Source organism: Chiloscyllium punctatum, chromosome 11, assembly GCF_047496795.1.
Source record: "Chiloscyllium punctatum isolate Juve2018m chromosome 11, sChiPun1.3, whole genome shotgun sequence".
Lineage (NCBI taxonomy): Eukaryota > Metazoa > Chordata > Chondrichthyes > Orectolobiformes > Hemiscylliidae > Chiloscyllium > Chiloscyllium punctatum.
In genome coordinates this window covers 108,399,950-108,544,128 of record NC_092749.1, presented here as the reverse complement: position 1 = coordinate 108,544,128, position 144,179 = coordinate 108,399,950, and the positions used below count along the sequence as shown (strand labels likewise).

Sequence of the window (144,179 nt, the reverse complement as noted above, 5' to 3'; positions counted from 1 at the left end):
GACCTTATCTTTATCACAAAAAAAGACCGCTCTTCTCCCGGCCAATTTGTAACGGAAAATACCCACGTCATTCATTTTGAAAGGCTGCCTATTGCATCATTCACAGTTCCAAAGCAGAACTTGCCATTTGTTCATTTTACGGGCTGTTACAGAGACATGATCAAGGCCAGCTTCTCATGCTGAGCTCGAGCAGCAGACAGTGACGTTCCCTCGTTGCACACAATCAAAGAGGAATGGGACGGCATTAGTCTCCTAAGCAACTAAAACTTTCTTTATTAATTCCCATTTCTACCATTGTGGTCAAAATGTAGACTGAAAATTATATATTTTCCACAGCAGTTTTGACTGTCGCAAACCGCAAATTGAAGTCTGTGGTTGGGCTAGAACAAAAGAAGTGATTTCCGATAAACTTTTCATTTTCAAGCCTTGCGTTTTGAACTGGGCAATGCTGAATCCTTTCTGTTCACAGTGCAGTGGTCACAACTCCTCAGATCTCCAGCCTTGTACCCAAATCAAATGATTTAGTCGAAATCCAACTCTTTTGGGTAATTTTGACTGGTTCAATGCTGACACAAGATTTAAGGGTTGTTGGAGTTAAATGGTCAAAAGGACATAGCTGATGGGTTAGTTTAGAGCTGTTATATTCTCCTTGGACTGAAGGAAGTTTATGTGAACCCAGTTAAAAGCCACACAACACCAGGTTATAGTCCAACAGGTTTATTTGGAAGTACTAGCTTTCGGAGCGCTTCTCCTTCATCAGGTGGTTGTGGAATGGCATCATAAGACACAGAATTTATAGCAAAAGATCACAGTGTCATGCAACTGATATGAGACATTGAACAAACCTAGATTGCTGTTAAGTCTTTTCATCTTTTAGAATAGGTTGTAGGTTTCAGTTCATTAATATATTAATACCGGAACTTTTTTTGAATCACTTTCTTGAGATAACTTAAGGTTTTATTTTTAAAAAGTGACATCTCAGCTCAGATAATGCATTAAAGGTGAGAGTCTGTCTGTATCCCACTCTTGAGTCAGACTGGTTCTATTTCCAAAGTAGGAATTTATAAAATGTGACCGGGACTGACTGCCTGCAGATTCCTTTCCTCTCTTTTAGCTTTGCTTGTTAAATTCCCTGTCACCATGTCCTCTCTGCCCTCCCCACATTCCAATGGGACTGTCTGTTCTTTCCAATCTGGCAGTTCGACATACCACTGTTCTCGGACAAAGTGAGGAATGTAGATGCTGGAGATCAGAGTTGAAGAGTGTGGTGCTGGAAAAACACAGCAGGTCAGGCAGCATCCGAGGAGCAGGAGAATCGACGTCTTGAACAAAAGCTCTTCATCAGGAGTTCATTGAGTCTGGCTGTGCTTTTCTAGCACCACCTTCTGACACTATTATTCTGCCATTCTCACATGCCAATCACTTAATCTGAACTATCAACATCTTTTATCCTGCAGCACTCCAAACCCCCTCTGCTACAGCAGACAAACTCCCCCCTCCCCTCCACACTTCAGATCAGCTCTGATGAAGAATCATCAAGACTGGAAACGTTAGCTTGCTCTCCCTCCATGGATGCTGCCTGACCTGCTGTGATCTCCAGCATTTGCTGTTTTTAGTACAGATACCAGGATCTACAGTAATTTGCTCCTATTTGATTTATTTATTGTTGCGTGTACCTTGTTACAAAATACAGTGAGACGTGCTGCATAGTGTTGCTCCTGTCCTGCACCATCTTAGAACACAGAAAAATAAACCAAAGCACAGAATATAAATGCAGAAAAACAAAGAAATAAAGACGCTGATGCTATATTTAGGTCGAGATGTACAAGGTTATGGTTTTGATATCATATCAGGTTGACAGTTCAGAGCTGTTCCTGCATACTGGGGCGGCACGATGGCTCAATGGTTCGCACTGCTGCCTTATGGTGCCAGGGACCCAGGTTCGATTCCACCCTCGGGTGATTGTCTCTGTGGAGTTTGCACATTCTCCCCGTGTCTGCGTGCATTTCCTCCCCCAATCCAAAGATGTGCAGGTTAGGGTGAATTGGCCATGCTAAATTGCCCATCATTTTCGGGGATGTGTAGTTTAGGTGCATTAGTCAGGGATAAATGTAGAGTAAGAGGGTAAGGGAATGGGTCTGGCTGGCTTTATCTTTGAAGGGTTAGTGTGGACTTGTTGGGCCGAAGAGCCTGTTTCCACACTGTAGGGATTCTAAGATAGGGATGGGCCTCAACCTCTAACCACAATGTGAAATTGGCATTGACCCAGGCAACACCTTTATATCAGGCTGCCAGTGCAGCCTCTGCTGGTCCGCTGGGAAGGGGACTCCTCTCCTTTTGATCAGGACCCTCTTGGAGAATCACGGCACCATTTCCGCTTCCCCACCAGACACGGGTCAGGCCAGGTCAGCTTCACCATGCCAGCCTTTTAGAGTTGGCATGAGCACCAGAGTCTATCGCTGGATGTCTGATGGATGGTGAGTTATCTCGGGAAGCGGCCAGATGGGGTTAGAATTGACCATGAGGAGCTCCATAATGCGGGCGGTGGGTAGTCAATGAGGAGAGTTTGGTAGGGTACAGATAGAGCCCCTCCAAAAGACTCAACACAACTCCCATTTAGCCAAAAAGTGCAAGATTCAGCTCATTATCTTCGTTTATTGGTCATAGGGATGTACAGCACAGAAATAGACCCTTCAGCCCAACTCGTCCATGCTGACCAGATATCCTAAATTAATCTAGTCCCATTTTTCAGCACTTGGCCCATATCCCTCTAAACCCTTCCTATTCATATATCTATCCAGATCCTTTTAAATGTTGTAATTGTACCAGCCTCCACCACTTCCTCTGGCAGCTTGTTCCATACACACACCATCCTCTGCATGAAACAGTTGCCCCTTAAGTCCCTTTTATATCTTTTTCCTCTCACCCTAAATCTATGCCCTCAAGTTCTGGACGCATGATATGATTCAAAAGCTCTTTGCGCTAGCTATCTCTTTAAGTGGAGATTGCCTTACAAGCACACACCCACTGACATTTGTGACTCCAGATCGTAATCCTGAACTTCACACAACCTGCTTGAGATGAATCTGTATGCTATGGCTTTGTCCATAGAGGGAATGTTCAAGATGGTATCAAACCATCTGCAAACATACACTGATTACACAACTCGGATTGATTTGCATATTCCAATCTCTCGGTTTTATTATGTCAATACAGGCTGGGGATTATATTTGGAATTCGCTTGATCCACACAGATCAGTACACTGAACAACAAAACCATTTCGGGGAAGCTTTTTCAAGAGCAAGTTTTTGCATGTCCCCAACCGGGACGAAACATTTACCTTTTATCATCTCAATGCAAGTGGACCCATAATATGATGACCTCCCAAGTCTGTAAGCAATTTTATTTCATTTATTTAGGATAAAGTGAGCGATTGAATGTTTTTAGAATATGGTCCACTAGACCATGGGATGGAAATTCTACACTTTCTAGCCTTTTGTGTTCTTTCACTGGGGACAGGATTGATCCATTGTGAACGTGGGAAATCAGAGGAGCCCTCATGAAAGCCCTTTTATGCATTCCAACACTGCCCTGATTGTTCATCTGTTTTCCAACAACATCAATGCAAATCACAAATGAATTGTGCTTATTTCAATCAATGAGTAGAAACCCTTGCATTATTGTACAGTCCAATCAAAGATTGTTGCCTAGAGTTTGGGCAAGGAACACAGGTAGGACTACCCTGGAGAGGAATGCCCTAGTTGTATGCCATCTCACAGTGGAGGGAGTTGAGATTAACAAGAATTATAGCATCCCTACAGTGTGGAAGCAGGCCATTCGGCCCATCAAGTTCACACCTACCCTCTGAAGAGCATCCCACCCAAACCCACCCCTACCCTCTCCCTGTAACCCTGCATTTCCCATGCTCAATCCACCCTAACCTGCATGTTTGGACTGTGGGAGGAAACCGGAGGAAACCTACACAGATAGAGGGGAGAATGCACAAACTCCAAATGGTCAGTTGCCCGAAGCTAGAATTAAACCCGCGTCTCTGGTTCTGTGAGGCAGCAGTGTTAACCACTGAGCCACCGTGACGCCCTTTGGGAGTATGATCAAACTTGGCAAGACCAGCTTTTCATGGCTGGTCTTTGGGAATGTGGTGGTGAGCTGTCTCCTTGAACCACCATAGGCCATGTGGTGTAGGTACACCCAAGGTACTCTTTCACCTGTGATGTTTTAATGCAACAGAGTTGGCCATTTCAGCCAGTTAATGGTAAAGTTAAGGTCACCATAGTCCTACACTCTCATTAGAGAGAGAGAGAGAGAGACATCTGGTGACTATTTAACCACACCTCAGGCTACAAGAAAGGTTGAGAAGGAGAGATTTTTATGGTAACCAGTGCAGGAATTGAATCTACACTGTATATATCACTTTAAATCAGAGACCAATTGTCCAGCCAACTGAGCTAACCATCTCCCAACTGCCCCACACCCTAGTTTTTCAGAAGGTAGTTAAGAGTCAACTACTACTGCAGCTCCAATAATGCTCAAGAAGCTTGACACCATCCAGGACAAAGCAGCTCACTTGATTGGCACCACATCTACAAACATTCAATCCCTCCACCACTGGTGCTCAGTAGCAGTAGTGTGTACTGTCTACAAGGTGCATTGTAAAAATTCACCAAAGATCGTCAGACAGCACCTCCCAAACTCACAACCACTACCATCCAGGGACAACAGGTACTTGGAAACACCACCACCTGCAAGTTCCCTTCCAAGACACTCACCACCCTGACTTGGAAATATACCGCTGTTCCTTCATAGTCGTTGGGTCAAAATCCTTGAACTTCCTCCCTACCGGCATTGTGGGTCAACCCACAACAAGTGGACTGCACTGATTCAAGAAGGCAGCTCCCTACCACCTTCTCAAGAGGCAACTAGGGATGGGCTATCAATGCTGGCCAGCCAGCAACATCCAAGTCCCACAAATGGATAGAAAAAAAACATTGCTGTGGGTCTGGAGTCACATGTAGGCCAGACCAATAAAGGATGGCAGATTTCCTTCCTTAAAGGATATCAGTGAAACCAATGGGTTTTTTTAACAACAATCCTTTGAGTTCATGCCTAATATTAATGAGACTAATATCTCATTCCAGATTTATTAGCAAAGTTACCCAGCAACCAATCAAAAATATATGTTTTTTGTATCTGGGCAGAATCTGAACCAAAACTATTATAAAATCTTTTATTTGCAATGTAAATCCCTGTCCAGAAGGGATGGAATTGAATAATATCTCAAGAGTTTTAGAAACAGCTGTAAAACTGATACAAGCATGTATAATCCCGCCATTAACTATTCTCATATATAATGTTAACACCATACCTGACAGTCTCAAACATCACCTGCCAACATGAGAGAAAAATTCACTTAGTGTCTACCAATAGCAAGGAAAGTCTATCATTGTAAACACAGGAAGTGAATCGACACACATTAGATAATTTTTCAAGTGTTCTTTGCATTGCAAGGAACCACTGTCTGTGAGAAATGTACAGCACCTATCAAAAGGGGGGGCAGAAATTGAAAGAATTGAGTTAACTTTTAGGAAAACAAAATGTCATTTCTTTTTCCCCTCACTAACCAAAATTTCTAATGATGAAAGTGAGACCTATTGCATGGTAAAGAGGAATGAAATACACCAGTTGACAGAAGCCGAATTAAAATGGCCTCCTTTGTGCATTCCACTGTCTGCTGGAGGGCATTTACTCACTTGTCCTCACCCCCAGCTCGAAAGCCCAATGTAGGATGCATTTCCCTCCCGCTGGGAGTACAAAGTGGGTAAGGGCTAAAGGTAGCGCACGCTGGTCAGTCCACAACTCATCAACTCCACTCTGGCTCTGGGACACATTTGAGGAGGTCGATGATGGCGAGTTGATAGATTTGTGGCCTACAAGCGGCAGGCAACAAATACAGCTCATTAAGAGCTTCAATGAGTCCTATTAAAGTGGGATTTTCCAATTGGTCTCCAGGTTCCCATTGACGATGGCGGTTGGGCTAGTTGTCTGGAGGGAGGGATGGAAATGGGGGCTTTGCACTTCAGGTAGGCCGACAGGTCTTCCCCACCCACCTGGAGGTGCATTACTGACCACTCTAAGACTCCCCACCCGATACCAAAACCTGCCTCACCTTTCCATCCCCAACTTCATTGGTGGACTGACCAGCAAGTTTTTGATCTCAGCTCTTATTGATAGTGAAAGTTGACAATAAGACTTCATTTTGAAACAGCCTCTCTCTCTTCCTCACCTTCGATTTTGGGCAGTTCGAACTTCCGAGTTGGAAAGGGACCGCTGATTGGTTTGCCAGCTTCCAGACCTCACCCTTTAATTAGACAGAGAACCTAAGACCAGCTCCAACATCTGACACCCTCCCCCAACCCACACCACCACTCCTCCCCCCCACAACCCCACCCTCACACTCCCAACCCAACCTCCAAGGGACAAACCCCGGCTGCTAAAGTTATGAGTCCTTATTGTATCAAGGGTTACCACTCTGAAAAAAATACACAACTGCTTGATTCATTTCCGGATGTCTCAATCTGCCACTGGACCATGAACAATCTCTTTGTATGTATCAAACTGATTGCTTCAGTGAAATACTTCAGAGGCTGCCTTTCATCAGGCCATACAGTAATTATGAGTTTGTTTGCTTTTTAATGAGTTCAAAACAAGCTGGAACATAAGCTGCAGAATTCTTGTTCGAAATTGACAGGCTGAATCCTTAAATTTGTTTGCTTTTTTGTAACTTCGCAGAATATTTTTGTTTTAAAAATCACTCACGGAATGTGGGATTGACTTGGCCAACACATCTTGCCCATCTCACATTGCCCTCGAGAAGGTGGCGGTGAGCTGCCGTCTGGAACAGCTGCCGTCCATTTGCTACAGGGAACCCATCAGGATGGGAGTTACAGGATTTTGACCCCGCCACGCCGATATATTTCCAAGTCGGGATGGTGGGTGACTTGGAGGAGAACTTGCAGGGGGTGGTGGTATCTGCTACCCTTGTCCGTCTGGATGGAAGTGGTCATGGGTGTGGAGCCTGAGTGAATTTCTAAAGCACGTTTTGCGGATGGAACACACTTCACGGACCGAGTGGGGAATGGGCAATAAATGTTGGCCAGCCAGCAACAACCACATCCCATGAGTGAATAAAACATATTATATGTGATGGTGGAGGGAGTGGTTGTTTTGTGAATGTGGTGCCAATCAAGTGGGCTGCTTTCTCCTGGATGGTGTTGAGCTTCTTGAATGTTGTTGGAGGTGCACCCATTCAAGCAAGCTGAGAGCAAGTAAAAGAGACATGAAGACACTAGAATGAACCCTCAAAGGCTACTCCAATGAAGGTGGCCATTCTGCCCATCATGTCTGTGCCGCATCTTTGAAAGAGCTATTCAATCGCTCTTCTTCCCTATTGCTCTGCCAAACATTGTCCTTCAAGAATTTTTCAAACTCCTTTTTGAAAATTACAACCAAATTTGCATCTACCATCCCTCCAGTCTGTACATTCCACATTATGAAACTTTTTTTCTACCTCATGTTCCCTTTCAGCTCTTTCCCTGTCTCCTCTGGTTATATTCTGTTCCTGGAAGCTATCTCTCTAACTGTTCTGTCAAAACCTTTGATGGTTTTGGACAGCTCTGTAAAATCACCCATTAACCTACTCTACACTGAGGCAGACAAGTTCAAGTCTCTCAAAGGTGCTTCCTTTCATAGAATCCCTACAGTGTGGACGTAGGACTTTCAGCCCATTGAGTCCACACCAACCCTCTGAAGAGCAGCCCAGACCTACCCTATAACCTTGCATTTTCCCACGGCTGATTCGCTTACATCTTTGGACTGAGGGAGAGAAACCCACGCAGAGAATGGGCATAGACCACACAAACAGTCGCTCAAGCCTGGAATCGAGGCTGGGTCCCTGTGAGGCAGCAGTGCTAACCACTGAGCCACCATGCTATGGCATAGATGCTACCTTTGTGGTGACATATCACAGTTCATTCAGGGAGTTGAGTTGTGGTGGCGACATTTACAAACACATCGGAGATTTGGGTGGTAGAGGCTTTAACACTCTTTCGATGATGTTCTGACCAGGAAATCTGTCCTGCTCTTACTACTGGTGTGTGTTGGAATGATTTACCGGCCAATGCTAACCCTGTTATGAATGCACTTCCCTCAGCTGTTGATTTCCATTTTGGGATGGGCAATAAATGTTGGCCAACCAGCATCGTCCACTTCCCTTGAGTGAATAAAAAAATATTTCAAATGCAGAGCTTTTGACTCAGAGTCAGGGGAGCTAATCATTGTGCCACAAGAACTCTGTGGTACCAATTCTAAAAGTCCCGTCTCCACTCGCTCTGACATCTGGACACACCGCCTAAAATCTATTGTCCCATTTCTTTCTACAATACTCCGGCAGGGGCCCAACCAAAGATTTATAAAAATTTAACTAATTTCCTTGCCTCACACTTTGTACCTGTTTAGGAAAACTTCTCAGATTTGTCCACTACTTTCAAATGACTTGTGCATATAATCACAAACAAACTGAAAATTGTATCGCTCAGCTTATACTGTATCAGATTGTTCTTCCTACAAAACTGTATCACCGCATTAAACTTCAGCTTAGACTCGAAACGTCAGCTCTTTTCTCTCCTTACAGATGCTGCCAGACCTGCTGAGATTTTCCAGCATTTTATCTTTTGGTTTCAAACTTCATCTGGGATGTGTCCACCCATTCCACCAGCATATCTATGCCCTCCTGGTCTCTATGGCTACATTCCATCATCATTATAGAATCTCTAAAGTGTGAAAACAAGTCCACACCGACCCTCCAAAGAGTAACCCACCCAGACCCATTCCCTATCCTATTACTCTACATTCCCCCTGATTAATGCACCTAACCTACACATCCCTGAGCACTAGGGGCAATTTCCCATGGCCAATCCACCCTAACCTGCACATCTTTGGACTGTGGGATGAAACCGGAGCACCCGGAGGAAACTCACACAGATACAGGGAGAATGTGCAAACTCCACACGGACAGGTGCCTGAGGCTGGAATCAACCCGGGTCCCTGGCGTTGTAAGGCAGTAGTGCAAACCACTGAGCCACCATGCTGCCCATTGCATACACTATATTTTTGCCCAATTTGTATGCCATTTCCAAACTTTATCCCCTGTCTAATCAATTCAGGTCAGTAAAATGTATCATAAAAAGCAGTGATGTTAGTGAAGATTCCTGAGATATGTTACCACAGACCTACCTCCAAGCTAATATGCCATTTATGCTATTTACCATTGCTGAAGGCAGACAGAGACATTGTCAAGGCAATGTGTCTTGCATTCATCAGGACAAACACGAGAATGCCAACATTTCCAACAAGAGAACATGGTGCTCTCTGATTGGCAAATCAACTCTGATTGGTCAAGTTGTTACACGGAGATGGCAACAGTGAGCTACGAACTCCCCGAACTCCCAGGTCATTCAAAAAAGAGGGCACAAAACTTAAACATACTCTCTGTAGAGAATGGGACCACACATTCTCTGTTTCTAGCCAATGTGCACGATCCACCTTACAAGCTCCTGATTGTCTTAAATGTCATGCCAATGTAATACACTCAGCGTTTACCACTCCCCTCTGATTCCCACAATTGGATTTAGGGGGATATGGACCAAATGCTGGCAAATGGGACTAGGTTAATTTAGGATATCTGGTTGACATGGACAAGTTGGACCAAAGGGTTTGTTTCTGTGCTATAAGTCTCGATGACTCTAACCAATTCTAAGTTCACAAAGCCTTAATTCCATGGTCTTCGGTGTTGCTGACATTTCTAGTACAGAGTGTTTTATCAAGCAATATTTGAAAGTCTAAGATGTACAACATCAACCACATTACCCTCAAACACCTTCTCCAACATTTCAACTAACTCCAAATGTTAGCCAATCATTGAGCTTTATCGTTCATATGTTATGAATTCAAACGGAATTTATGAACTGTTTTTAGTGTATCACCTTGAATCCTGATTTGGAGATGCCAGTGTTGGGCTGGGGTGTACAAAGTTAAAAATCCACAAACTGGTTGGAATAGAAATGTGACCATTAAACGCAGGGTGTGCACTCAGTTTGGTCCCTGGAGAGGGGGCGCGGGGGTGGGGTGGGGTGGAGGGAGGGGGGGGGGGGGTTGGATATTGAAATATACGAACAGGCAGCTGGTTTAACTGGGTTTGACACTAAGTATCGGGGTTTCCCAGGGCTTGAGATAGCCAGCAGCTGAAGAGGTCGAAAACAGCTATGGGGAGAAGGCAAGTCTCTTCACAACAAACACTGTGGGTATAAACATTTCACCCTGGACCCCCAAATTATCCCACCTTCAGAGTAACCATCTTTTACATCCCAATCAAAGACCTCTGATTGCAGACTTACCTCCTTCTGAGGCTGCTCTTGCAGCCCGTGCCCCAGATCGGGTCTCCCTATTATAGAAAGGATATTATTAAACTAGAGAGGGTTCAGAAGAGATTTACCAGGATGTTGCCAGGTATGGAGGGTTTGCTTTATAAAAAAAAAGGCTGGATAGGCTGGGATTTTTTTTCACTGGAGCACAGGAGGTTGAAAAGCGACCTTTTCGAGGTTTATAAAATAATGAGGGGTATAGATAGGTAGGTGTTTTTTCCTCCCTCCCCTTCCTTGACCTCTCCATCTCCATCTCCATTAATGACGACCGACTTGACTCTGACATTTTTTACAAACCCACCGACTCCCACAGCTACCTGAATTTCACCTCTTCCCACCCTACCTCCTGCAAAAATGCCATCTCGTATTCCCAATTCCTCTGCCACCGCCATATCTGCTCCCAGGAGGACCAATTCCACCACAGAACACACCAGATGGCCTCCTTCTTTAGAGATCGCAATTTCCCTTCCCACATTGGAGATGCCCTCCAGCACATCTCGTCCACATCCCGCACCTCCGCCCTCAGACCCCACCTCTCCAACCATAACAAGGACAGAACGCCCCTGGTGCTCACCTTCCACCCTACCAACCTTCGTATAAACCACATCATCCGCCAACATTTCCGCCACCTCCAAAAAGACTCCACCACCAGGGATATATTTCCCTCCCCACCCCTTTCTGCCTTCCGCAAAGACCATTCCCTCCATGAAGAGGTAGCCTGTTTCGACACTGGAGGGAATCTAATCTAATCTACCAACAGGTAATCTAATAGAATGACCAACCACGCAGCAACCACACATGAAATAGCTCAGGAGATCTGCTGACATATGATCTATATTATCATATTCATTCATGCCCATCTTACCTCAAGCAGTTGGTGTTGCAACATTTCATATGGAAATGTTTGGAGGACACTTGCAATTAATTGATTTATATTTTGTATTTGTAAAACAGTATTACAACATAGGTAAATGCAATGCTGTAATGCTGCACTGAGGGTGGTACTACAGTGCTGTAAGCCATGTAAAGCTGAAAACATTACACCGCCTTCTACAGAATAATACTGTGAGCAATACTTACCCAAAGAGCAATCAATCAGATCAGTCTTCATGGGTTTTGGAAAGTATCTTGAACATTCATTCATGTTGAGATACTTGGGTCAATCTTACAACTGGAAACAAGGCAACTGCCCAATAGGTGACTCTCCAACTGATGACCAATTATTAGCCGCAGTTTAGGATAGGCAGCAAAGGCAGTAATGCCTAAGTGGTGGGCTCTCCCTGTACAAGTTAGCACAGTGTCTAATGAAGAACTCAAATCCAAATGGCAAATTATACTCTGGTCTCAGCAGGTAAGCTCCCTCAGCACAGCATTACAGTGTCTACCCCCATACAGCATTACAGTGTCTACCTCAACACAGCATTACAGTGTTTCCCTCAACATAGCATTACAGTCTCTCCCTCCGCACAGCATTACAGTGTCTCCCTCAGTACAGCACTACAGTGTCTCCCTCACTACAGCATTACATTGTCTCCCTCACTACAGCATTACAGTGTCTCCCTCACTACAGCACTACAGTCTCTCCCTCAGCACAGTGCTACAGTGTCTCCCTCAGCACAGCATTACAGTGTCTCCCTCAGTACAGCATTACAGTGTCTCCCTCACTACAGCACTACAGTCTCTCCCTCAGCACAGTGCTACAGTGTCTCCCTCAGCACAGCATTACAGTATCTATCTCAGTACAGCATTACAGTGTCTCCCTCAGTACAGCACTACAGTGTCTCCCTCAGTACAGCACTACAGTGTCTCCCTCAGTACAGCATTACATTGTCTCCCTCACTACAGCATTACAGTGTCTCCCTCAGCACAGCATTACAGTATCTACCTCAGTACAGCTTACCGTGTCTCCCTCACTACAGCACTACAGTGTCTCCCTTAGTACAGCATTACAGTATCTATCTCAGTACAGCATTACAATGTCTCCCTCACTACAGCACTATAGTGTCTCACTCACTACAGCATTACAGTGTCTCCCTCAGTACAGCTCTACAGTGTCTCCCTCAGCACAGCATTACAGTGTCTCCCTCAGTACAGCATTACATTGTCTCCCTCACTACAGCATTACAGTGTCTCCCTCAGCACAGCATTACAGTGTCTCCCTCAGCACAGCATTACAGTATCTACCTCAGTACAGCTTACCATGTCTCCCTCACTACAGCACTACAGTGTCTCCCTCAGCACAGTGCTACAGTGTCTCCCTCAGCACAGCATTACAGTATCTATCTCAGTACAGCATTACAGTGTCTCCCTCACTACAGCACTGCAGTGTCTCCCTTAGTACAGCATTACCACGTCTCCCTCACGACAGCATTACCGCATCTCCCTCACTACAGCATTACAGTCTCTCCCTCAGTACAGCATTACAGTGTCTCCCTCAGTACAGCATTATAGTCTCGCCCTCAGCACAGTGCTACAGGGTCTCCCTCAGTACAGCATTACATTATCTACTTCAGTACAGCTCACTGTGTCTCCCTCAGTACAGCATTACAGTGTCTCCCTCACTACAGCATTACAGTGTCTCTCTCAGTACAGAATTACAGTGTCTCCCTCACTACAGTGTCTCCCTCAGTACAGCATTACATTCTCTCCCTCAATACAGCATTACAGCATCTACCTCAGTGTAGCTTTACAGTGTCTCCCTCAGCACAGCATTACAGTCTCTCCCTCAGCACAGTGCTACAGTGTCTCCCTCAGCACAGCATTACACTGTCTCCCTCAGTACAGTGTCTACCTCAGTACAGCATTACAGTGTATCCATGAGCACAGCATTACAGTGTCTCCCTCAGCACAGCATTACAGTCTCTCCCTCAGCACAGTACTACAGTCTCTCCCTCAGCACAGTGCTAGTGTCTCCCTCAGTATAGCATTACAGTCTCTCCCTCAGCACAGTGCTAGTGTCTCCCTCAGTACAGCAGTACAGTGTCTCCCTCAGTACAGCGCTACCGTGTCTCCCTCAGTACAGCATTACAGTGTCTCCTTTAGCACAGTGCTACAGTCTCTCCCTCAGTACAGCATTACAGTGTCTCCCTCAGTACAGCATTACAGTCTCTCCCTCAGCACAGTGCTACAGTGTCTCCCTCAGTACAGCGTTACAGTATCTACCTCAGTACAGCATTGCTTTAGCTCTCTCAATACAGTGTTAGTGTTTTCCTTAGTATAGTATTATTTTGGCTCCTACAGCATTACTGTTCCATCCTCAGTGCAGCATTACAGTTCCGTCCACAGTACAGCATTACAGTATCCACCCCAATATGGCATTACAGTCCCCACAGCAGTATGTGTTACAGTCCTGCCCTCAGTGCAGCGTTCCAGCCTCGCCCTCAGTGCGGTGTTACAGTCCTGTTCCCAGTGTGACGCTACAGTCCCCACTCCAATACTGCATTACATACTCTAGCCCAGTACAGCATTAGAGTCTCTTCCTCAGTGTGGCGTTACAGTCCTGTCCCCAGTACAGTGTTACAGTCCCTACAGCAGTATGGCATTACATTCCTGCCCCCTGTGTGGTGTTATAGTCGCACGCTCAATGCTGTTTTACAGTCCCGCCCTCAGTACAGCATTACAGTCCCACCCCTAGTACGGTGTTACAGTCCGGCCCCAATAAGGCGTGACAGTCCCAACCTCATTACAGCATTACAGTCCCGCCCTCAGTGCAGTATTATAGTCCTGCCCTCATTACAGCATTACAGTTCCACCCTCAGTACGCCGTTACAGTCCCGCCTGCCAGTACGGCGTTACAGTCCCACCCTCATTACAGCATTACAGTCCCACCCCAAGTACGGTGTTACAGTCCTGCCCTCAGTACAGTGTTACAGTCCCACCCCCAGAGTGGTGTTACAGTTCCACCCCCAACTACGGTGTTACAGCTCCACCCCCACTATGGTGTTATAGTCCGGCCCCAGTACGGTGTTACAGCCCTGCCCTTAGTGCAGTGTTATAGTACTGCCCTCAGTACGGTGTTATAATCCCACCCTCAGAACAGCGTTACAGTCCGGCCCCAGTATGGTGTTACAGTCCCATCCTCCAGTACAGCGTTACAGTCCCGCCCTCATTACAGTGTTACAGTCCTGCCCTCAGTGCAGTGTTATAGTCCTGCCCCCAGCACGGCGTTACAGTCCCGCCCTCAGTACAGTGTTACAGTCCAGCCCTCAGTACAGTGTTACAGTCCCGCCTTCAGTACAGTGTTACAGTCCCGCCCTCAGTACAGTGTTACAGTCCCGCCCTCATTACTGTGTTACAGTCCTGCCCTCAGTACTATGCTGCAGTGCCAGCTGAAATTATGTGCCTGATGTTAACTTGACCATTGTTGTTAAGTAAAGCTCTGTGAAGCCCTTTACAATGCAGATACTAAGCTGTGGGTTACAAATACCATAGACAGGCCATGAGGCCTATAAGGAGATGATCAAAACTGAAAGAGCATGGTGGCACAGTGGTTAGCACTGCTGCTTCACAGCGCCTGAGACCTGGGTTCAATTCCCGCCTCAGGCGACTCTCTGTGTGGAGTTTGCACATTCTCCCCGTGTCTGTGTGGGTTTACATCCAGGTGCTCTGGTTTCCTCCCACAGTCCAAAGATGGGCAGGTTAGGGTGGATTGGTAAATGTAGGCAAATGGGTCTGGGTGGGTTGTGAGTCGGTGTGGACTTGTTAGAGGCCGAAGGGCCAGCTTCCGCACTGTAATTAATCTAAAAACAATTCTAAAAGGGTGACATCCTAAAACCAAGTACCAATTTGTCAGTCACTTGTCTTTACAGAAGCACACAGCACCCGATATTTGTAGCTTTTCATGTGTAATCGGAGGTTGCTGGACAAGAAACTACATGCAAATGGCAATGTATGCCTGCGCTCACAGAGCAGGCTGTCCATGGCTTTGTTTGTAATGAGTCAGAAGGTACGTTCTGTTGTGCCAGAGGGTGGGCAGGGCCCCAACAGGAGACGCGCTGAGTGAAGAAAAGAGATCGCTTCGAGGGGACGAGGTGGAGGGAGAGGAGCAAAAAGAGGGACATTGGATGCAACAGAGCAGTTGGAGATGGTGTAAGAGAGATCCCTGTGGCTGACTAAGACAACAGATCGTGACAGGAATAGTTTACAGCAGCAGTCGTGGATGAGTTTTGAGTCGGTTAAAATTGGACCTTGTCTGCTCATAATTCTGGAGCTGGAACCCTCTCACCCCTTCCCAAGTCACCCAGCCTCAGTGTGCTACCCTGGTTGCAAAGGTTGATGTTTTAGAATGGTTCAGAACAGAAGGAGGTCATTTGGCCCATCAAGTCTGTGGTGGCTCTTTCAAAAACGCTCCATTCATTCTCATTCCCCTTCTCTCAGCCCCACATCCATGTCACAAAGTGTGCCTCCAAGAACTTAACCAGGTTATTTTTGAGTCTGTGATCACCAGCTCGATGAGCAGCACAATCCTAACCCTGACCATCTGCTGCACCAAAAGCTTTTTTTGCCTCGTTTTTGCTCTTTTTTGTCAAATCCGTGACCTCTGCTTGCTAAACCTTTTGCCTTTTACAACTGGTTTGCATTTGTGAATTGAGAATATCTTGCACCGCTGGTGAGTTTGCAAATGTATCTCCCTTCATGTGGCTGATTGACCTGCTATACCTCCCGATCACAGTTCAGCTTATTTTCAGACTCTTTTACGCTGCTGTCGCTGGCAAATTGGCTTTTCATCTTTCACTTTGCATGGTGAACTCCTGGCTCCTGCCCACCTTCTGACACAACAGAATGTACCTTCTGACTCATCACAAACAAATCCATGGGTGGCCTACTCTGTGAGTGCAGGTATATATTGCCATTTGCATGTAGTTTCTTGTCCAGCAACCTCTGATCACACACACACACACACACACACACACACCTACAAATGTCAGGTGCTTCTGTAAAGCCTGGGGATTTAACAAACCCCTGCACTATTATCGCACAACGCCTGACGCTTCGGAAAAATCAGCGAGCACCAGAAAACACCGCTCAGAAAACAATTAAATGAAGACATTGCTGGGGAGAAGCTGAGTAGGTCAGCACAATTTTCCCTGGAGCCTCAGAGATGACCTTATAGAGGTTTATAAAATCATGAGGGGCATGGATAGGGTGAAAATCATGGCTTTTTATCCTCAGGGTGAGGGAGTCCAAAACTCGAGGTTATAGGTTTGAGGTGAAAGACTTAAAAGGGACCTGAGGGGCAACGTTTTCATGCAGAGGGTGGTGCGTATATGGAATGAGCTACCAGAGGAAGTGGTGAAGGCTGGTACAATTGCAACATTTAACAGGCATCTGGATGGGTCCATGAATAGAAAGAGTTTAGAGGGATATGGCCAAGTGCTGGCAAATGGGACTAGATTAGGTTGGGATATCTGGTCGGCATGGATGAGTTGGACTGAAGGATCTCCTTCTGTGCTGTACATCTCGATGACTCTATGTGACTGTAAGGTATGTAACAGGCTAAAGGGGGAGCATTGTTGAATGGATAGTTTTAAAATTTTAAAATCTGTGAATCCTTTTTTAAAAATTAAAACATGCATTAAAGAAAATATATATCAGTCCTTTCAAAGGCTGCTTGAGGCCAAAAAATGTGACGTGGCTGGGTGTGAGAAACTTGGCTTGAAAGATCATAATTTTTACTTTTCCTTTAGTTATGTTAATTAGTCATGTTCAGAAGGGGCTGTAATTGTACTTTCAACAAAAAGACATCAAGGTTACCATGTACAAAAGGAAAAACAATGAATTTATTTACACTACACAAGAACTATTTGAAATTGTCTTATTTCACATATCATAAATAAAGATTTAAACCTTTTACCTCAACAACAACGCTACAAATACTCAAACCACAGCGAAGGGCCATCCTATCTCTATGTTAGAGTCCTTTGTTCAGTTGACAAAGCTGCAATTACATTCTGGAGTGTTCTTCTGACTAATCTCTAAAGCCTTTCAAAATAACACAGAGGCTTTTCCATATCTTCAACATCCACCCATTTTCTGCTATTGAACTCTTCTTCTAATCAACTCTGGAGTTATTCATCAGTTTTGACTTTTTGAAAACTACTAATTAACAGCAACCCTTTAGTCTGACTGAGCCTGCACACCTTTTCAACCTGCAGACTGTCCCTGTCTTTCTCTGATACTGGACTCCTGTTGCTCATCAACAGCAGTATTTTGCTTCTATGCTTGTTTCTAATGCACTGAACTATTCACCTCAAGCTCTGCTACAAGTCTTCACTAAAAATCAACTAACTTTGGATGTTCAAGTGCCACTCAGAACAAATTTTAAATGAAATTCAAACCATGCCCTTCCATTCTTAACGCGCAAAGTATAGATATATAAATCAAACTTAAAGCTATACCTGGTTTGTGCATTTTAGAACCCACATTTCCAAATGGTAGAAATGATACATCATAAGCCTTTATCACGTTTTGTGAGGCAACAAATATACCCTTGCCAAAGCAAGTTCAAAGGAGCACAATCACTGATATCCCCCCAGTCCCATGACTTGGCAAGTTGAGGACATGGGGAAAGGTGCTAGCACACACAATCCAGGGCTGAATTTTCAAACTGGCAGACAGTTAATCATGCTGAGTCAACATGGCTTCGAAGAAAGAGAAACCACGCTTAGCCAATTTAGTGGATTTTCTTGCTGAGTTAACTTGTGTTGTTAATAAAGGGAATTAATAGATATACTGTACTTAAAGTTTCAGAAAGCATTTGATAAGGTGTCACATCAGAGGATACTATGGAAAATTCAAGCTCATCAAGTAGGGGCTAACATATTTATCCAGCTGGGAGGTAGGCACGCAAACAGAGAGCAGGCATAAATGGATCATTTTCCATTTGATAACCTCAGTTGCAATTAATACAAATGGCTTGGCTGAAACGACCAGAGGAATGGTACTAACTTTATTGGTGACGCAAAGATGGAGAGAAGAATAAATAGTGAAGAGGGTAGAAGGAGAGGCTACAAAGAGGTAGAGATAGGTTAAGTGAATGGGTACAGATCTGGCAAATAGTGTACAATGTGCAAACATGTCAAATTGGAGCAGGAAGAATTTAAAAAAGCATTTTATTTCAGTCATGAGAGATTGCAGTGCTCTAAGACACAGGATCTCTGTAGCCTTGTGCATATTGTCTCGCCCTCAGCACAATGCTACAGGGTCTCCCTCAGTACAGCATTACATTATCTACCTCAGTACAGCTCACTGTGTCTCCCTCAGTACAGCATTACAGTGTCTCCCTCAGTACAGCATTATAGTGTCTCCCTCAGTACAGCACTACAGTGTCTCCCTCAGCACAGCATTACAGTGTCTCCCTCACTACAGCATTACAGTGTCTCCCTCAGTACAGCACAACAGTGTCTCCCTCAGTACAGCATTACAGTGTCTCCCTCAGCACAGCATTACAGTATCTACCTCAGTACAGCTTACCGTGTCTCCCTCACTACAGCACTACAGTGTCTCCCTAAGCACAGTGCTACAGTGTCTCCCTCAGCACAGCATTACAGTATCTATCTCAGTACAGCATTACAGTGTCTCCCTCACTACAGCACTACAGTGTCTCCCTTAGTACAGCATTACCACGTCTCCCTCACTACAGCATTACCGCATCTCCCTCACTACAGCATTATAGTCTCTCCCTCAGTACAGCATTACAGTGTCTCCCTCAGCACAGCATTACAGTCTCGCCCTCAGCACAGTGCTACAGGGTCTCCCTCAGTACAGCATTACATTATCTACCTCAGTACAGCTCACTGTGTCTCCCTCAGTACAGCATTACAGTGTCTCCCTCAGTACAGCACTACAGTGTCTCCCTCAGCACAGCATTACAGTGTCTCCCTCACTACAGCATTACAGTGTCTCCCTCAGTACAGCTTACCGTGTCTCCCTCACTACAGCACTACAGTGTCTCCCTCAGCACAGTGCTACAGTGTCTCCCTCAGCACTGCATTACAGTATCTATCTCAGTACAGCATTACAATGTCTCCCTCACTACAGCATTATAGTGTCTCACTCACTACAGCATGACAGTGTCTCCCTCACTACAGCACTACAGTGTCTACCTCAGCACAGTGCTACAGTGTCTCCCTCAGCACAGCATTACAGTATCTATCTCAGTACAGCATTACAGTGTCTCCCTCACACCAGCACTACAGTGTCTACCTTAGTAGAGCATTACCACGTCTCCCTCACTACAGCATTACCGTCTCTCCCTCACTACAGCATTACAGTCTCTCCCTCAGTACAGCATTACAGTCTCGCCCTCAGCACAGTGCTACAGGGTCTCCCTCAGTACAGCATTACATTATCTACCTCAGTACAGCTCACTGTGTCTCCCTCAGTACAGCATTACAGTGTCTCCCTCAGTACAGCACTACAGTGTCTCCCTCAGCACAGCATTACAGTGTCTCCCTCAGCACAGCATTACACTATCTACCTCAGTACAGCTTACCGTGTCTCCCTCAGTACAGCACTACAGTGTCTCCCTCAGCACAGCATTACATTGTCTCCCTCACTACAGCATTACAGTGTCTCCCTCAGCACAGCATTACAGTGTCTCCCTCAGCACAGCATTACAGTATCTACCTCAGTACAGCTTACCGTGTCTCCCTCACTACAGCACTACAGTGTCTCCCTCAGCACAGCATTACATTGTCTCCCTCACTACAGCATTACAGTGTCTCCCTCAGCACAGCATTACAGTGTCTCCCTCAGTACAGCATTACAGTATCTATCTCAGTACAGCATTACAGTGTCTCCCTCACTACAGCACTGCAGTGTCTCCCTTAGTAGAGCATTACCACGTCTCCCTCACTACAGCATTACCGCATCTCCCTCACTACAGCATTACAGTCTCTCCCTCAGTACAGCATTACAGTGTCTCCCTCAGTACAGCATTACAGTCTCGCCCTCAGCACAGTGCTACAGGGTCTCCCTTAGTACAGCATTACATTATCTACCTCAGTACAGCTCACTGTAGTCTCCCTCAGTACAGCATTACAGTGTCTCCCTCAGTACAGCACTGCAGTGTCTCCCTTAGTACAGCATTACCACGTCTCCCTCACTACAGCATTACCGCATCTCCCTCACTACAGCATTACAGTCTCTCCCTCAGTACAGCATTACAGTGTCTCCCTCAGTACAGCATTATAGTCTCGCCCTCAGCACAGTGCTACAGGGTCTCCCTCAGTACAGCATTACATTATCTACTTCAGTACAGCTCACTGTGTCTCCCTCAGTACAGCATTACAGTGTCTCCCTCAGTACAGCTCTACAGTGTCTCCCTCAGCACAGCATTACAGTGTCTCCCTCACTACAGCATTACAGTGTCTCCCTCAGTACAGCACTACAGTGTCTCCCTCAGCACAGCATTACAGTGTCTCCCTCAGCACAGCATTACAGTATCTACCTCAGTACAGCTTACCGTGTCTCCCTCACTACAGCACTACAGTGTCTCCCTCACTACAGCACTACAGTGTCTCCCTCAGCACAGCATTACAGTATCTATCTCAGTACAGCATTACAGTGTCTCCCTCACTACAGCACTACAGTGTCTCCCTTAGTACAGCATTACAGTGTCTCCCTCAGCACAGTGCTACAGTCTCTCCCTCAGCACAGTGCTAGTGTCTCCCTCAGTATAGCATTACAGTCTCTCCCTCAGCACAGTGCTAGTGTCTCCCTCAGTACAGCAGTACAGTGTCTCCCTCAGTACAGCGCTACAGTGTCTCCCTCAGTACAGCATTACAGTGTCTCCTTGAGCACAGTGCTACAGTCTCTCCCTCAGTACAGCATTACAGTGTCTCCCTCAGTACAGCATTACAGTCTCTCCCTCAGCACAGTGCTACAGTGTCTCCCTCAGTACAGCGTTACAGTATCTACCTCAGTACAGCATTGCTTTAGCTCTCTCAATACAGTGTTAGTGTTTTCCTTAGTATAGTATTATTTTGGCTCCTACAGCATTACTGTTCCATCCTCAGTGCAGCATTACAGTTCCGTCCACAGTACAGCATTACAGTATCCACCCCAATATGGCATATTGTGTTTCAGGAAAGAATGTTACCAATCATTGTGAGGGGAATTGAATATAAAGCTAGGAATGTAAGGTATGATGATGTTGCTCCGTTAACAAGGTTATGCTGTCCTTAACTTTTTTTTTAGAGAGATCGTAAAAGCAATGATTCTGAGAGGTCTGGTTTGGATGGGTTTTAGGGGCTAGTTTGATTACAGCTAACAAATACTGGCTCATGCAAAAGGCTTTCAACTTTTTTTTAAAAACCACTTGTACAATGAAAGGGACGTGGCCAGTTCTCCCAGCTCAGCTTTTCTCTGGTTTGGTTTGGTTTGAGCAGTCTGCCTGGTCACTGAAAGCAGTCAGTTTTGAGGCTGCTGTTTCAAGAAACAGCTACATGGAAGAAGGTGTTCCATGTTGAATATCTCTGCCATGTGTTTGATTTTTTTTCTTTTTTACCAAGAGGTGTTTATGGGGATTGTTGAAGGAACTTGGAACAGCATCATTAACTCGGGATAATCTGTTGGGGTTTTGGATAGGTTAAGTCATTCTGTATTCTGTTCTCTTTTGTTTGTGTTTCATACAGTTATCTTGCAAATAAATTCTGTTTTGTTTAAAACTAAGTGGTTTGACCAGCTGCATCCCTCCTGAATTATCCACTTACCCCTGCTTAAAACAACTAGCAACGTTAGGGTCCAGGCAACTTTCTTGAAATGTTTTGAGGGGATCTGGCCTGGTCCATTAAAATGTATCTGTCATACAGTAGTCATGGTTTGGAAATGCCGGTATTGGACTGGGGTGGACAAAATTAAAAATCACACAACACCTGGTTATAGTCCAACAGGTTTAATTGGAAGCACTAGCTTTCAGATCACTGCTCTTTCATCAGATGGTTGTGGAGAATAAGATTATAAAACACAGAAATTATAGCAAAAGTTTCCAGTGTGATGTAACTGAAATTATATATTGAAAAAGACCCTGCTTATTTGTTAAGTCTCTCATCTTTTAGAAAGACCATGTTGGTTTCAGTTCTTTCATATGTAAATCGCAAAACCTTTTTTAAAAGTTACATTCTCAAGTGCACTTTAACAATTGGTGTCATGTCGTGTGATTTTTAACTTTATACAACTCTGTCCTACAGGGCATTAGTGAGATCATATCTGGAGTATTGTGTACAGTATTAGTCTACTTATTGAAGTGAACTGTGAGATTTGAACACACAGATGACCCAAAGATCATGAAGCAAGGATTCTTACTTCCTCTGGCATCAGGTCATTACAGAGATGAGGGGAAGTTAACAATAAACAAGGAACTATTAGCAAAGTGTATGTGAAATTATCGTGTGGGTCACATTGGCATGACAAGCTTGCTTTGTCTGAGTGCTCCCCATTTCCATCAGCCCTCTGCCCACCAAAGACACTCTTTCTTTCCTGAAAAAGTCAATTCAACAACTTTGTCTGGCCTCTCTCAGCATTGCCCCCTTGCTGTCGGAGGTCCTGGTACATAAGAAAGGATGTAAATGCATCAGAAACATCTACAAGAATAATATCTAAACCTGGGGACGGGGGTGAGGGGGGGGAGGGGAGAGGAGAGGGGGGAGTGTGGATTGGGGCAGGGGAGTGTTTTTTGAGGAAGGGTTTGATTGGACTTTAAAGCAGAAGAGGGAGCTTGATTTTAAATGTAGAAGATCCTGAGGGGCCATGACAGGGTAGATGAGCTGAGATAGTTTCCTCTTCTGGAAGAATGTAGAAAGAAAATTCAAGGATTGCCTATGGAGGACAGTGTTTGGTAGGTTATTTTTTCTTACATGGTCTGTGGAACTCTCTTGAAAATATGGTGAAAGAAGAATCTGAATATTTTTAGGCAGAGGTGGATTGGTTTTCAATAAGCAAGGGGTGAAAGGTTATTGTTCATAGATAAGCTATGACCTGATTGAACAGCAGATTGAGGGGCTGAATGGCCTACTCCTGATTATAGTTAGTATCTTCAGATGGAATGGAGTCAGATAACCATAACTTCCTGCTCGCCAGTTATCATGTGCTTGCCAGCACTCTCTAGTGCAAAACTACCACTAACACATGGGGATCGAGAGTGTGGTGCTGGAAAAGCACAGCAGGTCAGGCAGCATCCGAGGAGCAGGAGAGACGACGTTTCGGGCAGTCTGAGCTGAATTATTGGGAACAAACGAGAACAGAAGTTAGAGTCATAGAGATGTAGAGCAAGGAAACAGACTATTCAGTCCAACTCATCCATGCGGACCAGATATCCTAAATTAATCTAATCCCATTTGCCAACATTTGGGCCAATTCCCTTTAAACTCATCCTGTTCACATAGCCATCATTGCTGGAGATACTTAGTAGGTCTGGCAGCACCAATGGAGAGAGGAGCAGAGTTAACAATTCTGGTGATCCCTCTTACGAATTATTGAGCCTCTTTTACAACATGCTTGTTTGGGAGGGGAAATGGCTGTCTACAACTTGTGGGCATGTGTCTAATTAGACACTATTAAGGACCTCGTAAGTCAACTTTGCTGATGTCAAAGCCAAAAGTTCAATAATAAGGCATGGAGGAACATAGCTGCATAAGCCAAATTTTCTACTAACAGAATGCTCTATTAGTCCAAAACGATGTACTGTCTACCATATAATTGAACAACGTGCTGTGTAAATTCCAACGTAGTTACGATGTTGGTTATATGGGCTATGACTCCCCGGTCAAATCAAACAACATGTTCTTGTCTGTAAAAGGAAAAGTATAGGCTGTACTCAGCCAGGCCACACTTGTAAAACTCAAATCAAAACTTTCATTGTTACATGCGATTATAAAACTGGTCAGCACTGTTGAAGAACCCCGAGTGTGCTGTAAGCTACACTAACAACCAAATAAAAACCAAAAGAACAGCAGATGCTAGAAATCAGAAGCAAAAACAAAAATTGCTGGAAAATCTCAGCAGGCCTGACAGCAGCGTGGACAAAAATCAAACTTAACACTTGGGGTCCAGTGACCGTTCCTCAGAACTGTTCTGTTCCTGTAACTTAGAAACACTAACTCTGGTTTGTCTCCACAGATGCTGCCAGACCTGCTGAGCTTTTCCAGCAATTTCTGTTTTTGCTTTTGACAGTGACAATTAGTTGAAGGTAAAATCTGTAAATTCACAAATTGTCTCATTATGTTTGTTAGAATTGTCACTTATTCATGTGCAGGGCCCCATTCTCAGCAAGCAGGAGGAATAGCCTTCTACCTTTCTTTGAATTATCCAGGAGCTAAGGATCTACATTGCTTTCTCAGCAAGAATGCCTCAGCCAATGTGAGTCAAGGTATTAACCAATCATGATCCTGTTCTCTTAAAGTGTCAATTGTTACAATGATTTAAAAATGTGACATTCTTGTGTTGTAGCCCTGATTAGTGCAAGTTGGACATTTCAGCAACATGCCTCTCTATTCACCAAAATTCAAGATTCAAGGCAATTGGTAAAAGGACCAGAAATGAAATGATAGTGAAATAACTCCATGAAGGCTGGTATCCCATCACCAAGTCACCTTTGGTCCAGCTGTCTTAGAACCAGCTCTCAGAATGAACAGAACCTTACACACTCCTGTTCTTTTTTTTCTTTTCTTTTTTTTCTTTTTTTTAATTACACATGGAGAGTCCTTGGTACTGATCCAGCTCCCTCAGAGCCAGCTCTCAGAGAGACCAGGACATTCTTGTTGGTTTTTTTCCTTATATTTCCCCCAGCCCCCAAGTTGTGTGTGTACAGGTGTGAGACACAGTGAAAGACACAAGGTGCACGAACCTTTCTTCAGATTTCCACCACCAGGAAGAAAGGAAACATCCGAGTGGCCAGTGACAAGCCGTGCCCTTCACATCAAAGGACAATGCTGTGTGATCAAACAGCGAAGGGGAGAGCAGGGATCAAATCAAAATAGAGTTGGTGGGGGGGGGGAATAATGCACTCCACTCCCTGTGGCACCCACCGCTCCCTGAACAACTCTAGGGTGTCAGTGGACACCACGTGCTCCTTTTCCAGAGACACCTGGGCGCTAATGTAACAGCGGAAGAGGGGCAGCCAGTCGGCACACTCCTGTTCTTTTTTTTTGTGGTTTACGGCAGGATTAAAACACTGCACTACTTTATTGTGTGAAGTGGAAACAGCATCAAACATGAAGTTATACAGTGCAGTTTGCTTCACACCAGTCGAGACTGTTCTACATACACTATGGTATAATACTGTCAATGTCTCAGCCCTTATAAGGTTGAACTGATCCATTTAAGTTGCAGTTGTGGTGCTTTTCAATTTAACATAATATCTGGCAGTTAACATACGCAATACAGTCTTTGGTACTGAATTGATCATCACTTTTACGCCCTTACAAACATTAAACCCAGCCAACTTACTGATTTAATTGTACTAAATGCTAAAATGTAGCCTCCACTGGACTCAGTTACTTCTTTATTATTGTAAGTATAAAAAAAGGCTTCTCTAAACACACTCCTGTTCTTATCTGTCAGCCAGGGCTCCCTGATTGGACCAGATTAATAGCCCCAATCAGGGAACTCATATTCTATGAGATCAACCTGGCTCGTTACAATCAGTACTTTTACGTAAGATGTGTTGTAATCTAAAATCCACTTTTAAAAGGATTGTGGAAACAGGTGAGAAACGGAATTGGAAAAGTAATGAAAAGGGTTAAATTTGTAGGATTATGGGGAGAAGGCAGGTGATAGATCAAATTGGACAGCATTTAGAAGAGCAGAATGGGCTGAATTGTGTGCCACATTAGTCTGTACAGAAAACCATTGATTGGCCAGGAGCTTTGAATTTAATTGCAATTACCTTTTAATTAAACTCAGCATTATGAGCACCTCCAATTACCTTGTTTGCATCTCGAGAATAGTGAGCTTAAAGAACACAGTTGAGGGCCTGAACATCACAAAACCACCCAGGGGCTGGGTCATGAAAGCTAAGGGAAAAGTGGCATGTCACTTAATGTAGACCTGTGTTGTAGGAAGCTTCACATGCTATCACCAGGTTTCTTGGTGCACTGGAAGCTTTTCCCAATGTTCATTGGATCATGGGTTTGGACAGCATTCAAAAAATATTTGCCTTACACCACGATCATTGCCCCGTCTCACTTTCGGATTCCAGGGTGTCCTTATCACCCCACCCTATGTGTGGGCTGCTGTACAAAAGACAGATAAGATTCAGGTGGAGGGTGACACCACCCTACTGTAGCTGACTCACAAATGTAAATCTCAGACTTAGCCTTTGCCAAATGTTGACAGCCCAGTCTATCAGACAGCGGAATTGTCGGCGGCATCTGTTCATGTGGAAGTGGCAGAAGGAAAAACAGAAGACATCAGAATGGTAAAGATCAGGAGATGAGAAATGCGTATGGGCCATCCACCCCTCGAACCTTACTATTGCTCACTCACAGAATGTAAATGACATCCATGAATGTTACAGGCTGGACCAATGTTTATTGCCCATCCCTAATTGCCCAAGAGAAGAGGGGTATTAGGACACTTCCTTGAACCACTGCAATCGGTGTGGTTTATGTATACCCTACAGTGTCCTGAGAGAGAGAGTTCCAGGATTTGTACCCAGCAATCTCCTCCACTATTCAACACGATTAAGCTACTCTTGCACACCCACACTTTGGGGTAGATTTTGAGGACTCACAACTGACAAATACTGAATACTGCCCAACCAACTATGTCAAGTGCTGACCAATGGGCCAGTTTTGCTTAGAAACTGAAATACTGCTTACAACATTAAGTACTTAAATGAAAATTATTGCAAACTGACTTTGATAATTACATTTGATAAGAATCACAACTATGCACAAGGTGATGCTATATGTATACCATTAGGATATAAAAAGCCCAAAATAAATGCTTATGCTTTCTTCCTTTCAAATCTTTAAAACTCCCAGATTAATATTTCAAAATAATTGTTGCTTTCTGAAGGAAAGTGCTGTCTTAGTATACCCTAGAGCAGTAAATCTGGAGCAGAATACCTAGAGCTGGATAAATATGCCTCGAGCAGGAAAAATACAAACGTCATTTGGAACGCACTTGAAAACAAGCTGGCAACAACAACAAGCCATTCACAACGAGCGATTCTGGAGATAAATTCTAAGAGGAAACACAATTACAATGTTTTAAAGATATTTGGATAGATACATGAATAGGGAAGGTTTGGAGAGATATGGGCCAGGAGCCAGCAGGGTGGGACTAGTTTAGTTTGGGATTATGTTTGGCATGGACTGGTTGGACCAAAGTGTCTGCCCTGTGCTGTATGACTCTGACTCTATGAGCTTTAAGTGACCATTTGGATGGTGGAGGGATAACTATTAACATTTGGCTTTTCCTTTGTCAAATGTAGTCTGTAATTATATCCAGTACCTGGTCTACACTTCCTCAGTAATTAACGTTCTCTAATACCTGTTAAACCACGCCAAACATACTAAATAGAAGCTTTGAAGCCAAGTTCATTTCTGAAGTGTCAAATTTTAATAACATGCTATTGCTTTTAAAGCCAAGTTGCTTTAAGAACTGGATATGCTAATGAGGCTGTCCATGGCTGCGAGAGCAGTTGTGTAGTCAAGGACCTGAAGATTTTACTGTGCTCCTGCAATTACTTCATCCAATGTCCTTCTTTCATCAGTACACCCACTGCAGATTCTTCAGCTTCTTCGAGAAGGGTCTTTCTGAACAATCTAATGACAGTAAAGATAATGACGAGTTCAAGTGATCTTGGTGAAATCATATTCCTTGACTTTCTGGTGACACTTACCTGCACAGTGGTCAATTGTTTTACTTATCATTGTCAGCATGACATCTTCTCAAACTTGTGTATATTGGAGTTAACTTAAATTTCTACTTTGTCACCTGAAATATTCAATGTTTTATCAGGATCTTTGTGCTCATCATTTTAAATATCAGAGGACTTGACTCGTTTAAGTCCTTTGATTCCCAAAGCAATAAGGAGCTTGAATGCGTATTTTTTTTAATTAAGTTTTCAATTGGTCTGAGGAATTAAGACTGGTTCTTTAGAATCATAGAGGTGTACAGCACGGAAACAGATCCTTCGGTCCTACTTGTCCATGCCAACCAGATATCCTAAATTAATCTAGTCCCATTTGCCAGCACTTAGACCAAATCCCTCTAAACCCTTCCTATTTATATACCCACCCAGATACCTTTTAAATGTTGTCATTGTACCAGCCTCCATCACTTCCTCTGGCAACTCATTCCATACGCGCACCACCCTCTGTGTGAAAACATTGCCCCTTTAGGTCCCTTTTAAATCTTTCTCCTCTCACCTTAAACCTATGCCCTCTAGTTTTGGACTCTGGGAAAAAGACCTTGGTTATTCATCTTATCCATGCCCCTCATGATTTTATAAACTTCTATAACATCACCTCTCAGCCTCTGATGCTCCAGAGAAAACAGCCCTAGACTATTCAGCCTCTCTGCATTTCTCTAAATAGCTGAAATTCTGTCAGGATGTCAATGGATTATGAATCATTGCTTGAAGATTTGTTTTGTATCAGTTCTTTAAATTGCTGGGATAGAAAATTGCACTGAGATAGTAATTATTCTTTTCTTTTTATGTTTTGCAGGGGTTTTTTTCTGTTTTGACATTGTATTTTTACACATTGTAGGTTGATCCCAATGGCTAGTGTTTGGGAAAGTTGTGATGTCATGCATTTTTAAAACTTTTTCACGCCATTTTGAAGAAGCAAGATGGCAGAAGCAGTAGGTGCTTGGACACGGGGGAAGACCTTTTAGATACTGGATAGGTTTTGTTCAGTGTATTTTTCTATAATTTGGTCAAGGAGCACTTTGGTAGGTTGAAGCTGTCTTTCAGTATTTGCAACTTTGCCTTTTTCTGAAAATCAGATCGGTTGTGTCTTATCGCTTTTTTTAAAGAGACAGAATACTCACAAATATTTCTGGCTTCAATGCAGATTTTAGCCTTGCATCTTGGTTATCGTTATAAATTGAGCTATGAGCTCAGGTAGGTGAGGAAGAATGCCTGATGTAAAAAGAACAGCTGCTTCTCCTTCTCAACTTGTAGTACCAACCAGCTATCACCTTTAACTTATAGTCCTCACTTGTTGCCATCATGATGCGGTTTTCTGGGTAAATCTTCACTGCCACTACTAAGTATGGCCCTGAGTCCACATAACATATCCTACAAAGATCAGAGTCTTGTTGAGACAGATGTTTTGAGGTTTAGTAACAACACTAACTAGTCATACTTCGTTATAGAATCGTAGAATCCCTACAGTGTGGAAGCAGGCCATTCAGCCCATCGAGTCCACACTGATTCTCTGGAGAGCATCCTATCCAGACCCACCTCATTCCTGCAACCCTTCATTCTCTAACCCACCTGACCTGCACATTCCTGGACACTATAGGCAATTTAGCATTGTCCATCCTCCTGAACCTTCACAGCATTGGACTGGGTGAGGAAGCACTTGGAGGATACCCATGTAGACATGGAGAGAATGAGCAAACTCCACAAGGACAGTCACCTGGGGTGAAATAGAACATGGGTCCCTGACGCTGTGAGGCAGCAGGACTAACCACTGAGCCACCATGGATTCTTAATATGTGTGGATTCATTACCCATGGATCTGTGTATTCAAGAGGTCAGCCCCAAACCCAATCCTTTCCTAATTGAAAGGTCCTAATGAATTTGCATGGTCCTTAGCAATAGGTAGGGGATCTCTATTATTGCAATATAGATGTCATCTGCAAATATCTGCAGACAGCAACAAAGCATTGGTGCAGTTTGAGCTCTGTACTTACATATTATGTGCACATAACTAACTAAGCACACACCACTGACTCCACTCCACAGAGAGGCTGTGAAGACGAGGTAGCACCTTTCTCTCTGAAAATCATATTTCATAATGTCGTTTAATTGTATAAACGTACAATATTTAAATGAAACCTAAACAATCACACGGCAGGGTGGGGCAGGAATTGGGGAAATGAGTCGAATTTTGAAAACAAGTAAAACCTCAGGAAAGGAGGGGAAGCACAGGATTGAATTTACATTTAAAGCCCCTTGAAATCCAGTCTTTTCCTAATTGACCTGTTCAGACATGTTATTATACACCTCTGGAGCAGTTGGGACTTGAGCCTAGATCTCCTGGTTTAGAGGTAGGGACGCTACTACTGCACCACCATGAAATCCACCCTTTATTGATTTCTTTTTATATTCAGAAGTGCTCTTACTCGCAAGTGAACACATTTCCTTCATCACTAAATCAGCTGTAGTATTTCTTAACCAATTAATTCTAATTGATTAATCTATGTGCAAAGGCTATTATTGGCACTGCAGATCATCAAAGGTGATGGATATGCCGGGAAAGGGGGTATGGGTATTTCTTGAACCCAGGTTTCCTGGCTCAGAGATTTAGATTACTTACAGTGTGGAAACTGGCCCTTCGGCCCAACAAGTCCACACTGACCCTCCAAAGCGCAACCCAACCATACCCCTACATGTACCCCTTTTTACCTAACACTACGGGCAATTTAGCATGGCCAATTCACCTAACCTGAACATCTTTGGACTGTGGGAGGAAACCGGAGCACCCGGAGGAAACCCATGCAGACACGGGGAGAATGTGCAAACTCCACACAGTCAGTCGCCTGAGGCAGGAATCGAACCCAGGTCCCTGGCGCTGTGAGGCAGGAGTGCTAACCGCTGTGCCACCATGCCGCCCAAAGAGATAGGGACACTACCACAGCATAACTTAAACAAAGGAAACCAGTCTTTTAGGATTAGAGGGTTTGAGCTACAGGGAGAGGCTGAATAAGCCGGCGCTGTTTCCCCTGGAGCATCAGAGGCTGAGGGTGACCTTAGAGAGGTTTATAAAATCATGAGGGGCTTGGATAGGGTGAATAGCCAAGGTCTTTTTCCAGAGTTGGGAATCTAAAACTAGAGGACACAGGCTTAAGGTGAGAGTGGAAAGATTTAAAAGGGAGCTAAGGGGTAACATTTTCATACCAAGGATGGTATGTGTATGGAATGAATTGCCAGAGGAAGTGGCGGAGGCTGGTACAATGACAGCATTTAAAAGGCATCTGGACGGGTATATGATTAGGAAGGGTTTAGATGGATATGGGCCAATGGGACTAGATTAATTGATTATTAATTGATTAATTATCTGGTAGGTATGGACAAGTTGGACCAAAGGGTCTGTTTCTGTGTTATACACCTCTGTAACTCTATATGCTCCATTGAACATCAGCCGCTCTCTATTACACCTAGATCCTGGTTCATTCCAAAAGGTCTTGTGGTGGTGTCCCTACCTAAGAGCCAGGAGGCTCAGGTTTGAGTCCCACCTGCTCCAGAGGTGTGTAATAACATCTTTGAACGGGTTGATTAGGAAAATTACTAGTCCATTCTTTCAGGTAAACTGGTCTGTCGGAAGAGGAGGGGGTAAAGCCGTTCAGTCATGTATGGAAGAAAATCTAGTTCATCCTAAAAGGAACCACCATGTACAATGTGGTCAATTCTCTGGAGGAGCCACATCCAAGCCACAGGAGTGAGCCATACAAAATTAAATGCAGATTGTGAGTTTTAGATTCATTCTTCTCAACAGTGCAATGGGCAATAGCAAAATGACACAGTTCTCTTTTTTTCAGTGATTTCAATAGGTTAAACAAACAGTTGAGGAAATTCCCAAATATTCCTTGCGAATGTTGTAGTACGTATAATTATTATCATTTACATTGTTCAGAAAAGCAAGGAGATATTTCCAGTTTCTAAAGTGACCCTTAATAGGAAAGCCTTTTATATTTCAGGATTCACTGCTACTCTAACATCCATTTTTCAGCCTTCCCGTCGGTATAACTGCTTCTATAAATACCATCTACTCTGTTTTCAATCCTGCTCAATTTACCGTCGAAGGTGTCAGGAGCTGATCTTTACTTCATATCTGATAATCAGCCTTTTAGTGGTCAATTTCACTTCTCTGGGAACAGCTGTAAACTGATAAAAGCAACTCCCGATGATTCAGGATAAAGAACCAGATAGCTTAAGGGGAACAGGCAACAGTGAGAGTGTGGGAAACTCTACCCACCCTGGACTACTGACTATTAGCTGACCTCTCAGTCTCAAGGCACCACAAGCTGATAGGGTTAATCGTCGCCTGCCCTTTGTTTCCACATGTCTAACAATGGTTAGCAATGTCTCTGCCTCAGTTGAAATGAACTTGTTTACATAAATGTGGCCTTTGGGTTAGAATGTGTTTAGCTTTGCTCTGAAGCCATTGAAAATTATTTGAAAATGAATGACTCAGTGTCCAGACTAAAGGGAAGGGGGTCAGGGGAGGGGGGGATGTTGGGGGGGGGAAGGGCGGCATGGACGAAAAGGGGGGAAGTTTTAAAGTACAGGCAGCCCCCATTTGCAAACAGCTTCTGCACTGAAAATCATTTACAAGTCGATTTTTACACAATGCATAACACGATGCAGGACAATGTAAAGGAACTACTGATGGAGAAATGTCACAAGTTGGGTCTTTACAATTACACCCCTGTATGAGATTACGTTTATAAGTAGGATGTTCAGGGACTCCCTCAAAATCAAATAAAAGATTATTGAACATAATCACAGAATCTTTGATTGGGTTCCCTGAATGTAAAGTCATGACTTGGGAGAAAGAGTAGGCCATTCATTAAGATCTGACTGGGCTCTCAACACCTACCCCCGATAACCTTTGACTCCCTTGTTAGTCAAGAATTCATTTCTGCCCTGGAAATATTCAAGTGACGCTCCCTCCAACATTCTCCGAGAAACGGCACGGTGGCTCAGTGGTCAGCACTGCTGCCTCAAAGCACCAGGGTCCCAGGTTCGATCCCAATCGTGGGTGACTGTCTGTTTGTACATTCTGTCTGTGTGGGTTTCCTCCGGGTACTCTGGTTTCCACCCACAGTTCAAAGATGTGCAGGCCAGGCGAATTGGCCATGCTAAATTGCCTGGAGTTATAGATACATTAGTCAGAGGAAACTGGGTCTGGGTGGGTTACTCCTTGGAGGGTCGGTGTGGGATTGTTGGGCCAAAGGCCTGTTTCCACACTGTAGCTAATCTAATCTACAAAAACAGAGTTTCAAAATAAGAATGAAAATCCTCCTACTCTCAGTCTTAAACAGGAGAACCCCTATTTTTAAACTGCATCCCCCCCAGTTCTAATCTATCCCATGAGATGGAGACACCCTTTCACCGTATCCACCCTGCCAAGTCCCCTCAGAATCTTATCTATCTCAGTAACTGTCACTCTTCTAAGCTCCAACGGATACAGACCCACCCTGTCCAACCTTTCCTCATTAGATAATCCTGTCACCCCAGGTATCAATCAAGTGAAAATTCTCTGCTAGGCTTTGACATTTATTTGCTTTCTTAAATAAAGAGATCAAAACGGGCACCTGTACAAATGTAGAGCAACATCCATTCCCCTCACAAGATCCTGGGATTGTATCCATTAGAATTTAGAAGGTTGAGGGGAGATCTAATAGGAACTTACAAGATAATGCATGAGTTAGAAAGGGTGGACGATGGGAAGTTGTTTCAATTAGGCGGGGAGACTAGGACCAGGGGGCACAGTTTTAAAATTAGAGGGGGTCAATTTAGAAAGGAAATTAGGAGACATTTCTTCAGCCAGAGAATGGTGGACCTGTGGAATTCATTGCTATTGAGCGCAGTGGAGGCTGGGACATTAAATGTCTTCAAGGCAGAGATTGATAAATTATTGATCTTGCAAGGAATTAAGGGCTACGGGGAGAGTGTGGGTAAGTGGTGTTGAAATTCCCATCAGCCATGATTAAATGGTGGAGTGGATTCGATGGGCTGAATGGCCTTACTTCCACTCCAATATCTTATGGAGTTAAGATGCAACAGCATTCCATTTGCCTTCCTCATTGCTTGCATTTTATGAATGAACTGGGATTACAATGAAAAGATAAGATAAACTCTAATGGCTTGTGAGACTCAATATGATTCCAGTCATGGAGGGGGTGGGGGGGGTTGCTTTGCAAAGTAGTGTGGTACCAACAGTGTGGGTTCAATTCCTGCACCAGCTGAGATTACCAGTCTCCTGCTCAACCTCCTCCCGTATCTGAGCTGTGGTGACTTTCAGGTTAAATCACCACCTCTCTCTCCAATGGGAGAGCAGCCCTATGATTTGGTAGACTCTCGTGACTTGAATTCAGGTTTTTCCAATTGATCCTTTCAGAGAAATCTTTCATATGTTCTCTCATGCGATGTGGTCATTGCTGGCTTGGTCAGTGTTTGTTACCCATCCCTACCTGCTCTTGAGAATGGTGAGGTACCTTCCGGAACTGCCTCAGTTCATGCTGTTAGGGAGAATGTTCCAGCAGCTGGTTTTTAACCCAATGACAATGAAGGAATAACAATATATTTCCAAGAAAGGTTTGGAGAAGAGCTTTCAGGTTGCTACATTCCCATGCACTTGCTATTTTTGTCTATCTCGAATCCCTACAGTGTGGGAACAGACCCTTCAGCCCAACAGGTCCACACCGACCCTCCGAAGAGTCACCCACCCAGACCCACTCCACAAACCTATTACTCTACATTTACCCCTGACTAATGCACCTAACCTACACATCCCTGAACACTATGGGACAATTTAGTTTGGCCAATTCACCAAACCTGCACATCTTTGGACAGGGGAGGAAACTAGAGCACCCGAAGGAAACCCACACAGATATGGGGACGATGTGTAAATGCCACACAGTCGCCCAAGACTGGAATCAAACCTGGTTCCCTGGCGCTGTGAGGCAGCAGTGCTGACCACTGAGCTATGGTGCCGCCCACAAATGGCAATGTTATATGTTTGGAAAATTCTGTCAATGGAGGTTTGGTCATTGTCTGGAACTTGCACTGTGAATGTGACAAACTACTGGATTGCCAAGGTCTGGATGTTGTCCAGGTCTTACTGTATTTGAATAATGGACCACGTCAGTATCCGAAGAGTCGTGAATGGTGATGTACATTGGCAATCATTGGCAAATGTCCCCACATCTGACCTTATAACAGAGGGAAGGTCATTAATGAACAGCTGAAAGCAACGGTGCCTCGGAAACTCCAAATTCTTCAGATATGCTACAAATGCATTTCAAATTGCCCTCGTTTCATGGGATGCACCAGGTATAAATATCAGGCTAGATCATTTGAATTGTACTGACACAGGAGAAAATATTCTGCCAAAGTTGGAACAGATTCAGACATTGGGGAGATTCTAATAGTAACCCTGGTCAGATACATAGCTGCAAACATAGCCTGCCAATAGTGTTATGAAGATAAAAGGTATAGAAAGGTACAGCACACCCATATCTTCATACCAATAGTGAGACAAAGCTGAGAATCTCTATACGCTATCCTTCATATTTCATCTTGGTCTAGAGTGGAGCAAGTCCATCACACATTGGCAACAGAAGCATCACCCTTCCAGCATGAAGAGCCAACACACACTACTCTCATTCACCTCCTAGTGGATAACTTCAGAGGTGCAATGGAAGAGAACAGAGTCACAGCCATTTTACCAGTGGGCTGTGTGTCATATTTAAGAAACAATCGCTGTTAAAACTGTGGGCAAACATTGCTGTTTCTCCATATTTACTTGAGAAACAACTGTAGCATTTTGAGTGGAGGGTCAGTGTTTGCACCATTGGTAAACCTACCACTAACTGCAATAAATGTCAAGAACAGAAGACAGATTAATCAGGGAGATTTTCGCATTGTTCCACATGCGCTTGGGAATGCCACAAGATCAGGAATAATCTTTGATAAGAGAGGGAAAGATCTCTACCATTGGATAGAGTGTAATATGAACCAAATGTTTGCAGCCAACTGTTTTAAAAACTTTTATTTCAAGTTCTATACTTCTCTCAGACAGGGAAACTGTGTATATAGGATAGTCACAGGACAATGAAGGGACCAAATCTGTCATATCTAACTGTGGATTAATCCTAGGATTGCAGCTGGATAAACAGACCCCTGGAGTCACTCCAATATCATACTGGGCAGATTCAGCTCCATGGACAGAGTCGTGTGATGGCCCAAGTCTTCACACAAACACATGTAATTGGTTAACCTCTAACAACACGGAGTCCAAGAATGAACTGAACACTACAGACAGGGATAAAGAAGGAAGGAAACATTTCAAATGGAGGAGGAGACTTGCTTTACTCAGTAAGAGGCGAATGGAGGGCCACATGAGGAAATATTGCCACCAAGAATCATGGACTCCACCTCTATTTCCACCCTCAGCCATTTTGCCCAAAAGCAGATGATGGACCCCCAATAGACTTCTTTGTTTTTGCCAGTTGTCAGTTCAGACAATGAACTGGACTAGTCATATAAACACATCGGCTACAAAAGCAAGTCAGAGGCTCAGAATATTACAGTGAGTAACTCTCTTCCCAACTCACTGTAGGTGCCTTGTGCCTCATCTCCAAGGCACAAGGCAGGAGTGTGATGGAATACTAAATAAATACTGAAAGAACTGATGGAAGATCCATCAGCTGAAACATTTTGGTGATGTTTCGAGGCAGAAATGTTGCCTACTTCATCAGGAGAACTTCTTGCTCTTCTCAAATAGTTGCAAGATCATATTGCTCCACTGGCAAAGGTGGGCAGTTTAACCTGGCACCCACCAGGGCTCACTCGGCCCTGCATGGACATGCCAGGTGAGAATTACATGGGTAGCAGCCATTTAAAATGGCACCTTACTGCGACCTTCTCAAGGGCAGTTAGGGATGAACAACAAATGTTGGCCAACCACCAACATCCACATTCTGTGAATGCAAAGACGTTCAGGTGGGTCTATTGTCTCCTTCCAGTGTTGGGAGGCTGGCAGTGCCCCCTGGTGGATTACCAGGCTCAGGGGAATGTAGGTGGGGGTGACTGAGCAGTCCTCCAGGATCACTGCAAGCATCGTTCCCACTGGGAAGATTGGAGGCATCTCCAACGTCTCCCGTCCACAACGGTGGGACCTGGCCAGCTGAGGCCATTCCTCCTGATTTGCAGCAAGCATAGAGAGGCTTCCTTGATCACTAGGTGTCCACCCACAATCCTTAGCTGCAGGGAATGTTGTTCCGCCTTGAGCCGTGTAAATCCTCATCTCGGTCATTCAGCTTCGAGAGCTACACACTGTATCTAATTGATGGCCAGTCAGGACACAATGTGAGATTGAAGGCTACAAATAGGACTGATTCCAAATGGAAAATTCAACCCCTGATCTCCACCGGGATGGAAATGATTTTACTGGTGATACTCTGGGAGGGAGTGAGTGATGTTGGATACTCTGGGAGGGAGTGATGTTGGAGCTGGGGGAGGGCACTGCATTCAGAGAATTACCCTGATTGCTATGCAGTGGTTCCTACTGGAACCCCATGTATGAACATCAAACTCACTCAAAACCCATGCATTTAGCCAAGTTAAGAAAATTTGGCAGCTAAGGAAATTTGGCATGATGCCAAATACCCTTGCCAACTTTTATAGGTGCGCCATCGAGAACATTCTGTCTGGATGTATCACTACCTGGTATGGCAACTGCACCATTCAAGATCCGAGATGGTTACAGAGAGTGGTGAACTCGGCCCGGACAATCACAAAAGCCAACCTCCCATCTATGGAATCCATCTATCAGGCCCGCTGTCAAGGAAAGGCCACCAGCATTCTCAAAGATCCATCCTACCCTGGCAATGTTTTTCTACAACATCTACCATTGGGGAGAGGGTACAGAAGCCTAAACACACGCACCAGCCGGTTTCGTAACAGTTTCTACCCTACTGTTGTTAGAAAACTGAATGGACTTATAAACTCTTAACATTCGCCTGTACCTGTATTTTTGTTTTTGCCGCTGTTACTCTTATTCATTTACCTATGCTACTTAACTCTGTGATCTGCCTGTATTGCTCGAAAGGCAAAGCTTTTCACTGTGACACGTGACAATAAATTTGATTCAATTGAATAACATTAAGTTCAATGGAGACTGTCATGACCCAATGGGTTGTGATTTGTGGAAGTCAGTCATCTCAGCTCCAGGACATCTCTGTGGGAGTACCACTGGGTCGTGTCCTAGGCTCATCCACCTTCAGCTGCTCCATCTGTGGCCTTCCCTGCGTCACATGGTCAGGAGCGGGGATGTTCATTAATCATTGTCTGATATTCAGCACCATTCACGACTCCTGTGAGACTAAAACAGTCCAAATGCAGCAAGGCCTGGACAACATACAGGCTTTAAATGTGTTGCTGGAAAAGCGCAGCAGGTCAGGCAGCATCCAAGGAGCAGGAGAATTGACGTTTCGGGCATGAGCCCTTCTTCAGGAATGTGGCAAGCAACATTTATTCCATACAAATCCCACACTCCAACAAGAGCAAATCTAACCATAGTCTTTTGATATACACTGAATCCCCCCCACAACCAATTTCCTAAGGGTTACCATTTCTAGAAATCGAACTGAACCAGCCATGTAAGTATTGGGGCCATAAGCAACATTCCCTTTTATTTTCTTACGAGCTTCACAGTCCTCCAAAGCCCATCTGTGGCAGTGGCTTCTGGAATTAGAAATCAAAGCCATGATCGCCATGCCAATGCTAATCGCTGGTGTGGTTTCTGGGTGACCTGAAACCCAAGGACTGCAGCTATTCAAGGCACCTCACCAACAAAGTCTCCAGGGATATGAGAAACAAGCAATATACATTGGCTGAGCCAGCTACACCCACATCCAATGGATGAATACGAAAACATGATTTGAAAACCTATAACATTAAGTTCCTTTGAGAAATGTATTTGAAGGGTGAAAGTTTGAGGAAAAGAAAAGGAGAAAATAGAAAGGGCTAAATGTTTTATTTATAATTCCTTTGTTGATTGAGAAACCACAAATTATCCTCACCCTAACATATTTCCTGCTGCTACATGTGTCTTGTTTAGCTCCCAAAGACATCATTAACTCCACATTTAAATAAAAAGCATTTTTTTAGATTGAATGGTGGTAAACCTAATTGTGTATTGAATTACAAACAGTAACATAATCAAAGGTTGCTCATGAGATCATAAGCCACAGAGTGATTGATATTATTATTGGGACTCAGACACGGTGTTCACTGCTTTCAGATACTCTGCATTCAATACACGTGAGTTTCTTTCGACCTGATGTATTTTTCACACTGACCCTGGATAGAAACACAATGCCCCCAGGTCTGCGGTTCACTCTGCAAGTGACTGCTGTTCCCATTTACTTCGGTACTTTTCATTAGCGCTGTCATTGCTGAGGTTTGGAACATGTGGAAACTTACTTTCATTATGTGAACCAGGCACCATTGCTATGCTAATTTTGGTCTTTTAATCAATGGTCCATTAAACGCAACAGGTGTTGGGCCTACTGTAAGGGGAAAACAAGATTTGCCAATGATTTTCAGGGGCCAGAATATGTGCAGGTCTTTTGCCCGCCCTGTCTATGTTTCTGCCCACGGTTGCCTCACCATGCAGCTTGTATTTACAGCAAGCTTTTGCCCAGGTACCTTGCTGATCTTCATGGATGGAACTCCATCCACTAACCTAAGTATTCACCCTCCTGCACCACCCACATGCAGTAACAGCAGTGTGGACCATCAACAAGATGCATTGCAACAACTTGGGTGGCACGGTGGCTGAGTGGTTAGTACTGCAGCCTCACAGCACCAGGAACATGGGTTCAATTCCAGCTTCAGGCAACTGCCTGTGTGGAGTTTGCACGTTCTCCCTGTGTCTGCGTGGGTTTCCTCCGGGTGCTCTGGTTTCCTCCCACAGTCCAAAGATGTGCAGATTAGGTGAATTGGCCATGCTAAATTGCTCATAGTGTTGGGTGTAGGGGAATGGGTCTGGGTGGGTTACCCTTCGGAGAGTCAATGTGGACTTGATGAGCCGAAGGGCCTGTTTCCATAGAGTAGGGAATCTAAACTCACCAAGGCTCCTTCAACTGGAGCAAAGAAGGTTGAGAGGCGGTCTTATAGAGGTTTATAAAATCATGAGACTACATACAGGGTTAATGGTAGTTATATTTTCCCTAGGATGGGAGATTTCAAGGCGAGGGGGCACATTTTTAAGGTGAGAGGAGAAAGATTTAAAAATAAAACATGAGGTGCAAACATGTTTACACAGAGGTTGGTTTGTGTGTGGAATGAACTTCCTGAGGAAGTGGTGGATGTGGTTACATTTACAATGATTACAGGAATAGAAAAGGTTTGGAGGGCTATGTCCCAGGAGCAGGCAGGTAGGACTAGTTTAGTTTGGGATTATGGTCAGCATGGACTGGTTGGACCGAAGGGTCTGTTTCTGTGCTGTATGACTCTATAATAGCAGAGTCAGAGCATCACAGCACAGAAGCAGACCTTTCACTCCAACACATCCATACTGACCAGATATCCTAACCTAATGTATTCCCATTTGCCAGCACTTGGCCCATATCCCTCTAAACCCTTCCTATTCATGTATCCATCCAGATGCCTTTTATAATTTCCAAACCCATAATCTCTAACATATAGAAAAGGGAGGTAGGTTTAGGAGAATGAAAGGTGGCCTTATTGAAACATATAAGGTTCTTGACAAGATCAATGCACAGAGTTCGCTCCCCATGTGGGAGAGTCCAGGACCACAGAGCAAACTCTCGGAGTAAGATATTTAAGATAGAAATGAGGAGGAACTGCTCCACACAGGCTGATAAATCTGTGGAATCCTTTACTGCGGAGGTCTGTAGAAATTGGGTCATTAAGCACGTTCAAGGCTAAGAGAAACAAATTTTTAATCAGTAAGAAAATGAAGGGTTACAGGGATAAGGGAAAAAAGTAGAGTTGAGGATTATCAGATTGGCCACAGTATTATTGAATGGCACAGCAGACTCAATGGGCCGAAAGGCCTACATCTATTCCTAAATCTTACATCGGCCATTAGGGATGGGCACCAAATTCTGGTCGAGTCCAATGCACCCACATCCCACAAATGAATAAAAGCTATGCTGGAATTCACATTTATATCAGGCCATTATCATGAAATTCCCCTCCTCCACATCCCTCCTGCCTGATTTAGATGCTAGTCAAAAAGATTCCCCCGGTGTTTATCAAAAGAGGCGATAAGCACCTTTCAGAAAAAGCTGATAATCTGCTGCAAAGGGAGATTGTTACGAGCAGGTGGTTTGAACGTTGTCAGGCAGCAGTGCAGAAAGGGCTACTCATTGACTCGTAATTAGGAATCTGTTTACTTGTCTATCTGAGTGAGCCTAGTTCTTGCAGAAACCTTTAAACAGGCTCATATAATCCATCCTCAGATAACACCTCCGCAGATAATTAACCTGCTTACAAGCCTGCGAGCTCGATCATGAGATCCCTTAGGAAGTGAGAATGTCGGATTGGATGACCTACCTAATAAAATCAAGTAGAAAGGAGGGATGTGCGTTTTGGGGGGAAAGTTGCGAAAACCAGCAACTCAGGCAGCAGATAAAACAGGGAGACTTATAGCTCTGGGTTGACTTCTAACCCAAATGGGACAATTGCAAAGACTCACAGTGAAAAAATAAAGTTAATAGTCACACAACACCAGGTTAGAGTCCAACAGGTTTAATTGGAAGCACTAGCTTTTGGAACGCTGCTCCTTCATCAAGTGGTTGTGAGGCCAATCTGCCTGAACCAAAAGGTCTATTTCCATGTTGTATGACCTTGTAAACTGTAATCCATGCTTCATACACAATAACATGAGAGATTTCTTTACCTTGAGTGTGGTGAAATTGCAAAAAGCTGAGGCCAAAACAATGTATGAATTCAAGAAATAGTTGGATGTAGCATTTGGGGCGAGAGGGATGAAAGAATACAGAGGAAATGTGGAACAGGCAATTGAGTTGGATGATCATCCATGATCATAGTGAATAGCAGAGCAAGCTCAAAGACCAAAAGAACAGAAGGACATGGCAGTTGAATGTGTGGCCAAAGAATTGATACAGGGCACAGAGCTTCAGATTCTTAGATCATTGAGATCTTTTCTCAGGCAAAGGTGACCTGTTCAAGAGGGACAGGTTGCATCTGAATCGGAGGGGGACCAAAATCTTGGTGGCCAGGTTTGCTCATGCCACAAGGGAGGGTTAGATTGAAAGGAGATGGGATCCTCAGCAGCAGGGAGGCAAGGGTGAGGCTAGAAGGAGATACACTGATCAGAAATAGTAAAGTGAAGAGACAGGTCAGGTTGGAAAATGACTGAGCGAGGAATGCCTAATTTCATCTATTTCAATGCAAGAGGGCTGACAGGTAAGGCTGATGAACTCAGGGCGTGGATAGGTACATGGGACTGGGATATTATAACCATGACAGAAACATAGCTAAGGGAGGGACAGGACTGGCAGCTTCATGTGCCAGGGTATGGGTGTTTTAGGCAGGACAGAGGTGAAGGAAGGAGGGGAGGGGGAGTTACATCTCTGATTAAGGCGAGTATCACAGCAGTAATCAGAGATGAAATAACGGAAGGATCATCCAGTGAGGCTTTGTAGGTGGAGCTAAGAAATAAGAAGGGGACGGTGATGTTATTGAGGTTGTACTATAGGCCGCCAAATAGTCAATGGGAATTAGAGGAAGACATATGCAGGGAGACTGGGGAGACTTGCAGAAGCAGTTGGGTTGTCATAGCAGGGGATTTTAATTTTCCTAAAATAGACTGGGACTGCCATAGCGTTAAGGGCTCAGACAGAGTGGAATTTGTTAAGTGCGATCAGAAAAGTTTCCTCAAGCAGCATGTAGAGGGTCCTACTCTGGGAAGGGCAAAACTTGACCTACTCTTGGGAAATAGGGCAGAACAGGTGAGGGAGGTGACAGTGGGGAGGCACACCTAGGGACCAGTGACCATAGTTCTATTAATTTTTAAATAGTTATGGAGAGGGACAAAACTGGTCCACAGCTTCAAGTTCTAAATTGGGGCAAGGCAAATTTTGCTGGAATTAGACAGGAGCTTGATTGGAGCAGTTTTATTTGCAGGTCAAAAGGACCTCCAGCAAGAAGGAGACCTTTAAAAGTGAGATAGCTAGAGTACAAGGGTCTATATGTTGCTGTGTGGGTGAAGGGCAAGGTTGACAGGAATAGGAAACCTTAGATGACAAGAGACATTGAGGCTTTGATCAGAAAAAAAGGAGGAGGCGTGGCTCAGGTACAGGCAGCTGGGATCGGGGACTCCCTGGAGGTACACAGGGAATACAGGAGTTTGCTGAAGAAAGAAATCAGGAGGGTGAAAAAGGGGGCATGAGATAGCCTTGGCTGAGAAGATAAGGGTGAATCCAAGGAGGTACTTTAAAGATGTTAAAGAAAAAGAATAACTAGAGAGGGAATAGGAGCCATCAAGGGTCAAAGTGGACATGTATGTATAGAACCGCAGGAGATGGGTGAGGTCCTCAATGAATATTTCTCCTCTGTATTTACTGTGGAGGAAGACAAGAAGACTTGGGAACTTGGGAATTCAGTGGTGATATCTTGGGGACAGTCCATTTCACAGTAGAGGAAGTATTGTATGCATTAGAATGTATGAAGGTGGATAAACCTCCTGGTCCTGATTAAATATATCCAAGAACACTGCAAGAGGCTCGAGAAGAAATTGTGGGGACTGTGACTGATATTTATACATCATCATTAGCCATGGGTGAGATCCCCAAAGACTGGAGAGTAGTGACTATTGTTCCCTTATTCAAGAAGGGCGCTGAAGAAAATCCAGGGAACAATAGACCAGGAAGCCTAACATCTGTGGTAGGTAAATTACTCAAGAAGATTCTGAGACAAGATATACATGCATTTGGAAAGACAGGAATAGGAATAGTCAGCATGGCTTAGTACATGGGAGATCATGCGTCAAACATTTGTTAGAGTTTTTTAATGAAGTGGCCAGGAAGGTTGACGATGGCAGGGCGGTAGACGTAGTCCAAATGGATTTCAGGAAGACCTTTGATAAGATTCCACAGGGTAGGCTGCTCTGGAAGGTTAGATCGCATGGCATCCAGGGTGAGCTGGCAAATTGGATACAAAATGGGCTTGATAATAGGAAGCAGAGGGTAATAATGGAAGGATGATTGTTGGTTTGGAGGCTTGTGATGAGTGGAGTGCCTCAAGGGTCAATGCTGGGCCCATTGCTGTTTGCTAAGTATATCAATGATTTGGATGAGAATTTCCAAGGCATGATTAGTAAGGAGCGTCACTCCGAAAGCTAATGTGCTTCCAATTAAATCTGTTGGACTATAACCTGGTGTTGTGTGATTTTTAACTTTGTACACCCCAGTCCAACACCAGCATCTCCAAATCATGATTGGTAAGGTTGGAGATTACACTAAAATGTTGGTATCGTGGACAGTAAGGAAGATTATCAAAAATTGCAGCAGGACCTTGAACAGCTGGGAAGCGGGCTGAGAAATGACGGATGGAGTTTAATACAGATAAATATGAACGCTTGCATTTTGGAAAGTCAGATCAAGGTAGGAGTTTCATAGTGAATGGTAGGGCCTTAAGGAGTGTAGTGGAACAGAGGGACCTTGGGGTTCAGGTGCACCGTTCTCTAAAGGTGGAATCACAGGTAGACAGGACATTGAAGAAGGCTGTTGGCACACTGACCTTCAGTCAGGACACAGAAGATAGAAGTTGGGAAATTATGTTGCAGTTATACAAGACATTGATGAGGCCGCACTTGGAGTGTTGTGTTCAGTTTTGGTCACCTTGCTATAGGAAGGGTGCAATTAAACTGGAAAGTGTGCAGAAGCAATGTACAAGGATGTTGCCAGGACTCAACAGTCTGAGTTATAGGGAGAGGTTGGACAAGATGAGACTCTTTTCTTTACAGCGTAGGAGACTGAGGGGGATCTTAGAGAGGTGTATAACGTCGTGAGAAGCGTGGATAGAGTGAATACATTCAGTAATTTCCCCAGGGTTGGGGAATCGAGGACTAGAGGGCATCAGTTTAAGGTTAGAGGGGAAAGAATAAAAGAGAACCTGAGGGGAAACTTTTTACACAGAGGGTGGTACGCATATGGAATGAGCTGCCAGTGGAAGTGGTTGAGGCAGGTACAGTAACAACATTTAAAAGGCATTTGGACAAATACATGGTTAGGAAAAGATTAGAAGGATATGGGCCAAGTGCAAGGAAATGGGGTTAGTGTGGATGGCCATTTCGGTCAGCATGGACCAGTTTGGGTCAAAGAGCCTGTCTCCGTGCTGTAGGACTCAATGACTACTCTTGCTTCTATTTTCCATAAAATCTTTGAGGAGGAGCAGGCCATTCAGCCCCTCAAGCCAGCTCCACCATTCAATAAGATTATGGCAACTCCATATAATTGCCTTTGACCCATATTCCTTAATACATTTCTCCCGAACAGTCTGGTCCTAATTCTCATACTATGCCTCATGGTTCAAGTTTACATGAGTACAGCATCCAACCAACATTAACCGTGCTGTTCATTGGCTGGAACCTGCACCAGGAGGTCAATATCTGATCGTTTCTGAAAGCTGAGTCGTTGGAGTAGGAGTGTGCAGGGTTTGGATCAGTCCAGCGAAGTGTTGAGGAAGGTGCAACATCCTGCCCCCTTCCTCATGCTGTGGGTCTCAGAGCAAGGCCATGAGAGTGTGCATCACGTAACAGAGTCTCAAGTACTTACATCAAGTACAGCAGGACATCTCCAGAGATGGTCAAAGAGACCAAGTCTTCCTTGTGTCATAATATCAGGTCAGAGTTATTGTTGGTTAGCTGAGTTAACTGGACAGCTGATCTGAGACGAAAATTGGTGAACCTGCACCATTGGCAAGTTCCACACCAGCTGAGGTTACCGTGAAAGTCCCTCCTTCTCACGTTACCTGAGTCCTAGTGACCTTTAGCTTGTGATGGGTTAATCTGTCTCCCTGTAATGAGACAGCAGCCCCAGGAGAGTTTAACAACTTACCTTATTATTGATTGAAGGCAGTGCACACACATTCCAATAAACCTTTATTAACCTGACAGACTTGATTTCCAGTTCTATGCAATCTGATGTGGCTTGCAATATAACTGCTTACATGTCTGCTCAGTCGCAATAGTTGGCCCTTTACACTTCAAGCACACCACAAGGTCCACTCTGTTGTGCTTCTGAGTGAAACTATTTCTCCTCAATGCACTCTAATCCTTCCACTGCTTAGTTTAATGTTGCACCCCCTGATTATTGACACCTCAACCTTGTTATCTCCTGCATATATTTATCCAGCTTCTTCTTAAATGCACGTATGGTATTCGCCACAAATACTCTGTCTGGTAATGAGTTCCACATTCCCATTGCTCCCTGACTAAAGAATCCACTCTCCATTGGATTTATTAGGGACTGTCTTATACACAATCCCTGGTCTGGCCTCTCCCGCAAGTGGAAACATCTCCTATGCTATCAAAAGATTTCTTTTTTAAAATAATCTCAAAAGGCCTCTGTCAAGCATTTTCATACTGTGCTCCGAAAATATGTTTTCTGTTAAATCAAACTGCTGTTGCAGCTAACGCCATAAACATTATGCGAACAAAATACAATGCAAACAAAAATGGTAAAACCCTAGCATAAATTAAACAGCCTATGACAAGCCTGGCATAAGTCAAGTGGGTGCACGTTGCTCGCCTAAGAATTTATGTAGCAATTTTCTGGAGCCAATCCTCAGGCACTACATTCCCAAACAAACATTTATAAAGATTTCTCAACTTTACTTAAACAACTGCTTCAGAACCACAAACACAAATAAAAGCACACCGTGCTTTTCCACAAGATAATACAATTGCAACACAGTCTAAAATTCGTTTCATTGTTAATCCCAAAACAGCCAATGCTGCAAATTGACTCATGTAGTTATTGAATCGTTTCAGACTGGAAATCCCACCCAAGTTCCTTTTCCCTACTGTGTCTCCTGGCACAACATTATGTTTTGGCCTGATTTCTACCATTGACAGTCTAGAAGGAGATTAATTGAGGTTGTGAGAACACAATCATATCTTTCCATGTGATGTGGCGATACTGAGGGTACGATTCCCATAATATACTTTCATGCTGTGTTTGGTCATTTGTTTACACAATCTCGCAGCCTCTCTAACCATGATATACAAGGCACCCTGGGTTTCATTGTTGCTGTCTTCGATCCAGAAGCAATCAAAAATTATTCATATTTTCAAAATGTTGTCCTTCTGTTGCCACTTGCACTTCAATTTAAATGCTTTTCTTAATCTTTCAAATTTAGCCATCAGCATCAGAGGTCTGGTTATCCTCAATCCAGGCTCTCAATATGTATATGCTACTCATTCTCCACATCTTGCAGATTGTGTGTCATTTTAGTTTTGCAGGATTGGTGCTAATTAAGGGATGGAAAAACCGAGAGGGTCAATTGAGAATTGCATTGCGAGAAAGTGGTAATCCTCAACTGCAAGTGACTTAAGACTGAGGATTGTATGTTCCCAGTCAGATTGAGCTGCCTGTGCTTTCATGAGATATAAAGGAATCTTACATCACATTAGGGAACTTGACTCTCTGAACCCTGCCTAGATTGACAGTGAATTTCTCAGATAATAAATCGTGGCTTCCCGATAGTTCCATGGCATCCCTCACTGAGACCCGTGGAGATGCTGACAGTTGCTTATTCAACAGCATCGGGACACAACCCGGTGGGATGTACTCTGTACATACTCCAGGCTACTAACTAAGTACAGCCATAGCTAAGAAGCTGTAGGAATCCACATAGGTCTTTTTGAGTAACTGCAACTTGCCAGCTGGGAGTCGGACACTTATCCACCTCATTGACATTTGCTTGACTAAAAAGGAAGGGGTTGATTAGCAAGTTACTGTCAGCTAAGACAATAAGGCCTTTGTTCTTTGTCTTGAAAAGTCTGAAAGGCAAACAAAAGACAAATCACTTGCTGGAGAAATTTGTATTTACATAAACACATTGCAGATAAACAACAATTTTGAACCAAAAGTCTTTTTCTCTTCCACCCACCGCTCCAGGTTAGAAAATGTCAGTGATTGCCACTCCACGTTATGTGAAGCATGATGAAGATAAAATAACATTTGTTTTACTGTAAACAGTGACTGCTAGGTTTACCCGCGCAGACTCTCTCTGCCTGTACCCAGACACCACAATTACAGCAGTCACTTGACTTTGTAGAAAGTGAAAATCTGGGACTTAACAAATCATAAAAAAATTGTTGTGATAGGTGGGGTCACAGGTGTGGCTGAGAGAACTGACAGACATGCATGTAATTTTTGATTTACAATTACTGCTGGCACATCTGAACAGAGACTGTGCTGGAAACTATTTCCTGACTTTGACATATCACACCTAAATAGAAATGAATTTTGACTCATTTCAAACTGAATTAGAGATTGTCGTCATTGCTTTGCTAAGCACTCACTCAATGTCCTTTGGATGCCCCAGAGCACCTTACAGTCGGTGAAGTCTTTTTGAAGATATGTGTGAAGCTGGAGCATAAGAAACAAGGCAGTCGAGAGGGTGGTGTTGGAAAAGCACAGGTCAGGCAGCATCCGAGAAGCAGGAAAATCAATGTTTCGGGCAAAAGTTTCCTGATGAAGGGCTTTTGCCCGAAATGTCAATTCTCCTGCTCCTTGGATGTTGCCTGACCTGCTGTGATTTTCCAGCACCACGCTCTCAACTCTAATCCCCAGCATTTGCAGTCCTCACTTTCGCCTATAAGCAGCAAGGCAGCCATTTTACACACAGGAAGCTCCCAGAAACAGCAGGCCGGGCAGCATCCGAGGAGCAGGAGAATTGATGTTTCGGGCGTAAGCCCTTCTTCAGGAAACTTTTGCCCAAAACATTGATTTTCCTGCTTCTCAGATGCTGCCTCACGTGCTTTTCCAACAACACCCTCTCGACTTCAGGATTCCTGAAGAAAGGCCGAAACGTCGATTCTCTTGCTCCTCGGATGCTGCCTGGCCTGCTGTGTTTTTCCAGCACCACATTTTTCAACTCTGGTCTCCAGCACCTGCAGTACTTACTTTTCTCCTCACTCCCAGAAACAGCAATGTGAAAGTAACCAGATAACTTCTTTCAGCAGGCAATCAATGCTGGCCTTGTCAGTGATGCTGACATCCCCTGAATGCCTCCATTGAGACAGCCGGAAATATATCATAGAGTCATCGAGAAGTACAGCACGGAAACAGACCCTTCGGCCCAACCCGCCCATGCCAGCCAGATATCCTAATCTAATCTAGTCCCATTTGCCAGCATTTGGCCCATATTCCTCTAAACCCTTCTTATTCAATTACCCATCCAGGTGCCTTTTAAATGTTGTAACTGTACCAGCCTCCACCACTTCCTCTAGCAACTCATTCCATACACACACCACCCTCTGCGTGAAAAAGTTGCCCCTTCAGTCCCTTTTAAATCTTTCTGCTTTCACCCTAAACCTATGCCCCCTAGTTCTTGGTATTTGGTCGAATTAGTCAATGTAACTTGCAGTTTGTTGCTTGATTGAAATCGCTACACCTTGAAAAGACAATTGCCTTTTCTTGTTAAGACTCAAGTGTTCATCCTTTGCTACTGTAATGAGGGGCAATTTCAGAGGAACAACTGGAATATGAAGAATACCTTCAGGACGTTCATCTCATATCACATCAGACCATTTACAATAGACGTAGGAAGCTCTTAAAGTAGCAGGAGACCTTTGAAATACTGTATATAAAGGAGTGTCTACTTCAGTCCAAATTGGACATTGTAGAGCAGCAACACAGCCTACCATCTAAGCAAATACCACCACCAAAAGGATTTCTCATTTCAAAAATAAAATCAACACGTTGAATCCAAAAGCTATTGGCTTACTTCCTCAACTCTGCAATATCTGGACTGTCTTAAAATGGGTGGAGTGCCTCAGGGGCTTGTTCAAAAAATGTTAAATAAGACTCAAGATAGAATCGCAGGCAGGCTTCAGACTGTTTACCAACACCCACTTCTAAGCTTTAACATTCAAAATTAAAAGTCACACAACACCAGGTTATAGTCCAACAGGTTTAATTGGCAGCACTAGCTTTCAGAGCGCTGCTCCTTCATCAGGTGGTGTGACTTTTAACTTAGTTGACCGCAGTCCAACACTGGCACCTCCACATCATAACATTCAAAAGGGAATTTTTTTGAACATACAGAAAGAGGTCTTTCACTACTTTACGACTTAGAAGTAAGGGACAAAAGAAAATAAAAGGCAGCAATCCCCAGTTACAAACCCGTTACATTTCATGTGGTTCTGCTCGTCACAAACACTAACAGTCACTGAATTGTTAAGCAGATTGTTTTGATAAGTCACTGATAATTGTGAATTCGAGTACAATGATCACACTATGACATCAATGTACAAGTTAACAATTGTGGCTTCCATTCACCCAAGACTCTCCATGTGATCTTTATAATTCCAACAAGTAAACTAAAACGGGAATCATTCCGATGGAACATTCTCAGCATGGCTGATCCAATACCCTCAGGGAAAACAGTTGTCCCAATTGATTCTTTATTGAGTTAGCATTGCTTCCGCCCAGGACTACAATTACCCTTTTCTGATCAATCCTGGGAAAGTGGCACTGCTGACCAACAGAATTAAGCTATGGTGAGTTCATATCTTGTGATTTTACAACGAAACGTAACCTCACCACCCCAACCCCCCACATGTGTGCGTGTCAGTGTCAATCTGTGTGTGTGTGCCTGTGTGTGTGTGTGTGTGTGTGTGTCAGTCTATGTCGGTGTGTGTGTCTCAATGTGTCTGTGTGTGTGTGCGTCCGTCAGTCTGTGTGTGTCAATGTATCTGTGTGTCAGTCTGTGCTGTGTACCAGTATGTGTGTGTGTCTGTCAGTCTATGTCAGTGTGCATGTGTCAATGTGTCTGTGCGCGCACACCAATATGTGTCTGTGCATGTGTCTGTTGTCAGTATGTGTCAGTGTGTGTTTGTGTGCCAGTTATGTCTGTGTGCATTGCTGTCAGTGTGCATGTGAGAGTCTGTGTGTATGCATCCAGGCCATATTTCTAGTTGCACTTTTTGATGCAATGTTATCTTATCTTAAACTTCACTTCTGTAGCCCCACATTGAGCTATATTTCCCCCAGGCACTGATCCTACGTTGATGAGGATAAGCAACAAACAGTGTCCATTCAAATGTCATTTTGAGTTATTGTACATCGAGTCTTTTAATGGGGAGAACAATGGTTTGTTTGATAATTAACAAACTTCACAGCATTTATACACACAACTTGAAAGAAAATAGAAAGGGCTATTGGTGCCTTTGGACCTTGACTTAAAGACAGATAGGTGAGACATGTTTGCATTTGCACTACAAATTCACATGCAGCAATTGGTTCTTATTCTGATCCTTAAATGGCCAATCAGGAAAGCGTGCAATTTAAAAACATGTCAACAGACAGCATTTTTCAATCTGAAATAGTTTAAGGAAGAAAGGCTGGCTCACATTCATAACCACAAGACATCTCAAACCTTTCATAGAACCATTACATTACTGACCTCTGACCTCGCATCTGTGTGGCCAAAATTATACTACCACCTCCAGTAGCCCCATTTTCCTGGTGTAGGCCCGCAACTTTGAATGTTAGAGCACTTCAAGGCCTCATCCAAAGTATTTTTTTAAGTTATGACATTTCCTGCCTCAATTACCCTCCCAGGCAATGCATTCTACACCCCGCTATCCTCTGGGTGAAGACCCTCTTCCGCGAATCTTCTCTAAACCTACAAACTGCACACAGTACTCCAGCTGTGACCCATCAGAGGTCTGTACAGCTCCAGCGTAACCTCCCTGCTCCTATAATCTGTACCTCACCTACAGGCAAATGGAAATCTTTTCAAGTAGTGCCACTGGGGTAACAGAGGAAAGGTGGCACCCAATTTCAGCACAGCAAGCTCCCACAAACAACAATGAAATAAATAACCAGCACGTCCAATGGACAACTGGGTTGTCAGGGTTACAGAAAGAACTGAACTGAGTGCTGTCAAGGGATCTTCTGCATCCAGCTGAGAGAGTTTGGATTTAACGTCTTACTGTAAAAGAGGGAACCTCTGACAATGCAGCACAACCTCAGCAGCGCACTGGAACATTAGAGAGACTATAGGCTCACATCTCTGGATTAAAACTAGAACTTGGAACTTTTGGACTTAGGTGCAGGAGTGTCCTGCATTAATGTCTCAACAAGGTACTGGACGCCCCCACCCCCAGTCCCAAAGAAGGGGTACACCTGAAATGTTCACTTCTCCGCCTCCTGATGCTGCCTGACTTGCTGTGTTCTTCCAACCTCCTGCCTGTCTACACTGGAAGCTTTAGGCAGAGAGAGATGGACATCATATTAATGCAAACTGGTGAGCATATTGTCAGTCAAATTATAACCATGACAAACTTGAACCAACTCCTGGAACTGACTAATAGGCTAATAGCATCTTCACTCAAGAGATTTGCAGCCCCTCAGCAACAATTACAATGGGAAATAAATGCTGGTCTTTCCAGTGATTCTCACATCCCAAGAGTGAATTGGAAAAGAAAGTGTCACAGTATGTCAGATGGATTAGGAGGGGTCCAATTTCACTCCCACTAGTCACACCCTGCTGCATTTGTTGGCCTAGGGTTCAACAGGGTTAAATGTTAAAGTAGACCTTGACTTTTTAGGTGAAAAATATTTAAATTGAAATATTTCTACCTCTGTCCTTGCTGGAAAGAATACAAATCTAGACTTCATGGCAATAGGACAAGGGAACTTGTGTCTTGAAGGTGTGGAGATCCCTTTGCCTGGTCAACTCTGTCTAATTCACTCAGTAGGAGAAAGTGAGGACTGCAGATGCTGGAGATCAGAGCTGAAAAATGTGTTGCTGGAAAAGTGCAGCAGGTCAGACAGCATCCAAGGAGCAGGAGAATCGATGTTTCGGGCATAAGCCCTTCTTCAGGAATCTGAAGAAGGGCTTATGCCCGAAACATCGATTCTCCTGCTCCTTGGATGCTGTCTGACCTGCTGCGCTTTTCCAGCAACACATTTTTCAGTTCCAATTCACTCAGTGGCAAGGAAGATAAGACAAAGCCTTCCTGCTCAAGATCAACTGAGCCCCTTAACTGGCTAATTAAGGACCACTTAAGGGCTTCATTCCTCCAAACACTGCCCAGTAAAATCTGGCAGCTCCTTGCAGTTTTAAGGTGGGGGGATCTGGTCACATTTGGGCCACAGAGGAACCACCTACCTGCAAAGATCACTCTACTGCATGTCTAATCCCCTACACCATGCCCTCCTCCCTTCTCTCCCAATACTCTCATTGGGGCTTACTTCAGGGCCCCCTCCTTTGAGGTTGCTACTGATTGGCTGCAGTATCAGCAAGAACCATTGTTCAAGATGGTGCTGATGACACTGAGAATCTGCTACTTCCTGAACTTAGCTCTTAGAGATCTCGTCATTGCATTTGAAAAGGGACAGGAGGCCCAGTCATCAATTGCCCAAAGGGATCTCCCTGAAATGTTGGTGGGAGGTCTTCCCCTGGTTGTTTGGCCTAACCTCTGGATCACCATGGCTACCATGGTCAAATAACATTGATAGTACAGGTCATTCTGGTATAACACGCATTTCATCAATGCAAATTGGCTGTAACATAATTGATGAATTGTGGACGTTGTTTGGACAATGCAAACTTTCTATTTCATAGTGCTATTTTCTGTAGCACGAGATTGCAGAGGAACGCAACTGCTGCATTGTAGCAGAATAACCTATAGTTTTATGATCACTATTATAGAGACAAGCTTTCAATTCCAGATTTAAATATTCCCCTCATCAACCTGCTCAAGGATATTATTGTACACCTTTTGGAGCAGATAAGACTTGAACCCAGATCACCTGGATGAAAGGTAGGGCCACTACCGCCATACCTTCAATTCCAGATTTATTTATTTATTACTGTATTTCAATTCTACAATTTAAGTCATGATTTGGGGATGCCGGTGTTGGATTGGGGTGTACAAAGTTAAAAATCACACAACACCAGGTTATAGTCCAACAGGTTTAATTGGAAGCACACTAGCTTTCGGAGCGACGCTCCTTCATCAGGTGAAGGAACAGCGCTCCGAAAGCTAGTGTGCTTCCAATTAAACCTGTTGGACTATAACCTGGTGTTGTGTGATTTTTAACTTTGTACAGTTTGTTGAGTTTAACCTCAACCAGCCATAAAGGAGAATTTGAACATAGCCACATAACAATTCACTTTAAAAAAGTGAAAGAAATATTTGATCGCATTTCTATTTTTCAAAACTCTATTTAATTTTTACTACTTTCAAACACAAATAAATGTCACTCCTTCCAGATCTGCAAATAGTGATGTTTCAGCCATAATCTATTAGATAAAATCAAGGTCACATCAACCTTTTTCCGTGTATGGAGTCAGCCGTTACTAGGGGACACAGCTTTAAATTAAGGGGTGGTAGATATAGGACAGATGTTAGGGGTAGATTTTTTACTCAGCCGATTGTGAGTTCATGGAATGCCCTGCCAGTAGCAGTGGTGGACTCTCCCTCTTTATGGTCATTTAAGCGGGCATTGGACAAGCATATGGAGGTTATTGGGCTAGTGTAGGTTAGGTAGGCTTCGGTCGGCGCAACATCGAGGGCCGAAGGGCCTGTACTGCGCTGTATTTTTCTATGTTCTATGTTCTATGTAACAGAGAAACAATCCCTTATTTTTGAGGTGATAGGGTGGGGTCAAAAATAGTCCATGGGTGCTGCTGAGGGGAGATGTCAGTATGTATAATCACCATTTTGTTAATTCAATCCACTTTTTATCATTTTGATTGCATGTGTTAAGAGAGTGTTATGGACCCAACCAAACTCCCTCAAAATACAAGAAGATAATCCACACCCTAACTTTTCTTATTCTAAAGGTAAGTGTAAGGCATTGTGTTCTGAATGCAATTCAATTGGTCAAACTACTAGCCTTGAAACAAAACATACTTTATTTATATACTATAGTTAAAATACAAACAAAATAAAAATAAAAGAATTGACTTAACTTTAACTCTATCAAAATGCTTAACAAAGTACAAGTATATACATTAACTAATACCAATTAACTGTTCCAATATAGGAACATCCCATAAGCACACCCTTGGCAAAGGCAAATTCAGTAAAATAGATTTTCGGGCATAAAATTCTAGCAGCGGGAAGAGAACCCCAGCTTTTAGCTGTATCAGAGAGGAATAAAAGCTTCCATATCCAGCTTCAAGACTCCAGCAACTGCTGAAAGCTAAACTAAAAGTCCTGGTAATGTGAGAGCTTGATTCCACCATTCAGGCTGCTTCTATTGTTTCAACTTTTTAAAAAAACCCAAAGCCTCACAAATTAGATTAGATTACTTACAGTGTGGAAACAGACCCTTCGGCCCAACAAGTCCACACTGCCCCGCCGAAGCGCAACCCACCCATACCCCTACATCTACCCCTTACCTAACACTACGGGTAATTTAGCATGGCCAATTCACCTGACCTGCACATCTTTGGACTGTGGGAGGAAACCGGAGCACCCGGAGGAAACCCACGCAGACACGGGGAGAATGTGCAAACTCCACACAGTCAGTCGCCTGAGGCAGGAATTGAACCCAGGTCTCTGGCGCTGTAAGGCAGCAGTGCTAACCACTGTGCCACCGTTTATTTGAAGCAGACTACTGATCATCTCTGTCTCAATCTTTCCTCATAAAACAAACAGGTCAAAATAGACCTCCAAAAGCTGCAGTATCATCACAACGGCAAGATCATTTCACTATTACAACATTTAAATGTGGAAAACAAAGACACAAATGCAAATGAGACAAAAAATAGAAATTGCTGAAAACGTTCAGCAGGTCAGGCAGCATCTGTGGAGAGAAATCAGAGGGTGACTTGACCAAAAGCGTTAATTCTGATTTCTCTCCCCAGACGCTGCCAGACCTCCTGAGCTTTTCCAGCAATTTCTATTTTTATGTCTGATTTACAGAGTCTGCAGTTTTTGGTTTTTAGTCAAACACAAATGATTTATTTAAAGGAAAACTTGTATTAAAAGTGTACATAGCATTTGTTTTATTCACTGATTGATTTGCTGGTGACACCAGTGTTTATTGTCCGAAAGGCAGTCAATGAAATGGGTGTCAGATGTAGACCAGACCAGGTAAGGACAGCAGTTTCCATTCTTAAAAGGACATTAAATAAACAAGATGGGCTTTTCCCCCCTCCAACAGTCAACAGTTTCATGGTCATCTTAATACCAGTATTTTTTGTATTGAATTCAAATTCCACTATCCGCCTTGGTTGGATTTGAACTTGGATCTTTACCTCTCTGGATTATTTAGTCTACCGTTAATGCCACGAGGCGATTATAACCCTGGCATAAATGACAAAACCATTTCACAAACCAATATTTCACTGCTGGCTGTGTACTTTCATAAGTTACAAATCACACAACACCGGGTTATAGTCCAACTTGGAAGCACTAGTTTTCAGACCGCTGCTCCTTCATCAGGTGGTTGTGGAGTATAACATTGTAAGACAGAATTTATAGCCCTGTTTTTGGACTATAACCTGGTATTTTTAACCTTGCACACCCCAGCCCAACACCGGCACCACCAAATTATACTTCCAGTAAAGCAAGCTGCACAAACCCCTTGAATTAATGAACAATTTTCATCTGACATTGCAGTTAGACGCTGCATGTTCCATTAGGATATAGCATGGAGATTGTTAAGAAACCTTATGTCCGATAGAGAAGCCCATTTCCCCGAGTGATACATTGGTGGGTGACATCTTGGTAAATGAATACTGCAGCTTGCGGCTGTGTGTGAAATAAGACAACAGCACAACGTTTTCATGGGAAGGTATGTCAATGGGATTGAAATCCAGCTATACTTGGGTAACAGTTTGCCGACTCTACCTCAAACATGTAGATCTAAAACAAACTGCAATGCTCTTCGTCCCTAGGGATAACAGGGTTGCCTCTTGAGAATGAGTTCTTTTAACCTCTGTCGACCTCATTAGTGTCTTTGCGCTGTATTTAAAGATGACAAACTATTACCATAAGTGGGAACTTAAATTGCCTCAGGCAAGCAAAGCTTTAACACACATTACATTATTACTTTACAATTCATTACATTCTGTCGCAGAGCTCCAATCACTAATTTCGTCTCACTTACACCCTTATCCAAACATGCTACGTAATTGTCAAAGTCCGTGATGAATTCAGAATAATCACACATGCCTCGCACCACTTATCCTCAGAAGACGGCCATTCTGGCCATCGTACCAGTTCAGTGCTGTCGCATTCTGACACTAATCCCAATGTTTCACGCCCCCCAGTGCCCTGCAGACATCATTTACTCAAACGTTTATCCAGACTTTTAGAAAATCCAATGGTCTCCTCTTCAACTGTTCCTCAAAACATCCCATGCTCCGATAACTCTTGAGTACAATGAGATTTCTCCGAAAATCTCTCCTCATTCTTTATGAGAATTTTAAGGTGGTGACTGCTCATCGTTAACTCCCCAAATCACAGGAAGTAGTCTTTTTCCTTTTCACACAATGGGAATTATTCAGAGTTTTAAAACCCTAATTGCTCTCTCAGTCTCATGCAGTACGCTCCCATTTCGGGAAGTTTCCAAACAGTATTCAGTGTGACTTTGACAGGAAGTCTCAGAACTTCTGGGGATGGGGGGGATCGTGTAAAATCATTTTGCAAAGGGTTTCACTGATCTTCAAGCAAAGGGAAACTGTTAAACTGTCTGCAGAAGTGCAAGGCCAAACTCTTTCTAGAAGCAGAAACAAAGTCAAAACCTGGCCATTATAACATTCACGGTTACCATATTGGAGTCCCCCACAGGCCCTTTGTATCGTGTTTTGGTGACTGCCTGCATTCTTACAACCGCTACCTGAGATTTTGAAGCAATTGTCCATGGTCATAATTCAAATTATTATAAAAATTATTTAAAATTAACAAATAATAAAAGTGAACACTGAAAAATAATTGAGCATCAATTGAGAGACCATATGATCACTGGCTCTATCCTGGTGTTGCAAGAAAATGTCAAATTTATTGACATTGAGAAGCACAATTTAGTGTGACCGATCTTTGAACAATCTTGAAATTCCAACCTTATTCCAAATATTGATTCAAAATCAAGTGGACGGTACATTCTTTGCCTCTCCATCTTCTACATTACTCAAAGATAACCTATTTAAATTGCAACTAACACTTCAGCTAAATCCATGCTGTTGTCTCTTTCCTGACACAACTACATTATCTTAAATACATGTTGCTACAGTTTAGCTGACCATTCAGAAAGTAGAGGCCATGTTAGGCTTGCAAGCTATCTCATTACTTCTTACAACAATGTCTTGCCTCTTCAACTGCAAAGGTTTCCAGTCTACTTAAACAAAACTAAAAATTCACGCAAATGCTTAATGTAAAATAATTCTTCCTGTTCATGAATGCTGTTACACAATAGACTAACACCATGTGCTCTTCAATTTTGAAAGGCCTTTCTGCTTTCAAACAAACACATACGGATATACATGCACATGTTAGGAATGCTGTTAAATCCAGTACACATTATTATGCTAAGGGCTACTTTGAATGAAATAATATCATTTTTGATGGTCAGCAGACTGCTACACTGATCAAATCAATGTTTTGTCTTTTAATACACCAGAGTCCTTTAGGAGGTATTAATAATTTATTTTATAAAAACATTTATAAACCATAGAATCATTTACATTTTTTTTTAAAATGAAAGAACTGAAAAAAACGCCATGTGAACACAATTTCCAGGTATTATTAATGTCAAAATACTTGGCAGCGACCAACTATAATAACCAAAGGAGTTTTACAGAACTGTGTAGGAATGGCATGAGAGTTTGCACTGTTAAATAATGTAACACTCCAGCAGGGAGTTCACAGTTTTAAAGTGATATAACTGGTCTTTGCATGGAACAATAAATTCTATTTACATAGCATTTTACTACCTCAAAATATGTCCCAGCATTTCATCCAATTACATTAGAGTGCAGTGACCATTTTTTTAAACGTTAACCATGGATTCCCACTGTGTTGAATGTTACCTTCAAGATGCAATGTGTAACACACCTTGTGTTGAAATAAACAGGGCACTTACAACTTTGTTGGTTTATCTGGAGGCATTTCCAGGATAGTTCAACTCAGGAATTCTAAAACACAAACTTGCAAAGAAACTTCAGAGAGGACATGGGCTGTAATATTACTTCACAAACACATCAGCTTGCTTGGAGCTTGTGTTGAAGTCAAAGATTTATTTGTGAATTGAATAGGGAGGAAAATTGACTACTGCCACGTTTGTCGACAGTGCCATAAAGTCTCTTGTGCAAACAACATTCATTTTAGATGGTCACTAAACACAGAAGCCATTCTCTGAAGCATGACGAGAAAAAAAATCGCCGACAAATCAACGTTATAATGTTTAAAGGCATGTACTTAAACATCCCCAACAAATGAATGCCAACAAGCATAAATCTTCTCTTGTGTCCACAGACTCTCATCACAAATGGGACAGCTGATGAGACTGCTGTTACAGGAAGGTATACACATATGTCCCCTCATTATAAGAAGTCACAAAATGTCCTCATGCAGTCTCGAACTTGCCTTTGATCAGTCCATGCAAGATTGAATTTAGCCCCTTCCTATTGCCTATGTATGATTGCTAAATTCTGCAATGATCGGGGGGTGGGAGAAGACTCGTAACCAATAGAAGCTTTCTCATTAAACCTCTAATCTGTTCCACTACATTCTTGGAAGAGAATGATCAGCATAGAGCATGCCTCAATAGGAGCAGTAATGAGACTGACAGAAACAGCTTAAATAATTGGCTTGGTGTATGGTATTGAATGTCCTAAACAAAAGATATCAATCTCTATTCCCTATCGAATCTTTGTTCCAGAAATGAATTCATTTAGTCATGCACTTGAAGGCCTGTGGTCCCTGCGGGGAAAATGGAAGACTGGGACACAAAGGCAGGGCCATCTGATGTACACAGAGAAAGCTGCCTCTGTCATTCCGAGAAGTTAATTACTGCTAACAAAAGCAGCAGACTATGACTTGTTGATCATTACCATAATCACATTACTGCACTGTTCTGTTATTCCCGACAGTGGAAGTCCATGACTGCTTTATTCTTTATTTGTGTGATATATTCTGCCACCTGTATTGCAAATATAAATCATGTGAGTCTTATTCTTTGGTTCTGTCATACATCTGTTGTATGTGGTATACATGTTTCTATTATGGAATCCCAATTACAACTTAATAAATTAACACTGAGAGGGATTAAAGGAAATTAGTGCCAGAAATGGTTTATCATACAAAATTATGTTATAAAGATACTGGTAATCAACCATTAATTAAATTAACTTTGTTATGTCTTTGCTTGTCAATTTTTTTTTTGCCTGACCATCCTTCATTCTTAGATTTTATAGTAACGAACTTTAAGCAGAAGTGTTGGTTTCATAATGCTGTTATGCATTGAAGATGCTATTCTTCTGTTCATCGCTGACTCAGAATGTGGTTAAAATAGGTTTTTCTAAATTAAAGAACTAGCATTCTATTCAGTTCAGCATCAGGAGCTTTATCTACAAATTGGGAGGGAAAACTAATGTCGAGAAGGAAGAAGATTTTCTTGAGATGGGTCAAACAGATCTTGTGGTTTCTCCAGGAAACATTGGAAACCACTGTCTTGTGGTCAGTGAAGCCACATCATACAGTAGTCTTTGAAAATTCTAGTCTCTGCTTGGCCAGTTGGGTAATGCAAAGTGTTGCACCATCAACAAGACTCCCAGCTCATCCTCAAAAAAAAGTGCTCTTATGAATAATTTACACACTTATTACAGCAACAGTTAGATAAAAGAAGTTTAACATTGTCACCCTTTGCTTCTATATGAAGAATAAAAAAAGGAGATTTACGTCTAAAATGAGGCACCATAAGCATCACATTTATTTTCTTTCGAGGGAATTTTAATTTCAGATGGATAACCATTTATATCTTCATTTTCTCTGGAGCTGGATAACCACTCAACACACTTGAAGGTTCTACTCCCTGCTATTTCAGTAGAAGCATTAACATTTGATTAAGGAGTGGGTTTAGACTATTCAGCCCCTCAAGATCTGCTCTGCCAATTGAAAAGGATCACATTATATCCGATTGAATCATAACCTGAAACGTTCGATCTTCCCCAATAAACTTGCACCTACCTACTTGCTTAACCTGAAGCATGAGAAAAACAACATGGATAGAAAGCAAATTTCAGCCAGGTGAAGACCTTCCATCCATCTTGCAAACCTATCCAATATTGAATTTATGAAAGGAATGGTTTAGAAAGAAAATGTCAGTGATGATCACCAGATGTACTTTGCAGCCAATGAGCCATTCTCAATGTGTGGTTACTGCTATAAATGGAGGAAAATATTGTTCACAGCATGTTGTGTCAAACAGCAAAGTGATAATGACAACACCATTGGATTTTGGTAGAGAGATAAATGCTGGTGCAGGATACTGGGAATAACTCTGCTGCTCTACTTCAGTATAGAATCTCCTTTGTTCATCTGAGAGGGTAGACAACACCTCAGTTTGACATCTCATTGGAATAATGGCACTTCCAACAAAGCAGCACTCCCACAGTACTGCACAGGAGGGTCAACCTTATTATTTACACTCCAGTCTTGCAATGTAGCTCCAGCCCAGAAATAAGTATGTTACTCAGAACCACAGTGACTGGTTGTTGAATCAAGAGGAACAATAATAGGTAGCAACAAAGATTGCCTGGCCTGGGTTTCACAACTTAAGTATTTTATTGCATCCAACCCATTGTTGAGAAACCTCATGGTAGATTAGATTAGATTCCCTACAGTGTGGAAACAGGCCTTTCGGCCCAACCAGTCCACACTGACGCATCCCGCTAACTAATGCACCGAACACTATGGGCAATTTAACATGGCCAATTCACCTGGCCTGCACAGCTTTGGACTGTGGGAGGAAACCCATGCAGACACAGGGAGAATGTGCAAACTCCACACAGTCACCTGAGGCTGGAATTGAACCTGGGACCCTGGTGCTGTGAGGCAACATTGCTAACCACTGAGCCACCATGCCGCCCATAGCTCAGGTCATCAACACAACTCTTAGCCCCAAATTCTTTTTGATAATTTGGCATTTTAATAGCTATCCAGATGTCAAGACAAGGAAACTTTATTAGCAATGTGTTTGAAATAAGTATAGCTTAAAAATTTAACAAGATTAAGTTATAGCTCCCAAGACAAATATTAATTTATTAATTGTAAGAGGATCCATCAATAAATTTGTTTGCAACAAAAGCACACAGATTTTTATTTATTTTTTATTTTGTCCAAAGTAGTAGTAAATCGTATGTTAGCTCAAATAGCTGAACCTGTTTGCAAAATGTTCTCTCTCTCTATCCAACTTGCTTTTTCTTAAACTTTCTAATTCTGATCATCTTTTGCTTCATTCTCCACCAATACCACACAGATGTAACTCCAAATGGCAGAACTAATTGTTAACATAATTCCAACAGATTTCATTCCCTAAAGAACATTAATGAACTGGATAGGTTTTTCCCGACAATCGGCAATGGTTTCATGGTCATCGTTAGACCCTCAATTCCAAATTTGTTATTGAATTCAAATCCCACCATCTGTTGTGGCAGGATCCAAACCCAGGTCCTCAGAACATTACCAGAGTCTTCGGTCCAACTCGTCCATGCTGACCAGATATCCTAAATTAACCTAGTCCCATTTGCCAGCATTGATAGTCAGCCCTGGGGTCAATAGGGAGGGAGCTTGATAGAGGGGCTAGGATTTGGAGGGAGCACGTTCAGTGGGTAGCCCTACAGGGTGAAGGAGGGATGGTAACTGACATAGTAAAAGAGGCCGTTGAGGGAGACGTCACCCTTCCAAACCCCTGGCTCGAGCAAGGTGGCCTGTCAGGCCATCCCTAATTGCCTCTGAACCCCTCCCATTAACCTCAAATCTGAAGGTAGATGGGAAATAGCCCTTAAAGAAACCAATGGCGTCAACAGGGCTGAAGCATAAGATTCAGCTCTTGGGCTGTCAAATTGCAGAGAGGCTGAAAGTGGGTGTGAGGAAGGTGGCAAGGCAACCTGAGATATCATACGTTTCTCCCTGCCTGGCCAGATCTGTAAACTAGTGCCCTGAATGTCTCCTACGCTGGGCTACAATTAAAACTGGAACAAACTGAACACTAGCCCAGTGTGCGAATAGTGCTAACAGAAAAATGGACTGCACCTAAATTCACCGTGGACAATAAACATACAACTCAATCCATGGGCAAGTGACAATTTCTGAATCAAACCAAGACATTAATCCATCTTCTGGTTGCAAAGCCATTCAGACACACCAGGCCCTGAAACGGTTTGTCAAATAATACACAAGTTACCTGCAAATTGACCATATTGGAGTATTCTCTTCCTTCTCCAAACCAGATGCTGTTTTGACCTGAAAAATTGCTGTCAATTAGTAGATGTTAGCCTGCTATGCAGAGTGTAATATGCTTATCAATGCTTTCTCAGTTTTAATAATTACTTTGGAATGCTTCAGTAGGTCTGTAAGTTCATATCTCAAAACGATAAGGAATGTCGATTGATTCTGAATGGTGGGTTGAATTACCTACACCATAAAGGAATTTGCAAGTGGACAGGGAGCCCATAGTTCAATAGCTGTAGTTCGACTGAATCCATGGGCTGGAACAAGAACTGAAACAGAAAAGTCTACTCATGACACACACCAAACATCTAACTTTGCGTCTGTACAACATAATGCTGATTACTCCCAGTTGGACTTTGCTTCTATATCTCAATAGACTTATGTTATAAGATCAGCAAACATTATTTTGTGCTTCATTGTGAAAATAATGCTGTACAAAATGGTGCTAACCTGAGTTGCTTATTGTCTGTCACAGGTTTATAATTTGAGGGGATTGGGGGGAAAGAGAACTGGAGATTTATTAACTTCTAAGCAAGGTCTCCTGTTTCACAAGAGGAATATCACATTGCTGAGAGAAACCATGGGTCAACAGCCATGAATTACCTCCAAGTAGGAATATTCTGTGAATGTAGAGCTCGGGCACTCCCTCCTTAACTGCCAACACTATCATCAGAATGCCTCAAAGTCAGAGAAACCACAGCAAAAGAACCCGCCTTGTGTTTACTCACCCCACACTGACATTCTTATCTTAAATACAGGTTACCACAGGAGTGTAAGCACAGAATGCAAGAGGTAAGGTTCTGGTAGCAGACCAGACAGGTGATACAGCTGGGAGGCCAGGATTTGACTGACTGTAGCAGAGGGCTGCCGCAGGAGAAGGTGAAGGAAGGAAATACCGGCTGAGGATGTAATGCAAATGTTTTATTAACCCAAAAAGCAACACGTACAATCTCAAACAGAACGCGATCCCAACAAACACAAATTTGCATTAGAGAAAGAGAGAGAGGGGACCGGTGGTGTTTAACCTGAGGGTCACTATTCCTAAGGCAGGAGAGACAGAGACAGAGTCCATCTTGTGAGAGAGTGAGAGCAAAGGCACCATTATGCTAACCTCAGCCAGTGCGGGAACTGAACCAAAACTGCCGGGTGTCACCCTGGAACTTGCCCCAAACAATTCCAACCCAAAAGGCCCAGTGGCGAGAGATGACACTCCAACGTTGGTGGGTCTGGTTCAGGCGGTGCTGAGGTGATGGGGGAGGAGAGCTGACCAACAGCAGGAGAAGATGGCGCCTGAAGATTGGCGACTTGGACATTGGTTGGGTCTGTAATAGACGGCAGCGAGGTGGAGGAAGGAGGGTTGGCAGTGCCAGTGAGCTGGCTCAGGATTGACAGACACTCTTTGAGCCACATCTTTCTTTTTGTCTTCTTATTCTTAAATTATTCAAAATGGCGCTGGATTGTGGCGACAGGGGAAGCTTTTCACTGTAGGTTACTGTTTATCTCACTGTAAAGTACATGTGACAATAAAATCATTCATTCAAAAATCATTTCAAAAACCATTCATTCAAAAATCATTCATTCCTTGGCCCTCTTGAATGCCTCACTCTAATCTGACGCCACCAGATTTCCAGGCGGTACATTCTAGACTCGATATACTCACTGTGTAAAACAATGTTTTTCCTCATATCACCTTCGTGTCATTTCTATATCACTTTAAATCTACGCACCTCACGTTCCTGCTCCCTTTCAGAGTGGAAGCAGCTTCTCCCTACTTAATTTGATAGCTTCATATTTCTGCCTGCCCTCCCATAACATTTTACTCCCTTGTACACAGAGTCAGAGAGACATAGACCCTTCAGTCCTTTCCTGAAGGAGATTAGGAAACCAGTGTGCAGTGATTGGAAGCAGGGCCAGGTGGATCTCTGACTATGAGATCCCTGATTGGTCCAGGTTAATGGCCTAATCAGGGAGTCATGGCTGACAGATATAAGCAGGAGATTCAGAGAATGTCCTCACTCTAGGGACTGGCTCTGAGCTGCCTGGTCAGAGTCCGTGTTCTGTTCTGATGTAAATAAAGTGTGACTTGATGATGGGATACCTGGCTCCCTTAAATTATTCCACAGTGTATCTTCTATTTGAAAATCGATAACAGTCATCATCACAGAGTCTAACTTTACATTCCAGGCTTATTAATTGCAGTTAAAAGTCCAAAGATTGGCATGGTGCGATTTGAACTCGTGTCGTGTGATTTTTAACCACATTTAAAGGAATATTGATAAACAGAGTTCCAACATGTTGCTGAAAGTAACTGCAATCTGAGGACACAGACATAAATTCAGAAGCAACAAGATAAATGTGTAAAATTGACTTACATCGGGAATTAAGTGGCACAACTGTGAGATGTGAATCGTGCCAATAATTTCAAGAGAGCTGGATAACATTTTGGGGCAAAAGGTTGTGGCTGAAGGGTGCACAGTTAAGCATAGTTTGAGATTTTATTACGTTTTGAAGTTAGCTCTGATCAGTGCCAAATCCCATCCACTCCTGCATTCTTGTAATGCTCTCACATACAATAACCTGGCAAAAGAAACAAAAGGAGGAAGTCGAATTCAACTTTCTTTGTAAAATGCTAATTTTGCAAAGTTGTAGCACTCATGGTATGTAGAAGGGACTCAGCATATGCTAAGCTCTTGCCTGATGCCTCCCTATTTTGATGACTGCCATACACAATTTCCTGCAAATTAGGCAGTAAGTAAATAACCTCTGAGAATATGAAGGCGTGATAACAGCATTTCCCTTTCAGATTTTCCTCGGCGATTTTAAAGGAATTCTTGTATGGCAGCGCATTTTAGAGAGACCAGGAGAAAGATCTTAACTCACAATAGGATTGGGCACCACTGAAGCTGCAAAAAGCAGTCAAAAGAAAAAACAAAGTCAATCAGGAAGCAATGATCAGGTAACACCCAGCTTGGATTTTAAAAGCCTAAAGATTGTGGAGGAAGGAAAGACTGAGGGAGGTAGAATTCCACAAGTTGGAGTTCTTGGCCAGGAACACAGAATAAGCACAGAAAAGTTAACCTATTCATGAAATAATAGCATAATAATCAAACTGTCTGAATTCAGAGGTGAACCTGCATGATATATATTCATTACATGCAATGTGACACAGAAAAAAATTGCCTCTGTGATTATAAAAGCATAATTAGAAAGGCGAATTAAAATTGTGGTTGCAATCCCAAAGTCTTTTCATTTGCATATGTCCATGTTGTTTAAGCACAGAATCTTTGATATTGAAGGTCAGTGGCTGCCGAATGTTAAACAGAGAATAATACAATGGGCAGAGAGATGTTGAAATGACACTATACAAATATTAACATTTAAAAGCCTTTTGGACGGCAGGATGTCCTGCCTCGTTTCCCCTGCTCAAACTGAAGAGTCGGCAAAAATAGAAACAAGGGTAGGCTTTTCAGCCCATCCTGTCTAGCCCGCCATTCTGCATCACTACTGACCATCTCCCCATTGCTATTTTCCTGCATTATCTCTACATCCCTTTACATCGTTAATCTTTGGACACCCATCAATTTCTGCCTTGAACATACTCAATGATTGGGCTCTCTTGGCTTCATGGGGCAGAGAATTCCAAACATTCACTTCCCTCCAAGTGAAAAAATTCCTCCTTATCTCAGTATGAAACCGTCGCTCGAGACGATTCAGAAGAGATTTACCCAGATGTTGCCAGGTGTGGAAGGTTTGAGTTATAAGGAAAGGTTGAGACCTTTTTCACTGAAGCGTAGTAGACTGAGAGGTGACCTTATAGATGCTTATAGATAATGAGGGGTATAGATAGATTAATGTCAAGTGCCTTTTCCCTAGGATGGGGAAATTTCAAGGCGAAGGGGCCTAACTTTAAGGGGAAAAGAGAGAGTTTAAAAAAGACATGAGGGCAATTGTTTTTAAACATTTATGTGTGGAATGAACTTCCTGAGGAAGTGGTGGATGTGAGCATAATTAGATAAGACACTTAGATAAGTATAGGAATAGGAATAGGTTTTGAGAGATATGGGCCAGGAGCAGGCAGGTGAGACTAGTTTAGTTTGGGATTATGGACAGCATGGACTGGTTGGACAGAAGGGTCTGTTTCTGTGGTGTATGATTCCAGGTTGGATGTTTAAAATTATACCCCCCCGTCAAGGATCACGTGTGTAAATTGGATGTTCACAAATCAGGGACTCCCTGCTTGTATAATCTGACAAAAGAATTCAAGTTTCTAAAGGCAGGACTTGCAGAAGTGCAGATGATTTGCCCTTAAATGCAATACTCTTATTTTCATACAGAAGGCAAAAGTCTTTGAGTTACCATTAATTCCCTACATTGAAGTAACCAGTTCTCTGGCTTCTATGTAATAAATGCTTTCAAATATGTGAAATATTTTAGTTTTGTTACTTTACCCACTGATGAGAGCAACGCTCCCTAAATTATTATTAATACGCTTGCTTTGTCTCTAACTTTGCCACTTATATGGTGAGAATTACAAACAAATAAACAAATCAGGGGCAAGAGGAGGCCATTCAGCCCCCTGAGCCTGGTCCACCAGTTAATAAGATCACACATGATCTGATTACCTCTCAGTCTATTACTCCCTTGCTTAACAAGAATCCATTCATCCTGGCTTAAAAATATCTAGGGATTCTGCTTCCGCTGCATTTTCAGGAAGACCATTGCAAGGACTTGGGGCAGTACAATGGTTAGTAGTTAATACTGCTGCCTCACAGCACCAAGAACCCGGGTTCGATTCTAGCCTTGGGCGACTGTGTGGAGTTTGCACGTTCTCCCTGTGTCTGCATGGGTTTCCTCTGGGTGCTGCTGTTTTCTCCCACAGTCCAAAGATGTACAGGTGAGGTGAATTGGCCATGCTAAATTGCCCATAATGTCCAGGATGTGCAGGCTAATGGAAATTAGCTGCAGGAAACGCAGAGTTACAGGGATGGAGTAAGGGGCTGGGTCTGGCTGGGATACTCCCCAGAGGGTCAGTGTGGGCTGAATGGCCTGCTTCCACACTGTAGGGATTCTGTGATTCTGAAGGCAGCACTTTCACGGGGACAGCACTCCCATAATACTGCACTAGCATATCAATCTTGATGTTTGCTTGATCCCACAACTTTCTGACTCAAGAGATGAGAGTGTTACTAACAGAGGTAGCTGACAATATTGGGAATGAGTTTGTAGCAATACTGGCTTCATGGGGAGAAATGATCACCTGGAGTTCCAATGGAGGTGCATTTTTCTCAACAGGTACAATCTTAAAACACTGGAATAAGTATTTATTTATCCAGTGACAGAACAGTTGCATGTAAACCAACAACAACAGTTTCACAGAACTGCGGATACTGAAGATCGGAAACAAAAACAGAAATTACTGGAGAAACACAGCAGGTCTGGCAGCATCTGTTCGAGAAAGCAAAGTCAACATTTAGAGTCCAGTGACCTTTCTTCAGTTTTCAGTGTCTACTGACATTTTGTTTTGATCATTCTGCTTTGACATGTTACAACACATCTGCATAACCATGACTTGAATCCTTGAATCCAGACCTTTTGTGTCAGAGGCGAGGATACTACCATTGACCTGTGTATCTACTTATATGGACACAAGCTGGATTCCCCAGTTCATGCCCACACCTGCCATAGTTAAACACAATTTACATATAATTAATTATACCTGACACTGGGCATGTTTGATGTCAATACTTCCTTTTGATAACACACTCCTTTCCCCAGCATTAATATTATTCATCTAGAGAACAGATCAAGGAAAAGAAAAATATTTGCTTTTAAAATCTATTTCAGTTCTGCAGTAAAACTGATAACATAACTCAAGTAAGACATACATCTTTATATTTCAAGAGAGGAAAATTTATAACATCAATATCAATCTTTAGAAACATGTTACAACCAGTTCTTGGAAGCCACAATTTGCACATACCTGTAAATAACTGCCTTTAATCATTCAGTTTCTCTTCCAACTTGAATGTAAGTTCTTGAGATTGTTAAATTGTGGATTTTTCAATCCCAAATATTGAGAAGTATCTTTCTCAGCCTTGAAAAACTGTCTGTTCTAGTAAGCCTGGACCAAATGCATATTGAAGAGATGTCAGTGACAAGGAAAAAAAACCCTGTCAGGCCAATTGAAACTTATCTGTTTATTCCCAGAATTTCTCAGTGCATCCTCTATTTTCAATGACTCTGCCCCTAGCAGCTAAAGGACCTAAGTTTTGGAATTCCCTCATTAAACCTCTCCACCTCTCTCTCTCCTCCTTAAAGACCTACCTGTTAGACCAAGCTTTTGTTCTGACCTAATATCTTATGTGGCCCGGTGTCAAATTTTATTTGGCAACACTCCTGTAAAGCATGTTTTACTACATTTAAAATAAAAGGTGCGATATAATTGCAAGACATTATTGTGCAACTGCAAGTGACATCATGTATTCTCCCTCCCACCAGTGAATAGTGATACCTCAACTCTCAGAATTCATACTGCTGCCTCTTCACACACAACCACATGGCTAAGTAGCCAAAGTACTGGAAAGTTTGAGTCGTATCTGGGTCTTAAGTGTGACAATACAACATGAGGCTAAAAGAAAATCTACCCGAGATCCTTCAACTAGCTTTGCTTAAATACTTAGTCCAGACAAGAATTAGCCTGTGAAAAATGATTTTGATTAAGACAAAATTTCCACTCAGTTAGAGGAAGTTACTGCAGATGCTGGAATCTGTACTGAAAATAAGAAATATTGGAGGGTAAGGCAGCATTTACAGAGAGAAAGCAGGCTAACATGTCGAGCCACTTCCTTGCACCCAGTGTAAATGAGAACATGGAGTCAATAATAAAATGGAATGACACTGCACAGTTCCTTAGAACCATCCTATGTTTGTGGAAGTGGGAGACTGCAGGAGAAAGGAGGAGAGAGTTTAAGTGAGAGATAGGAATGTTGGGGAATTGGCATATTATTTAACACATGAGTAATCACCGCAAATATTTTCATGTCAGTTAAATCAATTTAGTGAAACACAGATTTCTTGTCAATACAGCAAATGCATCTCGTAATCCTCACTTCAGTGGAATAAACCTGACTGGACCAGTGTAACTTTTCTTTCTTTTTCCCACACTCACTGTCTTTCTGTGGCATCTGAGTGAAGCATATAATTAGGGTTAAATTAGGAGCAATTACATGTTATGAACTCACACCCACTTCAAACTGGTTTGAGACTACACAAACACTTTGGTTTGTTTAAAAAAAATCTTACAACCTTCATCCTCTGTCTAGTCTGGATTGAACATATTTGAAAGTATATTTAACAGCTCATTTTATGCAAAGGGAAGGTGAAACATGACATTTACATGTGCTTCGCACATGATTGTACTTGTGTGCAGTTGAGAGTAGAAATGCTAAAGAAGTCAGAGATGATAACTCCGAGCATTAGTATGTTGTCACAGCTTGAATAAAAAGGGACAACTAGACAGAAGATTCAGAATTGACGGATTAGGGTAAAATTTAGCATCAAGCTGCAGGATGTCCTGCCCGAGCTTTAGACATGAGGATAAGATAAAGCACAACGAAACAATATTGGAAAAACGCAGAATTATCCAATACCTTCATAATTTAGTTTACAAAAATTGCAAAGACTCCAATATGCACAAGTCATTAGCTTTAATATTGAAGAATGTTGACATCGGAGGTCCAAAGTAGATCATGGTCAATAAGGTGATTTTTGGAGAAGAAAACCCTATTTTTCCAGAATCCCCATAATTATACTTTTACATACAAGTTGAGTCCCTTTTTCAGCCACAGTATGCTGTACTCACATTTGTAATCATTATCAATTTTCACCCCACAGTGACTGATGCCTTATAAATGGAAGTCCAAAACAGTGATGCTGGAAAAGCACAGCAGATCAGACAGGAACCGAGAAGCAGGAGAGTCAATGTTTTGGGCATTACCCCTTCATCAGGCTTATGCCCGAAATGTCGACTCTCCTGCTCCTTAGATGCCGCCTGACCTGCTGTGCTTTTCCAGCACCACCTTTTCAACTCTGACTCTCCAGCACCTGCAGTCCTCATTTGGTCCTTATAAACGGATGCATGGGATAGAGGTAGGCAACACTGAAAGTGTTAAGAGAAAGTCGAGGGACTGCAGATGCTGGAGATCAGAGTCAAAAGTGTGGCGCTGGAAAAGCACAGCCGGTCAGGCAGCATCAGAGGAGCAGGAGAATCAGCGTTTTGGACATAAGCCTTTCATCAGGAAGCAGTACTGTAAGTGTTGCAAAGGAGATTAGGGGATGCCCACACACAACAGACTGCCTGTTGATGGGGAACTAACAGAAAAGGGCCTTCCAATGAACCAAAGTTTGAAACTGATCTCAAGCAAAATGTCACATCGGGGCCAAATGCAGGCAACTGGAACTAGTTTAGTTTGGGAAACTTGGTCAGCATGGACGAGTCGGACTAATGGGTCTGTTCCTGTGCTGTATGACTTTGTTTGCTAATTCATCAAATAAACTGGAATAAAAGGAAATTTGGTGTTAATGAAAATCCGATGTGGGAGAATTAATCAGCCCTGAAAGAGATGCCCAAGATCAGGAGAACAGGGGCCAGCCACTGAGAACATGTATCGGAATAGGTCCTGGCCCATCGATGGAATATTTTCAGTGTCACTACAAATCCAGTGCTTATATGACACACTTAACTAGGTCAGATCCAACCACGAATCCTACAAAAGGCTACGCAGCAACAGACAGATGCTGTACCTAATTCATAGAACATAATAAAAAGTCCAGAAGGATCACTCAGAGACTTATCAAAAGGCCCCAATGGCGAAAGAATCAATTTCCAGCAAATGGCGACAAAAACACAAGTGCCCATGAAATCACATAAGAATGTGGTTGAAACGCCTGTCAGTTTCAACATCCCCAGCAACTGAACCGTGGAGTGAAGACACCAGGACGTGTGTAGACAAGATTCACAAGGGTACAGGTCTGCACGGCTAACAAAACAAAATTAAAATCTACCGTCACTATCAAACATAAAACCTTAGCAAAAAAATGAAGTTCCCTGCCTTGGGTTCTTACATATTTCAAAGACAATGATAAGATGGAGTGAAGTTATGGATTGATAAGGTTTGGAAAAAGCCTTCCCAAAAGAGAGGAAGCAGGAATGCTGTCAGCTTGATATTTTGTTTTCATGATGTGGAGGTGCCAGTGTCAGACTGGGATAGATGACATCAGAAGTCACATGACACCAGGTCATAGACCAACAGGTTTATTTGATATCACAAGCTTTCGGAGCACTGCTCCTTCGTCATATATAGATAGATATAGTTCTTAGGCCTAAAGGGATCAAAGGATAAAATAGGAACATGGTACTGAGTTGGATGATCAGCCGTGGTCAGATTGGATGATGGACTTCACCTGACTTGGAGCAGCACTCCAAAAGCCTGTGAGTTCAAATAGACCTGTTGGACTATAACCCGGTGTCATGTGACTTTGGATTTTGTTTGGTTTTGACATCTAATTGTGGGAGGTTTTTGGAATAGACACTACCACGGATTGTTCAAACAATGCAGAAGGCTTCATTCAGTAGATTGGCAGGAAGATGACTTGTGGTGGAGACATAATTTTGAAGCCAAAAGCACAAAATCTGATCCAGAATGGGAACCTTACGATGACACCATTTCCAAAGTGACCCTGAATGATATCCATAAGATCTTGGTTATGGATGATGAAGACAATGAATTCGATAGGTTTAACTGTGATTAAAGGCATTTTTTATTTATTCAATGAACTGTGCTACAAGCATGTAACCAGAGAACTTTTATGCTGGAGAAAGAGGCCCTTCGACCCATCAAGTCTTTCCTGGTTACCGAGTGCCAATGTCCTGCATTTTTCTTTCCATTACTTTGCACTAATTCTATCCAAATAATCACCCAATGCACTCACATGCCTCAATTGAACCTGCCTCCACCACATTCCCCAGCAGTGCATTCCATACTCTAAACAATCACTGTGTGACAAAGTTGTTACTCACATCAGCCTTGCTTCATTTGCACATTACGTTAAATCTCGCCCCAATGAATTTCTACTGTTTACCTTCTTTCTCAAAATTTCAATTCGGCGATAACCACACCAGTACTTCACATTCTATGCTCAGTGTTCAAGTTCCCCACCAACGTTTAGAATGATTTCCGGGTGCTTTAAGACTGACACATACCTTGATATCGAGGTATTATTGTGTGGCGCCCATTAATCCAATATTTTTTGTTTTCCCCTCATGCCCACCATGAGCTGAGATCTATGGTCCTTATCATGTACTGAATAAGTGTAAAACTTAAGAACATTGGCTGTTTTACTAATGTTCCATCTCCCTTATCTGGACCAGCAGTTTTTGATGAAAATAAACAATGTATTTTCCCCATCCGTCTCGCAGCAGACAGGGTTCCTGATACAGCCTGGCCTTTGTCTAGAAATTTGACATCCAGTGCCTATTGACCAGTCTACTACACACACCCACACAGGATTCTTTGGCTGCGGAGACACGAACTATCACTGCCCTCATCATTCAACTTCCAGTCGCCTTTGCACTGCACACAAAGAAACGCAGAAAAGCTTTTTCATCCTTTGCCCCTCCAGTAACAAGACAATAGCAATTCTCCCTTGTATTATACTGGGTACAGTGGCTCTGATTTAAACCACACCAACAACTGAAACAAAGGCAGTATGTGAACATTGTTAAAACCTTTTCTGTGATTCTATAGACAACAGCAACATTAGAAGATAAGATGCTAGAAGCAGTTATGTCAAAGAATGTTAATAGATCTGACAGCCCTCCTGCATTATGTACATTTGCAAAAACTGTGACAGGTAACTCTGGATTAAGTTTTAAAAAGAAACTTTCCATCATAAATCGTTCGTTGCTGAGCGGAATTTAAAAGCTGGAAACCAGGAACTAAAATCCAAAGTGTTATATTTTACTTTGTTTTCATTTCTGACTGTTATTTTGAGAGTCAACTGCGATCATGTCCTGATATTCGAGAAACAATGTCAATTTATTTTGTTTACAATTATGTTAAGACTTATTTACATTTAAGAAACAGCAGGAAGACAAACTTCAATTATTTTGTTTTTATTAAAGTTCTGTAAACTTTCGACTTTCAAACAAGTTTGCTTTGTGGCTTTTTTTTTAAATGGTGAAGTATAGCTTGTAAGAGCACCAATTTATCTGTACCTTGTGTGGCAGGTGTCAAACAAAAAGTACCTTTCATCCTCTATCAGCAGTTCCATCCTCCCTTTTTATTGCTGTTTGCTGTTTCTTGTGTTTGCATCATTTGCAGAGTTTACTTTGATAGAGACTCTATTCACATCACAGCTTAGTGAATTACACAGCTTCTGAAATCCGCACTCCAACCTCTCCCCCCCCCAATCCAATATTTGATACTGTTCTTTGCATTTTTTGGAGAGTGATTCTACATTAAAGAAACGATACAGTCAGCTTGCACCTGTGACAGATCTTTTAAATGCAAAGACTAGTCAAGCAACAATTAGATTGACTTTCTTCAACTTTAGATTCAAAGCTCTCATTAATTCCCTTCTGTCGCTACATACAAATGTCAAACAATTATTAGAGCAACACTTTCAATTGGCTTATCTCTCTTTCACTCCCTCTCTATAAAAGTTCATGGCTTACAATAGCAAATGAGGGGCAAATAGAACATTGCAGCTGTTCTGATTTGAGGGAGGACAGAAAAGTTATTGTTCTGGGGAACTCCATACATATTGATCAGAATCATTCTCTTCTCTTTGGATTCTATTCAAATTTGCATTGACAACTTTTAAGCTGACCCAAGAGAATGGGTGAGGACACATGGCTTTGAAAACTGCATCCTCCTAAAGCAATGTGCTGCCTTTCTGCTCAAGTGCAGTCAGCACATGTCCACGCTCAATGATCACAGAGAGGGGAAGAAATAAGGAAAGCACAAAGTATTATCGGACGGGTATTGTCACCCCACAGGTATTGCTGCCTGTGATTTTCTTTTATATTTGGCCATATGTTGATCCATAAGTTTATTTTTCCCCTGCGGGAGTAAAATACTTGCAAGAGCTAGTTCAACAGTGCCCTATCAATGGTCACAGAAATTGTCAGACCCACAGTCTGTTCCCAGCATTTTCTATTTTATATTCGGGATTTCCAGCATCTGTATTATTTTCCTTCACTCATTTGCCCACCTTTTGGGGATTTTGATCTGTTCCTGTTCCTTCCTATTGTTTTGTGGGATGCAGAATATTTCATGAAATGAACTTCTGTTGGACTATCACAGCATGGAAACAGAGCATAAAGTAAAAACAAAGGTTACTTCACCCTGATATTGCAAAAGGTGTGTTGCAAACACAGAAACTTCGCTTAGAGATTAAATTTAGCATCTATTCTTTATTTCTCAAATACAGGAGAACACAAGTCAGATTGCTGTAGAATAATTTAACTTTCAATTCAGAGTGAGATTGTTGGGTAAAGGAAGAGTTTTATGAACATAGGAACTAGGAGTTGATCACTTGGTCCTTTGAGTTTACTATCATTCAATAGAGACAGAGATGTACAGCATGGAAACAGATCCTTCGGTCCAACTCGTCCACGCTGACTAGATATCCTACCCTAATCTAGTCCCACTTACCAGCACCTGGCCCATATCCCTCTAAACCCTTCCTATTCATATACCCATCCAGATGCCTTTTAAATGTTGCAATTGTACCAGCCTCCACCACTTCCTCTGGCAGCTCATTCCATACACGCACCACCTTCTGCGTGAAAAAGTTGCCCCTTAGGTCCCTTTTAAATCAGAACCTGCAGCTAATTTCTACCTTCCCACACTATCCTCTTATTACCTACAAAAAGGTCCTCACTGCAGTCTTGAATATACACAAGAACAAAATACTCATGGTTCTCGGGGTAGGGGAGTTGGGCAGGTACATATTTTCCAGTGACCTTTGAGAAGATTTGTAGCTCAGGTTGAGGTTCTGGATGTAGGTTCGCAAACCAACATCCAGAACATATTTCCCAAGATGTACAAGTGAGGATATGTCTCCTCCTCCCAGTTCCAAATGGATAACCCCTTATTCGGAGACTGCTCTATACTTCTGATCTCCCCTGTCAGAGGAAACATCCACCTTTCATGTATTCCTCATCACAGGGTGCGGGCATCATTGATAATGCCAACACTAATAAGTCATGTTCAACTGACCTCAATAAGGATAGTGGTGAGCTATCTTTTTGGTTAGTTAAGTGACTTTTTTAACCCTTCAGAATCAATCACATTATTCTAAACTTGGAGTCATATAAAGGCCTTTCCTAAAAGGAATTTAGTGAAACAAACAGAATTTTATGACATTCCAGTCAGGTAGACTATAGATCATGCAAACACATGTGGGAGGGGAGAGTGTCTTGGTGAAATGGGGTGCAAAGTTAATTATGAATACATGCAAAGTGTTGTCATTGCAAAGAGGTCAGCCAGCTGGATCTCAGCGTCTGAGTTCACCGATTGGGGCTGTTAATCTGGTCCAATCAGGGAACCCTGGCTGACATTCTGACACACTGGCTCTGAGGGAGCAGGAGCAGTGTCAAGGACTCTCCATGTGGAAATTGAACGATGACTTGGTGACGTGATTCCAGTCTCTGTGGTGCTATTTCACAAAGAATATACCATGAAGATACAACCTACATTCAATTAGTGGGGAGGGGCTGAACAGGCTGGGGCTGTTTTCCCTGGAGCGTCAGAGGCTGAGCGGTGACCTTATAGAGGTTTACAAAAGTATGAGGGACATGGATAGGGTAAATAGGCAAAGTCTTTTCCCTGGGGTTGGAGAATCCAGAACTAGATGGCATAGGTTTAGGGTAAGAGGGGAAAGATATAAAAGATACTTAAGGGGCAACTTTTTCACACAGAGGGTAGTAACTCCAATCCCCAGAACATTTCCTGGTTTTCTGCAACAGTCCAGCGATTATACCACTCGGCCCCTCTACGAAGTAAAAAGGTAACATTAAGCTCTTGTCAATTGATGATTTTAACTGATGCACTGATATTCTTCAGGGGAGGAAATCTGCCATCTTTACCAAGTCTGGTATACATGTGACTCCAGACCCACTGACATCTGAACAGAGTCGAGATTAGAGCGGTGCTGGAAAAGCACAGCAGGTCAGGCAGCATCCGAGGAGCAGGAAAATCGACTTTTCAGGCAAGAGCCCTTATTCCTGATGAAGAGCTTTTGCCCGAAACGTCGATTTTCCTGCTCCTCGGATGCTGCCTGACCTGCTGTGCCTTTCCAGCACCACTCTGATCTAGACTCTGGTTTCCAACATCTGCAGTCCTTGCTTTCACTCAGTTGATTTTAACCCTACTGCGAATCCTCTTGCAAGGATGCCTGCCTTGAAGAACTTTTCCTCCTCTCTTGACATCTGAGCAAACCACGACTGAAATGGTTCAAAAAGGTGATGCACCATCCCGTCTCAAGGACAGTTAGGGATGACCAGAATCACTCACATCCCAGGAAAGGATATAAAAACTGACTCTGTTCAGTGCAACATCAATGTCTGAAGAAATATTGCTCTAAACTGCTCTAAACAGTTCATAAGAGGAAATTAAAGTGGAAACTCAGCTCACTCAATCATGCCAGTCAAGAAGGTATGCAAACTAAAATGGCCAGGTCTGATCTGAGAGGATTTTCTGGCTGTTGCAAGTCTCTGTATGGCCTATGCTAGTTTGTTTGAAAACCATGCTAAACAAAGGAAGCAACAGAACATGATAGTGAGAATGAAAAGTAAAGTTTAAAATATGTGGAACTATTCAATAAATAACTCATCCTTTTAAATAGAAAGAGAATCCTAAGTTACAATGTTGCTTAATGACTGTGTGGCTAATATTTATTCACATCTTACATAATGCAGCATGATCACAAAATGATTTTTTAAAATGGTGGTCTAAGATATTTCAAAATGGATTCACCAGCTTCCTCTCAAATGATTTATCCTCCCCCCCGCCCCAGCACTGTGACTGGAGGTTATCCGTGTATTTCATTAGATTCACTAAAAAAGGGTCACCCATTTAAAACAGAGATAAAAGAGGAATTTCTTTTCTGAGGGTCCGTGGAGTTCTTTAGCACAGGGGGCTCTTGAGGTTGGATCGTTAAGTGTATTCAAGGCTGAGATAGATTTTTAAACAGTAAAGGAATCATGAGTTATGGGGTAAAGGCAGGAAAGTAGTGTTGAGGGTTATTGGATTAGCCTTGATCTCAGTGAATGATAGAGCAGACTGAATGGTCTATTTCTACTGCTACGTCATTGAGATGTGTACAGCACGGAAACAGACCCTTCGGTCCAACTCGTACATACTACCCCAACCCAATCTAGTGCCATTGCCAGCACTTGGCCCATTTCCCACTAAATCCTTCCAATTCATATACCCATCCAGATGTCTTTTAAATATTGTAATTGTACCAGCCTCCACCACTTCCTCTGGCAACTCATTCCACACACGCACCCCCGTCTGCGTAAAAAAGTTGCCCCTTAGGTCACTTTTAAATTTTTTTTCCTCTCACCCTAAACCTATGCCCTCTAGCTCTGGACTCCCCCACCCCAAGGAAAAGACCTGGTCTATTCACCCTATCTATTCCCTTCATGATTTTAGAAATCTCTATAAGGTCACTCCGCAGCCTCCGATGCTCCAGGGAAAACAGCCCCAGCCTATTCAGCCTCTCCCTGTAGCTCAAGTCCTCCAATCCATATTGCAATGTAAATTTGTTCATATTCCAGTCTGATTTTCAGCTCATCTTTGAGACTCCACAGTGTCAGAGGGCAGTACAGTTCTATTACAGATTACCGTGCTGAAGTGGTAAGACCATAGAGTGAAACTGCTACTCTCCTGAGAGGCCATATAACAAAGTCCTGTTCTGATTTGGTGTTACCACGTGATTACCAGCAGTGGAAACACTGGGTTAGTTTTCCTTTTCACTCTCTGTCCCAAACCATTGAAGCCAATTTAAATTCCCCCATTGTTTCCTTATCAGGACTGCGATCAATTAACTCAACATAGACTGAGGATCGAACTGGTGACCTTTTTGGTCTAATTGCCTCATGCACCTCACAGCATGTGGCCCATTCACCTGCTGGGTCGTTAGGCAAGCTACAAAGACTTTGCTCAAACTCAATTGTGAACAGAGAAAACCTAAAAAATAATAGATATTGAGGAAACACAAATAGAGACAAATATCTGACTTTCACAATGGCAGTTTCAGAGACTGAAAGATATGTGCTCATTGATTGCACATTTCAAATATATTTATATACTGCTATATATACACATTATGAGTTACAAAGCAAGTTTGTGTATTTGAGTTAAAAATCACACAACACCAGGTTATAGTCCAACAGGTTTAATTGGAAGCACGAGCTTTCAGAGCGCTGCTCCTTCATCAGGTAGTTGTGGAGTACACAATTGTAAGACACAGAATTTGTAAGTTAGGTGAAGGGGTACATGTAGGAGAATGGATCTGGGTGGGTTACGCTTTGGTGGGTTGGTGTGGACTTGTTGGGCCGAAGGGCCTGTTTCCACACTGTAAGTAATCTAATCTAATCTTAACTTTGTACACCCCAGTATCTCCAATTTATGGAGATATACTAAAAGAGGCACCTGCATATCTATCTAACATTTGTAGAGATCCCAAGATTAACCAGGAAGCGAAGCAGGAGAGGGTAGTTTTGATCTATGAGACTTCACCTGATGCTAAGCTGCCATCCCAAAGAGTGAGCTGAAAGCAAGGTTTTAGACACGGTTTTTTGGTACAAAAGGAAGAAAGCAATAGTATGTTGGCCTTCATAGCTAGAAGATTCAAGCACAGGAGCAGGGATGATTTGGAGATGCCGGTGTTGGACTTGGGTGTAAAAAGTTTAAAAATCACACAACAGTAGGTCATAGTCCAACAAGTTTAAATGGAAGCACACTCACTTTTGGAGCACTGCTTCTTCATCAGGTGGTTTGTTTTGCTGCAATTATACAGACCCTTGATGAGATCACACCTGGTATACCATGTACAGCTTCCTTATCAGAGGAAGGACATTCTGGCAACAGAGGGAGTGATTCCCAGGTTGACTCCTAGGAAGGCAGAACTAACATATGAAGAGAAACTGGATTGGTTGGGAATATGTTCACAGGAGTTTAAGAATGAGGAAGATCTCAAAAACCTTAAAATTCTCATGGTATTAGACAGGAGGAATAGAGAGTCTCAAACCAGAGATTACATTTGGAACGCATTGCCAGCAGAGGTGGTCGCGTCATTTAAGATGTATCTAGACAGATACAGGAATGGGCAGGGAAGCAGAGGGATACAGACCCTTGGAAAATAAATGACAGATTTAGATTATATTACTTACAGTGTGGAAAGAGGCCCTTCGGCCTAACAAGTCCATACCGACCCACTGAAGCGCAACCAACCCAGACCCATTCCCCTACGTTTATTCCTTCACCTAACACTACGGGTAATTTCCCATGGCCACTTCATCTAACCTGCACATTCTTGGACTGTGGGAGGAAACCCACGCAGACGTGGGGAGAATGTGCAAATTCCACACAGTCAGTCGCCTGAGGTGGGAATTGAACCCAGGTCTCTGGTGCAATGAGGCAGCAGTGCTAACCATTGTGCCACCCACATAGATAGAGGATCTGGATCAGTGCAGGCTTGGAGGGCCGAAGGGCCTGTTTCTGTGCGGTAATTCTTTGTTCTTTATTACTGAATAAGGACATTTAAAGACAGATGAGGAGAAATGCCATCATCCAGAGAGTGAAGAGCCTGTGGAATTCTCTACCATAGAAAGCAATGGAGACCAAAACATTGAATGTTTTCAACAAGGAGTTAAGTTGGGGCTAAAGGGATCCAAGCATATGTGAGGAAAAAAAAGCCAGAATGTGATACGGAGTCAGATGGTCAGCCATGATAGTCTTGAACAAAGGCTTCAAGGGCCAAATAGCTTATTCTTGCTCCTATATTTGAGACAGAGGTAAATGGGGCGGGGGAGGAGGATGGAAGCAACGCCCTCCCTCATTCTCAGAGGGGGTCATGGCAGTTTTCAAACTTTGGGATAGGATCTTACTATCTAGAAGGGGCAAGGGCAGCACAATACACAGGAACACCGCCACCTGAAAAGTTCCCCTTCAAGCCACTCACCATCCTGACTTGGAAATACATCACTGGGTCAAAAATCCTGGAATTTTCAATCTTATCATCCTGCCGTGGACCAGAAAGATTCACAGGAATGGCTGACCATCATAGTCTCAGGGGTATTTGGAACAGTAATAAATACTAGCCTTTACCAAAAATGCCCACATCCCAGGAATTCATTACATATACTTAAAAAAAAGTACTATGGCTGCATTGTTATGGAGAGCTTTCTTAAAATAAGGTGTCCATTTAATCTACACATTGAACAGGCAGAGTTCAAAGCAGTCAACAATGAGGTCTTCTATCTGTAAGGAGATTTATCCATTTAGTTGCCTCCCCACGTGCAACCTGAAAGCGTTGGTATTTTCAAATCAAGTATTTTGTGCAATTAATCTGAAACCAACGGTCTCAAACAACATTTCAGACAATGGATATTAGGTTCAGTAATCTAGACGCGAACCGACTTGATTCCTTAATAAATGGCTTTCTGCAAAACTGTCGAAAAAACATCAGCATAAATGGGTTTTGGTGGAGGGGGTCCTTAACAGTGTGAAAAGGGCGCAATATTGGCGATTATCATGTATTTTACTGGTGCTCATGTTCTGTTCAGACAAAACCAACTTAATCGCCGAAATGGCATCCAATAAAAAAGCAACAATTAATGAGTGTGTGTCTTGTTGCAGTCCTTGTGGTTACTTGTGAATTAATGTGGATTGGAACCAAATCTGGTTTTATTCTTAAAGTGCTTCACGTATTTCATACACACACACGCACCGACGGGCATTTCGTGAGATGGAGCCCTTTTCACATTCTGAACAAGATTGGAGCGGGTTAATGGGCAGATTGCAAGATTGATAGGCATTAAGGCACCCCATAGCAATTTTTCACTCTTCCCCACCCCCCAAATAAATATTTAGACTCCACGTTCTGGTAGGCTGCATGAGGTGGAAACGATACAATATAATTGCAATTTCTTACACACGCTCACTTAATGTGGCCAATAGTGGCCACATGGATAGGAAGAGACGCCTATAGGTGTAGAATAAGGACAGCAGCAATATTTCAGTCTTGTTTTTCCCTGTGGGGTGGAAATCCTCAACACTTTAGGAACCAAAAGTCACTCATTCTCTTTAACATCTGTGTGTGTTGTTTTTTTTTCCAGACTTTTTTTTCACCCCAAAAGCCTATTCGACCACTAATACTGCAGCAACAATAGTCTTTATTATGGTGTAGCAATCTGTAATATCCACTCCCCCTGTGCATTGGAAACTCCTTTTAAAGTTGACCCACACTAACACACTTTTTTTCTTTTTGTTCAATGCCTTCACGCTTAAATCCTCCATCTGTGGCATAATTCCATCTTCCAAAACCACCTTTCCCCCCCCCCCCCCCAAAAAAACTTTTCTCTTCCCAAAAAAAAGGGGCCGGTCTGTAGAAAGCGGATTACAAAAAAAAGTGGGCGTTTAATATTAGGCTCGACCAGCCTTTCTAATGCATATTAATAAACGTAAACGTCTCTTCCCCTCTCTCTCTCTCTCTCTTTCTGTGTCTAGATGAAGCAGTTACTATCCCTATCAACTAGACGGCTGTGTGGGGTTTTTTTTTGTTTTGTGAAAGGAGGAGGGGAAGGGGGATTTGTTTTGTGTTTCTGTGACCGAGGTGGAGATTTGTGCATGGGAGGGGAGACGTCGCTGGTTTTGGAAAATAAAAGAATAATAATATAAAGAGAGAGAGAGAGAGAGAGAGCAGGCTTGCTTTCAAACCCCCCCCCCCCCGTTTTGTTTTGCATTGATGATCCGCTTTCCTTTCAAACATTTCTTTTACCCCTGTAGCAAGTGTCTCGTCCAGTCGTGCATACGAAAATTGGTGCAGTATATTGCCGTGTTGCGTTCTGCTCCACCCTCAGTACAGCCAAGTGCAGGCGAGGCGAAGCGATGGTTTGCAGTGAGCTTCCAGTCTTTGCTGCCTTCTGCCTTGTCGTCTTGCGGACCCAGGTAGGATTTTTCCCCCCCCCCCACTTTCCTCCTCCTTTTATTTCTAACTCCTTCACCAAGCTGGTGCTTTTACAACGCGTGGGGAAGGGGGTGGGTGGAATCTCGAGGGCAACTTTTCTTTTCCCCCAAAAAAGCTCTAAGCAACTTTTCCAAATGCATTATTTCAAAAGTATACTTTATTCATTCCAAATGCATAGCTTTTTGTTGCAATTTTGCTGCTTGGCTTTTACACCAAGAAAACCTCTGGGAGGCTTTTTGCACTCCAGTTTGTCTCTTCAGTTTTTGTGTTGTGTGAAGTTTGTAGCTTTTTTGTTAAACGACCTTTTATTTATTTATGAAGCCGCTTGTTTTGGTTTTAAAGTAAAACCATTCTCTTTTTTTTTTCTCCCCCCTTTCTTCCCCCCACTCCTGCAGTTTTCCCAGGCTTCGGGGCAGTTCGAGTTGCAGATAAACTTTATGCAGAATGCTAACGGCGAGTTGCAGAATGGAAATTGCTGTGAAGGCAGTAGCAGAAACCAGGACCGCCAGTGCGTGCGGGCTCAGTGCAACACTTTCTTCAAAGTCTGCCTCAAGGAGTATCAGTCCCGTGTCTCCCCCGGCGGACCCTGCAGCTTCGGATTCTCCTCGACCCCGGTCATCGGAGGGAATACCTTTAACTTGAGGGCGGGAGGCAGCAACAGCGAACGCAGGATTGTACTGCCCTTCAGTTTCGCTTGGCCGGTGAGTGAGTCCCCGGGAGCTGCTGGAACAGAGAGAGAGAGAGAAATCTGCAGCAGCTTGTTCCCCTTGTCTGCTGCTTTTGTCTCTTTCCTCCACCTACACTATGAAACAGCATTTTTCTTGCACTTAGTGGATTTGTCCACCTAGTTTACACACTTCTTCTGGGCTTGTCCACCTTCTAGTTTATACAGTACACTTTTTTTTGTGCTTGTACGTCCCGCCTCATGGTTTGCACACTGTTTCTGTGCTTGTCTGTCCCACTTCATAATATTCAAATACTCTCGTAAATGCAGTTTCAACGTTTGTTTTCAAACAGTTTTTTTTAAACGGTTCTAAGCCATTAACAGCTGTGTGTGTGTTCCATTGGCAATGGTTTAGCTGTCAAGACGAGTAGGGGCTACAGAATGCAGAGCAGAATTTAAGAGGACTGTTGTGTTCTTTTTTTAAAAAAAAATTGCACGCTCGAAAAGTGTTTCCACGTTTTTATTTTGGGGATGGGAGGAGTGGGAGAGACAGGAGCAGAAAGTGTTCATTGCCAACTTTTTAAAAACCCTTCAGAACCCACTAAGTTAATGTGGAATGTTGATGTATGGTGAGACTCCAACTCGCTACGTATCCCAAAAACTTGTACTCAGAACTTCACTTTGCCACCTTTAATTTTCCCTTCCAGCCTTCGGTATTTGATCATGGGGTGTGTTTTTTTCTTTTCAGTGAGTGGGGATTAAACAGTAGAAGCACCTAGTGTTGTAATTTTAAACAGAAGCAGTTTGTTATGACACAGTGACATGGTAGATCTGCAATTTTTTAGTGTAGGTGTCTGTTATTGCAGCAACATCTCAGATTCTTCCAATACAACTTCAGTCAAGGAATCCAGCTCTGGCAGATCAGCCGAGTGAAGTACTTCTGTGATCTCTTTACTATGAAATTGTTGAGTCAGATTTCATGTGAGGGGGCCAGTGACAAATGGAGCTGGACAATTTGCAAGCAGTTAGCGCACGGTAAATTTAATGTATAATGTTTCTGTGGCATGAAGGTTAGTAACAGGAATTCCACTTTAAAATCTGACCTGGTTTGTACATTTTAAAGGAAATTATCAGGACTCTGAGCTAGGAGTTGTGGCAAGATGTCCAATTAGTCTCCTATTTAAAATGGTGATTCAGTTCTCCATGATAGGCACAATGTACGTAGATACTGTTGTGTTGTACTAATGTAATCTTTGTTCCCATTTAGTGATTTCAATGTTTCCCTTCTTGTGGTGAGTGCTTTTAAATGAACAAAAGAATGGGGCAGATGTAATGATTGTGGAACCTTGATACAACTGAAATATGAGCCTACAAACTGAAACTGTGAGCTGCTATAAATTGTCACTTTCTCTTGCAAAGTTTGTGGTTGGGGGGGTGGATGTGAAAAGAGGATTAAGTTTCCCTTCCACAAAAAAAATGGAATTTCTTGCCATGTTCGCCAGTGTCAAAGTGCAGCAACATCCCATTGAAACAGTACAGTGTTTCCTTTTTTTAAACAATGCGTCTGTTACTGAGAGTGACGGTCAACCTGCAGATTGTAAAGGAGAGGGCTGTCTGGATTATGTCCATCTCTCTTTCTCACTCTCTCTCATAAAGAAAGATGAAAAATGAAACATTGGTATTTGAGGTGCAGGCAAGCAAAATGGCTTTGCAAACACTTAGTAAGTAATTTTGCTTGCCCTGTCCCATAATAGTCCAGTAAGCTCTTAGCAGAGTATTTGTGAATGGCCTTTGTAGTGCTGAGAGGCGTGGAGAAATTGAGAATATTGTCTGGAAAAAGTTGTGCAGTGATGTTTGAGACTGAATGTCCGGTGTTTGACTGCATCCCCCGCACTTGGCCCTCTAATCAGCACTGGGTCTTTTCACTCTTGGGCTGTCCCAGATTTTAGTTCCTTACTGGTTTAGTATCGTAGGCGATCTGATACAAAGGACATTCCTTGTAATTGGGGGTATATGGTTGGAAAAGCTGTGTTGCCATGACTACAACTATTGACACTTCCTTTCTCTCTCTTCCCCACCCCCCACTTTTGTGTTGAAAGGTGAGCTCTAATTGGCCATTGTCATTTTGCATGCTTACTCATTCAGAGGGCATGTACTTAGCAATTCCAGTCATTATGACAAATCAGCAAATGTAAATTGTGCCACAGTAGGGTGAGGCAGAAGTCGGGAGGGAGTTGTTGTATATAATAGCAAATGTGAGGGTAAATTTTCGCAAATAGTTCGCAACTCAGCTCCTGATGTGCCAGGGCCTGACAGGGAAATGAGAGTAATGAGTTTGGAGATGGTGGACTGTTAAATTCATTGAGATGACTGGGAGGTTGAATGAGTTGCCAGGAAACGCAGCAACAGGCTGGCGCTGAGGAATAACTAGAAACCACTCAAGCTGCACCTGCATTGGAAAGAGTTGGCGCAACTCCCTGTTTCCCTTTTTGTAAAAATAGTCGGTCCCGAGTTTTAAAATTCTGCTCCACTTACGATCGACATTGTATACAGGTCTACTGCTTTCCTTTTTTTTTAATTTGCAGTAAACCCAGCTTGCATTTCTGAGGGATAACCCCAGATTATCTCCAGTAAATCCATCTCTCCTTGACGCAGAACTGTTCAGCAAAGGCTATGGCCATGACAATGGAAAAGTAAATATAAAACTGTTGCAGTGGTCGGATTTTGGCAAATGATTCTGTCAATTCAATTTTTCAGAACTGGCAGATTCTGTTGACTCTGTACAGAGCAAGCTCCTTCTCTGATTCATCATTTTACAAAGACTTTGTTGCTCAGTATTTAACTCAATGTAAAACCTCATCAAACTGTCTTGTCAGGCATAGTACTTAGAATGTTGTTTGTATTATCCCCCTCTCTGCTTCTCTAGGTGAGTTTTTAAACTTTTTAAACAACCTGTGAATGATTTTGAATTTTGGACGATTGCAAGGTAATTAGAGTCATAGATCTGGAGCAGAAATTAACTTAATGTAATCTGGTGGGGGTGTGCTAGAAGTTGGCTTGGTGAACAAACCAGACAGCCTGTTGGCTCCAGTAAGTTATGTTCCTTCCACGCCACCACCACGTGTAGTTTATTCAAGAGTGAGTTTTTTTTCTGGTTTTGATTGACACAGCTTTTGTATGGAATTTGGGGACCATTTGACTAAATTTGGTGGGTTTGTCCTGGGAATAATCAGTTATTTTTTCCCCCTTCTGGTATGCCCGACCAAGATTTATTTGGAAAAATTAAAACTTATCTGCTTAACCTGTTAAAACGAAGTTGGTTCAGCTTTGTAGCGGAGGTGCTGAGTTTCAACATTTTTAATATATTAAAAATCCTGCAAAAGGATTGCTTTTTAACTCTGCAGTTCTAAGGAGAGTTTTGTTCATGAGTTAATTCACCTTAGCAGTGATTGTATTCAACAAAATTTATAATTTTGCCAGGGAAGTGTGTTTGTGGTGAGGTTGTGACTTCAAGCAGTCTGTAGCACTACTAAACAGCACGATAATGTCCCCACGCATTGCAAATCTGTCATTTTTAGAACGCCCATGGTTTTGGGCTGCATTTGTGGTCTCCAGGCAGTGTAAGTGAGGCTGCACCTGGTACTGTGAGAGAAAGTGTGTGGGAAACCTCAGGCTAGCCAATCAGTGCACTGATTATGCCTTCTGGCAAAATCAATGGTAATCAACTTCAGATGTGGGTATTTTTTCTCTTTAAGGGGGAAAAGAACACTTTTTGAGGTAGATGAAGTTTACTTAAATTTGTCTTTAATGCCTGTGGCACATGCTTTTGTGGCCTAACTCAGCAAATGTTCATGTTGCTCGTAATAGAGGTAAAACCTAGCTGAAATTCTTGGGCCACCGGACTCTGCAGTTGAGATCAAATGTCAATTTTTCGAGTTGCTTAAGATGCAGTGGCCACTTCTGTGCATGCGATTGAAGAGGCAAGCAGCAGATGCAGGGATCTTGTGCAGTTGTTCCTTTTGTCTGAGAAATGGAGTGTGTGTAATGAAATGCTTCCTGGTATTGGTAACAAAGTAATTTTGACGTAACTGAAAAATCTGGCTTTGTTTTAATCAGTGGTGATGTTTGCTACACAAAACAGTGCGACCGTGAGGAAACCACATGTCGGTCAAAAATGGTCAATTCATTTGGAAGCCATTTTGTGTGGAGTAATGTTTTAGTCACAAAATTAAGTTAGCTGCAAGATTGTCAATTTAAGTTGTATTGAGGCGAACAAGGAGCTTGTGACTCAAGATGGTGGATAAAGATCAGTGATACAGTTGATGCAAGCAAGTCGTGATTTTTTTTTCCCCCAAAAAATGCCCTGAGTTCATTCTATTTAATTATGGCCTGGGAAGCTCTTGTCCAGACTTGCTGTCTGTTTAACCTGACTGGTTGGTTGTGCCTGGCTAACTGAGAGGTATTGCTACTCGTCACTTTACAGCTTTAGTAGCTGGTGCATTTGACTGATTTATCAACGTGCTGTTTCTCTCTCAAATAAAATCAAATCCCAAAAAAAAGGGGAGGGGGGGTGCTTCATTCTCATCAAACTTGGAAAACTTTTTGCCTTTTCCAGCGGGATAACATTTTGCATGGTGCTCACGTTCTGTCCTCCTCCCCACCCCAACCCCTCCCCAACTTTTTTTTTGGAAACAAAAAACACGCTGTGTTGGACTTATCAGTATTTGGAGTCTAGGAAGTGGTGTTCTGGCCACCCAGACAGAGGTGGGGATTGCTAATATTAACCAAGAACAATAGGAAAAGCAAACTGACTGCAGTGAGGATTACAGAATATAATGGAACCTTCCAGAAATAATGTTAATACATGACAAGCAACAGGAAGCACCAGTAGACTCAGCATTGCTAAGCTCCACACCAGAACTCCACAATGGCAACGTCAGCACATTATATATTCATGGGCTGCTAATTATTCCAGCAGGCCTCGCCAGGTCAGACACTGACCCGGTTTGTGGGATGTTTGGATAGCGGTGTTTCAACCTTTCTGTGGCGGCGGGGTGGGGGGGGAAAGGAGGGAGAAAGAGAGACAGCTGCTGTGATTCGGGGGGCTGGTCTTCAGTTGCTCCTGTACTCTGACGAGAGAGAGAGACTTGCAGCTGCTTCTGTCATTAATTTGGGTTTTACATCTCAACTTAATGTGGCAATGAACTGTGGTTTTTATTCCCCCCCTCTCCCCAGCCCCCTCCTTTTTTTTTCTGGATCTAGATGTGGTTTATTTGGCTTGTTGTCAGTGAAATCACAAGTGTTCCCTTTTGTCTTGGGGGTGGGTGGCTGCGAGCTATCAAACCTGCCATTGGAGTGGTGCTGTTTGGGGCCTTGAGGGATATTGGATCACAGTTTGGCTCTAGCTGGGTGTCTAACAGTGTGTGCCTTTATGGTAAAGCTTTCCCTCACATGCTTTGTTTGATGGGATGAAATAAAAGGATCCCACTGTGTAAATCAAATTCCCTAGTGCTTTGTCTAACTGATCCTGTCTCAGATTGTTGTATGGTATTGCTCTGAAGGGTACAAAACAGCTGGGAGCTACCTAGGCCTTCCCACAAGCCGCCTGTGTTCTTAAGCTTTTCGTGACCTTTGGGGGTCACCAATTGCTTTATAATCATGGTGGTGAGTTGGTTCAGTTGGCTGGATGGCTGGTTTGTGATGCAATGTAATGATAACAGCTTGGGTTACCATGGACCTTATCCCTACTTAACCAGAAGATCACAAGGAGTGAGGTCACGCTCCCCACCAGTCCCCTCTTCCTTGGCAGTTCTCTGGGACTCTGGCGAATTTTTATCTTGCAGTCAATTGAGCGGTTTCGAAGTTGCCACAGCCATACCGAACCTTAGGACTGCTCTGTTATTAGAGAGAGCGATGATTGGTTTAACCAGAGGCTCACCACGCCTTAGCCGAGGGGAGAGGTCGAGGAGGAGAGTCCTTCACGGTCACCTCAGCCGGTGTGGGAACGTAGCCAACACTGGGCTCGCGCTGTCGTAGCCAAAATGAGTGAACTGACCATTGGAACTGTAGATGTGGGAAACACAATGCTAATTTGTGCACGGCAAGCTCCCACAGGCAGCAATGTGACAATGAGCAAGTAATCTAATACTTGAGAAATATTGGCCAGTGTGCATGTGGAGGTGTAGATACCTCCTCTTGGGGGGGGGGGGGGGGTGGTGGGGAAATGCTGTGAAATCTTTTGGGTCCACCGGAGGTGGCAAAGGGGGCCTCTATTGAAAGGAATGACAAAGTCCTTTCTGTTGTCATTCCTCCTTTCTGTTGCCCTGGGATGTTAGCTGAGATGGTTCTGGGACTTGAACCTGCAATCTCCTGACTTCCACCCCAAGACTGCTGCCAGCTAAGCAACTGCTGTCTCGTGGTGGACAGTACATTCAGACCTATTTAACTTGGCCAATAAACCTTTTTTGCACCTAACTGCCTGGGAGTTGACTGAGCGGCTGGTTTGTGATGGTGACATCAACGGTGTGGGTTCAATTCCTGAGCTGGCTGAGGTTACCATGAAGGAATCTCCTTCTCAACATCTCCCCTTGCCTGAAGTGTGGTGACCCTCGGGTTAAACCACCACGAGTTGTGTATCTCTTTCACTCTCTCTTGCCCACCCCTGTGTTCCTTTGTCTGGCAGGGAGTAGTCCTTGATCTGGTAAGACTGTGGCAGTTTAACGGTTTCTTGAATGCTCGATTTGTCTTAAAATTTAATGAAAGGAGTGATGCATGCATTGTAGTTTGCTAAATGTGATTGCCCAATTTTCCAGCTATGAAACTGCAAATTAATTTGAGCAAAGTCCTTAAAAAATATAGAAGATTGAGATGTAGGAAAGAGACACTTACAACATCAAAGTTTAATAATAAGAGGAAAGTATAGATTGACCGAAGAAAGCCTGTGACAGGGTTGTTTTAATTAAGAAATAGTTGTGATTTAGATGAAGCTTGTAGATTCATTTGTAGTTTTCAAATGTTTATCCAGTTCCCCATTGAAGTTATAAGGATATGGAGGATGTAGCAAACTGGGTTACTCCCTGAAAGAGTCTGCCTGAAAGTAATGGCTGAATGGCCTTCTGTACTGTACTGGTCTTTGTAGGTGCAGTATTCCATAATACATTGACCAAGAGGTTGACCTTGACTTAACCCCCTGAGTTAGATCTTGATGCTTCCTGTAGCTCATTAGAATGGTGACATTGAGCTGCTTTACTATCTTCCTTCTGTACCAGATAATTTCCTCCTCCACACCTCCCCCACCCTTCCACGTGGAGGTAGAATCATTAACTCAAAGTATTCGGAGTCGAGACTTGGCTCATCACTTCACTTTGAACTTGTCGAGCTCGGTTCTGAAATCTTGTGTCGAAGGTCACGTGTGGCACAGTGTTTTTAGGTTTGTGCCTGGTGAAAGTTAGGATTGTTCTTTAAGGAAACAAATACTCAAAAGTATATCAGCAAGACAAGGAAATGCCAGAGTCCATTGAATTGACCAGGAAGGAAAGATAAATAACTGCAAGGAGGCAAAATGAACCGTAAGTTTGATGGGGCCGATACATGCAATATTGAGTGTTGATAGTGTGGTGCTGGAAAAGCACAGCCGGTCAGGCAGCATCTGAGGAGCAAGAGAATCAACGTTTCAGGCAAAAGTCCTTCATCTGATGAAGGGCATATGCTTGAAACATCAACTCTTCTGCTGGGATGCTGCCTGACCTGCTTTGTTTTTCCAGCACCACAGTCTCAGACTCTGATCTCCAGCATCTTCAGTCCTTGCTTTCTCCTATGTGAAATATTAAGCTGTGTGTATCTGTTGGGGCTTTCTTTGTGCTATTGAAAGGTGCAACTGCTTTATCACTTCTACAATACTCTTCTCTCTTCTCTCTTTCACTTCACCCCCCCCCCCCCAGCCATTGAGCATATTTCCACAAGAACTGGTGAGATGGAATTTGAGATTTTTCATTCTTACCGTTTTAAATGATATTAAGTCAAAGTCTACCCCTTAAATAGCTCGCTGGCAAAGAGTGATTGTTAGTAACTAATGAAATGCTATAGAGATCAGTGGGGTCATAGTTATTTAATACATATATTCATAACTTGGATGAGGAAAGTGCACGTACTATAGCCAAGTTTGCACATGACACACATACACGGGAAGGCAAGTGGTGAGGCTGACAAATTCTGCAGCAAGATATAGACATGTTAAGTGATGAGCAATAATTTGGCAGATGGGAGTATTACGTGAGAAACTGAGACCTGCACTTTGGCAGGAAGAATAGAGGAGCTGTGTGTTATAGTGACTGACAAAATAGAGGGATTTGGGAGTCCTTGTACATCTCAAACATATACGTTCAGGGAATAAGGATGGCAAGTGGAATGTTGCTTTTATTTCCATAAGAATGGAGTATAAAAATAGGAGAGCAGGTCAGGCAGTATCCAAGGAGCAGGAGAATCGACGTTTCTGGCATAGCCTTTTTTTTCAGGAATAAGGAGGGTGTGCCAAGCAGGCTAAGATAAAAGGTAGGGAGGAAGGACTTGGGGGAGGGGTGTTGGAAATGCAATAGGTGGAAGGAGGTTAAGGTGAGGGTGATAGGCCGGAGAGGGGGTGGGGACGGAGAGGTCGGGAAGAAGATTGCAGGTCAAGAAGGCGGTGCTGAGTCTGAGGGTTGGGACTGAGAAAAGGTGGGGGAGGGGAAATGAGGAAGCTGGAGAAATCTGCATTCATCCCTTATGGTTCGAGGGTTCCTAGGCGGAAGATGAGGCACTCTTCCTCCAGGTGTTGTGTTGCCATGGTCTGGCGATGGAGAAGGCCAAGGACCTGCATGTCCTTGGCGGAGTGGGAGGGGGAGTTAGTGTTCCACCACAGGGCGGTTGGGTTGGTTGGTGTGGGTGTCCCAGAGGTGTTCTCTGAAACTTTCCACAAGTAGGCGGCCTGTCTCCCCAATGTAGAGGAGGCCACATTGGATGGAACGGATGCAGTAAATGTGTGTGGAGGTGCAGGTGAATTTGTGACTGATATGGAAGGATCCCTTGGAGGGAAGTGAGGGGAGAGCTGTGGGCTTAGGTTTTGGATTTCTTGCGGTTGCAGGGGAAGGTGCCGGGAGTGGAGGTTGGGTTGGTGGGGGGTGTGGATCTGACGAGGACCTGGTGGGGAGTCGCGGAGGGAGTGGTCTTTCCGGAGGTGTAATCTAGGTAGCTGTGGGAGTGTTGAGTCGGACTAGGAAGGGGAGGGAGGAGTCTGAGATGGAAGAAGAGGTGGGGGGTGGTGCCAGTGTAGCTGCGGAAGATGGACTTTTCCACTGCTACATCGATGACTTTATCGGCGCTACCTCGTGCTCCCACGAGGAGGTTGAACAGTTCATCCACTTTTACTAACACCTTCCACCCCGACCTCAAATTTACCTGGACCGTCTCAGATTCCTCCTTCCCCTTCCTAGACCCCTCTATTTCTATTTCGGGCGACCGACTCAACACGGACATTTACTATAAACCGACTGACTCCCACAGGTACCTAGATTACACCTCCTCCCACCCTGCCCCCTGTAAAAAAACGTCATCCCATATTCCCAATTCCTTTACCTCCACCACATCTGCTCCCAGGAGGACCAATTCCAATACCGAACAACCCAGATAGCCTCCTTCAAAGACCGCAATTTCCCCTCAGACATGGTTGACGATGCTCTCCACCGCATCTCCTCCACTTCCCGCTCCTCCACCCTTGAACCCCGCCCCTCCAATCTCCACCAGGACAGAACCCCACTGGTTCTCACCTACCACCCCACCAACCTCCAGATACATCGTATCATCCTTCGTCATTTCCACCACCTCCAAACAGACCCCAGCAGCAAGGGTATATTTCCCTCCCCTCCCCTATCAGCATTCCGGAAAGACTACTCCATCCGCGACTCCCTCGTCAGGTCCAACCCCCCCCCCCCCCCCCCCCCCCCCCCCCGACCAACCCAGCCTCCACTCCCGGCACCCTCCCCTGCAACCACAAGAAATGCAAAACTTGCGCCCACACCTCCCCCCTCACTTCCCTCCAAGGCCCCAAGAGATCCTTCCATATCTGTCGCAAATTCACCTGCACCTCCACACACATCATTTACTGCATCAGCTGCACCCGATGTGGCCTCCTCTACATTGGGGAGACAGGCCACCTACTTGCGGAACGTTTCAGAGAACACCTCTGGGACACCCACACCAACCAACCCAACCGCCCTGTGGCTGAACACTTTAACTCCCCCTCCCCTTCTGCCAAGGACATGCAGGTCCTTGGCCTCCTCCATCGCCAGACCATGGCAATACGACGCCTGGAGGAAGAGCACCTCATCTTCTGCCTAGGAACCCTCCAACCACACGGGATGAATGCAGATTTCTCCAGTGTCCTCATTTTCTCTCTCTTCCCCTCCCCCCCCCGGCGCCATCTCAGTCCCAACCCTCGGACTCAGCACTGCCTTCTTGACCTGCAATCTTCTTCCCGACCTCCTCGGCCTATCACCCTCACCGTAACCTCCTTCCACCTATCGCATTCCCAATGCCCCTTCCCCCCCCCCCCCCCCCCACCTTTTACCTTAGCCTGCTTGGCACACCTTCCTCATTCCTGAAGAATGGCTTCTGCCCAAAACGTCGATTCTCCTGCTCCTTGGATGCTGCCTGACCTCCTGCGCTTTTCCAGCAACACATCTTTCAGCTCTGATCTCCAGCATCTGCAGTCCTCACATTCTCCTAAAAAAAAGGGGGAATCGTCCTAAAACTATACAAGGTATTGGACCAGAGTTTTGGGCCCCTTTTTCTAAGGAAATTTATCTTGCTATCGGAAGCAGTCCAGAGAAAGGTAATTAGGCTGATAACAGGAATAGGCGGGAGTGGGTACCACAGATGCTGGAGATTAGTGGTGCTGGAAAAGTGCAGCAGTGATTCCTGCTGAAGGGCTCATCAGGATGGGTTTCATGATGAAGGGCTCTTGCCCGAAATGTCAATTTTCCTGCTCCTCGGATGCTGCCTGACCTGTCTTTTCCAGCGCCACTCTAATCTTGATACCAGGACTGACTAGTGGGAGGAGATTGAGTTGATTAGTAGAGAGAATGAGTGTTGACCTTATTGAAGTGTACAAGATTATTAGGGGACTTGACAGGGTAGAGTGTATTCCTCTGGGTCAGTCTAGGATCAGAGGACATCTCAAGACATGAGGAATTTTGAGGATAGTGAATTTATGGAATTCTTTCCCATGGAGGGCTGTCAAGACTGGGTCACTGAGTATCTTCGAAATTGAGAGAGAAGTTTTTAAATAGCTGAGAGTTGTGGCAGGAAGGTGAAGTTAAAGATGATCAGAATCTCATGATCTCCATTGTAGAGCAGGCTTGATGGGCTGAATGGGAGAAATTGAGGACTGCAGATGTTGGAGATCAGAGTTGAAAAGTGTGGTGCTGGAAGAGCACAGCAGGTCAGGCAGCATCCGAGGAGCAGGAGGGATGATATTTTGAGCGTGAGCTCTTCAGGGTTGAATGACCTGTTCCTGCTAACTCGTTATAGGCAATGTATTCCATTGCTTTAAAAAAAAGCTTGTTCATCCCCTATATAGATTATAATCTATTTGAAAGTATATTTTTCCAACTCCAGTGAACAATATTCCTTTGATAACTGTTCCACTGCGTTGTGTATACATTTCAAATGTTGTAAACTTGTTAACTTGTGTTTTTGGGGAAGGGGTGGGGCATTATCAAAACCTTACAATAAACTCCTAAAACCATTTCTGTTCTGGCGTCGGGTATCAGCTGTGAGACAATGTTCTGGCCAAGTGCCGTAGATGAGCTTTTGTTTTTTGGTAAATTAGATCTAATATTTAGTAATTAGTAACACAAGGCATTGTGAACACCAATTGATTATAATAACTTGGAAATTAAATACAAAGTATGTGAATTTTTTAGTGATGGTATCTGATATGAGCAAAGGTAGCTGTCTGTTTTCCAGTGCAGCCTCCTGGAAGGGTCGCTATTGGTTCATGTGCGTTTAATTGTGTGACAAACTATTTTAACGGCACAATGATATCTTTATGCAGGATATAACTGCGGTGTCTTGAGCTGTCCATTAGTTCAGTGTGTGTAGGTCAGAACTTGACATGGGAAAAATGAATGGTGTAGCAGCATCTATCTGACACTGACCTGTCAGTGAATCATCAGGGGAACATTTTTAATGTAACACACGTCAATATTTGATTTGATGTATGACCAAGTTGTTTTTCACAAAATGTGGACTTTGAAATTCATTCGGAGAATCTGGGTGCCATTAGCTGGGCCTGAACTTACTACCTATTCCATAATGCCTTTTGAGAAGGTGACAGTGCTGCAATGAACTAAGCTGTATGTAGACCCAGTGCTAGGGAGGGAATTCCAGGATTTTGACCCAGCAACACTGGCAGAACGGCGATAATTTCCAAGTCAGGATGGTGTGGGGATTTGGGGGGGAGGGGCTGGAATTGCAGGTGGTGATGTTGTCGTGTATCTGCTGCCCTTGTCCTCCTCTCTCGATGGCAAAGGTTGTGGGTTTGAAAGATGCTGTCCATAGAGCCTTGGAGAATTTCTGCAGTGCCTCTTGTTGTGTACGGGTTGCATCTTTGCGACAATTGATTCCTGAAGAAGGGCTGATGCCCGAAACGTCGATTCTCCTGTTCCTTGGATGCTGCCTGACCTGCGCTTTTCCAGCAACACATTTTCAGCTCTGATCTCCAGCATCTGCAGTCCTCACTTTCTCCTACAATTGATTGTAATCTTCTACCTAAGGCATTAAGAGGAAAGACCAACCCAAATGTATTTTAATCAAAGACTTGTCGCTCCTTGTGTTTTGAAATGCTAAGCCAAGCTCTTAAGCCATTTCAGTGGATGGGATGGCATTTCTATAATTTGGACATTCCTCTATCTCGTCTTGTGGGGCTGGTGTGGACCTGTTGGCTTTTGTCAAGTGGTTCATGTTCTTCAGATGTAAGCCTTGGGCAATGAGTGCTGACCTGTGTCAAGTTGTTGCTGACCTTTTGACAGTGGAGAAGTTTTGTAATGGAGCCTGGTTGAGGTTTCAGCTGAGGTCGTTGTGCCCACGCCCATTCCACCAGGGATCGCTAGATTGTGTGTTGGGGCCTTCCCATTTCTGTTCCCCCACTCACTTGCGTCTGGACTTAGGCAAAACAATTCAGAAACGCTATTTTAGTTAAAACCCACCCATTCCACTCTGACTATGGACCAAGTTCAGCTAGTCCTTTTGTCCGATTTGGCAGCAACCTATCCTGCAAACGCATTTTGCGTTGAAATGAAATGTGGCTTAATTAATAAATATTTGTCTTTGGTCCCAGCCACTGATTTTTTCCCCCCCCCCCCTCTTTCCTGCTTCAGAAACAATTGCATGTGAACTTGCAGACACATTACAGAAACAGGAAAGTCTTGGTAGTGTTCATCAGCTTGACCCCACTTTATTCAGGTTGCCTACTGAAACACACTTCCATGTGTTAGTTCTAGACCTGACTGTTGCAATGTTCTTGGTACATGCCTCCCCCATCCTCTGCATACTTGAAGTCTCTTAAAAGCTGTTGCCTGCTCACTAGGTTACAGCAAGTCTCGTGCTGTCGTACTACCAGTGGTTCAATTTTAAAACTCCCATCCTTGGTTTTTGTTTCCGGATTCTCAGTCTTCCGGTCTCTAACTTCTTCCAGCCCTTACAATCCACCAATCTCTGCACTCTTCAAACTGCTTCTGTTTCCGTTGGTCTGGTGTTACTCACTTCAGGCTGTCTGGGTGCTACCTTCAGAAGCATCGCTGCCACTTCTTTTCCCCCCTCCTTTTTGTCAGCTGCTGTTTTAACGCTAGCTCTTCGGCCAGTTGTCACCTGTCCAAAGATCCCCTCGTCTGGGACTGTGCGACACTACTGAGCACTGAAGAGCAATACCAGCACTTAGTTTTATTACTGCACTCCCATGGAGCATTTAGGACCTCGTTGTCAAAGGCGCTATGTAGACGTAGCATGTCTGTGGAGCCCTGCAGGTGATACCTGTGATGACTTTTTTTTTCTCCCCCATTGTCTTGACCAATTTCTATCATCTGTGCCCGTCACTTCATAATGCAAAGCTTGAGTGACAAGCCATGCATACATTTGATATTTGAGCTGTTTGTTTTTAGGGTTTAATTGATCCAAGCCCCTTTTTCTTTTTGTGTCATCGCACTTTCAAAGCTAACTTATGATTACGCATTGTTTCCCATGTTGAATTGGCGTTTTGGTGGCATTAGTCAATGCTGTGATTCTGGCGAATGCTTTTCGAGGCTATGGGTTGGAGAGTCTAAGTTGAGTCTGTAGGTTAGGTTTAGTACTTGCCTGGACTTGTCTGGTTTTGGTTGTGTTAGAGGCTTTTTTTCCCACAGTTATCGGAGTGAAACTTCAGTTTCACTTGGCTTTGACTCTGACACATAATTAAGTCTCAGTCCAAAAATATTGTCTATCACACCTTTCTCTTTTATTTGCAGAATTCCTGATTACAGCTCACAATAGAGTTTGAGGCATTGTTGTTTTGGACTGCTGGTGTCAGCATTGTGACCGTCAACATTATTGGTTAAGATGTTAAAGCACTTCTCTAAATGGAGGGGGGGGGGGTGGAAATATACTTTTCAAACAAAGTGCTAATCCCTGCGAAACCAGAGTCTGGCACAATCCAAAATGATTTTCATTTCAAATATGATGTGTAGAATTGGGCTCTGTACAACTGGTCACTATTGCAAAATGGGCCACGTTTAGTGCACTTTGGAGTCTTTTAGTAGTTTGGCAGGATTGCACGTTGTCTAGTATTACTCTTCAATGCTCTGTAGTGTTGCACAGTCCCAGTGCTATGGTGCCTATAGGAAGGGGAGAGTAGGTGTGTTTTGTTCCAGGATGGTTTCTCGCATCAGCTTTTGTTGTACAGACAGGAAAATGTTCCTTTTCTTCTGCTGTGGTTCATCGGATCTGCCCTTCGACACTTGATACTTGTGGGAGCAGTGATGGCCTAAGACAGACAAAGCATTTTGAAAGGGGTGCTGAAATGCAGAAAACCCATGGGACTCTGTTGCTCATTTACCTTGTCCACCTCAATGTTCTTCACTTACAACTGCAATGGGATGGTGGGGGTGGTGTAGAAAGGTGCTCAACCTCTATTGTGTTACGGAAATTGACAGCTTAAGTTTTTTTTTTCAATCTTGCTCAATGTACAAAAAAAATTTGTGGAAGGAAGAGGGCTGGAAATGGAAGATCAAGTTAATTTTCAGGGTGAGAGGCTGGAGGATGGGCTGTAATGATATCTCTGCATTATGCTCTTGATTATATTGTCAGGACCTGTTCACCCAAAGGTCAGTGAGATTTTAATTAATATCATAAAAAGAAATCTGGCCTACCTCTCAAACATTGTGCAAAGATATTTAATCACTTTGGCTCGGTGAAGTGTGTAAATATCAGGGGGCTGGGATTTATTATTTTTTTTTTCTGAATGAATGTCTTTTGAAAGAGTCTTGCTGTCACGCTGCTTAATTGTAACGCCTGTCTTTTCGTTTCCTCTTGCAGCGGTCATACACTTTGATTGTGGAAGCCTGTGACTACAATAACGATACCAGTAAGTGTCTGAGCTGACTTGGGTTACAGATTTGTGTGCTGTATAAATAGTAATAGCGTGTTCACGGAGATTTTTTTTTAAAAAACGTGTCAATTCAACTTAAAATCAGGAAGGCTGACTTTGGCACTGGAGAGGTGGTAGGTATACTTTTAATCCCTCCCCCACCCTCCAATCCCCTCTTGACCTGGTTGAGAGAGAATTGTTATTTTCTCTGTGTTAGCTCATGATTTCATTTTCCTACTCCGACTCGAAAAGAAATAAAAATGTCAACGTGTCACTGCTGTTCACACGCTTCCACCTCACGTTGTTAACCTAGGGTCCGGCCTAGTCCTGGCTAACCGCTCTCTTTTTCCCCCCCCCCCCCCCCCCCCCCCCCACTCCGAACCCCCCGCATTCAATCGAGCCCGTTCTCACTGCTGGCCTGCCTACTGACAGGTGGGCTGCAGGGGAGGGGGCTCTGAGCTCCAAAACATGCCTTACTTGGCGATGTGAATGTGTTTGAGCTGCTGATGGCTGGTAGCAGGTGTTTGGGTTGTACAGACCTATGTGGCCTTGACCAGCAGCAATGTGCACAACTGTATGTCGTAAACCTGGTAAGGGGGGGGGGGCATTCTCTACAGCCGCGGCAGAATTCTCCACCGTCTGTGTCAACACTTGGCCCCGTTTAGGATTTCCTGGATTCCCGATTAAAGCGTGTCCATTTTTTTAAAACAAGGTGCGCACGAATTGAAACGGATAAGCGTACCTGTCACAGATACAGAAACTGCCAGCCCCAGTCCCTTCAGCGCTCTATCCCCATGTTAAATTGTGGCGTGGCAGGACAGCTCAATCCTGTTCGTGATGGGGTCGTTATGGGATCAAGGCCATTTGGCGCATTGTATCTGGGCTGACGCTCTGCAAGAACCACACAGTTAGTCTCATTGGCCGCTGCTGTTTGCCCATTGTCCTGGCAGTGTTCTCATTGGGTGGTTATCCATTTGACTCTTGAAAGCTGCAATTAAGACCATAAAACACAGGAGCAGAAAATAGGCCGTTCTGCCATTTAGTCATGGCTGGTAAGTTTTTAACTTGTATTAAATCCCCTTTGACTGAAGTTTTGGGAAGTGCATTCCAGAGCCCCACATTCCTTTTTTGTTGCTGTCTCTTTTTGCCAGTTATCTTAAATTTGTCCCTTCTGGTTTTTGGTCCATTGCAAATGGGAACTGTAAACTATATTTAATGTCCTCCTGAGCTTACTGCTTGTGAGGTGATCAATCCCAGTATTTCCAATCAATCCACACCCCTGCAGTCCCAATGTTATTTGGGGTAGGGGTGACGTGTTTACAAAATACAGTATTGCTTTTCCATTTGGATTAAATTCTTAAGTTCTGCAGGGCCAAGTCATCTATTCACACAGTATGTGATAATACTCCAACCATCGCACATGCGTTTTCATTAAAATCTTGCTTTTTCACTTTGTCCTGTTAGTCTGGTCAAATATGGTAAAACAAAAAATGTGCTATTTTGTGGTTAAGGAAACCGGGGCAACCCATCCATCTTCTGCTCTGCAACATGAGAGTTGTTGGTTTTTGCCCTTTGGACTGTAAGGTATAGGAGCAGAATTAGCCATTTGCATTGGAGTCTGCCACCATTCTGAGAGATCATGGCTGGCTTGATGATCACCTTCACTTATCTCCATTACCCTTTATTCCCTTCCTGATTTAAAAATTTTGTCTTGTCTCAGCCTTGCAGGTATGTAATGACCCAATCTCCAAGTCCATTGTGGTAAAGATTTCGACCAACTTCAAAAGATATTCCTCTACCTCATGTTAAATGGGTGACCCCTCGCTGTTTGGTCCTAGTCTGCCCCACAAGGGGGAAGCAGCCTCTCCATATCTGTCAAATCCACTAAGAATCTCTTAGCTTTCAATAAGGTCACTTCCTATGCTTCTAAACTCCAATGAGTACAGGCCTAGTGTGTGCAAACCTTTGAAGGAAATCACACTTTAACCGGTACCAACCTTACGAACCTTCTCTGGACTGCCTGCAGTGCCAGTGCAGTACAACCTCTATTATCCGAACATCAATTATCTGAATTTACGTTATCTGTACAAGATTTCAAGGTCCCGTTAAAAGCAGCATTAGGCACCTCAGCATTGTTATCAATTAAGCGGCATTACGAATAACCAGCACTCATAAATTACCACATGTTTACGATTGGATCAATTATCCGAACACCATATTCCCCGCCTGTCTCGTTTGGATAATTGACGTTTTACTGTATATTTTCTGATTGCTCTGTTCAGAGAGATTATTCACCTTTGGAACAAGTGGTACTTGACCCCAAACCTCTTGGTTTAGTGGTAGGGACACTACCATGTGAGCCCTTAAATACCAGTATGTGCTCCCTTCAGTATGGGGGCCAGATGTGCTTTGACCCATGTGCTTCATAGTTTAAGCAAAACCTCCCCTATTTTTATACTCCATTCCCTTTTAAATTAAGCCGCACAGTCCATTTGTCTTTCCTGTTAACGAAGAGCTCGAAAGCTATCCTTTTGTGGATTTGATTTCCCTTTTTGCCATCGCACAAGTGAAGACCTAAAAGTGCGAAGCAATATCTGAGAGTCCTGTTTTGTCGGTCACCTTGGCGGAAAGGCTGGTGAACCTGTGCCAGAGCTGTGAGGGGTCAGGGCTCAGCCCAGTTGGTCTTTGCAGCTGTGTCTGTTTTGTTGAAGTTTGGGGTTCTGAAATCTCATTGCTGATAGCCCGTGAAGTGAGGGAGCAGGATAGATACTGTCTATGTTCTGTATACCTGCCTGTTGTGTGCCAGAAAGGTCTTTGTTGATTGAGAGAGACATAACTGGTGGATCTGGGCTTTGGAAGAAACATGGGACAAAAGAAACATTCATGAATTGTATTAGTTTGCCAACGCTAAAGGAAATTAATCTTTTTAAGCCTGAAATAATTTAAACAGGGCGTTATTTCAGTGTATACAGCTAGGAAGCAGCTGAAGGTAGACTGTATTAACACAGAAAAACAGTATAAATGAGCATACGGTAAATGCCACCAGTGCTGCTATAGTACACTACAATGACATTTAGTTTTTTTTGGTTTCTGGTTTGCAAGTGTATACCTGTTCACTTCTGGAATTATTGTGTAATGTAAACAGTCAATTCATAGGAAACCCCTTGTAATTTTTTTTTAGCAATATCCCAGGCCAAATGAAGTCCTTTATTACACTTTTGAACATGTGGCTGCCTTTGGAATGTGTTGTTGTTCATTATTGCAGGGTTAGGCAATAATTCACCACACCCCTATAATCTGTTTATCATATTGATTTGGAAGCAAAAACTTCTCGTTTCCCAGTGCCTTGGGGAAAACCCACGACTGGCAGTTCCTTTGTGCGGTTTTATTTGGGTGATCTTGTGTCTTAATCTGATGTTTTATCATTGTTTTGTTGGATGACTTCTGCAGTTTATCATTGAGGTGCCAGAAGGATGGACAATATAAATGGTTTGCGGTGCTTTTCAACTTGCAAGGGATGGGGCGGCACAGTGGCCCAGTGGTTAGCACTGTCGCCTCACAGCACCAGGGTCCCAGGTTTGGTTCCAACCTCTGGTGACTGTCTGTGTGGGTTTCCTCCGGGTGCTCTGTTTTCCTCCCGCAGTCCAAAGATGTGCAGGTTAGGTGAATTAGCCATGTTTAAATTGTCAATTAGGTGCATTAGTCAGAGGGAAAAGGGGTTTGGGTGGGTTACTCTTTGGAGGGTCGAAGGGCCTGTTTCCACACTGTAAGGAATCTTTTCTAATCTAAAGACAGAGTCTGTGCACTGCTTTGGCTATTTAATGGAATAATGGTCTTCCAGGAGTTATCAGGAGAAAGTGAGGACTGCAGATGCTGGAGATCAGAGCTTAAAAATGTGTTGCTGGAAAAGCGCAACAGGTCAGGCAGCATCAAAGGAACAGGAGAATCGACGTTTCGGACATAAGCCCTTCTTCAGGAGGGCTTATTCCTGAAGAAGGGCTTATACCCGAAACGTCGATTCTCCTGTTCCTTTGATGCTGCCTGACCTGCTGTGCTTTTCCAGCAACACATTTTTTAAGTTCCAGGAGTTATTGTCAGGCCTAAAGTCAGCAGGAGGTTAGGCCTGAAGCAGTTAACCATATGGACCCACTAACTGGGTCTAGCAGCGTGAGAAAGCATTCTCATTCCAGCTGCAGTGTTAGCTGCTTCAAGCAGTAGTTTATAATCTGTGGGGCTGCACTTTACAAAGCTGCTATGGTAAAAATCTGCCTTGTGTCTGCTACTCTGAGAATCATCCCATGACTGTTACTATGTTGTCAGTCTGAAGTGATTGTCAAGGATCAATCCAACATGTTTTCCCTCCGTTTTTCGTGAGTCTATCTATATCAAAGCATACTTTCATCCAATTCCTGTTATCGCAACAAATTAGAATGGTTTAATTTTTGCTTTTCCAATACCAGTATGTGCTAGAGAATGCAAATTTACTGCGTTCCCATTTATCTTGCGTATTACTGTGTGTAAATAGTGTCCCTTCAGCTGTGTTGTAGTTGCATCGCTGGTCTTTACAGTGAAATAATGCCCTATTAAAATTACTTCAGGCTTTTAAAAAGATTGTTGGGCCTTGATGGTTAAAATTTGTGTTTGAAAACTGGTTACAATTCATAATGTTTCACATTTTGGCTAGTTCGGTTATTAGTTTGTCCACGCTCCAGTGGCAGGGGGCTGGCCAGATTTATGCTCTCTCTCTGACCCAACTAGGGATGTACAGTTTGGCGCTACCATCCTGTTCAGACTCTGTGGTCAGGTATTCCAGATAAATCTTCCACTTTCTAACCAAGTGCTGCTGACATCAGGTTGAAAGGAGGCGTTAAGTTGGGTGTCTGAGACTGGAGAGTCTCTGTCAAATGTCTCGGATCTCTCCAATGTGCCAGGCTGATGTGAAATATTATTTTGGCGCCACAATTTTAGAGGCAACCTCTTCTGAGTTTGTTTCTTTTTGAAGCCAGAAGTGACAGTTAATAATAATGTCTGCGAGCGAATGTACTGTACCAGGTACTGATCACCACCTCTTTTCCAAGAGGGGCAAAAGTGTAATTTCCAATGTTTGCAGATGTGTCATTTCTGATGGTCCACTGCGGAACAGAGCCCAACATTCAAGCTAAATTTTAAGTAAACTTGGCCAACCAGTGAACGAGTTGGCTTCACTATCAATGCCAAGTGCTGCGTTTCTCAAGTTGTGTGCACAACATTTTATTTTGTATTTCTAATAGCTGTGTGGATCTGTAACACTGATTTTAATCCGCCAACGAAGTCCGCCCACAATACAAATGTGGCTGTTCAGTCCATTGGGCCCCTGCTAATGCAGGTACGAGGACACAGACAATGAAGCGTTCACCCAATGGCTTGGGTGGCCATTCAGTTGAGTTGACTGGCAACAAGGAGAAAGTGAGGACTGCAGATGCTGGAGGGTCAGAGTCGAAAAGTGTGGAAAATGCCAACTGTGCCTGTTACTGGCTGAGGTTGCCAAGCCTCACTTGAGGGGCCATGACCCCCGGGGTTAAAGCCATCACCAGTCATGTCTCTCTAATGAGAGCAGCTCCTCGGTGCTCTGGGACTAGGGCGACTTTGCCTACCCTCCACAAACTTGGGAACACGTGGCATAGATCCTGTTCAAGCCGAGTTATCACTAAAGTCCGTTTGTAGAATGGCTCTCCTGAGGTTAGAGATGCAGCATCACGTTGAAGAGTTGTGCTTTCAAAGTCAGTACTTTGGAAGAACTTTTGCAGAGAGAGAGGGGCATTGAGTCTGTGGTTTTGTTACAGGTCCAGGAGATACCATAGAGAAGGCTGTTTACTCTGGAATGATTAACCCTAGCCACCAGTGGCAAACCCTACGACATAATGGTGCAGTCGCCCACTTTGAATACCAGATCAGGGTGATGTGTGACGAGCACTACTACGGCTTTGGATGTAACAAGTTTTGCAGGCCCAGGGACGATTTCTTCGGACACTACACCTGCGATCACAACGGGAACAAGACCTGTCTGGAGGGCTGGATGGGGCATGACTGTAATAAAGGTTAGTTTTTCTCGTTTGGTTTCCCCTGCCTTTGGTTTAAACCACCCCAACGTGGCGATGAGTTACCAAAACCTGATTTGGCTGGGATGGTGACTTGTATTTCAAGGTTAGAAAATAACTAAGTGCGTACATGTGAACGGGGTGGCTCAGTGGTTAGCACTGCCTCACAGCACCAAGGACCCGGGTTCAATTCCAGCCTTGGGTGACTGTGCAAACTCCACACAGACATTTTCCCAGTGTCTGTGTGGGTTTCCTCTGGGTGCTTCTGTCTTCCCCCACCCCCCGGGCCACAGTCCAAAGACGTGCAAGTTAGGGTGGAATGGCCGTGCTAAATTGCCCTCAGTGTCCAGAGATGTGCAGGCTAGGTGTGTTAGCCATGGGAAATGCAAGGTTACAGTCAGGGGCGGTGGGTCTAGGTAGGATGCTTTTCAGAGGGTCATTGCAGACTTGATGGGCCGAATGGTCTCCCCCTGCACTGTAGTGATTATGATTAAGTTAGGTTGGTTGGGAGCGACGAATGTGGTCTTGGTGACCAGCTTAATAACTTAAAAGCAATCTTCCTTTTCTGATTTGCATTATCTGAAAAAGATCCGTCAGGTACTATATCCGAGAATTGCACTTCTGTTCTTTAGCTGTGTCCAGTCTTAGTGTTTTGTGTCTGAAGTGTTTATTCTCAGTATTGTTTAAACAGGCTGTGTTTTGAGTTGACTGTTCATAATGCCGGGGGGGGTACTGGTCAAACCGTGTCTAGGTAAATGCCCGTGGGTTGGTTGAATCTTAATACCTGCCTTTTATTTCTTTCTAGCAATCTGCCGCCAGGGCTGCAGCCCTGAGCATGGATCCTGCAAGGTACCTGGGGACTGCAGGTAAGCAGGCTTGGCCTTCTCGAAGCACTGGGCACTTTCTGATCGGTATCATTGGCTGAGGTGATCTGGAGCACTTGTTTAATGTGCAAAATTCCTCACTGTTATTAAAGAAAAAAAATGTGCATTTTTATAGCACCCGTGCAGCCTGAGGGTATCAGTTTTGTGTCCAGCAAAATGTCATTGCTGCAAAGGCAGAAACACAGCAGCTAATCCATGCATTAGGAGCTCCCACAGATCGATAATGATTAGTGTGGTCAATTGTGATGTTGATCTGAGAGCTGAAAGGAACGGGGGTTTTATAGAGAGAGATTCTCCAGCTCTTACAAACAGGGCCATGGAATATTTTGTGGGCAGAGCCTCCTGTTCAAAGTCCCGTTCTAATAGACTGCTCTTCCTGACGCTGCAGCACTCCCTCAGTGCTGGGCTCTGTGTAGATTTTGGGCTCATGTTCCTGGAGTGGGACTTGGTCCCCATGGTCTTTGGGCTCGAGGCGTGGGTGCTCGGTTGTTAAGTGACGGCCGACACTCTGTTGTCCCTGAACTGAGGGGGTAGCTGACTAATCTTGTTGGGTTCCGTCGGAATGGTTTTTGCTCCTTTCCCTTCAATCACTGCACAGTCTCAGCTGCTGGCTTCACCAGTTTGCTGTCAGTAGAAATTGCGAACATAGCTAACGACATCAAGATTATAATGCCAAGGCAAAAAACAGTTGTGGTAACACTTGGCTCTGTAGCGTTGCACCCCAAGTCGGGTATTTGTTTCTTTATGGGGGATGTTAATATGCAGATCTGTTGTATCACTGCACCTTTTTTTTACATGTAACGCCAAGTTCCCCTTGGTAACCTGGGCAGCTTTTGTTCCTGAGCCAGCATCACTTACTGCTTGATATCTTAGCACTTTGCTTTAAGCGAATTGGCTGCAGTGTTTGTGTACAAAACGGTGACTGCATTTCAAAAATAGCTTATTGGCAGCACACGAAAAGAACTTTTGCAACATCTTCTGGACGTGAAAAGTTGTAATACAAGTTCTTCATAATAAAACTGGTGCTGCTTGAAAAGAAAATATTGCTCAGTGACAGGAATATACAGGACTGAGGTCATTAGCCTACCACTAATGTTCAACAGCTGAGTGCACCATTTTCCCATTGCCACATCTGGTGTCATGACTTTTATTGATTATCTCAAGCTGGGAAGCAATTTTGGATTTATCTCCTCCTTAAATTAATTCTAACCTCGTTTTGTTCCAATTCCCGGGTTGTAGTTTTGTCTTGGAGGTATGATTCTGTGTAGACTCATGAGATGCAGGATAGAGTCCTACAGCATGGAAACAGACCCTTCAGTCCATGCCAACCATTATCCCAAAATAAACTAGTCCCACCTCCCTGCGTTTGGCCCATATCCCTCAAAACATTTCGTATTCATGTCCTTATCCAAATGTCTTTTAAACATTGTAACTGTACCTACATCCACCACTTCCTCTGGAAGTTCATTCCTCACACAAACCACTTTTTAAAAGAAACGTTGCCCCTCATCTTTCTTTTAAATCCTTCTGCTTTCCTCTTTAAAATATTCATTTCAGCCTGTAATCGCAGTTTCGATAGCAGGGCAGTCTTTGAAGGGCTCGCTCCTAGTTCTAGTGAGGAATATGGGTGTGAAAGATTAAAAGCATTTCTATTCCAATTTATTGAAGTGTGAATGAGGGAATTGCTGTCCACCAGTCTTGATGATTGGCCGGTGAAATGTTGCAATAGTCCAAAGGTTGCATTGTTATACTTGGGGGGGGGGGGAAGAAATGAAGCATCAGTTCAGACATTTTATAGAGGAAACTATGCAATTCAACCATAGTTTCAGAGAAACGTTTAGTCATAGTCATTCGCGTACAGCATGGAAACAGACCCTTTGGTCCAACTCACCCGTATAAGTGAGTCCACATCTGGAGGATTGAGAGGAGCTTTCAAAGGATAGAATCCCTACAGCGTGGAAACAGGCAATTAGGCCCAACAAGTCCACACTGACCCTGAGTATCCCACCCAGACCCATTCCCCTCCCTATTATTCTACATTTCCCCTGACTAATACCCCTAATCTACACATTCCTGAACACTGTGGGCAATTTAGGATGGCCAATTCACCTGACCACGTCTTCGGACTGTGGGAGGAAACTGGAGCATCCTGGGGGAATTGCATGCAGACACTGGGAGGGTGTGCAAACTCCACACAGACAGTGGCCTGAGGCTGGAATCGAACCCAGGTCCCTGGCGTCGAGGCAGCTGTGCTACCATGCCACCAATTAAGCAAAAAAAAAACAATTTCATTGGAGGTTCAGAGAAAATTTGATCCCTGGTAGGGAGGGGATCGTCTTATGAACAAGGGTTAAACCGGTTGGGAGTCTACCCACTGGAGTTTAGGACGAGAGCTGACCTCATCGTCTCATTTTAAAAGTGAGGGAGGAATTTTTAGGTTTGAGAGCCATTGGAACTCCATGCCACAAAGCTGTGGCAGCAGAGTCCTGTTAGATGTTTAATGCTGAGAGATTCTTGAGACAGAGGGAATAGAGGGTCAAAGGCAGGAAAGTGGGCGTGAGGGATGTCAGATCAACCGTGGCCCTGTTGAATGGCAGAGCAGTGCGGCAGGGCCAAATGGCCGCCTCCGGTTCCTGACTGCTTGCCTTCCTGATCTTGAAGGCCACAACATTTGTTGCATTTATTTGGCGCGTGTGGATACTTGGAATCCAAGTGATAAACTGAGCAAAGGGGGCTGAGGTGATTTAGTCTGGAGAGGGGGAACGCAGGATTGCCAGTGTTTGACCTGGTACTGGTTGTAGCTCTTGCACTGTAAAGCCAGTCAAATCGTTTCCTTTCTGTGACCGTCTGCTCTGAACTGCCCTCAATTTTCCTTTGTCTCCCATGCAGCCCCCTGCTCCAGCCAGTAAATGAATGCCAACTTTAAATGGAGAAGCAAAGGCTCCTTTAAAACAGGATTAGTCAGAGTGGCCTTTTTTCCCCTTTGCTGCACTCGAGAGGTTAATGGTGAACATCTCGAATAATGAATGCTACCCTTTTTTTTCTTTCGTCCTGTAATATTTTGGTTGTGCTTGGCTTATTCGCAAATTAAACTTTCGGAAGTGGAAAAACAGAATTTTATTTTTAAGGCTGATGCTAGCAAGAGATGGTTGGGGAGTTGGTCAAATAAAACACCCTCCGTTTCCAACGGTAGGGTTGTACAAATGGCTGAAGACTCTGCTTTGTTTAATTTTTGTCCATGAAGAGAGACCCTTTCCCCAGAGACCATTTATACCTGTCTCCTCTGTCATGCGAATGTTACTGATGAGTGCACAGCAGGCTTTTAACCATGTGGAAGTTAACTGACTAGATTTGTGCCTAAATTGAATCCTTAAATTCCCCTCAATTAAGTTTTTTTTGCCTTTGGTTAATGTCTGTCTGGATTGAGAGAGAGCTTTCGTTGATGAAACTAGGGAGAGTCAATGTCAAGATCGGTATCAGGAGAGGCAGGGCATAGATTTATGCTGTTGTCATCAAAGTAAACGTGTCTAGCAGGGATTATATCAATCGAACCAGTGAAGGAAGTTTTCTCCCTCTCCCTCTCCCTCTCCCTCTCCCTCTCCCTCTCCCTCTCTCTCTCTCTCTCTCTCTCTCTCTCTCTCTCTCTCTCTCTCTCTCTCTCTCTCTCTCTCTCTCTCTCTCTCTCTCTCCCCCCTCCCTCTCTCTCTTCCCCCCTCCCTCTCTCTCTCTTCTCCCCCCCCCCCCCATAAAGCTCACCTCTCACTCATTGTCTCAGCATGCACTGTTGACTCTTTCCTTAAGGTGCAATGTTCCCACAGTTGATTTGCATAGCTGTGCAGCTCCCTGCCTTTTACAATAGGCTCTTCATTTTCTGCCACAGCTGGTTGACCTATCTGTAGGTTAGAGGAGAACGAAGGCAGTCTGAGAAACCCAGTCCTGCAGTGCCTAGATTTGTGGATTATGGAGCATTGCCTGAAATGTCTACTTTTTTGGTTTTTTTTTAAAACATAAACTATAACCGGCTTCCGCACCTAGTGTTCCAATACCCATCTGGTTGGGTTTGTGCTCAATCTGTAAACACTTGCATTTTGGCTCTATTTTAAGACTCTTACTAGTGAAGCCACTTAATAATAAAAAATGCCAGAGCTGCTTGTGGCCTCGGTGCTAGCTCCAACTCTTGTTTCTGTTGGGGACAGCGAAGATTACGCATCTGTGCAAATGTGGTGGTCAGTGAGAAACCCACGAGGGAACAATACCACAGAGGACAATTCTTTTGTGGTGGGGGTTACTCATGATTAATACCCAATGTGGAGTCATTGTTTTCCTTTCCAAAGGGTTCATTTCCTTCCCCCTGCTTGTTTTTAATTTGCTGAGACTTTAAAGTGGCTGCTGAGCTGAATAGTGAAAGTTTTTTAGCTTGAAGCAATAATCTGTTGTCCTCCTTCTCCCACCCTGTTTTTTTATATAAAGAAGTCTCTTTCATTAATGTAATGTGAGATTATACTGGACACTGACCTCTTAAAAGATTGCGCTGATTTTATTTTTGACAATATCCAGCAAGGAATGCTCTCCAGAGGGATTTTAGCTTTTTCTGTGGAAGGAAGGGAGAGTTAACTGTTTGAGACTATAAACATTTAATAGTCCAAAGCTCATTTAAAGCAAGCGAGTGCAGACTTAAAAATTAGTGTTTTGCAGAAGTTTTGCTACTGAAAGTTAACAAAATTGATTTGTTTTTTTAATTCCTGTAATGAGCTGTTCGAAGTATTTGTTGGGGAGGAAGGACTGATACCTATTTAACTTGTGTAGGCAGGTTTATTTCTGATTTATTAGCAGCTTTGGGTTAATTGGTCCTTGCCACTTAATCGTTGATCCCATGTCGACTCACTGTGTCTTTACAGATCACTTGTTTCCCACAGGATTAGCTTTTAAACACAAGTGAATTAACATGCTGTGGGTGGAGGCACTATTAGACTTCTAACTAATGTCGTGGGAACTTTCTTAAAAATGCTTTAAATTGGAATGATTTAATTTTTTTCCTGTCCTGCAAATTGAGCACAGACTGGACTGTACGTTGGGATGGGACTGAACGGGTAAAGTTATGGACCGTTTGGAAAGCTTGCCCCTTATCTCTGGGCAAGTAAGATGGGTGTCAAAAACGTGACCTTGCTTTTAGGTGCCAATGACCTAATTAGAGCTAAAGATTTCTGACTGGCATTTTGCAAGTTGTTTCCTTAGGCCAGGACTGTAAACCTTGTCTGTGATTTAGTGTGTGTATGCTGCAGCCTTAACTATGTCTTGCAGTTGGGGTTCATAACGTTAAACTGGGATCTGGCAATCAACTGTAACTGTGTTTGCAGCTCGGTTTCAGAATGACTTTTGTCCCTTCCCCACCAAGTCCGCAGCCCCCCCACCCCCCCTCCCAATTGTGTTCATGCATTGGGAAGAGAAATGCAGAGGGAGGGCATGCCACAGAGTATGGGAAAAAGAAGGATTCAAATGAAAGACAGCTACCAAAATACAACAGGCTGATCGCTTTAACCTTAACTGTTGGGACGGATCAGCGTTAAGAAATAAATTACTTTCCAGCAGTCACTTCAGGGTCACAGGAAGTGACTGAACGTAGGCTGCTTCTTACTGCTCAGAAATGACCAGCATGCCAGTGAGAGGGGGTTTTGCTTTTCTTCTGCTTGATGTTTTCTTGGAAGCTGAAGACTGGCTGAGGCGTTTTTTTTTCAAAGCAAAAAAAGACTGGAATGTTAAATTATTTAGTCTTGTGATCAGGGTACACAGTCTATAACAAGGAAAATGTTGACACACAGATATAGGTGCTTGCATGCACACCCTCATTGACTGAAAATAAGGTGATTGTACTTCGTCAAACCATGGCGTAGTCACACTTTTGTATGAAAATTGGCCTCTGAGCTTGGAAGTTCTGCATTAATGCTTATTTATAACAAGTGACATCGATAAACAAACCGAGCGGGGGTGGAGCAAACTTTCTTTTTGGAAACTCTGTTCTGCAAAATAAAACATTGAGGGATTGTTGGGCTTTGTAACTTTTTAAAAATGTTTTTTTTTCTCCTCTCTTGTTGACAGGTGCCAATATGGTTGGCAAGGCTTGTATTGTGATAAATGCATTCCTCACCCAGGATGTGTCCATGGAACATGCATTGGACCATGGCAGTGTCTCTGTGAAACTAACTGGGGTGGGCAGCTGTGCAACAAAGGTACACTACTGAGTTGCTAATGATCCAAAGTACAAATGGGAAAATTTGGATTTGGTGTGATGTGTGTGACTATTAGATTTTACTGAAAACAAAATGCTGGCAATCCCAGCGAGTCAGGCAGCATTTGTGGATGGTGTCTGACCCATTGTGGTCTCCAGCATTATTTTTTTGTTTTCAGTATAGACTCCAGCATCTGTAGTGATTTGCTCCAACTATTAAATTGCAGACGAGTAAAGTTTGCTTTTATACCCCGATGATCTTTCCTGGGGTGCAGGATCTTGATTTCCAAAACGTCGAGCAATGTTGGATTAAAGAACAGGCCATTGTTAAACACAATCCTCCGTTGGCAGAGGACTTAGCAACGAAGGATAAAAGGTTAATGATTGGAGTAGCGACTAATCTGCACCCCCAAATCAATCTGTCCTCTTTGGTTGCTATCTGATCTGTTTCTTTCAAAGTTGTTTTTTCTCTGAATGCCTGCTTTTTCTTTGTAAATCTAAACTGGTTGGTTTCTAGTGAAACTGTGTCCCTGGTGCATTTCAGATTTAAATTACTGTGGAACACACCAACCTTGTCTGAATGATGGAACGTGCAGCAACACCGGTCCTGACAAATACCATTGTACTTGCTCTGATGGTTATTCTGGACAAAACTGTGAAATAGGTGAGTGCAGAGGTGAACTTGCTGCACGCAAGCAGACCTTTCGACCCGTCTGGCCCATGCTAGTATTGATATCCCTTGTGAGCCTCTTCATGCCCATTCCACCGGTCTTTCTATTCTTTGTCCACCCTTTCAAATGTTGATTTTTTGCGTTTCCCTCCTGTATCTGCACGCTACCCATTTCAACTGTACATTAAATGGGCGGCACGGTGGCACAGTGGTTAGCACTGCTGCCTCACAGCGCCAGAGACCCGGGTTCAATTCCCGCCTCAGGCGACTGACTGTGTGGAGTTTGCACGTTCTCCCCGTGTCTGCGTGGGTTTCCTCCGGGTGCTCCGGTTTCCTCCCACAGTCCAAAGATGTGCAGGCCAGGTGAATTGGCCATGCTAAATTGCCCGTAGTGTTAGGTAAGGGGTAGATGTAGGGGTATGGGTGGGTTACGCTTCGGCGGGGCAGTGTGGACTTGTTGGGCCGAAGGGCCTGTTTCCACACTAAGTAATCTAATCTAATCTAAAATGATGGTATCGCGCCTTCTGTCTTGCTCTTTTGTAATAGTTAGCACCCTTCTGAGAGAGTCAGGATGGCTGAATCATGTTACAGGAGTGTGGACATCAGAGGTTCACTGAATTGTTACAGCTCAGCTAGAGGCCATTCAGTCCATCATACCTCCATCGGCAGATAAGCTTCATTACACGATGCCAGTCTCCTGCTTTGTTCCTGTTCCCTGACGCATAATTTCTATCCAAATAATAGAATGCCCTCTTGAATGTCCCGTATAGTCCAGAAAAGCCTCTGAAAGACATTTGCATTTAGGTAGCATCTTTTGCAACCGCTGAACATCTTGGAAGTCACAGATGTACAGCACGGAAATGGACCCTTCAGTCCAACTTGTCCATGCCCACCTGATATCCTGAATTAATCTCGTCTCATTTGCCCATATCCCTTTTAAACCCTTCCGATTCACATACCCATCCAGGTGCCTTTATAAATGCTGTAATTGTACCAGCCTCCACCACTTCCTCTGGCAGCTCATTCCATACACGCACCACCCTCTGCAGGAAAAGATTTAAAGAGCAGGTCCCTTTAAATCTGTCCTCCTGTCACCTTAAATCTATGCCCTCAAGCTTTGGACTCCCCTACACTGGGGGGGAAAAGACAAGATGGGCTGAATGGCCTGTTTCCACCCTGCAGGGATTCTATCTATCTGTCATTGAGCTAGAACAGAAATTCATACATGACATTATTCAGTTGTGTGGGAGCCTATGTTTCTTGGCTGAAGCCGCATATTAGTCAGTTTGCCACTCAGTCATCTCTTGAAGTGTAAATTGTGGTGGTAGTCTTGAAATTTGGCATTCTTTCATTTGTCCTGATGGGCGCAAAATGAAAAGCAGGTTTCTCTCTTGACAATGTTCAACTTTTTGACAAATTGACCATTTGTGGAAAAACTGGACAAAATAATGCAATTGCTCAGAAAATTCACCCCCGCCCCCCACCAGCCCCGTTTAGATTCATTTGATTGTCATAATAAATGCCTTTCCATAATAAATGTTTTCTTAAGATATCACGTTTAATGTAGAAAATACATCTTAACAAGAAAATTGCCACATGGCTGACTTGTAGCAAAGGGAATTTGTTCTGGTTAGCTATCTATCTGTCCCTCTTTACAGTATATTGTTTTTGTTACTGGCTTATTACCAATTTGTTGTAGGTCTGCAAATACTTGCAGGGATGAAATCTTTTGGCCTTCCTTGCGGTATTTGGTTTGTAAGTAAGTTCCAGTCCAAAGATTGACCAGTTTGATCAAGGCGCTAGCAGAGCTCGCTACTTTTTTTTTGTTTTTAACTGTCTATTAAAACATGTTCTGTTGCTCGACTTCTCAAGCAAGTAGTTAAAACTGCATTCCCGCAGTTTGCTGTGGGTCAAGGCAGCAGTAGTCACAGTGCATTGATCAGCTCAGCTAATGGGAACAGATTCGGGGAATCCTAAAGACATGACCACCCTTGAGAAAGGAGGAGGAGAGTGTGGGGAGTAAGTGATCAGAATGGGTTGGGATTGCACGGATTTGCTTATGGGTGTTTTCTTTGCTCTCCAGCTGAACATGCCTGTATCTCTGACCCCTGTCATCATGGGGGAAGCTGTTCTGAAACTGCCGTGGGGTTTGAATGCCTCTGTGCTCCTGGTTGGACAGGCCCAACTTGCAACGTCGGTGAGTATCTCGATTCTCATGTGTGAAAGGTGAGGTGGGACTGCGCACGGGAGACGGCAACAGACTGTGGCAGGCCATTGCTCCAACAGTATGTGTTAATGTTAACGGCCATTGTCTTTTCCCTTGGATGGGGAGTTACAAGACTAGGGGGCACGATTTTAAGCTGAGAGGAGACTGACACAAAAAGGCCATGGGGGGGGGGGTGGTGGCACAAATGTTTTTCAGAGGGTGGTTTGCATGTGGAACGAAATCGCTGAGGAAGTGGTGGATGTGGGCACAGTTGCAATGTTTAAAAGACATTTGGATAAGTATATGAATAGGAAAGGTTTGGAGGGAGCTGGGCCAGGAGCAGGCAGGTGAGACTAGTTTAGTTTGGGGTTATGGTCAGCATGGACTGGTTGGACTGAAGGGTCTGTTTCTGTGCTGTATGACTCTATGTACTAGCATCACAGACAAGTGTTGGGAAGGTAATCAGTTTGTAGAGATGTTTTCTGAGGTTCACTCAATTCTTTTTGCCATTTTGGACAGATATCAATGACTGTGCTCCGAACCCTTGTGCCCATGGTGGCACATGCCAGGATTTGGTCGATGGCTTCAAATGTGTTTGCCCACAACAATGGACTGGCAAAACGTGCCAGCTAGGTAATTCTATCTGACATAGTTGTAGGGTTTTTCAGGTGGTGAGCTGGCCATAAAACACCATCGGCCAGTGCAGTTTCTCCTCTTTTTAACGCCCCTTTCAAAGTCCTCATGAGCATTGTTGTTAGCACATCGTACTCTTAACAAAAGGCATTGGGGGGGGGAGCAGGATTGGGGGCAGCATGGTGGCTCAGCAGTTAGAGCTGCTGACTCAGCGCCAGGGACCCAGGTTTGATCCCACCCTCTGTGCAAACTCCACACAGACGCCCTGTGTCTGTGTGGGTTTCCTCCCACAATCCAAAGATGTGCAGGTTAGGTGGATTTGCCATGGGAAATGCAGGATTGCAGGGATAGGGTAGGTGGTTTGGGTCTGCTTGGGATGCTCTTCGGGTCAGTGCGGCCTCGATGGCTGTAGGGATTGTGTGGGATAGCACCTATGGCAGCAATAGAGCAAAGTTTGCTCTTGGAGAAAGACATCACACCTTTGTCAATCTTTTCAGCTCTCCCCCTCTCTCTCTGGAGCCAAGCCGCCTTGCAGACTGATTTTTAGACATGGAGACGATCTCTCGAAGCATTCTCTCTGCAGCCCTATAATCTGCCTGACTACAGCAGGGAGCAACCAGTCCCTCACTGGACATTGGAAATGCTTGATTAACTCTTTTATTTCTCTGTTTAATCCGGCTTTTCTTGCTGTTAGTGGTAGCTAGGCATGTATCAGTGACTACACTGCATCTCGCCTTTTTAGGCAGAAGGTGAATTTCTTAGATTAGATTACTTAGTGTGGAAACAGGCCCTTCGGCCCAACAAGTCCACACCGACCCGTCTCAGAGCAACCCACCCAGACCCATTCTCCTACATTTACCCCTTCACCTAACACTACGGGCAATTTAGCATGGCCAATTCACCTAACCTGCATATCTTTGGACTATGGGAGGAAACAGGAGCACCCGGAGGAAACCCACACAGACACGGGGGAGAATGTGCAAACTCCACACACAGTTGCCTGAACAGGAATTGAACCTCGGTCTCTGGCACTGAGGCAGCAGTGCTAACTACTGTGCCACCATGTCACCCTCTACCACCGTGTTGCCCACAGTGTCTTCCTCTTGGTCTTCCTTCAGGATCTGATTGCAAGTTCCTGTCACAATGGTAATCGGCTTTCAGAGAGCCGAAGCAGAGTCTTCACTCGGTTTAGAGTTGCCTTCCATCCTTTCTGAATGTCTGAGAACTTGACTGATAGCGTGACAATAAATGTGGAACGGAGGAACCAGACGCTGGCCATTGGCCCTCACCCCCAAACCTAGTCTGTCATTTAGCAAATCATGACTGATCTGACTGTAACCCAAATTCCACGCTCCCACCAACCCCCACCCCCCCCCCCTTTCCTGGTTTAACCTTTTACTTAGCAAGACTCTTTCCACAAAAGGCTGGAAAAGCTCAGCAGATCTGGCAGCGTCTGTGGAGAGAAATCAGAGTTCTGGGGAAGGGTCACTCGACCTGAAACGTTAACTCTGATTTCTCTCCATAGATGCTGCCAGACCTGCTGAGCTTTTCCAGCAATTTCAGGGGTTTTTGTTTGATTTCCAGCATCTGCAATTATTACTTTTTTTTTTAAGAATGTTTCCACCTCTGTCTTAAAATTCCATGACTTCCGCTGCCTTTTTGGGAAGGGTATTCCTAAAGGACACTGCAACAATAAATGTTTTTGCCTCCCTTTTGTTTAAGACAGGTGACCCTTTAATCCTCAGTACTCCCAGATAAGGAAGTACCTGTCTGCCCAATCCAGAATCTGTTGCTTATCTAAACTCCAACAGATACAAGCCTGACCTGACCTGCCTTTACTCCCAAGACCTCTTGGCTATTTACTGTAAACTCAGCTAAGCTTGAATTAAGGATCCTGAACTTTCACCCTGTGATCACTGACCATGAAACCCATCAGCTGAGATATAACATCCTCAGACACTCGCTCTTTAGGTGAAGACAATTATTTAAACTCCACACAGGATGAGTGTGTCACGACTAGGCCAGCACCTGTCGCCCATGTCTAATTGGTGGCACAGTGGTTAGCACTGCTGCCTCACAGCGCCAGAGACCTGGGTTCAATTCCCGCCTCAGGTGACTGACTGTGTGGAGTTTGCACTTTCTCCCCGTGTCTGCGTGGGTTTCCTCTGGGTGCTCCGGTTTCCTCCCACAGTCCAAAGATGTACAGGTCAGGTGAATTGGCCATGTCAAATTGTCCGTAGTGTTAGGTAAGGTGTAAATGTAGGGTTATGGGTGGGTCGTGCTTCGGCGGGTCGGTGTGGACTTGTTGGGCCGAAGGGCCTGTTTCCACACTGTAAAGTAATCTAATCTAATTGCCCAGCGTTCATGATAAAGGGCTTGTGCCTGAAATGACAATTCTCCTCTTTGGATGCTGTCTGACTGTGCTTTCCCAGCACCCCACACTTTACTTGAATTGCCCAGAGGGCGGTTCAGTCAGCTATGTTGCTATGAGTCTGGAGTCACATGTAGGTCAGACAGAATCTGGTCAGCAAGTTTTCTTCCCTAAAAGAAGGTGATCCAGCTGTTTTTATGATATCTGACTATAGTTGACTTCAGGCCAGCTTTTAATTCCAGATATTTTTGTTTGGAGTTCTATTTTCACCTGTTGGGATGAGGTTTGATTCAGAGCTCCTTGTATTTTAACCCAGGATTATCAGACAAGTGGCATTAACTACACTCAGTGAAAGTGGGTACTGCAAATGCTGGAGATTAGAGCCAAGAGTGTGGTGCTGGAAAAACACAGCTGGTCAGACAGCATCCGAGGAGCAGGAGAATCGACGTTTCGGTTAACCATGCTGCCTCCCCATAAATAGGCTTTCGCCCGTCAGGAGCAATTATATCCCAGCAATGTCGTCTCTTGCTTTTAAAACAAAAACCATTCTCTCTCCCAGATGCCAATGAGTGTGAGGGAAAGCCTTGTGTGAATGCCAACTCCTGTCGCAACCTGATTGGTGACTACTACTGTGATTGCATGCCTGGATGGAGTGGGAAAAATTGTGATTTGGGTATGTAATTGTGTGGGGATCGGACATTCGATGCTGGTAAAGCTCAGAGCTACTTTCAGAATGAATGGTACAGAGTGCCATCTGTGGGCAGGCTCCTAAGAAAGGAGTTGAAGTACCAGAATAGATTTTTTAATTAAAAAAAAAAATAATTTACGGGATATGGGCATCTCTAGCTAGGCCAGCTTTTATTGCCCGTTCCTAATTGCCCAGAAGGCAGCTATGAACCAACCACATTGCTCTAGGTCAAGAGTCTCCTGTAGGCCAGACCAGGTAAGGATGGCAGTTACCTTCCCTGATGGGCATTAGTGAACCAGATGTTTTTTTTTGTGTGACAGTTGGTGACAGATTCAGGATCACATTAGACTCCAGATTTTTAAAAATTGGACTCAGATTCCCATCTGCCTTGGTGGGATTTGAACCTAGATCCCTGGAACATTACCTGCCTCTAGATTAACAATGCCACGACAATATCGCTAGGCTATTGCCTGCTTGATCCATTTTATCCGTCATTGAACCGTAATGCAGCCACTTGCTGATGACTCGAGCCACCTAAAAGTGAAATCTTTAACTGTTTCTCAAAAGGCTGGCTTGAATTGGGTCGAGTGCAGTCAGACTATCTGTGCATGCATTATCGCGCTGTAAGTGCCGCCGTGTCTGAGACGCTTTTAACACTCTTTCTGTTGTTTTGTTTACAGATGTTAATGATTGCCACGGGCAATGTCAAAACGGGGGAACTTGCAAGGTACATCTTTGCTCTTTTTTCTTCTTGCAAAAATTATTTTTAAAACAAATTTATTCTGAGCTTTTTCCAATTAGTGGAGGCTGGAAGGATGTGTTCCCTTGTGGGAGTCTGGAACAAGGGCAGTATTTTAAAAATAAGAACTAGGAGTAGGCCGTCTGGCCCATTGAGTCTGCTCCGCCATTCAATAAGATCATGGGCTGATCTTTTCATGGACTCAGCTCCACTTACCTGCACTCTCACCATAACCCTTAATTCCTTTACTATTCAAAAATCTATCTTTGCCTTAAAAATATTCAACAAGATAGCTTTGACTGCTGGCTATGCCCTCCGATTATAGTGGGGGACTCACCCCCAAGTCTCCCAGGAGAAATCTTTGTGGAATTCTGCAAGGCAGGAAAATTTGAGGCCAGACCATAATCAGATCAGCTGTGATCATATTGAATGGTGGCATGCTCGTATTGCTGTTTATGTCCAACATCTTAAATAGGTGACACAGTGGTTAGCACTGCTGCCTCACAGCACCAGGCAACTGTCTGTGTGGAGTCTGCACCTTCTCCCCATGTCTGCATGGGTTTCCTCCCACAATACAAAAATGTGCAGGTTAGGTAAATTGGCCATGCCAAATTGCCCGTAGTGTTAGGTGAAGGGGTAAATGTAGGGGAATGGGTCTGGGTGGGTTATGCTTTGGCAGGTCGGTGTGGACTTGTTGGGCCGAAGGGCCTGTTTCCACACAAAGTAATCTTAAAAAAAAGATGCAAGTTGAATTTATTTTAAAAAAGCCCCCTTTGGATTAAGTTTTGTGCAAAATGCAATCTGCATGTAATTGCAGCCTGAAGAACTGTGATTGAAATCTAATTCCATTCAATAGAAATGTTTTGCACCACCCTCGTGTCCTATCAGCCAATCAAATGCAACTGATGTAACCTGGCTTGTTTTTCCTCTGGGTGAGTTGCTCAGGGACAATGTGTATCTAACACAGACTAAGTACAGTGAGAATAACCTCAAGAGCAAAGGGTTACAGTCTGTAGATATTTAGACAATTTAGTACTGAGATGAAACATTTCTTGCGGTGAATCTTTGAAACTCTCTCAAGGCCAAGTCACTGAATATATTTGAGAAGGCAGTGGATTTTGAGACACTAAAGGTGTTGAGGAGCATCGGTAAGATCAAGAGTATGGCATTGAGGTACACGTTCAGCTGTGATTGTATTGAATAGTGGGGCAGACTCAATGTGCTGAATGGATTATATCTACTCCAGTTAGTGTTCAATTCATTTCCGCTCACTCATAAAAGTGGAGCAGACTCGATGGGCTGAATGGCCTGATTTCTGCTTTGTCTCATGGACCAAGGTACAGACGTGTATGCACCTGACTTGATTCTCTTGCTTTTCAGGATTTAGTTAATGGTTACCGCTGTAGCTGCCTGCCTGGTTTTGCTGGCGATGACTGTGAGAAGGACATCAATGAATGTGAAAGTAGCCCATGTCTCAATGGGGGTCACTGCCAGGATGAGGTCAATGGATTCCAATGTTTGTGCCCTACTGGGTTCTCAGGAAACCTGTGCCAGGTAAGGTTCAGGTGTGAGTGAGTAACTGGGCTACCCCATACTACCTGTTTCACCTTGCCATGTCACCTTCAGGCCTCCTGTAGTTTGGCCAGTGGTTTTGAATGGTAATTTGGAAGCAATTTCCTTTTTAAATTTCTTTCCTGTCACAAACAAAGTAATCTTTGTGAATGTTGCTTGACGACAAAGTGGGGTTTACAGTAGTCATTGTCATATTCATATAGCACGGAAACAGACCCTTCGTTCCAACCAGTCCATGCTGACCATAATCCCAAACTAAACTAGTCCCACCCTGTCTGCTCCTGGCCCTTTTCCCTCCAAACTTTTCTTATCCATGTACTTATCCAAATGTCTTAACTCCAATCACAAGGCGGACTGATAACTGTCCTCTGAAATATCCAAGCAAGTTGCTCAGATTAGACTCCCTACAGTGTAGAAACAGGTCAATTGGCCCACAAAGTCCTCACCGACCCTCAGAGTATGCCATTTATACCCATTTCACTCTGACTAATACACCTGACACTATGGGCAATTTAGCACGGCCAATTCACCTGACCTACACATCTTTTGGACTGTGGGATGAAACCGGAGCACCCGGAGGAAACCCACGCAGACACGGGGAGAATGTGCAAACTCCACACAGACAGTCGCCCGAGGGTGGAAACGAACCCGGGTCCCTGGCGCTGCAAGGCAGCAGTGCTAACCGCTCAGCCACCGTGCTGCCCATGTAAGGCATTTGGATGGGTCCATGAATAGGAAGGATACAGAGGGAATTGGCCAAATGCTGGCAAATGGGACTGGATCAGTTTAGGATATCTGGTCGGCATGGTCAAATTGGATCAAAAGGTCTGCAAGTCTCGATTCTAAGGTGGCTCATCCCTACCTTGAGAGGCTTTGTGGTGGGTAATACACTGTGGCCTTGCTAGTAAAACTTGGTTTGTCCTATGGAGAACTGAACAGTGTTCTCCAAAAACACTTACCTGCTGTAAAGTGCTTCAGAAAAACTGTTGTTGAGTAATATGGCAAAGTTTAGCCCTTCATGCTAATTCTTCAATAACCCAACAGTCCTATTTCCCTTTAGCTCCCTGTAGCCCCTGCAAGTTTATTTGTAAGTGCCCATTGGATTTACAGTGAATCCTCTATCTGCAAGATCACGAATTGCAAATTTGTCTATCCGCACCAAAAAAAGTAACAATGAATTTCAACATCTGTGGGCACAACCCTTTCATCAGATCTTCATCTACTTTCACTGAGCTCCACACTTGAATTTCATCAGGTGCTCCGGAAGAGGATACAGAAGAATTACTGGATGAACTCAGCGTTATAGCAACACAACTCTTTTTTTTTTTTGAGACCAATTTTGTTGTTTTGTTTATTCTAATCTTAAACTGACTTTGTGCTGGTGTTCCACCTGATTTGCATTTTACAAGAATCCTAAGTGTGAAGCATCCTCTGTTTTTTTTTTCAGGGTGGGGTTGATCATGAAGAACAAACAGGGTAATCCTGTTGTGTCTCCAAATCTGGTGCATGTTTGCAGCAACATAATTCACTTTCATGGCGAGGATCTCTGGTTGTGTTTTCTTTTCTCTCTCTCCCTTCCCCCTTCAGTCCCAGGGTCATTAAGGTTAATTGCGGTTCCCAAGCTGCGTCTCGTTCACCCTGTTCTGAGATTGCACCAGACTGGGACTTTGTGGGTCTCTGACACTCCATTTTATTTTGTCGTTTCCATCAGGAAAATCACAGGACTGACCTTTTTAAACTACCGCAGCCTTGTTTTGGAAAGTTGGGATGTAGCTTTTGCTTCTGAGAAACCATGTCAAGATCTAGAAGCTAGTGTACATGGGATAAGGGTTCAGTGGAAGGTGGGCTGAGATTAAACACACTCTAGCTGTGGATTTTAGGTCTATGAAGGTTTCAAGTGGTGTTTATGCACTGTTGACTTCTATTTAATCACCCATCTATCCCTGTTAGATTAGAACACAACTCCAAAATTGTTTTCCTTTTATGTTTTACAGCTGGACATTGATTACTGTGAACCGAGTCCATGTCAGAACAGAGCTCAATGCTTCAATCTGGCCAACGATTACTTCTGCAGCTGTCCCGACGATTATGAAGGGAAAAATTGTTCCCATTTGAAAGACCACTGCCGTACGACTCCCTGTGAAGGTACACTGCTACTTCAGGCAGCTTTCTCTTAGTCCGAGCCGTTGGGGGGAGCGGTAATAAATCGGCGAGAATTGTCCCAGCTCTGAGACGGCATTGAGACTCCTGACTTAGTGCTTGCCTTTTTCTGACTAAATTATTGGGTGCCCCTTCTGGCAGACATTCAGAGGTTATCATCTGAGATCTGGCAAAGTGAAACGCGCATTTTTTGATGTTTGCCCAACATCTCTGGAATCTTGAGTCCCTGCATTGAGAGAGGGCATGATTTTGAGAGCAGACTCTGGATTAACCATTAACCACCTGTGTGTGTGTGTGTGTGTGTGTGTGTGTGTGTGTGTGTGTGTGTGTGTGTGTGTGTTCCGTCTAATAATTGTTCCATGGTTTTTGCATTTTGTTCTATGTGGACGGAGTGTTAGGTCAGACCCACCACAGAGTATGATAGCAATTCTCTAGTTTGGTTCTTCTATGTTTTAACACTTTGTTACAAGAAGATCTATGTAACTCAAGTGTTTGTACTTAAAAAGTAATTGCTGTCATATACAAGTGAGGCTGCGTGTTTTGTGTTTCGGGTGTACAGAAATCATTGTGGCTCCCTTCTCGGTTTACCCAGTAACAAAACACAAATCCCCATTTGATGGCCAGCTTCCAAAAGTTGGGGTCGCTCTCTATTTTTTAAAAATGAAAGAAATTCCACAGAGTATCTTGATTATCGGTAGCTGTCCATGCATCTGGGCAACCCACTGTGTGATGGTTTGCATACAGGATCATTGACATGGGTCTGAGAATTCCGTTTAAGGAAGTATTTTGCTTCCTGTTGTTTTTCAGTTATTGACAGCTGCACCGTTGGCATAGCGTCCAACAGTACGCCTGCAGGGATTCGCTACATCTCCTCGAATGTCTGTGGGCCTCATGGGAAATGCGAGAGTCAGGCAGGCGGAAAATTCACTTGTGACTGCAAGGAGGGGTTCACAGGCACTTACTGCCATGAAAGTAAGATTGATTGACCCAGTTTTTCTCTCCCCCCCCCCCCCCCCCCCCCCCTAATCCCATCTCCTGCCTGCTTGCGTCCCCTTTTTTCCCTTCCCTCTCTCCCTTTTGTTCTTGCGTGCTATTTCCCTTCTCTTCCCACTACCCCCTCACCCTTTTGATCTCACTCGGTGTCTCTCCCTCCCCTCACGAGCTCCGGTTCCTCCTGTAAGTGTTGAGCTGTGAAAGTCAGAGGTGATCTTAACAGTTGATGAGCAGAACCTCTCCAGTCTGAGCCTTGGACTGTGCTGTAGGTTAGACATATTTCCTTGACTAGCAAGGCTTTTATTTTCCCTTATGACCCTGTGGCATCTGTGAATAATCAGCCAGTTGTCCCTGATCTCGACACGGAATTCACTTGTGGCTAGACCACACTTACTGAGTGCAATTTTAAAACTTGCGATCAATTTTCTGTCTTTAGTTTGTTTGAAGCAGAAGTCTTTTGTTTCAATATGAGATTGAAACGTTTGACATATTTAATGGCCTTTATCTGTACTCTATTTTCTTGGATGGGGTTGCATTCCTAAATTGGGAACCTATTGCTGGTTTTGTGTTGCCGGTCAGGATGTTAGTTTGAGAGGTTTATGCATCACTGAAGAATGGCAAGAGTTGAAACACAAATTTTACTTTGTTTTCTTCCTAAGCACCACCTTTTTCTCATTGCAGATATTAATGACTGTGAGAGCAATCCTTGTAAAAATGGTGGGACCTGCATTGATGGAGTCAACATCTATCAGTGTATATGCCGTGAAGGATGGGAAGGTGTACTTTGCCAGATCAGTAAGTCATTCTAATCCTCCTGTTTTTGCAGCACCATCAAATCTTCAGAGTAAGATGTAGAATTTGTTTTCAGCAATTTGTTTAGATTAGATTTCCTACAGTGTGGAAACAGGCCCTTCAGCCCAACCAGTCCACCACGACCCTCTGAGGAGTAACCCACCCAGACCCATTTCCCTCTGACTAATGCACCTAGCACTATGGGCAATTTAGCATGGCCACTTCACCTGACCTGCACATCTTTGGACGGAAATCCACGCAGACACTGGGAGAATGTGCAACCTCCACACAGACAGTTGCCAGAGGCTGTAATCGAACCTCGGACCCTGGTGCTGTGAGACAGCAGTGCTAACCACTGAGCCACCGTGCTGCTGTGATTTGTCCACTTTTAGAGACTTTATTGTGAAGGCTGGAAGTTTTAGTGAAGCTTTGTGAGCAGATTTTGACATGCCAAACAAGTATCACAACAAGAACCTGCACTCATCATAATGACCGACAGTAAAAACATCCCAGAAGGGTATTGGCAAACAGGATGGGACACCAAGCTCTTCAGGCTGATAGGAAAGGTGACCTGGAGTTTGCTTGAAGACTGGGTGGGAGATATGAGGTTGGAGCGTAGGCAGCAAAGGCAAAACACTGTGGAGCGGTGGACATGTAGAATTGGCAGATGGTGGTACTTCACTGGACTAGTACAGCAGAATCCAGTGCTAATGTGCGAGCATGAGATTGAATCTCACCATTGGGCAGATGTTGATATGGAATATCCAATAAAGATCTGGAGAATTGGCCTAATAGTAAACTGTTTCTTTTAAAAAAAACATGGTTCATTTAGGGAAGGAAATCTGCCGTCATTACTTGGTCTGATGTACATCTGACCTGCAGCAACGTGGTTGACTCTTCACTGGGTGGCATGAATTTTCTATAGTTGTGTCCAGATCTTAATGAATAATAACAGGTTGCTGGAGGAGGTTAGGGAGATGGTGCGTGTGTGAAGGTGGACTTGCTCATAATGGAATCTCCCGTCAGAAGGTGCAATCTGATATCTATGCTAACTTGGGCTCTACACTTTCTGTTTTGCAGATATTAATGACTGCAGCATAAACCCCTGCCAGAATGGAGGCAAATGTCAAGATCTGGTGAATGACTTCTACTGTGAGTGCAAGAATGATTGGAAAGGCAAGACATGTCACTCTCGTAAGTATTCTTTGCTTTTTTTTTCCCTCCCCCACAGTATTTGATTTGTATTTCATGTTGTGAATGCAGTACCATACCTGCTTCAAACAGTGGTTAAACTTGTGTGTTGCAGGGGATAGCCAATGTGATGAAGCCACGTGTAATAATGGCGGGACTTGTTACGATGAAGGGGATACGTTTAAGTGTATGTGCCCTCTTGGTTGGGAAGGTGCCACATGCAACATAGGTACGTCATTGTACCTTCATCAATTGTCTTCACATTACTTTCTCTGTGCTTTTGGCCAAAAACTGCAAACTTTTTTTATTTCTCCTCTTGTCCTGTAGCAAGAAACAGTAGCTGTTTGCCAAATCCTTGCCAGCATGGTGGGACTTGTGTGGTCAGTGGAGATAGCTTCACGTGCGTCTGCAAGGAGGGTTGGGAAGGATTCACGTGTTCACAGAGTGAGTACAATCTCGTATAGCAGTACAGCGAGAAAAGTTAGCAAGCTGTGCTTACTCCTCCTGTGAATTTTCTGCATTGCTTTTTCTCGGTTTGCCAAAACTGTGCTTAAAACTTCCTGCACTCCCAAGTAATCCAATGCAGTCAAATGACCAACTGGTGCATAGGCAATTAAGACAGCCTGAAGTTGTCCAAGGAGGGGTAATGAAAGGCAACACTGACCTTAGTATCTGGAATACAAGGGCAAGCCGTCCTGCTTCAGTATTCCGACCACAGCTGGAGTTACTATGAGCAGGTTCTGAGCACAGTATCTCAGCAAGAGTGCGTTCCCCTGAGAAGGGGTATGGTGTAGATTTACCCAAGTGATACCTGAACGCTGAGGGTTAAGTTATGAGGAGCGATTACTTCATTTCCTGGAATCTAGACTGTTACAGAGCAATTTGGTGAAAGTTTTTAAGGGAAAACTGAAGTAGATGATTCCCTATTTCCAGAGAGAATGGTTTGTATTGGAGTCTAGTCTGAAAAATCTTTCAGGACTGAATATTAGATAACCTATGTTCAGGCAAAGTAGTAGAAATTTGGAACGCACTTCCACAATTGGTAATGGTCAGATCGGTGTTTAGTACTGAATGATCGATTGGTCCCATATCCCTTTATCAGATGTAGTTAGATTACAGAATCTACCCGTATCCCTCTCTGGTAGAGTGGGTTTGAGAGAGACAGTGAATGGTCTACTGTTCCTGCAGCTGTAATTGGCTGTCACAGTATCCAAGAGGCTAATGTTCCTAGAAATAGAGTTAAAGCCCATGCAAAAGAAAATTGAAGTGTTGAGTGGTATGAAGATGTGCAGTAGATACAAACTAAACTTGTTCATTTTGGCTCAGGTACTGTACCATCAGTCTGAGTGCTAATTACTACCAACAAAACACAACCCTTTGTGGCAAGATGTGGAATCTGGCTGCTTTAGGGTTTTTGTTTTATTGCTAATGAAGATGCGAGAAAAGATTTTCTGACACTTCTTCCAAGCTTTCCTTCCCTTTTTTATTTCTCTTTCTGGTCTTGATTTGACATTAAAGACATTTAGATAAGTATGTGAATGCGAAAGGTTTGGAGGGATATGGGCCAGGAGCAGGCGGGTGGGACTAGTTTAGTTTGGGATCATGGACGACATGAACTGGATGGACCGAAGGGTCTCTTTCTCTACTGTATGAGTCTGACCTCTCCGTGTTTAATGCCTCAGCTTAAGGGGGGGCGGGTACTCACTCACTTACCCTCTTTGCTCTGGATTTGGTTTCCCTCACCGCACTGATCAGAAAATTCTCGATGCATGGAAATTCGAAAGGTTGGACATGCGCGGGCGGCAAGTCTCGTTAACGACTGTTGGGTTCCTTACTCTGTCATGTTCTGGCCCAGTGTCTCAAATCTAATTTCGCCGTTGTGTTTCTGTCCTCTTCTGGGCATTTGTTGTTTTTCTGTAAGCAAGCAAAACGAGCATTTTAACTGTGACTCTGCTCGATCTAATAGCAGTCCTGTTTTACTGCTCAGCTGTAGACCCACGCCTGGGAGAGACACAAATTACATAACTGAACGCAGATGTGATCTTGTTCCCAACATTGGCTGATCAGCAAAATGTCTGCTTCCACTCATTTCTCCCTGTTAGTTACTTTACAAGGACTGCCTCCCTATGTGCACATCTGTCAAGATGTATTTAGCAAAGACCATGGTGAAAGGCTGTTACTCTTCTGAATGGATTCCAGGCTATTTGACAAACAGTAAATGACTTCCTACACTTTAATCATTGGCCTGTTAACAAGTAACCACCTTAGGGCGTGAGTACAGTGGAAATTTAATGTTTCACAGAAGTCTCAGCGACTTATCATTAAAACCTTAATTTGTCGTCTCTCTTTTCTCCACCCCCTCCCCCCACCAGATACAAATGACTGTAGTCCTCACCCATGGTAAGCCAGATTTTATTTTTTTTTCATTTTTAAGAAATTGTAGATATTTGACTTTGTTTGATTACGTTGTCACCATGTTAATGTTCATATTATAATTTTAAGTTACAACAGTGGCACATGTGTGGATGGTGAGAACTGGTATCGATGTGAATGTGCTCCTGGCTTTGCTGGACCAGATTGTCGGATAAGTGAGTACTAAAATATGGCATTGCTGCTTCACATTTAAGGCTTTTCTTTTGTTGCAATCCTTAATTGCATTAGCCAGGAGCTGTCCTTAATGAGCAGTACATCAGAGCAGTTGCAGAAGGAGCTTAATTTGAACCTGTATTGCCAACACGTTTTCATAAGGAGCCACTCAGTTATTGTAAAGCACTTTGGTTACCTGCCAGCCCTAAGTCAGTCATTCAAGAAGGCAAGATACATCTAGTCTTACACTGCCTCTAGGAACGTACTAAAAATCCATTTAACTTGATAATGATTAAAATTGGTTGACATTTTCAAATGTATAATTCAGAATATTCAGTGTTTAAATCCTTTTTTCATAAATTGCTCACTCTATCAGTTAAGTCTCTTGAATTGATAAATGGGAGGTGGTGTAGACATGGATTCTGAGTGCTTTGGATAAATTTGCCAAATATCCTGAGATTCATGGAGCAAGATTGTAGTAGCTTGGATAAGAAATTGGTTTAGTGAGAGGGGAAAGTTGATAAAGGGTGGGTGGAAGGTGTTTGGAATGGTTGGAAGTGATTTGGATTGCAAGCTCATTTGCCAGACCTCTCAAAGCAAGTTTGTTAAATTGAGACATGGGTTAAAGGGGAGTGAGCAGACAAGTGACAAACAAATGTGTGGATCAGGAGGATGTTATCTGTTAACTGTTTATTGAGACTGGTTACAGAAAGTACTTGCTGGAACCAATGTTTACTTAACCAAAACCCAGCCCTGAATTACTTGCATGATCCTCTGACATTCTAACGATTATAATTAGAGCTCTCTCTCTGCCCTGCTTTCTCTCACTGCATCGGTACCTGTTTGGAAACTGGAGTGTTGCTGCTGAGCACTTTTTTGCCAGTTACTGAGAGTGTGTGCAGGGGATATTTTGAATTTGCTTTTCATGCTCCATTCTGGTTCGATTAATATTGTGTGACAGGGTTGCTGGGAAGTGGTGACATCACAAAGAACAATTCATCAAAATGTTTTCATTCCTCCTTGGAGTTTCTGCCATAAGAGACAGGAGTAGAGTTAGGCCATTGAGCCCATCAAGTCTGCTCTATCACATTCAATGTGATCATGGCTGACTAATTTGTCCTCCACTTCATTTTCCTGCTTTATTTGCCCCCTTGATTCCCTCACAGATTAAAGTCCTGTCAACCTCAGCTGTGAATATACTTCATGACCCAGCCTTCTGGTAAAGGATTCTAGACTCCCAAGCCTTCGAAAGAAATTCCTCCTCGCCCTTATTCTATGTCCTCTGGTCCGAGACACACATTCACAAGTGGCAACGATACCTTCACATCTACCGTGTCAAGTGCTCCTAAGAAGCTTGTGTGTTACGGTAGGGTTTCCTCTCATTCCTCTAATCTCCAATGAGTACAGACACACCTACTCAACGTCTATACACAGTCGCTCCATACTTGGAATCAAACTAGTGAACCTCCTCTGGATTGTATGCAATACCGGTATATCTTCCCTCCAGTAAGGGGACTGAAACTGTTCTTAGTATTCCAGCTGTAGTTTAACTAATGCCTTATATAACTTTAGTAAAACATCCTGATTTTGTTCTCCATTCCCTTTGCAATAAATCCAAGCGTGCTATTTACTTTCCCTATTACCCACCGAACTTGGATGCTAGCTTTTTGTGATTCATGCACGGGGACTCCCAAACCCCTCTGAGCTCTTGCTTTCTGCAGTCGTTCTCCATTCAAATAAAAATCAGCCCCTTTCTTCATCCTGCCCATGTGCGCAACCTCTCATTTTTCCTCCGTTCACCTACAAAGTTTTTGCCTACTTGTTTAACCTGTGTTTTTAAAATCAAACCAATCCTACACTGTAGTTGTGCAATGATTTGATCCTGTAGACCAAAGGGCCTGTTTCCACACTGTAAGTAATCTAATCTAATCAGGAGAACTAGGTGTTAATTTAGAACCCAGAAATGACATGTTTAAATTTTAGCTCCTGTAGAAATGATTCCTATTTATTATCTCAGTCTAACTGCCCCCCATCCCATTTGTTTACTGTTTGGTCCAGGCTCAATTGTGATGCCACTGCAGTTGATCTGCCTTCACCTGCTTATTACTGAAAGCTATCCAGAAATTGTGCTGCTGAATGACCAGTTGACAGTTACACTACCTTTGGGAATCTGAATAGTTAGTGTAGGAGGAGGCCATTTGTCCCGTCATATGGGGAAAACAATTCTCAAGTCAATATTGCTTGTGAAACTGGCTAATTTCAGTTTGTTCTGTTCTTTTTTTAAAAGAAAAATCTGCCATGTTGCAGCCTGAGTCAGATATTTGTCCTGAAAAACCATTTTAAACTCTTCTTTTGATGCAAGGGCACAACTTTTTTTGTCCGTGGGGGCGAATTTCAAAAGTTACCTCTTGCTGACATCAGTTTGATCTCCTTTTTAAAGTGAGAGATTCTGACGTAAATTCAGCTTAGTGTGTGACGGCTGCAGCATAATGGCGTTTTATGTGCCTTTGCCTCACTGTGAAATAATTGCTTTTACAGACATTAATGAGTGCCAGTCTTCACCCTGTGCATATGGGGCTACATGTGTGGATGAAATTAATGGCTATCGCTGTATCTGCCCTCCAGGTCGAAGTGGCATAAGATGTCAAGAAGGTAATACCCATCTTCACGTCTTGGATTTCAATCTACTGGATCTGTCCCTTACATAGAGAAGATTAATGGGTGATCTGATTTAAGTGCTTAAGTTGATTAAAGGATTTGAAGGGGTGGAGAGAGAAACTAACCTGGAATAAGGTTACTGAGGAAATGAGGGCAGCTCAGTGTATACAACGCTGCTTCTCAGCACCAGGTTCGATTGTGCACACTTCACACAGACATTCTCCTGTGCCTGTGTGCGTTTCCTCCCACAGTCCAATGTGTGCTGTTTTAGGTGGATTGACCAGACTAAATTGCCCCGTAGTGTCCAGGGAAGTGCAGGTGAGCTAGATTAGCTGTGGGGAAATGGCCAAACACGATTAGGAATCTGTAGTTATTGAGAAGCTGGCAGTCAGTGGAGGAGAGGCTTTTTTCATTGTTACCAGGTCAGGATATTGAAGGTCAGAACTAGGTGGGATTGAGGTATGAATCAAAGGGTTCAGAAAAGATTTACAAAGATGTTGCCAGGGTTGGAGGGTTCGAGCTATAGGGAGAGGCTGAATGGGCTGGGGCTGTTTTCCCTGGAGTGTCGGAGGCTGAGGGGTGACCTCAAGTTTATAAACTCATGAGGGGCATGGATAGGGTAAATAGGTGAGGTCCTTTCCCTGGGGTGGGGGAGTCCAGAACTAGAGGGAACAGTTTAGGGTGAGAGGGAAAAGCTATCAAAGGCAACTTTTTCATGCAGAGTGTGGTGTGCATGTATGGAATGAGCTGGCAGAGGAAGTGGTGGAGGCTGGTCCAACTACAACATTAAAAAGGCATCTGGATGGGTACATGAATAGGAAGGGTTTAGAGGGATTATGGGCCAAGTGCTGGCAAATGGGACTAGATTAATTTAGGATATCCGGTCAGCTTAGATGAGTTTGATCCAAGGGCCTGTTTCCATGCTGGACATCTTTGACTCTGAATCAGACACAACAGGAGGAACAACTGTCCGTACAAACACTCCAGTCTGCTTCGCCTTCCCATTCAATCAAGACCACCCGCCTCAAATCCACTTTCCCACTCACCCTTCATCCCACGGTCTCTATGCTTGATAGAATGTGCTGGTGGGGCTGAATGGCATACCGCTGACCCAGAGCCTGACATTCTTTATAATGCGATAGTATCCAGTTAGTGAGATCAGTTGCATTTAGTGAAAAAGGGTTTTAGTGTATTATTTTTGTGCATATTAGAATTTTAACTGTTCTTAGCTGCTGTGATATGAAAGGTGGGGGAATAGAAGGTCCGAATTGTACGTTGCAAATTTTCTGTGCATTTCTTAAGTTTGTTTTTGTTTGTTTGGCTGTGGATCATGTTGTGTAATTTTAATGTTCATCTTACCCAGTTACAGGGAGAGCTTGCATTCTGAAAGATAGCGTTGTGTCACATGGAGCCAAGTGGGAAGAGGACTGCAATGGATGTCATTGTCATAACGGCAGAGTTACGTGCACTAAGGTACAGTCAACTAAACCTGTGAAACTGAAGTTATTTCCTCAGAACGCAAATCAATGTTGCTGAGGCTTTCCATTTTGCACACATCAGGACATGCACACAAGACTAAATTTCAAAATCTCAATGTGGACGGCTCAGTGGTTAGCATTGCTACCTCACAGCGTCAGGGACCCAGGTTCAATTCCAGCCTTGGGTGACTGTGCAAGCTCCACACAGACATTCTCCCTGTGTCTGCGTAGGGTTCCTCTGGGTGCTCTGGTTTCCTCCCACAGCCACGTGCAGCTCAGGTGAATCGGCCATTCGTAATTGCCCATAGTGTTAGGTTCATTCGTCAGAGGGAATTGGGTCTGGGTGGGTTACTCTTCGGCGGGTCGGTGTGGACTTGTTGGGCTGAAGGGCCTGTTTCCACACTGTAAGTAATCTAATCTATATGACCGAGAAGGGTGCTGGAAAATAAGGTGGTGGAAGAGAGCCAAGGTTTGAGACAGTAATTTTTGATTTGACAGGTCTTTCATGTACTGCTTGTGTTGTTAAACATTGGTTGCAGTTTAACAGTTGTGATATGGGTGTGACTTCACAAAATGGAAAGCTGGCTCATGAGTGTCATAGTCGAGTCAGGCATTCAGAAATAAATCAAGGTTGATGTTGGAGAATAAAATTAGTGATGGTTGCAGCATCTATGGATCTTAAAGCTCGTGGAGAGGGATTTAAAGATTAATCTGAGAGCTAAGCTCTAGAGTATAAGTTGTGTGAACCATTAGCTATAGTACACATAGCAAGTTGCAAATGGTTTGACTGCGATTTTGTCTGTTTTTGAGACTGGAATTTCAAACATCTTATTAAAATGCATATTTGCCTTTCTGCCTGCTTTTGATCTTAAAGTGTCACTTGATTGCCCCTCTATCCGGGGGGGGGTATGAAAGCACGGTTGAGTAATCGGTCATTCAGTGCCTGGTTTTGCTCAGACCCCATCTCCCTGCCTAACCTCAGTCAGCTTATTTCAGATAAGTATTTGTCTCTGGGGAATTGTAGTTGGATGATTTTCTCAAGAAATTTGCATGCTTCAGTAGAGAATTCCAACTCGGAAATTGTGAACTGGGAATAGAATAATATAGAATGTCAAAGGGCACCCAGAATAGGGGAATGGGCAGACAAGTGGCACATGAAGTTTCGTAGAGGGGTACAAAGTGACTTAGAGTAAGAAGAATATAGAGAAACAATAAACTAAGTGCATAGTTTGAGAAGGGGTACAGGAGTTGAAGGACTTGGGTGTACTTTTGCCTACATTTGAAGGTAGTTGGGCAAGTTGAGAGTGGAGTCAATAAAACATGCAGCAAGTAAACTTTTTAAATCAGATATAGGATATGAAAGAATGCAAGTTAGAAACATAAAATTCTAACAGGCTGAGACAGCATAGATGCAGAAAAGGTACTCCTGATGACCAGGGAGTCCAGAACCAGGGATCACAGTCTAAGGTTTAGGGTTGAGATGAGAAATGCCTTCACCCAGAGAGTATGTGGCATTCCATCCCAAAGTGGTTGATGCCAAAACATTGATTATTTTCAAGGACTTGGAATGTTTAGGATTAAAGGGAGAAAGTGGGAATAGTTGGATGATCAGCCGTGATCCTATTGAATGGCAGAGCAGGCTCAAAGGGCTGAATGGCCTTCTCCTGTTTTCTATGTTTCTATGGCCTCAACTGGAGTATTGTGTCCAGTTCTGGGCACCACACTTCAGGAAGGGTATGAAGCTTAACAATAAAAGTGCAGAAAAGATTCATGACGCTTGTTCCAGAGATGAGGAAAATCAGTTACTTGGATGAATGATAAGTTGGACTGTATCCTTTTGGAGAAAATTGACAGAAGACTCAACAAGTATATAAAATCAGGAGGGATCTGGATAGAGAGAAACCCTTTCCATTCTCAAAAGGATCAAGAATCTAAGCAGATTTAAGGCATTTGACAAAGGAAGCAATGATGACATCAGGAAAAAGGTTTCATGATCAGGATCTGAAACACCCTGCCTGAACAAGGAGGGGAGAGAATTTACAGGCCTGAGGATAAAGCAAGGCAGTTGACACTAGATTATTTGGTCCATGAGAGAGAGCACAGATACGATGGGTTGAGTGGCCTATAAATGATTGATTTTGTGAAGTGGTGAGCTATTCTGTTTTTTTAACAATGAATACAGAATCATTGTAGCCACTGGTGCGGTTTTTCTTTATAAGTGAGTGTTTAGGAATCCTACTTCATTACTATAGGAGCAAGCTTATAGTCAAGTAGGTAATGGTTTGGATCATTTTCTGTCTTGCAGATGTGGTGTGGGCCTAAACTTTGCAGGATTCATGGGAAAGGCCGGGGCACTTGCCCAGCATGGCAAACCTGTCTCCCTATCCAGGAAGACCACTGCTTTGTTCCTCCGTGCGCAGGCTCAGGCGAATGCTCATCCACCCGGCTGCCAATGAAGACCAAGTGCCAGCCCAACACCGATTACCTGGACAGTACCTGCGCCAAAATAACACTCGCCATCAACAAGGAGATGCTCCAACCAGTAAGTCGATGTTTATAAAAGTGACTTGGTACAAATCGCTCCCTGTGTTGAGCTGTTGCCCTTGAATGCGACTGTGTGGCTTGCTGGGCCATTTGAGGGAAGTTCAGAATCAGTCATGTTGCTACAGGTTTGGAGTCACGAAGGCCAGACTAGGGTAAGGAAGGTAGATTCCTGGCCCAAAGGAGCCAGTTGGATTTCTAAGGCCATTCCAGTAGTTCAGTTCAGCACGATCGTTTATAACACTCGTGAAATTCCAGATTTGTTTTTTTTTTGATAAACTTCCCTGGCTGCCAAGGTAGAATTTGTACTTTGTCACCAGATTATTACTGCAGGTTTCTGAATTTCTCATCCCTGAACAGAACCACTCTGTGTTCCCATGACTTTGAGTGAGAGAGAGAGAGAGAAAACTCTTAAGTGATGTAAATGTTTTTGTCATAACTCAGGAACAGGTGAAGGCCTTTCAACCCCTCCAGCCTATTCTGCTATTCCATGCGATCACCGATCATCCATAACCTAAACTCCATTTTTTTACAGCAAGAAACCGATCAAACTCAAACATCAGATGCCAGGTTAGATCAGTAGCTTCCTCTGGGATGGGTTTTTGATCTATTTTTGTCACTCTGATTAAGTTTTTCCAAACTTCTGTCCTGGATATGATTTTTGACATCACGCCCCAGTGTCCCTCATCACTTACCCTGTCAATTCCATTGAAACCCCAAACGCACATTTGTTCAGAGAACGTTATGGTCAAAGTGGAAGAATTTGTAGAGTTCCAGTTTTGAAAACGAGGGACCTTAAATTTTCTTCAGAGGGTCCCATACTCCTGTCTAATTAATCATTCCACTGCATAAAATTATGTACTGCATGTCAAGAGATCAATAATGCTGATTGGAGTAAGCTGCTTAGTCATCCAGCACGGGAACAGACTCTTCAGTCCCACCACTTCATATCGACCATAATCCCAAACTAAACTAGTCCCACCTGCCTGCTCCCAGCCCATATCCCTCCAAACCTTTCCTATTCATGTTCTTATCCAAATGTCTTTTAAACGTTGTAACTGTATCCATATCCACCACTTCCTCAGGAAGTTTGTTCCACATGTGAACTACCCTCAAAAGAATTTGCCCCCCACATCTCTTTTAAATTGCTCTCCTCTAACCTTGAAAAATGCCCCCAAACTTAAAATCTCCCCACCCTAGGGAAAAGACACCTACCATTAACCCTATTTATACCCCTTATTATTTTGTTAATCCTTATAAGGTCACCTCAAATCCTGCTCCAGTGCAAAATCTCCAAGCCTATCCAGCCTCTTTATAACTCAAATCTTCCATACCTGGTGGTGTCCTGGCAAATCTCTTCTGAACCCCCTCCAGCTTAATGATCTCCTTCCTATAACTGGGTGATGAGAACTGGACGTGGTTTTGAAGCCTTACTCATTTATTAGAGCAGGGAATGTTTTGAAATTGCTATAAGACAATTTAACAGCGGTACATATTCGTTACTGTTCTGCATTGCCCTGTGTCCATTTCAGCTACATCAAAAATCGGCCTGGAATTATCTCACAGTCTGACTTTTTGTTTTGTTTAGGGTGTTACCATTGAACAAATTTGCGTGGAACTGAGGCGCCTGCAGGTCTTGCGTAACCTCTCGGTGGAATATTCACTCTATCTTGTTTGTGAGCAAACCCACTCTGCAGCAAATGAAATTAATGTGGCAGTAGTAAGTGTCAGCCTACGTTTTTGAAGTTTCAAACAAACTTGGTGTCAGTAAGGTCAGGGTGACAAAGGTTTTTTTAATTAAAATCCTGTGCTTGCAAAGCTGTACTTCAGTTCTTAGATCTGACTTGGCAAATGTACAGCCCTAGCTGAACGATCCAGAGTGTGCTCCTGGCTACGCTAACAACCAACTTAAGAAAAGTCGAGTTTGCAAGAGGTGGTTCATTATGTTCACTAGAAACTGCATTTATTTGTGTGCGGGGTTCAGTCCTGCGCAAACAGGAATATCTTCAAACCCTTTTTTAATTTGGAAGTGCCTGAGAGTTTGGACCTTCTGTTGTTTTCCTCATGTCTCAGCCAAATTTTACATCCGATTAGTCAGCGTCTGTTTTCCCCTGTAGTATACATTGTTGTGATCATTTAAAACTTGGTATTCTTGTGTTTGTCCTGATGCGGGTAAAATGTAAAACTTAGGCAACTGTCTGTCTTTGAAGGGACGTAAACATTTTTTCTAAACTCCCTTATTTTCCCCCCCACTGTAGTCAGTGGAAAATTCGCTCCAGGAAACTAATCTGATCAAAGATATAACGGAGAAAATCACAGACGTCGTCAGTAAACGTGATGGGAACAATACAATTCTTGCAGCGATCACTGAGGTTCGAGTCCAAACCTTGCACGAACCCCTCAAACCAGGTAAGCTTCAGAGCAGTTGGGAACTTGGGGGAGGGGGGATGTCAATTCGAAAGTGACCATCTAAATGCTTAAATGTACAGAGTTTCTGACATGAGCCCTTTTTTTTTGGTTAGTGGTCACTCAGCTCACATGGCTGGAATGCTGTGCAGTGAAGCCAACAGCATGGGTTCAATTCCCGCACTGGCTGACGTTACCACAAAGGGTACTCCTTCTTAACACTTCCCCTCATCTGAAACATGATGGCCACCATCAGTCTTCTCCCTGTGAGAGAGCAGCTCTATGGGTCTGGTAGCACTGTGCCTCTTTCAGACAGTGTTTGAGATTCCCAACACCCTCCAGCTAAAAATATTTTTCTCAACTTAGCCTTCCATTTTAAATCTTATGTCCATTCAGCTTATGGAAGAAGTGCCTTCCTATCTATGCCCCTCAATCTTGTTCACCTTGGCCCATCAACCCTTCAATCTTTGCTGCTCCAAGGAAAACTATGCAATCTTTCCTCGTAGTTCAGACCCTCCAGCCCAGGTGTTCTGGTAAAGCTCCTACACCCTCGCGAGTGCACTGCATCCTTCCTACAATATGGTGTTCAGAACTGACTGATTTCCATGACTTTAGATCAGAGTGGTGCTGGAAAAGCACAGGTCAGGCAGCATCCAAGGAGCAGGAAAATCGACGTTTTGGGCAAAAGCCCTTCATCAGGAATAGAAGCAGGGAGCCTCCAGGGTGGAGAGATAAATGGGAGGGTGGGGCTGGGTAGAAAGTAGTGTAGAGTACAATAGGTGAATGGGGGTGGGGATGGAGGTGATAGGTCAGAGGGGAGGGTGGAGCAGATAGGTGGGAAGGGAAATGGGCAGGTTATGAGGGCAGTGAGCTGAAAGGATGGAACTGGGGTAAGGTGGGGAGAGGGGAAATGAAACTGGTGAAGTCTACATTGATGCCCTGGGGTTGAAGTGTTCCAAGGTGGAAGAGGAGGCGTTCTTCCTCCAGGCGTCGGGTGGTGAGGGAGCGGCGGTGGAGGCGGCCCAGGACCTGCATGTCCTTGGCAGAGTTGGGGGGGGCGGTGTGAAATGTTGGGCCATGGGGTGGTGTGGTTGATTGGTGCGGGTGTCCCAGAGATGTTCCCTAAAGCGCTCTGCTAGGTGGTGTCCAGTCTCCCCAACGTAGAGACACTGCATCGGGAGCAATGGATACGTTGGATGTTGAAGGCTCCTTTGGGGCCTTGGATGGAGGTGAGGGAGGAGGTGTGGGCACGGGTTTTGTAATTCCTGCGGTGGCAGTGGAGGGTGCCAGGAAGGGAAGGTGGGTTGTTTGGGGTGGGGCGTGGACCTGACTCATAGTTGGCTTAGTTGTTGTCCACGTGATTGATGCGTAACCATGCGCGATGCCACTTCCCAGTGCATTAAGTTCACTCTCAGGAGCTTGTTCTTGTCGCAGATTTCCTGGTCCCTTTGCTGAGCTCGGTGATCACCGCGGTTTGGATTTGCTGCTTTGTGTTGCTGTTTTTCTGGTGGATACGCCGTCGAAGGAAGCGCAGCAGCCCCACTCCCACGGCCTCTGATGACACCACGAACAACGTCCGAGAGCAGTTGCATCAAATAAAAAACCCCATCGAAAAGCACAGGATGAATAGTTCTGGCAGCAAAGACTACGAAAATAAAAATTCGAAAATTGCCAAAATAAGGACGCATAATTCCGAGCTGGAAGAAGTGGATGTAGACAAGCACCAGCAAAAGACCAGGTTTTCCAAGCAGCCTGCGTACACACTGGTAGACAGAGATGAAAAGCTGACACAAGGCACTCCTACAAAGAATCCGAATTGGACAAATAAACAAGATAACAGAGACTTAGAAAGTGCACAGAGCTTGAGTCACATGGAATACATTGTATAGTAGTCAGCGGTGCTGGCTAATTAATATTAAAATGATGCGCAGCCTTTTGTCAGTGAAGGCTGAAAGTCATAGTCCTTGAGTTGTTCTGTAATATGAGTGTAAAGGGTATTATCGACAAAGAATCCCTATATATTTTCAAGTTGAGACAAACTGACTTACACAGGCATTGATAGTTGCTGTGGTTGGCTGAGAGTACACAAAGCTGCTTCTCGCCTCTCTGCAAAAACTAGTCAAAGTGCCCAAATGTAAATTCAGTTGCTGTTAATGCATTGCTGGACCATTCTGTAATGAAATCGCAGTCTGATTAGGATTCCTCACCCTTTGCAAACCGAAACCCAGTTGTAGGTGTTTGCCTGCTCCAGTTTAATTTAAGATGGTGAATTGTTATTTATTTTTTACTGGCTCTGATCTCAGTATTGTTAAGTTATGTATAATAGGTTTGACTTTGTTAGTCTGGTTTTGAAAGTGCCTATGCAGCTGGAAAACCACAGCAATCATCAACATCCAGGATGATTTTTCTTTTGTTGGGGGGCACAATGTCAGCAGTTGCTGTTCAGATGAAGAATTTAATAAGAGGCCAAGTGTTTGATTTTGTATAAATGTAAATACTTTTTTTAATTAATCACTGTGTATATTTGATTTAATAACTTAAATAATCAAGAGCCTTAAATACCATTCCTTTTATTTATATGTATGTTTAGATTTGAAGGTTTTTGATAGCTTTGTAAGCTTATGGCTTCTTTATTTTTGATGAATTGTTTGTGTTTCAGTAATGTTGCCTTCATGCCAAATTTGAGGTGTGCTGTAGCTACAGTCTAGATTATTTCGCACTAGCAATGGCCATGTGCCTCTGAACTGTTGTACAAATGTCGGACGTTTTGGGTCAATTTCTATATCACTCCAAGCTTTTTTTTTCGGCCAGGATATTTTTTTATATACATCAATTTGAGACAAGCGGAGAGCATTAGACTAGAATGCTTTGATACTTGCTGCTTTAGAATTTAAAACATTTTGAGTGACAGGCAAGCAGACTGCGACAAAATACACATGTAAGGGAACAAATTAACCTATTTACCTTTTGTGTAACTGAAATGAGTGGTTGCATGTACAAAAAAATTTAAAAACTACGTGGAATATTTCTAGGCAGTGCATTTGAATTAAAAAGCACAGCACCAACATTGTTTTGTAAATCCTGATCTTTCACCCTGGATATAATGTTGAACCACTTGAGACTGATTTTTGTAATAACATACCTGCGAATTAGAAAGTATTCTAATAATAAGCTAGCTGTTGAATACTTGAATGGTAGAGTTTTCCAGTGAGATCACTATGTTGAAATGCCCAGTCTCACTGCCTGTCTTAGCTGAGGGAATCCAATGTTTATATCTATTCTGAACTGAAAAGGCTCTTAAACATGGTAATCTCATTGGTAAAACCTTATCTTGATGTTTTCTTGTGTATTGTGACATTAGTGTTATGTGAACATGAGGATGCATCTCTGTTGCTCCTGGCAATAAATTTTGGAAATTAATATTTATTAAATATTTTGATACACAAGCAACTACTCCTGTGTGCTTTATTTTCCAGATGTGCATCAGTTCTAGCATGTGTCCCTTGCATTTGTCCGGTTCTGAAATTTTCTTCCGACTAGATTACAAAAATGTCATTGATAATGCGGGTACTTCTGTACTTTTTAAGAAATCAAATGCTGATCTGTACAGTGTGCTGCAACTAACTCAAATGTTTTAGAATTGTAATGTATCATTTGGTTAGAAAAGTGCTGCAATATTAGCAACCAGCTTTTTGTTGTGTAGATTGGCCAATTTCATGAGTGAGTTACTTTAAAATTTTCTGGAAGTCTTCTCTTGCGCATTCTTGCATTGGATGTAGATGGCTGGTTGCTATTTTCTGACCAATTGAATGGGCGTATCATCATTTCAAAGTGGGCAAGTTGCTGCATTCCTCAGGCTACTTATTTCTTGTTTCTTTAAGCTGCCTGCAAGAGTCTTTGCTGTCTAGTGTATAGCTGGTTCATGAGATGACTTCCATTAATTTGGTTCATAGTTGCATTAAATGTTTTATCAAGCAACTTGTATGTTACTTAGAAGTTTATACTGTCCAGCTTCTCCCAATTTATGTAATAATCATCACTACCTGCCAACTGTTTAAATTCTCTGTAACTTGTCTGTATGTTGTGACTTGTGCCCGTTTTCTGGAAAATCCCAATAAAAAGTTTTGAACAGAAATGTTCCAATTTTATAGAAGATTTTACTCAAGCTGTCACACTCTTTGCTTATCACTCTTTGTTTTCTGCCAAATCTATTTGGAATTGGGTGGGTATGGAAGAGGTGGGAATAGGGAATCCAGGGGCTTGTGGACTAAAGTTGAAGTGCATTCTACTGATTCAAATGTTGAGGTAATGAAAAATGCTGTCCAAGTCTGGATGGCCAACTATGCTGACTTATGTTAAACAATAGTAAATGGGGCATGATTAACATTTGGAATTAGCATTACTGTTGAACAGAGCCTCAATTAGAGTTCCTAATAACCAACCAGTTGTCAGAAACCTATGAAGCCTGACGTTTTTAAAATGATGCACGGCACTGCAAGTGGCTGCATACCCTTTACATGCAACTGCAGTCACCTGTCTGCTGTACCAAAGTGCTGTTGTACAGTCAGCACTGCAGTTTGAGTGGAGCTAAGCCATTAGTTTGTGCTTCGTAATTCCC

General features: G+C 43.5%; 1 protein-coding gene across 1 annotated transcript; it reads left to right on the top strand.

Moving 5' to 3' along the window:
* Positions 1–83,896: 83,896 nt before the first annotated feature.
* Positions 83,897–143,714, top strand: jag1b (jagged canonical Notch ligand 1b). The gene is made up of 26 exons (XM_072581506.1): positions 83,897–84,355; positions 84,770–85,075; positions 100,639–100,687; positions 106,513–106,767; positions 107,573–107,633; positions 113,748–113,878; positions 114,422–114,541; positions 116,631–116,744; positions 117,273–117,386; positions 120,317–120,430; positions 121,126–121,172; positions 122,565–122,738; positions 124,751–124,901; positions 125,724–125,888; positions 126,591–126,704; positions 127,782–127,895; positions 128,008–128,121; positions 128,220–128,336; positions 130,265–130,292; positions 130,395–130,480; positions 133,017–133,130; positions 134,500–134,609; positions 136,920–137,156; positions 138,744–138,875; positions 139,414–139,564; positions 140,996–143,714. Exons 1-26 carry the CDS (start codon positions 84,296–84,298, stop codon positions 141,448–141,450), a joined length of 3,633 nt encoding a protein of 1,210 aa, XP_072437607.1. The 5' UTR covers positions 83,897–84,295; the 3' UTR covers positions 141,451–143,714.
* Positions 143,715–144,179: the final 465 nt, after the last annotated feature.

Excerpts from the sequence above, each read along its gene's own strand:
- jag1b (XM_072581506.1), top strand. The coding sequence starts at position 84,296 with ATGGTTTGCAGTGAGCTTCCAGTCTTTGCTGCCTTCTGCCTTGTCGTC. Across the intron at positions 100,688-106,512 it reads TGACTACAATAACGATACCA|GTCCAGGAGATACCATAGAG; the intron begins GTAAGTGTCTGA and ends GTTTTGTTACAG. Across the intron at positions 114,542-116,630 it reads TGGACAAAACTGTGAAATAG|CTGAACATGCCTGTATCTCT; the intron begins GTGAGTGCAGAG and ends TTTGCTCTCCAG.